Source organism: Enoplosus armatus, chromosome 2 (assembly GCF_043641665.1).
Source record: "Enoplosus armatus isolate fEnoArm2 chromosome 2, fEnoArm2.hap1, whole genome shotgun sequence".
NCBI classification, from domain to species: domain Eukaryota; kingdom Metazoa; phylum Chordata; class Actinopteri; order Centrarchiformes; family Enoplosidae; genus Enoplosus; species Enoplosus armatus.
The window spans coordinates 27,092,720-27,218,980 of NC_092181.1; the positions used below are offsets into that span (position 1 = coordinate 27,092,720).

The window sequence follows — 126,261 nt, forward strand, 5'->3', positions numbered from 1 at the left end:
TCAGCCTGTTTCTATTTTCTGTCTTATTCAAAGGATTTGCTAAAAAAAAAAAATCCTGAGAGAAATGATTCCTTTTTTCATGTCTTCCTTCCTTCTTTCCTTCCTTCCTTCCTTCCTTCCTTCCTTCCAGACGGTTATATACTTTCCTCAGCTCGGGGAGGCTGCGGGCGGTGGAGCAGCAGCAGCAGCAGCAGCAGCAGCAGTCGTCTGGTCGCTGGCTGCCAAAAATGGAATTAAGTCAGTTGCCAGGCTGGATAAGGAATTGGATTCTCTTCCTCTTCTGTTATCCCTCTGGACCAGATCCTGTTTCCCCCCCAAGGGGTGTGGAGGAGAGGGTGGGGGTTAGTGGTGATGGAGTGTGGGTTGGGGGGGGCAGGTGGAATGGCGGGGTTAGATCTCTGCCAGGTCGCTGTCACCAGAGTCCCTCAGTGGGTCCACATCAGGCCACACCTGTCCCCCCAAAACCAGGCTGTGCGTCTGGTCAGCAGCTGCAGCCGGCCGGGGGTCTGAGTCTCCGGACCAGCCGAGGTCTTCGCCACGCCACGCCACGCCACGCCACGCCACGCCGGCTTATTTATCTTCACAGGATGCAACACCTGGCCGGGCCTCCACCCAGCTGGACAATACCACTGCTGACTGATATCAATAGAGGCTTTGGAGTCTCATCACAAATCTCCTAGCAACCGCGGCTGGCGCCGTCATGGAGGAACTCACTGTGTGAAAATAATATTCTGTGTGCAAAGCATCCTGGGTCAAAGAAAATCACAGACAGTGCTACATTACTGTTGGGCTCTCTGTTTCCTTCCTTCACGACTGTAACAAAGAACGACTTGACTGACAGTCATAAATGCTACCTGCTAGCCGAGGCGACCGGCTAATGGTCATATCTGGGCTTCAGCATTGAGCCTGTTGGTGCTGTCCTGAGAGCGAAGATGACTTTTGACTCTCAAACAAGAAATGTTAATAGACGCATGACGTAGAGGCTCTGGCTCTGTTACCTTTGGGGGTTTTAGCCATGCTAGCAGCGTGACTCCGGGGGTGTCAACAACTGCTGGATAGATTGTCATGAAGGTTTGTACAGACATTCATGGTCCCCAGAGGATGAATCCTGCTTTTCTTCCAGCCCGGTTCATGTACGAAATATTTCGACAGCTGTTATGATTTCTATGAAATCTGGTTCAGACATTCAAGCTCGGGATAATCATCAGGTCAAAATTTGTCCAATACTTTTTTACTGATTTATGGCCCGTCTCCAAATCTAATGACATTCCCATCAGCTTTAGCTGTACTTTATATTTAGTGCTAATTAGCAAATGTTAGCCTGCTAACCCCAAAGTAAGGTGGTGAAGATAACGTTATATCTGCTAAGCATCAGCATGTTGGCGTTGTTATTGTGAGCATGTTAGCGTGCTGATGGGACTCAGGTTTAGTTGTTTGGTGATTTAGAGCCGAGGTCCTCCAGTATGGCCACCAGTAGCAGGTACGTTACGCACCCATACAGCCCATTTGGTTTACTGCTACCGTCCTAATGTCAGAGCTCAATGCTGTATATGTATATTTAATTGCTATAAACATTTAAAGATTTGCAGAAATCAGACGACTCTTGGGGGAGAATCAATGATTGTAATTTCTCATTGCCCCCCCCCTCCCCCCTCAGCTCTTTTGGTAAAAGTATTAAACACAGCTGTACGAGTCCCTTTGGGGAACAAGGGGTTGTTAGGAGAGGGGGGGTTGGCTTGTGAAACAGACTATCGGACCTCAAAATACATCTCCTCCTCTACTTTTTCATTAAAATTATTTTTTCCATTCTCCCAAGAATGATTTGGAATTTAAAGTCGTCTATAATTGGGCCTATATTTTCCCAGCCTGCCGCGGCTGTGCTTATCAGCGAGGGGTAAGAATTAAGACCACATAGGGAACCAAATAACATTTTTTAAAAGCTGGGGGACTTAAGTAGAAAATTGGCTTAGCATGCAGATAGCAAAGTCAACAATGGGAACATATATCCCAGCTCGGAGTGATTGAAGTCCCTGTCTTTCTGAATAACAAAGTGTTTGATTTCCACCACGGCTCTTACATAAACTGCTAACTTGATTTCACACCCCGGATCTGAGGGTGACAACAAACACTTTAATTAGAGGAAGATGATGCAGGGAAGGGGAGGGAGGAAAAGGTGATAGACAGTAACAAATCCCCAGCACACTCCAGACAGCCTAAATATACAGCCACCAAAGCGAAATATAATAATTTTCTTCTCCTACTTTTCATATCTTATTATTTTTCTCTTCATTCTCCAGCTTGGAATTGTGAATATTTTTGCATAGCTTAAAGCCCGGGTGCTATCTCGCCCAAACCTACGTGGTTCATTTGCATTGTGGAGGGTTTGCACGGGAGGTTACGGGGTCTGAAGGGGGTTTGTGCGTGCCATAATTAGGCCTTTGTGGTTGAGATTTGGACCGGACAGTGTACCTGCCGTCCTGGCTTGTAGCTGCTGTTGCGCCGCAGCCTGAGTGGCACCTTGTAGGCCTTTGAACCGAGCCTCTCCACACAGCGAGATTAGCTCCTTTCAGAGGGCCTCCGTCCTCTAAGTAGTTGTTTTTACGCTGATAGAAGAGAAGAAAGAGAAAGGGAATGGAAAAAAAGCTGAACAAAAAGCACAAACCCCTCGCACTTGATCCTGCGGACGTTATTAAGCGGCCGGACAGATCACCAGAATTGATATACGCCGTCCAATAAACGTGCCAATCAAGGCCTCCACCTTTCTCTGCGACCCCAGAACCAAACACCACCTCTGCGCTCAGTTCTGCCTTTATTGGTCAGCAAATAATCAAAGCACTTTTTTTTTCTCCTCTGGAGGGGATTAGAAAGGCGAAGCTTAGCCTGCTGGACCAGACACTAGCGGGGAGGCCAGGGGGTCTCCTTATCAGGGCCCGGCTGCTGGATGCAGCTCCGCTACAGGACAGATTGCTTTCACTGTCGCCCGTCTGCGGGGAAGAACAAAGACACGCCGCCGCCGCCGCCATAATGCCCCGGCTCTGGTGGGACAGCGAGGGCTCCGAAAGAGGCCTTTATGTATTCATTAGGATGAGCAGCGAGATCATACACGCCTCCCCCCTTTTATTCTTCTCGTCTTTTCATCCATCCATCTGGCCTCCATTAAACGGGGGTTAATTTCTTTCTCGTAACCTGTTCTCTCTCTGATTGAGCAGGCGGAGGACATGTGTACAGATACATGGGCTGTGTGCGAGTGTGTATATACGTGTGTGAGACTATCTGTGTGTTAGTATGCTGATGTAGAGGAGTTGCTGTCCGGACCCTCACCGACTCTATCTGCAGTTCATACAGTAAAACAGTGATAAAGGCTGCTGGCTTCACACGATCGGCCCAATATGTCACAAGATTGTTTGGGTTTGATTGTTGGAAGCCATCTTTGTTTACACAAATACACATTTCTGCAGTAAATGAAAAAGAACCAACTGTGATGACTGAAACACCTGCAGCAGGAAGATGACACAGAAACATGAATCCAGAAACACTGATGAGGACTTTTACTTGTAGTGGAGACATAAGTAATAATGGCTGAACAAATCAAATATTTCGGGGGAAAGAGCAGGATGTCAAATATTCTTCTATTCAGCAGCATTTTAGCATGTATTACTCATGTTCTGGGGACATTCACATAATGTGGAGACTCGCCTTCCTTTTGGGGGACAAAACAGTCCCCATATGCATGTGGTGGTTCAGGTTCAGGTTCAGCTTAGCCTCCAAGAAATGAATGTAAGTCAATATAATGTCCTCTGAAGTGATGGAAACATGAGTGTGTGTGTGTGTGTGTGTCTTTATGTAACACAGTTTGTACAAAAAGAGCTGACAAGAAATCTCTGTAAACAGAGGGACTATAAACGCTCTCGCTGGCGGCCATGTTGTCGCTCTCCTGACATCTAACCCCAATTTGCGTCACACTAATTCCAAGTTTTAAATTACACCTCTTCCTCTCTCTCTCTCTCTCTCTCTCTCTCTTATTATCTCTTATTTCTCCTCGTCACTACTCTTCACTCTCGCTCTCGGTTTTAGCCCCTCGGGGCTTTGGCTCATTTCTTGCGGAGAAGAAAGGCGAAATAAAAGCGACATAAAGGAGCGAGGAGCCCGAGGAGGCGACGTGGCGTTTGGCGGACAGAGCGGCGCCAGACCTCGCCGCCGACACACACCGACACACACTGCCACCATCCAGCAGACATGTGACATGTCAGGTGAGAGTAACCGCGGTTTGAGTGTCATGGCCGATATTTGTATCTGTATTATGACACCTTATCTATCTTTCCAGAGGGCCACTTCAAACCAGAGGTGACCCCAAAACAAGGCGGGGAAAGCCACTCACGTTTGCGGGTCTCTCAGCGACATTATTATCAGGTTTCAAAGAAGAAGCAAACAAACTGAAGTGACAACTAACACAACCAAACCAAACACACTGGCTACCAAACCAGGATTTGGAGGTGAAGCTGGTGGATGTGAAAGAACTAGTTTTTTGTCTTTATTAGATAGCAACAGTAGAGAGGACAGGAAGTGAGGGGAGATACAGATGGGGAATAACATGCTACAATAGCCGTGTTCCCAAAAACATTATTTTATTTGCATTTTGAAGTATCGCATCAGAAAAGCTGCAAAACAAAAGAGTTGATGCACTTTGCCGAACATTTAACTCACATGAATGATCAGCTGTTGTCTTCGTCTCCGCGTGAAACATGTCCAACACCAGCTGACATGAAAGAACAATAGAGACAAACTCATGAGGACCCCGCTCCATTTTACTACTTCTTCTTCTGTTTACTGACGGATTGCAGCGTCACCTATACCGCCAACTTCTGACAAAGCTACGCTTTGCAAGGAGTCGAGTTTATTCGCTCTAAACCGGTTGATGCTAACGTGTCTTATTCGCATTTCTTTTTTGCAACATTTCAAAAGTTCTCTTAAAATTTGCTCGACAGTTGAATGGAAACTCAGATCGGGGCACTTCATAGTCCCGAAAACACAGTCCCTGCATCTGAATCAGAGTTCTTCTGTTTTTTGGAACATGAAGCTCCAGGTAAACACAACTAGTTTTCCTAGATTCCCATTCCCAGATTCCCCATATTTCAATAGAGGCAACACCAGTGCAACCAGTAGATACTGGTGTTTTGGATAAAAGTGTCTACAGGGTGACAGATGTCATGTCGGTGCACGTGCCTGGAATGTGTATTTTTAAATCGACAGATGGTTGAACTCGTCTGAAATCTGCTTCTCCTCTGTGTGCAGACTCGTCGATGACACGTCTGTCGGTGGCCTCTCCTCTCGTCTAGGTAAATCCAACATGGCCGCGGGACTCGCAGCCGGGCGTGTCGGTACGTATGCGAGACGACAGACTTTGAAAGGTCACGCGCAGACAGAAAAGACGCGAAGCCCTTCAGGACCCGGCCTCCCGTCCCCGAGGACGAGGGCAGAGTTGAAGGGTTGAAAAGTTCATCCACAGGGGAGAAGAAAGGTGGGCGAGGCAGTCATGCAAAAACCTGACATGAAGACAGGACGGGGGGCGGGGCCGGATTAGCCCGGGCTAAGGTGACAGAAGACAAATAATAGTGAGTGTTTTACAGCGTAAACTGAGATGGTTTATGTTTCCTTTGGGCTGAGTCATCATTTCCAGCTGATGAACTTTTGACGTTCTTAAAGGACGACAGACTTTTGAGGAGTTTAGTGACTTTATACATGGTGTAAATACAATACTGTATTATAGTGTAGCGACAGAAATCATCCTGACGTTGTTTCTTGGCAGAAACTTTGGTGTTCTTCACCAAAACACTGTGAAGCGCGTGGACACTGATAAAAGCATCAGGGTGTAAAGTTTCAAGCATTAATGGACCTCTTGTCTGCTGCAAAATGTCAGCAAGTGATAAAAATAAAATATATATATATATATATAGAGGTGTCCACCTGTACCTGAGGCTGTTAGAGGACCAGCATGTCTCTTGATGATGATGTTTCTCAGTGATTACGTCAGAGACAAAACACGCCCGTGGTTCATTTAGTTTCTTTGTCATTTCGCAGAGCAAATCTTCTCTTTCAGTTATTGTGGCGTGTTGAAAGGCATGTTAAACTGACTTAAAGTCAGCAACATATGAGCAGTTTCGACTTCATCTCAAAAGGTCTGTCGTTCTCCGTGTGTTTTGGATGTGGACGAGCGTTACGGTCGGCTGGTTTACTACGTTTGAACTGATGTTCAGGACCGTCGAACGGTAACGTGCCGATTCCACCGCTGTTGAACTGCCATCGGGTCTACAGGGATCTTTATGCATGTTAGCCCATGTAGAGTTATAGAATATGGAACTCAAATTCTGTTTTTGTTATCCAAGAAAACAAAGAGTTTTTTAATATAATCAAGAGGAGATAGCAGTCAGGTTGGAGTGAAGCCTCTGAGCTGCAGCGCTGCGACACAGACCGACACGGCGACGTGATCTGAGGCGACGGACTGAGAATTCCTCACATTGCTGTGTTCATCTGAGGCCAAACAGCTTTCATGTCAGCCTGCGAGGAGAGGAAGCACCTCTCCGGCCTCCAGACTCAGGAGGACTCGACACTTTCGCTCCACCGTCTTCACCACTAACCATTAATCAGCGTATAGACAGCCGGCTCTGGCCCTGCACCAGCACTTCAGGGCGTTTTCTATCAGCGCCATTCCAGGCAGATGGTGGAGTAAGTGTGATTGGCAGGAGAAGTGGAAGAAGCAGCGACGGAGCGGATACTGTTGCCAGGGAGCGTGGGGAGGGGGGATAAGAGGGTACGGCGAACGGGGGGGGGGTTGTGGGGCGTGACCAGTCTTAATTATCCCAAAGGGTTGCCAAGTGTTGGATCTCTGACAAGGTTTCAGAGCCGAGTGACGGGTTTCTAGCTCCGCTGAGGAGCCCACAGACGAGCTCTGTTTTGGGGGGAGGTTTCTGATTCCAAGATGTAAGTGACTAATGTGTTTGTGCAAACCGCTAGCCTGTGTTTGTTGCCATCAGTCGTTCCCATGAAACACAACAACAGCAAAGGGAAGTAGCCAGCAGTTGCTATCACAGCATCTGAACAGGCTCTGAGTTTTAATCCTCGCTTTAGATGAGTTTCTCCGATCCACTCTGCAAATCCCCGCTGGAATGCGGCCGTACGCATGTCGCCTTCACTGAGATACGGATCGACTGATGCGGCCTGCGGAGCGGCCTCGCGGAGCGGACGAACAAAGCCGACCGCCTCCAGGTCGAGATACCGCAGGTGCAGCGTAACTGCCTGGAGAGGCACCAAAATGGCGGATGGGTGTTGGGTTCATAGGGGGGAAGAGGAAGACAGCGGTGGCACGGAGACACCAGGCCGCCCGTCCCTCCCTCTGCCTCTGCTATCTGAGTCACGCAAGGAGGAGGAGATAACCGGCCATCGCAGGTGAGATCACCGACACCGGGTTCATCCTGAGGTCAGGAGAAGCTCCCACAATGCCCCTTGTTTCCACAGAACACACCAGCATTGACCACGCCACCGAGAAAACCGTCGCTTCGATGCAATCGCGCTTCCTCTCTGCTGTCTGTGTTGTTGTTGTGGCGCTTCAAGGTAAAGAAAATATTCATAATCCCCACATTGTTGGTTCGCCAGCCATAACAAACAAGCTACAAGCTCCGGCGCCAGCCGAGCCCCCAAAATGGTGACAGTCGGCTCAGACGACCGAATGGACTTGTTTGTCCTCATGAGTTCTGCGGAGGAGCGATGAAAGCTGGAGCTCATATCCAGCTCAACGGTCAGAAAACTGCATTCCCCACATTCCTCCTCCGTCCCGCTGACAGACGGCTTCACTGAGGGCTGTAATTACTGGGAAATATTATCATCATCAACAAACTACTTTTCTCTGTCGAGCTTGTGTGTGACGCATATCTGAACGCTTTTATGAGTGTCATATTCATCTAAATGCAGGTACTAAACGGGCTGTTATGTAGTAAAACTTTCACAGCTTGCTGACTGCTACACATGCCTCTCGTCTTATTTTTAAAATATAATTTGGGGGTTGTTTTACTCTGAAAGTCTTGTGTTCTGGTCGAGCGGTGAAATGGAAATAGTTTTCTGGAAGTGAAAAATCTCACCTGCAAAATAATTCTGAATTCTTTTGCAGCATATCTAATAATTAATAAGCGTGATACGACGAGACATTACCGGCTGAAAAAACGATCAATAATTCAGCTACATCGATGAACAACAACTGATGGGATTTATTTTAGTATCAGATTGTGGACTGTGTGTCGTCTGACAGTTAGAAATACACATTTCTAAATACTGCAGCTGGCATTTGCTGCTTGTTCGGTTGCTTGACTTTTCAACACAGGTTGAGTTTGGTCCTCATCATATTTTCCCTGACAGCGTTTTCATTAGAAAGTGCCTGTCAGAGGAGGAAGTCATGTGTGTGTGTGTGTCGTACATGTATGTGTCATGTGTGTGGGAGTTATTTGGCAGCGTGGGCAGGTGAGCGCCGCAGTCATCCCCTTCCTCAGGCGTTTGTCAGTGAGTGACAGCTAAAGCGGAGGGCAGGGAGGACAGACAATACAGAGTAATGGGAGATGTGGTAAACAGGCTCGGCCATGCCTCCGTCGTCGCCGCCGCGCAGCTAACGTGACATGTCAGCTGCGCGTCGCAGCGCTTTGTTTACGCGTCACCTGTCAAACCTGGAGAGGGGGCTGAAGTGGAAAGAGGCTCTCATTAATACCTGCTGATGATTAATATTTCCAACATGCAGCCGAGTGATTCGTGTCGCGAGCCTTCATGTACAAAACACACGGCCTCGATTCGCTCTCGCTGGGATTCTTGGTTTCTACGAACATTTTCTTGTAAGCTAAGATATGTCCAGGTTAAGCTGAACCTCAGTGGGCGTCGCTAACTGCCACATTATCAAGACCTCCACACATTGGTAGGTACTGTCTGGTGTCTGGTGTCCCCCCCCCCCAAAAAAACAACATTTAGTATTTCTTTAAATCTGATCCACTTGCAGTACATGAATGTGCTAAATACCAACCTATAGCGAATATAGACTGAACAAAAAAGGCGTTAGCAGCTGGATGCTAAACTTTGTGACTAAAGCACGGTCATTGGATGTCCCGGTTTCAAGCTGGGTGTCCAGAGTCCCGACAAATATCTATAAAACGCTAAAATGTCCCGGTTTTCACTCCAGTTAAAATAATATAACATTATACTTGTTTCCAGCACAGAACAGACGTTCATCATGTTCTGTCCCACTCGCTCCTGTCAGTATGCTAACAGTTAGCCGTCATGTCGCGTTCAGAGACGAGCTGCTGGAGAAAGAGGAACATCGAGGAGGTGGTGGAGACCAAAAACAGAGCTAACAGAGAGAGAATGTGGGACGCAAACACCGCCAACCAGCTAGCATCATCACTCATTGTGTTTACATGCATGTTAGCATTAGCACTCCCATTAACTGTCCTGTAACACACACACTTTCCTCTACTGGTTTCTTCATGCAGATAGTTTGGGCTTTAGTTGTAGCTACCTCTGAGATTTACACCTCCACCTGATGGAGGTGAATGGAAACATAGAAGAAAAAGAAAAGTAGTGTCTCTCATAATCCTCAGACCTCACTGTGAACACTTTTAAATCAGTAGTTATTGTTGTACATGTACGTGATGTTACAACCTCAGCTCACGATGAAATAACGTATTTAGCGAGACTTGTTTTGAACACTGAACGCGGTTTATGGATGAACAGTGGAAGGTTTGAGACGTGTCTACGTTTGAACACTGTGAAAACTGACGGGACTCAAACGGACTCTCTCAAATCTACAGGTGGAGATGTTTGTGATACTGATGAGATGTATTTAGCTACTTGTCCTCACAGCTTGACAGTAACATGAAAAACTGGTTCTTTGGCTCCTTGAATTTTAACTCCACCAGTGATTTCTGCCTCCAACTGTATTGTAAACGACTGCAGTCTGCGAAATCAGTGTGTGTGTTTGAGTTTCACAGTCCGGGATGCGTACTCTAATTGACCGACTGACTGACTGGCTGTTATTTGGCGGGTTAGGACCTGCTGTGCAAATCACTCAAGGCTGCCTAATCATGCATTGTGTGTGCCAGTGATGGCTGCGTGAAGGAATGCCGAACTTCACCTCGCGGTCAGGGGAGTCACCGCCGGGCCTCGAGGATTCAAGCGGGGACAGGCCGCCCGATCAGGACTACGTGAGTCGCACTTCCCCTGTACCTCGTTTCTGTCATCACTGTCAATGTGTTTTTACTCACAGGTCTGTTTACATGATGCTTGACTAAATCATCAACGCACTGAGAAGTTAAAGTGGTGAAGCCGGGCACTGTCACGTGGCAGGGCTACCAGTTTGAGTCCAGCTGAGACCACCCATGTTGGAGAAGTCCTGCGGGCTCCATCTAACCGTGACGTCCTGCATCTGAATCCAGCCCACTGACTTCATTTAAAGTCGTGGTTGTTCCTGTATCTCCTTGCTTTGATCTGCAAAGGGTGGACAGAGTAACAGAAACACATTACCGAACAAGAGAAGAGCCTTCGGGCAAAAAAAGAGTTCAGCATCCCGGGCATTTTAGTGGTTAATACTATGCCTAGACTTATTATTGTATTAGTTTATGTTGTTATCTCGGTCCCCCAAATTAGCTGCAGATATTCATGTTCCCCAGAGGATGAATCCTAAAGATTTAGGAGACCTCCTGACCTCTCCTCTAGCACCACCGAACGTTTTCATGTGTCCTCAAAAAAATATCATAATCTAAAGTGCAAAATCACTATGAAATGTCCTGGTCTCATTCCTGCTCCCCAGAGGATGAACCGTTTCCATTTTAACGACCCCCGTGATCTCTCCTCTTGCGCCACCCTCTGGACAAGCTTTACAGTTGTATCTCCACTAATGGTAAGGCTCTAAGGATAGCTAAGTCATCTGAATGTTGTTTGTTCTGACACGTTCAGATTATGGCTGTAATGAAGACCGTGGCCTCAAGAGGGCGCCGTTTCATCTGAAAATGTCAAAAAAGAAATACAAAAGATGCATTTTTTTTTAAAAGTGCATGTGGAATATTCAGACTGGATGTGCAAACTCCTATAATTCTGTTGTTGAGGCGTCAGAAGACTGTCGGCTTCTGTAAATCAGAGTCATAATAAGTTACATATCAATTATCAGGTCTGTGTGTTCAGCTGTAATAGATTTCGGGCAATGAGTTGATTTTTTTTCTTCGTGTGCGTTGGTCTCCAAGTCCTTCACTGTTCATATTTGTTCTGTCTTATTATTGAGCTGTCAGTCACCTGTGAAGCACTTTGCACTAACCTGAAACTCTGGTTAAATATGGCTGAAGAAAGAAAGCGAGTCACCTCCTCGCGTCGTTAGCAGGCAGTTTTTCTTCTGGAGGTTTTTGTCTGTTTTAAATGTGATGACAAACATGATCATTTATATGGGAAACTACACATTTATAGAGCTAAAGGCTACTGACAAAAAAATACTGAGAGACGCTAATTGTGATATTTCATTATTATTTGTCGACCACCTCTATCTAATAATGGCATTCACTGCATGGTGCATGAACAGCGACCCCGAGAAGAATCACCGAGCGCTCATCACACACACATACAGTTACGATGATGGAGTAAATTAAATAACCAACAAATGTCCACGTGGAAGAAATGACTCGTTATCAGATAAGAAGATCTGTGAGAGGATGTCAAGAAGTCAACTGAATGAAAAGAATCAAGCTACATGTGTGTGTGTGTGTGTGTGTGTGTGTGTGTGTGTGTGTTGTGTAAGTCTAAAGCTAAAACCAGTTCTACATCAGTTCTAATCAGATCCTCGTGCACGTAGCGACCCCTGCTGGCAGCAGGCAGGAGAGACACCGAAGTGCTTTACTCATACAATTACACAAGACTCCATACAGATTTAGAAGGTTTTTACGAGGTTGTACACGTGTCATTGATTTCACTTTAGTCCAGAAATAATCTTCATCTTCATAAATCAGCCACAGGGGCAAACACACACACACACACACACACACACACACACGAATATCTGAATATCTGGGGGGGGGGGGCAGTGACTTGTGACTTGTAAATAAATCTTTCTGAAGAAAAAATATGCAAAAACAATGAAAATAATGATAATAAAAATGACTGATCACAAAAAAATGATCTTCTCCTCAGTAATGACTTAATGACTTAATGAGTTCATTACCTCAATTTTAATTCAAGTTATTTTTGGACTTATGTCTCATGTGAGTCTCCCGCCCTGATAACTGCCAGCACGCCTGAGTTTTTATTTTGAGTTCATACAGAATCTGGAAGAACAGGAAAAAAAAACGCCACAAGGCAAACTGCATGAATCTGGCAGAGGACAGGAAATGACTCGACTCCTTCACTCGTGGGCCTTTTCTGCTAAATGTTTAGCCGTTCCGGCGGCGTAGCTCTCGGGATGGCAGTGTCTGTCAGAAACAGCTCAACAACTATTAGATTGGATTGTCGTGAAATGTGGTTCAGACCTTCACGTTCCCCTCAGGATGAACTATAATAACTTTGGTGATCCTCTGACTTTTCAGCGCCATCGTCAAGTCAAAACTACAATTTGTCCAGCGCTTTGGTTTATGACCAAACACCTGCAAAGCTAATGACATTCACCAGCCTAGCAAACGTTAGCATGCTAACATGTTAAACTAAGATGTGAACATTAAACATCAGCATGCTAGCATTGTCACTGTGAGCATGTTAGCATAGTGGTGTTAGCATTTAGCTCACCGTTGTACCTGTACAGCCTCACAGTAGTCTAAGGCTAAAGTCTAAATCACTCCGCGCTGCGTTTGTCGTCGGCCATTTTATTTCAGTGTTTTATCCGCTGTATGTGCGGCCCTCACACTACTTTCTGCTGACAGTCCCAGCGTCACCTCTGACTGTATCAGACGTGTGGCGCCATGACTCATTCATCCATGTAGATTTCACAGAATGGTCCTGATAACAGCAGCCCCCCCTCCCCTCATCTAACATGCTGCCAGTATTTTCATGTCCTCCAGGACTCGGTTCATTATTATGCTGGCCAGTAATGACAAAATAAACACACGACCGTGGATCAGTCCTCAATGTAAACACAGTTAAAATACACAGCCGGGGGCGTAGGACTGGGGGGGACAAAGGGGACTGAGTGCAGGAGGAGATGTGAGGAAAGCAAAAGCTACTTTGATAGAAAGCACAGGAACCTTTACAGGTGACACTTTACTGCCACATTCCTCCGGTACTCTGCAGCTTCTCTGTGCTCTGTTGTGTGATTAAAGTTATCAGAGTGGAGGTCACTGGTCTGACTGACCTCACTGACTCAGAGACTTGGACACGACCTCAGAGACTTGGACATGACCTTAGAGACTTGGACATGACCTTAGAGACTTGGACACGACCTCAGAGACTTGGACACGACCTCAGAGACTTGGACATGACCCCAGAGACTTGGACATGACCTTAGAGACTTGGACATGACCTTAGAGACTTGGACACGACCTCAGAGACTTGGACACGACATCAGAGACTTGGACATGACCTTAGAGACTTGGACATGACCTTAGAGACTTGGACACGACCTCAGAGACTTGGACACGACATCAGAGACTTGGACATGACCCCAGAGACTTGGACATGACATCAGAGACTTGGACACGACCCCAGAGACTTGGACATGACCTTAGAGACTTGGACACGACCTCAGAGACTTGGACACGACATCAGAGACTTGGACATGACCCCAGAGACTTGGACATGACATCAGAGACTTGGACATGACCATAGAGACTTGGACATGACCTCAGAGACTTGGACATGACATCAGAGACTTGGACATGACCTTAGAGACTTGGACATGACCCCAGAGACTTGACATAACATCAGAGACTTGGACACGACCTCAGAGACTTGGAAACGACCTCAGAGACTTGGACATGACCTTTGAGGTCGTATCCAAGTCTCTGGGGTCATGACGAGCCACAGAGACTTGGACATGACCTTTGTGGCTCGTCATGACCTCGACCTTAGTCACTCGTATTTAACATCAGTGACTTGGTCATGACCTTAGAGACTTGGACACGACCTCAGAGACTTGGACATGACATCAGAGACTTGGACATGACCTTAGAGACTTGGACATGACCCCAGAGACTTGACATAACATCAGAGACTTGGACACGACCTCAGAGACTTGGAAACGACCTCAGAGACTTGGACATGACCTTTGAGGTCGTATCCAAGTCTCTGGGGTCATGACGAGCCACAGAGACTTGGACACGACCTCAGAGACTTGGACACGACCCCAGAGACTTGGACATGACCTTTGTGGCTCGTCATGACCTCGACATAAGTCACTCGTATTTAACATCAGTGACTTTGACTTCGACTTGGACGTTAGCTCAGTGACTCGAACATGAGTTAATCGGATTTCACCTCTGCGACTTGGACATTGCCTCTGTGACTAGTATTTAACCTCCCTGACTTGGACACAAGCCCAGTGACTTGTACATGACCTCTGTCATGTACTCATTGACTGGCATTTCCTCAGTGACTCGAACATGACCTCGACATGACTTCAGTATTTCACCCCAGTGACTCGGACATGGCCTCTGTGACGAGTATTTAACCTCAGCGACTTGGAGATATGATGTATTGATAAATGAACTGATTTAAAACAAATCATTATATATGATAAAATGTTCATCGCCTCGCCGCAGACTTCAGCAACTCAAACTCTTATTGACATAGAAATATTATTGGACGCAGAGAAGACGAGAGATTTAGATCTTAAACAATCAACAGAAACCTATCAGTCATTTTTCAGCTTCCATCCTCAGTCGCGGCTTTTCTTTGTCTTCAGTTAGTTAGTGAACTGAATATCTTTGAGTTTTGGGCCGTTGGTCGGACAAAACAAGCTTGAAGTCTACAGCTATATGGGATAAAAACACCTACACAAAGCTATTTTTCCTGGATTCTGAAAATGTCTATTTTCTATTTTCAGACATTTTATATACAAAACAGTGAATGAATCAATGAAACAATCTGCAGATTAACTGAAAATAATCACTAGAAGTGGACGTGTGTAGTTATGAGCTAAAAAACAAGCGTATTAAGGAGGAATTTGATCCTTTTGATTTCACTTTGAGTCTGTTTTGGTGCGTTTTCAGGAGTCCTGAGGCAAAAACTCTGCAGGTGAAAAACACATCTCTGCACCAGCACTTCCGGTCCTCCTCCTCCTCCTCCTCCTCCTCACTGACTCTGCAGCAGTCCTCATGTCCTCATGTGACCCTAAAACGTGAATTTTGGGTCGGAGCAGCCATAACATCCCGTTCCCCTGCAGTGACGTCACCTACCCTGCTCACAAAACTCCCTTGGTCTTTTCCAGGATTATAGCCCCCATCACTCCTGCTCACTTCCACCTGATCACACATGAACAGCTCCGCGGCTATTTACGTCCTCAAAATCGTATTAAGGGACTAGACTGACTGCAGCAGAGTGTGTGTGTGTGTGTGTGTGTGTGTAGGTAGAGGGTGGAGGTGTGACAGAGTCCCGGGCAACCGAGGCACAAGAAGCCGTGAAAGTCGAACTGCAGCGCGGTTTAAGGTCGCCTCTGGTCCCGCGGCGGTATCCTGTCGCACCTTGCCTGTCTGTCTCTCTTCCTCTGTGGGTGTCTACCTGTCTCCCCCTCTCTCTATCGATCTGTCTCTCTCCCGGTACCGTGTCGGGTCGAGCCGCCATTTCTGCTTTAGAGGACGTCAGTTATCGGTGCAAGACAACGACACACCGGCGGGACCATGCTGACTTTGCTGACTTCCATGTATCTGGTGGTGCGGGCGGTTTCCTCGCAGGTGAGTTGAAAGCAGCCGTTTGACAGCTGACCGTGCGTCCTTGAACGCAGCATTAAAGACAGATTTCTCAGTTTTAACTCAGTTAAAACGCGTCTGCGTCGGTGAGGTGTAACTCGTGGCCGGTTAGGCGTCTGCAGTGGCGGACAGACAGGTAACCGGACGAGGAAACGGCCCCTGTGTTTCTACCCGGGTCTTTTCCGTTAGACTTCAGGTGTGAAAATGGCCGCCGGAGACCCTGCACCACCTGCACGTAGGTGAAGCAACTCGGCGGGTTGCGTCTCTGTCTGACCTCCGTCATCTTTAATTCAGAGAGAGTCGTCTCCACCTGGCAGTTTTGGCAAGTTGTCAGCGCGCAGGTGAAGCTGGTCAGAGTAAACAACGCCACATCCGGCCGGCCTCTTCAAAATAAAAGACCCAAAACGCGAACACTAGCTATTCTTTTTATGTAGGATTTAAGTAAGAACAGTCCACAAGAAAGAGTCGTTTACTACAAACTCTTAATTGTGTTTTACTCAATTAAAAAAATATTCATGGTAGCCTGAATAACTTTTACAGTCACAATTATGAGATAAGTTTGAATATGTACTTCATATCTCAAAACTTTGTCAAAGACTTATTTAATAACTGTCTGCGTAACTTTTCCTGGTGGAAATAGGCATGAGGTGGTTCAAACACATCATTCTCTTTACAGCACTGATCAGATTCATGTTTAAATGAGCAGCCGAGTTGGCAATGAGAGCAGCAATTACATGTAGCAGGTAACATAACATAATATTATACATATATACACATGTGGGCTGTCTTGTAGAAAAATAACCTGCGTGGTGTAATTCAGCCTCATGTGCATTCAACAAAACCAGACTGTCTCGTACTCTGCTGAAGTTTTTGAAACTTTTAGTAAACTTGGATAACAGCAAAACATTGCAAAAACAAAAATGTAGAGGATGAGAAAATAATTGTAAGTTGATATACAAAAATAATACAGAGAATTGTTTTTGAGACAAATAAAGACAGTAGATGAGATAAAATAAGGTAATTATTTTAATTTATCCTGGATGACGTAGCTGTCAAAGATTGCTCAAGAAATACACCATCGAAAAAGATTTAAGCTTAAAAGTACAAAGTATTAATAAAACTACATAAGAATGTAAAAAAAGTAGTCTTTGTCACGTCTCATAATAAAGCGACGATGTTTGCGCTTTTATTTTGAAGGCCGAATGATCGTGCTTCCGGCTGTGTTGTCTGCTGTTTTTGCCGCAGCCTTGATGCAGCGGTCCCGGCTGCAGATTATCAGCACCGCGGTCAGTTCCTGCCAGCAGCCCAGAACTGCGGCCTGTTTTAGCTCCAGGCGGCTTCACAGAGAACTGAACCCAACAGATCCAACATGGCCGCCGGCGTCCTTTAGTCTCTCTGAAGGAACATCCATCTCCTTCACTGTTACTCTGAGCTCTTTCCTCCCAGGTAACAGTTGGTCTTTAAAAGTACGTGGACACCTGAACGCGACATGTGATCCTAAAACTGAGCCTAACTGAGAGCAGTGAAGGCCTCCTGCAGGATGCCGGATCCTGGCTGCAGGGGGGTCGGTGGGGTTGAGGTCAGAGCTCTGTGTGTTCCAAATCCAAACGTGGAAAACCACTTATTTCTTTATGGACCTGACTTTGTTTAGGGGGGGGGGGCGCTAAGGGGCCACATGTCAGTGTTGTATAGCCCTGACTTATACTGGCAACATGCTCACAGTCATTAACTCCACTTTGTACTTATACAACAAAATCAAATGTATAAAATAATAATTCTATTTTCATCAAACAACAATGAGACTGACTCCACGCCTGTTTAGGTAAAAGATGAAGGATAAAGTGAGGTTTTTATTTGAGGTACACTTATTTTAATTTAGTAAACGGTGCTGGTACAGTACATAGTTTTTTGCTGTTTACGTATATATATATATATTTAAAATAAAAACAATAAGGCTCAAGTTTCAAATGTATGTTTATCTATAAAAACTGTGGGAAAAAACGGACAAAACATGAAGCATCTTAAGTGTATAATGTCAAGCCTGACAGCAGCAACAGAACAATATGTAAAAGGATTTATGTGAGTCCCTCTTTACTGACTGTATGTCGGGTGACTCCGTTAAATTCAGTTTCACATTCATTTGTTTCAGAAGGAAAATGAAACAAATGATCAAATTTGAAGAAATGCGATCAGAACGTTAGCGTCGTTGTCTTTGGCCTCCTGGCTGTTGTGTGTAATCTTGGTGACGTTCTGCTCTATAAACGTCAGCAGATCAGACAGTCGGCGCTGGTCTCGGGTCTGCCTCCCGCCGGGCCGCAGATAACAGGCTGAACAACAACTTAACGAGCTGGCCGCTGAACCCCACTGAAGTCTGGGTAGTGAACTTGACCTCCGGTGACCTTTCACCTCTGACCCTGATTTGAAAAGTCACTCAGAATAATCCACAGACCTCGTTGTGAACTGTTCCCACTAGTCTCTCTAGCCTCCAGCGTGTTAACAGATATAATAAGACCTTAACAATCTGCTACGTAGACTTTCAGATTCACTGACTCTTCTCCAAACTGCCAGAAACGTGATCTCGCTGAGGGAACACCAAATCCTTTTATTTTGATTCAATATTCAATATAATACACGTGTGATTTGTGTGTAACGTTAGAAGGTAAACCCCCCAAAATTCCCAGAAAAAGTCAGGACTTGACCTCGGTGTCTGAGAAACAAGCGCATGGTGTCCACATGGACGAAGCACAATCCATTTCATGGGACCTTTAAGTCACTTAAAGGATCATTAAGTGAAGCTGCTCCTGCAGGTGGTGTTGATCACCGCGCTCCTTTCCCTGGATAAATCCGTGGGGGGTTCAGGTTATAATGGTTCATGAAACCCGGTGACGCACTTCAGAAACTGCAGGTTATAATAATCTACAGCTCGCTCATCTGCAATATGTGAAAATGTCTTCCTCAAGGTTTTGAAGGTGGGGTTGAGGAAATAATGGGTTCTATGCAGACATAGCAGGGTCCATCAGAGGGCTCCTGGAGCTGATAGGGTTCTAGAGGCTCAAAAAGGTCCTCCTTGAGGGATCTGGAGGATCTGAGGATGTTCTAGAGATCCTTTATGAGTTCAAGGGATTCTTCTGTGGGTTTCAGTGGGCAGGTATATGAAAAGATTCTGAGCCTCCTTAAGTATATTTCAGGTCCTTAAGTAGGTTGCAAGAGTTTTTGAGGAGGTTTCAAGGGTCACTGAAGGTTTAAGTTGAGTTCTTAGGCTCCCACCAGGTTCTTTGGGGAGTTCCAGGTTCCAGGTCCAAAGGGTATGTAAGGAGCATCCTTGAAATGTTTTGCAAAGATTGAAGGGATCCTTAAGGGGTCATAGTTCTTTGTGTTCTTCAAACATTTTCTGATGGTGTTCCAAAGGCCTTTGAGGGGTTTGCAGTGGTTGTGGAAGGGATTCTAAGGGTTCCTTCTTTATGTGTTTCTGGGGGTGTAGGTGGGTTCCATTGGTTCATAAGGGGCTTCATAGGGCTTTTCAGGGGAGTCTAAGTGTTTCTAAGTGGTTCTTCAGGTTTACCTGTGGGGCTCCAGTGTTTCTAGGGTTTTAAGGTCCATGAGGGGTTTTGGTTCCTTAGGATGTTCCTGGGGTTGTGTGTGTTGTAGGGGGTTTCAAGTGGGTTCCATGGGTTCTTGATGAGTTCCTCAAGGCATTCCAGGAGCTTTTAAGGGGAATCCTGGGGAATGTGTCAGTCTTGAGAAGGTTCCAATGGCGTATGTGGAAGTTCACGAGAGGGTTTTGAGGAGACTACAGTCATTCTTGAGGGTTTTCAGGGGTTCTTGAGGGGGCTCACACATATAAACGTTGATCTTTTTTGTTTTATAAATATTACTTCACAGTGTTTGAGACATTGAATAAAAACAGTGACAGAGATCACAGTCTGCGAGACAAGCGGTGCAGTACCGCTGTGGGCCACGAGGTGTCGCCAAACCAGAGCTGCCTGGATCTCAGTTAAAAAGGACCCTTTTCAGAAAATCCTCTACCGTATATGGCGTGGGTGGGCGCGGTGTGACCAGTGCTGTGCATCATGGGAGAATGAGTTCCTTTCCTGGAGTCGGCTGGGTTGTAAAGTGTGCATTGAATCCCAAAAGGACTACAAGTCCCGTAGTGAGTGTGGGACGAGTCGTTTAACCGCCTGACTTTACAATACGAGGATAGAGGTGACCCTTCCGTCTAGTCCGACTGTGAGCAGACAGGCAGCGCAGACCTGAAGCACCTCCATTCGTTAGCAGAAATGGTAAGCTGCCGCACCAGGCTCTTATTGTCTGATTGTGAAGGTGTAAATGCTGTTAAAGACGCCCTCTACCAAACTGCTGTTTTCCTTGAAGCCATTTTACGGTGTGCTAAATGATGCAGTGGCCGTTGACATTGACAGGAGGGCGGCAGCGTTATAATCTAATAATATAGCTAATGTCGCTTTATGCTCATATCATTTCAAGTGTTTTAATGCTGAATTCGTGATTAAAGAGCCGAGGGCGCCGCAGCCAGACGCGGTTAGCTGCGCAGTTACACGCAGATCAGAGATGATGTAGAAGATGTAACGTTAGCATCTGCAGACTTTTTAACACTTTCTCATCCGCTCTACATTCATTCATTTGCCTCCATTTTATTAAGGGCACGCTGTAGCGTGGCGTCGGCGTCAAGTTACATCATGGGTCTATTCTTTTATTCAGTCGGGGTGGCCAATCACTGCGGGAGCTTCATCAGTTGGGATCTCGGTTCACAAACCGGCCAATTTAACGATTTCTTGACTGTCAGACAAGTTGCAACCAGTTAAAATATGATGCAAGGCGATTTCTGAATGCACTGGCAACATCCTTCCTTTCGGCTTCTATATAAATCTATAAATACTTACATTCCTCTCTTATTTTACTGGTTTCCACTATTCATTCATTATTTCGCACAGTGAAGAGTACCAGTCAGGAGTTAAGAGATGCATGAACAGTCATAACAGCTGAAGGGTTTTTAAAGTTTATCTGCTGCTCGGTTGATTTTATGTATGCCGAATTAAAGAGTGACATCGGGTCATAAGAGAAACTGAATGTCGGACCTACCCTTGCCGAAGTGCAAGGTCATTCTACATTACACGATTTTCCTAATGGAGTTTGGTGAGAAGTCTTCATACAAAGGGCAGAGTTCCACAGGAGGAGGAGCCACTGATAAAGGCCTTGAGAACCAGCAGCCTCACTGTGATGATTCCACCTGTTAAATAAAGCCTTTATAACATGGAGTTTGTGTGATCCAGCCAGTTCAGGCCAACAATGCATGTTACTGCCGCTTCGTTTGCTCCGTCAGTTATTTATGTAGGTCAATGACTCATATGAACCAAACCTGTTTGTTTCCCTCCAGGCTGAACCAATCCGTGTTGTGGTGACCGGCGCTGCTGGCCAGATTGCCTACTCCCTGCTGTACAGCATCGCCAAGGGAGATGTGTTCGGGAAGGACCAGGTAAGACTGACCCGGAACTCTGGTTACATAACCAGCAGCAGCAGCAGCAGCAGCAGCAGAGCCCCCTTCCCCCTGAAGCTGATCACTGCACAGACAGCTGGGCGATGCCCTGTGTGGGGCTTGACTGTTACATAATGGACTCATCATGAATAATAAGGGTTGTAAGGCCTCAAACAGAAGGGAAAAATATGATCATGTTTAAAAAAAGGTTTAGATCTTTAGGTCACCGCAGCTGTATTATAATCCTGCATTTATCCAAGGAACCCATGCTGATTAGCTCAAAGGGGGGGGGGGCATTAAAATGATCAGGCTCAGCTAGAGATGTACTTTGGAGGAGCCACTAAGGATTTTTTATCTCTGCCAATGTTTCCATCATTCATGGTAATCTTGGAAATCCACTGGAAGCTTGTTGGCTGCTTTCTGGATGTAATGCATGCCGAAGGAAAGAGTGTCATCAAGTGCTTAAGAAAAAGTCTTAAATTAAATGTGGTGTTGTAGCCATCCGTGCCGATATGCCAGGTCAAACTACAATGCACAATTTTTTTAATGAGGTTTGGTGAGATGCCCTCTTCTAATCTTCTGAGCAGTGTTTCCACTATTCATGAGAATTCTGGAAATGTTGTTGGATTTATACTTATACTTATACTAGTTAGTATACTTTCTATCCTTTCAGTATGTGGTAAAGTTATGAACATTTAAAATAATGATGCTGTAACAGAAAGCAGACCGCTAATGACAGCATTTCACTTGTAAACGTTGCCTTTAAAATGCCTCCATAGAAATACATTCTTGAAAAACGTATTTAATTAGCTGCAGTATTACAGTTTAAAACATGACCTTCATGTGTCCCTGAAGGGGGCCAGATGAGACCTTGAAAGTTATTTTCAGCCGTGATCTGCTGGCTGTTCTGTGCGCTTCTCAACTCTGTAAATGAAATGTTTGACTGAACCGGTTTGATTTTCAGGTGATACCTTTTGTTGTCCCTCTCCTTTTTCAGCCAATCATCTTGGTCCTGCTGGACATCCCCCCCATGCTGCCGGTGCTGGACGGAGTCGTCATGGAGCTGCAGGACTGCGCCCTCCCACTGCTGAGGGGTGAGCCAGCAGCGTGTGTGTTACTGTGTGTTTGAAGCGTGTTGCCTGCAGTCGAGGTACCGATGGCTTCAGCTTTATAACATGTTAAACTAACATGAGCTCAGAGAGACGGACAAACCCACCAGAACTGTCTGAACTGCTCCTGTTCCACCTGGAGCACATTTAATGCAGGACACACTGTGTGTTTGTGTGTTATTTGTCCTTCATAAACTCCTCTGCTGCTGCTGCTGTGGGGAGGAGGAAGGAGTGTCTGAAATAAGGCCTCTGGTTGGCCGGTGGGGAAGGCACGACGGTAGCCAATCAGAGCAGTGGTGGGACAACAATGAACTGTGACTGAAGTCCAGTCTGATAGCAGCATCTTATCTGCAGGAATTTATCTGTGAGGCTCTGAAATGAACTAAGATGAACACTGTCACTGTAAATAAATAATAATAATAATAAATAACAGCAGAAAACAGATGAATGAAAGTTGTGATGTGAAACTCAGAGAAGGTGGAGGGGCACAGATGGAACTGTGTACCTTATCAGCAGCAATACATCACCTTATCGTTATCAATATGTTCCTATAGCAGCAGATAAGATGTCCCTCAGTTCAACAGGTTGTTCATAAAAGTCAGTAGATAATAAGTTTTACAGTAAAATGAGAAAAATACATTTTCCTTTTAAAGATTAAATATTAGTTTAGTTGAAGAGTTTTTTTTTTTTTCCCCAAATCTTCTGAAATAAAAATAAAATTCACAATTCAAGTATTGTTAGAACTGGTGATGAAGATGATGCAGAACTTCATCAGCAAGCTGCCTCACAGTCAGAAATGAACCGTTAATGAACGTTAAAGAGTTGAGAAGAGATTTCATCTACAGCTGGAAAACAGTCGGTCCTCTCCAACAGTTGTCTTTGTCTTCTCCCCACAGAGGTCATCCCCACTGACAAGGTGGAGGTGGGCTTCAAGGACATCGACGCCGCCATCTTGGTGGGCTCCATGCCCAGGAAGGAGGGGATGGAGAGGAAGGACCTGCTGAAGGCCAACGTGGCCATCTTCAAGACTCAGGGATCCGCCCTGGACAAGTACGCCAAGAAGACCGTGAAGGTGACGCTTCAGTGCTCAGTCTTATTATGTTTAATGTCGTTTGATTGATTGATTGATTGATTGATTCGGCCCACAGGCTCATGATCCACTCAGAATGGATCCTTCCTTTAGACGGTTACTGTGCTTGTCCAGCGTCTCCTCTTTCCTTTAACGGCTGCTGTCCCGTTAACTCGGCGTCTTACAGCAGCTTCGTGTTCCTGCAAAGCTCTAACGTGGAAAAGAGCAGCAGGTCTCTAAAGCTGAGCGATCAAAGCCCCTCTGTCATTTGTTGTTCGAACTGTAATGTGTAAGAGTCCACAGCATGTAGATCAGCAGGAGGGCCCCCTAATGACCCAAAGTCCTCTGTGAGGCCCGGCGTCAGTTTGACCAAAGAGGTCAAAGGTCAAAGCTTCACGTGTAGAGAATCTGTGGAGAAACGAAAACAGCCTGATGTTGAACCCTGTGAGGCCGTTCGACTTCGTTTACACTGGAAACATTTCGGTTTCCAACATAAATAACATAAAACGTAAATAAATACTGAAACATCCACAAAGAAGAAGAAGACGCAACAAATTCCGTGTTTGGGAATCTTCATTCAGTCTTTCCCGTGGTGTCGGTGAGGTTCCTGGGAAGATGGGAAAGAAAACCGGCAGCACCGAGGATGTTTAGACTGGAGGTGTGGAGTGTTTTGGTGGTTCAGGTCTGAGCTCAGAAACAGAGCAGCTGCTGACTTGGCGTCCTTCGCTAGAGCTGCGTGTGAAAGAAAGGGAAGTGATCAGTGTAGTAAAACCTCAGTTTGTATTTCTGAGCATTTCACAGCTTTTCCCTCAGATTCATGACGGCTTCATTGCTGTTGTGCACTGAGAGAAAAGTTAGAATCTGAAAGTCAACAAAATGAGAAAAGGTTTCACCTGACGGCTCCACTGTGAAGCTCCGCCTCTCAGATGTGTCCAGCAGCTTCAGATCTCCGAGTCCTGCAGTCAACAACCAGGTTTAACGTCCGTCTGATGGAGGTGTTTGACTTTCAGGTTCTGGTTGTTGGAAACCCGGCGAACACCAACTGTCTGATCGCCTCCAAGTCTGCTCCGTCCATCCCCAAAGAGAACTTCTCCTGCCTGACCCGACTGGACCACAACAGAGCCAGCTCCCAGGTACACACAAACAAACAAACAAACAAACAAATGGTCCTCACATGTACGAGAGCTGATATCACTTCTGGCATCAGATGAGAGGCTAAAATTGAGCGTCTTGTTCAGAGATAACAAGAAATATATTGTTTTTGTTTACTTAAGAAAACGGCGTTTGTTGGAATCAATATCGGTGAAACGGTGACGTTGGTCCATCCAGCAGTTTAAAGTTTATGACTTAAATCTGTGTGAAATGAATCAAAACTATAAAGTCAAAATATACGTAATATTTATTTGTATTAACAGCTGGACATCATTGAAATGAACAGAACTGCTGCTGAATAACTCTGCTGCTGTGTCGGCCTCTCACCTGCAGGTGGCGATGCGTTGCGGCGTGTCCTCCGACAAAGTGAAGAACGTCATCATCTGGGGGAACCACTCCTCCACCCAGTACCCCGACGTCCACCACGCCAAGGTCAACGTGCACGGCACCGAGACGGACGCCTACGACGCCGTCAAGGACGAAACTTGGCTCAGAGGAGACTTCATCTCTGTGAGCGCTCGCCGCTTCTCGTTCGACGGCTAAAACTCTCATTTAAAGGATTAATTAGACGGCAGAGATGTTTTCTTTCAGGTGTGGGGTCTCAAACCTTCTCCTCTTCCTCCTGCAGACGGTGCAGCAGCGCGGTGCAGCCGTCATCAAGGCCAGGAAGCTGTCCAGCGCCATGTCTGCTGCCAAGGCCATCTGCGACCACATGAGGGACATCTGGTTCGGCACCAAGGAGGTCAGTGTGGACGGAGGGATGAACCTGGAACAGTCGTAGCGGTGTATACGAACATGTTCAAGGACTGAGCGCTGCATTTCTGCAGATAACGTTTTTGAAACGCAACCTGTCGAGATACCAATACTTTTGTATTTCCATTCCAAACAATAACTTGTTTCCTTGAATTGTGTGGTTGTTGGGGAGACCTCAAAACTCTCCATTGAAACAAGGCTAATGTAGCAGCAGGCTGCACACTGTCTGATGTTTGTTGTTGTTGACATGTTGTTCATTCAGACCGACTGAAGCTGTTGTGTTTCCTGCCGACAGGGTGAGTTCATCTCCATGGGCGTGTACGCTGCCGGAAACTCCTACGGCATCCCAGAGGACCTCATCTACTCCTTCCCGATCCAGATCAAGGTGAGTCCGTCCAATCAGACCTTCACGCTTGACAAAGCTGTCAAACACACACACTCCACAGTCTGTGTGTGTGTGTGTGTGTGTGTGTGTGGAAGTGGGTGTGTGTGGAAGTGGGTGTGTTCGTAACGGATCCAGGATTTGGTGTTTGACAGGTTTGTCTGCTATAGACTGGCATCTCCACCTGCACTCCACCTATACATGACAAGCACCTGTATAATTCTCCACACAAATGGAAGAAATCCCACAAAATCAAAAGCTCGACCTCTGACCTTTCCCTCCGTCGTCCCCCACAGAACAAGACCTGGAAAATGGTTGACGGACTCTCCATTAACGACTTCTCCCGCGCCAAGATGGACGCCACAGCGGCCGAGCTGGTGGAGGAGCGAGACACCGCCCTGGACTTCCTGTCCCAGTGACTGTCGCCCCCTGCTGGCCAGCAGCAACAGCAGCACTTAGATCCCCTGAAGACTCGCTGCTCGCGGCTCTGAAGAAGAAACCCTCCGCTCTTATTAACCGTCCCAGCTGCCGTCTGTGTGTGTCGCCTCTCTCTCTCTGTGTGTGTGTGTGTGTGTCGTGTGTGTGTGTGTGTGTCACTAGGCCACTTCTTCAGATTTTCAGAAAACCTGTTTAATGACCACAACCTGGCCTCCTCCGTCCGCAAGACACCGAGAGAATGTCTCTGTTGGTAGATGATAACACACACTAGCTGTCCAGAAACTGTAACGGAACAAGTTATCACCAATAAAACGACAAGGAAACTGACAGAACCACATCAAGCCTCTTTCATGCTTCTCTGATGTTCTGAAGTCTCATTATGGTACGTTCACCACTGAGCTCCAGGCGGTTCACAACATGCAGCACACCACCCAATCCTCCGCCTAAATACAGTCTGAAATACTCTTACAGTGCAGTTTCAGCATTAGATGACTTTATTGTTAAGTACTGAGACAACAAAATGTAATTTAGATATAATGTACATGTGTATAGAGGTCATTTATTAATACTATGCGAGTAAAAGTAAAAGTGACTTCTTATTTGTAAACGATCTAAGAGATAATCAGCAGTTTAATCGGCTCTAAAATGTCCATAAGAAGCTCATTCTGCTATGTTTTTCAACAGTGTCCAAAACGTCTCATCACATGGGAAAAGTTCAATATAATATGTCTTTGGAAAGACAAGTTTGTTTGAATAAAACTGAATTAAAAACCGTGACAGAAGTGACAGTACAGTTAAGAGATATGAGTGAAAAGCCCCGAATTTAAATGAATACTTCTCCTTTTAGTAGTTTTGATCCTGGAGCAACTTGTTTTAAAGCTTTTAAAAACAAAAGGAGAGTTTCAGCAGTCGGTACTCTTCTAACAAGAGATGTGAAATCCATTATAAACTCCCTCTTAATCATCATCAGTCTCAGGTGATCATAGACTCCATGTATAAAACTCTACCAGTACAAACCTCAGTATATATGATGAGACTTTTCTTTTATTTGAGGGTTTTTAAAAGATCCAATAAATCCACCTGTACGTCAGGATCTCTATTAGCCCTCCAGCGTTTTGCAGTGAATCACTTTAACCACATGGGGGCAGCATTGATCTAAAGTAAACATAAATGGAAGAGAAAGTTTGTGTGTGATCTTTAGTCAATTAATCAATCATTTATTCCGTTATTTATTCCTAATCTCAGGAGCTCAGAGCTCCGTCCATTTTATAATCAATGTTTCTCTCATTTGGAACACTAGACAGTAACAGGTTACTGTATCCACTACAATATCAGTGTAAGTTTATGGACTCAGTCAGTACTATTGATTAGGGAGTTTTTTTATACAGTAAAAGTGTGGAACTGCCGGGGGCTCCAGACCTCCAGGGACCCAAAAATACAGGCCCCTGCAGCCTGCTGAAAGGAACAATTTTGGGTAAAATAAATGCAAATTATACTTTTTAACAAAAAAGATAAATAAAGATAAGTTGTAAAACTAAAAATGAAATGAAAAATATTGACGTGCTAAAAATATACCCTCCTGGGTGGGCGGGACATGTTGTCAGCACTCTCTGATTGACGGGCAGCGTCGACCAATTACCGTTCTTCTTTGACCCTGGTACAGCTACGTCACTGGCTGTCGGCGGTGGGCTCGCGCTGCAGCCATCAAGCTAGGCTATGTGTTAGCTACCGAAGCTAGCGGCGGGAGGACGAAGCCGCCGCTGCGACTTCAAACCGTTTAACTCGACTCTGTTGTTCTAAAAGCGAGTCCACCGGCTCGGAGCGGTAGTCTGTCCCGGTCTGAGGTTGCCCGTGCGGTCCGTGTTGTCCTCGGCTGTGTTTTTGAGGCTCTCCCGGTACTTTGACGGTGTTCAGGTGGGTGACAGCTTCGCCAGACAGACAGGCTGCTTCTGCCCTGTGTGTGTGTGTGTGTGAGTGTGTGTGTGTGTGTGTGTGTGTGTGAGTGTGTGTGTGTGTGTGTGTCTTGCAGAGACATGCCAATAAGTAAATCATCTCACAGAAAAACACAAATTAAAAATAAAACATATTAAGATGAATGAAACATTGCATGGGAATATCACACACTGATATCTAAAGTTGCACACATTCTAACAATAAATAAAATAACTTTATATAATATCACTTACCCTGTAAACAAGGTTACAGAGTGCTTTACAGGACAGAGGTCTGCAGGTAGAACCACAAGAGGAGAACGAAGAACAGGTTTGTCACAGAACAACGAGACATTTCATAGTGCTGAATGTGAGACATAAGAAGGCAATAAGACAAGATATCAATGAAAACCAAGGCGATGTTAAATATAATAAAAGATTTTTAAAAAATGAGCTAAAAATAGAATATGTAAAATAATTTAAAAAAACTAGTAAAATCAAATTAAAAAGTATTCCTATGAAACAAGCCAGGAAGACATGAGCTGGATCTGGAGAAGTGAACTATATAATCCTGATGCAGTCTGCAGCGGTGCGTTTCTCCCTGACCTCACTCTGATAACTGGAAATGCATTTTCAAAGATTCAGAATAAGTGTTGGCTTGTCCTTCACACATGGACCGTGAAGGTAACAGAGACTGACCTGAACACAAATCAGTTTCAGCAACATAAACTTCAAAATGATCCAACGTGAAGAGTAATAATATTCAGTTTACAACATATTGAAGTGAAATCACTGTTATTTATCTGGAAAAACACAAAGATATTTCAAGGCACATCTTTAAGGCTTTCCTGAGAATCATCAGAAGTAAATAAGAAATAGACGCCCCCTCCCCCCACTATGTGTAAATGTACTCATCTCAAACGTACACACACACACTAACAGCAGAGCACGAGAGGAAAATGTTTTCTTACAGTTTGTCTGGTAACCCAGAGACAACTATATACTTAAGTGCAGTAGTCATTTTATGGCATCATAAATGTTTACACACACATTATTACTTAATTTCCCTCGTAGAGAAGCTATTTTTTAATGAAAGATAGTTGGATTAGATGACCCCTGAGTAACTTCCCTAATCCGGCGATGTCATTATTATCGTGTTTCTTCAAGAGGCCAAAGTTTTCCAAAGTAAAGCGGCAAAATTTAGATAGAAATCATGAACTGTTCAGTGACTGTGAAGCAGACTGACTGTCTGTTGCTACCGCTAAACATCTTCAGGGTGTGATACTCGGCCCTTAATGCCACGCCAGGAAGTGAGGTTTTTTTTTTACTGGTTACCATGGCAACCACTGTGTCACACCCTAGACTTTATAAAGCAGTAACGGTCGACTTGCATGGACAAAAGCAGATAATGATTGGTACAATTTTGCATCAGAGCTACATGAAATAAAATGTTAGATTGTGGTGTTTTTAGAGCTGCTGCTACGCTTTATTCAGTATCGATTAATCAGTCAGTTATTTAGTCTAATAAATGTCAAACAGTTGCCCGTCGCAAGTTCTCAGAAACCAAAGTGACGTCTTCAGATATTTAGTTTTGTCCGACCGAAAGTCCAAAACTCAAAGATGTTCAGTTTATAATGATGTGAAATAGAGAAAAGTAAATCATCACAGTTGAAAAGCTGGAACAGAATATTTGGTGTTTTTCTTCAATAAAAACGTTCAAATAATAAATCAAATTGTCCGTCCGTCGACTAATTGATCAACCTACATATACAAAGAGTTTCGGCACTGATTGGTTTCTTAATTGTGTCTCTGGATGTAAAAACCCAAACTAACTATTTAAAGCACTCACGTGTGTGACGTGACACACACACACACACACACCAATCACACCCTGGCGGTGTGTGATTGGTGTGTGTGTGGCTGTGGGCAGGCCTTGTGTTGAGTTCAGGGTCGGAGCTGCAGATCTGTGAGCTTCCTCTGAGCTGAGGATGAGGAGGACGTCTGTTGTTCTCTGACAGCTGCTGACTTTGGTTTATTTCTTGGGACCATTTTTAACATTTTCAACGTTTTAACGAACACACGGACTCACTGTGAGCCGACACGTCTGCCACCGAAAGCCGCTTCCTCTCCACAGATCGTATCACGAGTGTTCCTTGTTTGTAAGCAGTAAAATGTCTCTAACTGTAGCTGGTAAGTTTATATCCAGACTTGTTCTTACTGTGTGATTCCCAGATGTTAATGAGTCATTTTCTGCTTTCCACTGATAGTCGGTCTGACTTGGTTTGGTTTTAGAAAAGTTTGTCATAAAATATTTGAAAAAACGTCCGTCCTCAAAAACTGAAGGAAGGTTGTGTTTTCTTGTTCTTTTATTTTCCACCGTACTTTATTATGACAGTAACTGTTTGTGTAATTTCAGTTTAAAATTTCTAAATTGCACAATGAAAAACAGCGCATGGCGGCAGATTGAGATTTTAGAGATACAAAGATTTCACTATGTGTTGTTATTGAAATCACACAGTTTAAAACTTCAACTGGACAGTTTGCTTCAACTGATTCAGGTTGTTCAAGGTCAACTCATATTTTTAGACTACATCTGTCAATATTTCTGACATTAAAATGTGGCCACTTTATTGTTCAAAAAATGTAAAAAAACAACCCTGTTTTCTCTTTTGAATTTGGTGTTTTTGAGGATTGAAAATGGCTTTAAAAACACATCAGATATCATCCAATCAGGATCCTCGTTAAACCCAGAGAAACTGATGCCCCAGTTTAGCTTCTTTTTACTTTGTATGTATTGATCGATGTTAAACTGTGCCGTTTTGTGTGAAACACGGTCAGTGTTCAGAGTTTAAGTTAAGTGCAGAGCTCTTTGTTTTGCAGCCGTCGGTGACTTCAAACATGCAGATGAACAAACTTTGGTAAATCCCTCTCAGGGTTTGGTCTCTAACGAGAAGTGAAATGAAAATGAAGACGTGTGTGTTTGCAGATCTGACCAGAGGAGCGATGACAGAGTTCCAGGAGAAGCTCCGTCAGCAGCACGAGGAGTCGATGCACCGCGAGCTGGAGGCGCTGCTCAACACGGCCAACAAGACCGAGGTAGAGGTGAGAAACCACCAAACGCCTCCAAAACCTCCTCAGAGAGTCTAGAAACATCTACATCTACATCTGCCACGCCCCCGCTGATGTGGTCTCAGCTATATTCAGCAGCATTAAAAAAACATTACATTCGGATTTGTGAACCACAGATTGTAGTTTTGGTGGTGCACAAGGTGACAAGTGTCATGGTTTAATGTTTCTGTTGCACATATAGTACAAATATTTGTAAAGTATTGCATGCAGAGAGTCCATTAGGTCGTCTTATCACACAGCACAAAGACTGCTGGTGGAACATGAGGTTAACAACCCTGAGGTCCTGCAACCAATCTTTTTAAAGATTGACGTCTTCAGCAGGAACCAATGGGCTGAGAGCTGAGAGCCACAGACAGGAAGTGAGACAGGACTGAGAGACGGACCGACAAGTTGTTGGTTTTGGTATTTTTATGGGATTTGTTGACGGTAAGAAAAAGTAACTTCAGACTTCAGTCTACAGCCCAAATGTTTTTGGTACTTCATCACCCTCCATTGTCATTAGTTCTTTGTCTCTTATTAAGTAATTTGTATGTCTGCTGATAAACATGGAGGATATTTATTTGTTGGTTCATTTAATCAGTACAGTGTACATTAATAAACAATACTCTGAAGTTTATCTGCTGTAAACAAAACGACAACAAAACACTCAGATATGCTGAAATACTGATTCTGCAGACGTTCGTCACAGCTGACTTTCGTTCTCGATCTCTGAAGTTTGGTGTGATCGTTTCTCTGACAGCAGAACGTGACGCTTGGTTTGTTCTGTTTCAGATCTCCAGAAAAGATTTCGATGGCTTCAAGAAGCTCTTCCACAGATTCCTGCAGGTCAAAGGTCCCTCAGTCGACTGGGCCAAGATCAACCGGCCGCCGGAGGACTCGGTGAGCACCAGATACCACCAGATACCACCGGTCACACTGTTTACCAGACGTCAGGGTTTCATGTTGCAATGCTCTGCGCTGTAATCTAAGGTCAGTGTTCACGCTGAGGCCCAGCTCAGACGGCAGAGCAGCAAAGTGTTAACTGACTGCACAGAAGATCGGAGTTAAACAGCCGACCAAACAAACAAACACGAACAGACTCGACTCAGAAGTCTCTTACAGCGGGGTTGCCAGGTTTGAGCTCTTCTGATGGAGCTGCTTCCAGTCTTTAGCTGCTGTGCATTAAGCTGGATTCATAGTCGACACAAGGGGTTAATGATATTACGATAATTACGGCGTAGGTTTTGATTTACAGTTGAACATTTCTCCTGTAACGTGTGTAACGTAATGTATTCAGGCTTCGTGCAAAGTCTTAATTTGAACCGTGATGCGTTCAAGGTTAGGGATATGCATGAATTCAAATATACTCAAATATAAAGCTAAAGAATTTTGTTCTGGTGTTTCATCTACTCTCACTCACGACCAAAAACCTTAATATTTGTCTTCATATTTGTCTTCATATTTGGTGTCCCCCCCCCCAGTTACTGTGTTTACATTCTGTCATTCAGTTTGTTATACAGAGCAATGGTGGGCTTCACACACACTCATAGAACTGGAGTTACATCCAGGTAACTTCTAATGTTGTTCGAATAGAGTCCTAAAACCCAGACACGAGTCAGCAGTTTTACACTTCCTGTTCCCTCGTCTGGAAGTCAGCGGGTTTTTGTTTAGATGCCTGAAAACAAAGTCTGTGGTGAACACAAGCTGAGGAGATTCACACGTTTTGTTCTACGACACGTCAGTAGATACCCCCCCCCCACTCGTGAATTTTGAAGCTTTTATGTGTCTTAAAAAAGGCGGTTGCTAACAAGCGGCTAAATGAGACATAAGAGGTTGTCACGGACATTAACGTCTTCACTCCGAACACAGAAAGTCATCTACTCACCAGTCCTCCTTTACAGCCTCTTTGTGTTTATACTCTACATCTATCTGTCTATATATCTACATCTATCTGTCTATATATCTATATCTATCTGTCTATATATCTACATCTATCTGTCTATATATCTACATCTACATCTATCTGTCTATATATCTACATCTATCTGTCTATATATCTATATCTATCTGTCTGTATATCTACATCTATCTGTCTATATATCTACATCTATCTGTCTATATATCTATATCTATCTGTCTATATATCTACATCTATCTGTCTATATATCTATATCTATCTGTCTATATATCTACATCTATCTGTCTATATATCTATATCTATCTGTCTATATATCTACATCTGTCTGTCTATATATCTATATCTATCTGTCTATATATCTACATCTGTCTGTCTATATATCTACATCTATCTGTCTATATATCTACATCTATCTGTCTATATATATCTATATCTATCTGTCTATATATCTACATCTATCTGTCTATATATCTATATCTGTCTGTCTATATATCTACATCTATCTGTCTATATATATCTATATCTATCTGTCTATATATCTACATCTATCTGTCTATATATCTACATCTATCTGTCTATATATATCTATATCTATCTGTCTATATATCTACATCTGTCTGTCTATATATCTACATCTATCTGTCTATATATCTACATCTATCTGTATATATATCTATATCTATCTGTCTATATATCTACATCTATCTGTCTATATATCTATATCTATCTGTCTATATATCTACATCTGTCTGTCTATATATCTACATCTATCTGTCTATATATCTACATCTATCTGTATATATATCTATATCTATCTGTCTATATATCTATATCTATCTGTCTATATATCTACATCTATCTGTCTATATATCTACATCTATCTGTCTATATATATCTATATCTATCTGTCTATATATCTACATCTATCTGTATATATATCTATATCTATCTGTCTATATATCTACATCTATCTGTCTATATATCTATATCTATCTGTCTATATTCTCTTCAAAGTGAAGCTCAGTGGTGGTGACGTAGAAGTCACGTTATAGCCTAACGTTAGCTCTTCTGGCAATTTCATTTATGCAAAAATCATAAAAGTGGTGTTCATCAGTGAAGATTATCTCGCTGAACAAAACGTGTCAGTATCATAAACTTTTGTTTTGCCACAGAGTTTATTTTCTACAGTCGATCCGATTGTCTTTTAGTGGAGGGAACCAGGGCGACGCTAACTTCAGGGTGCAGCAAACTGCAGCGCTCTACGGGAGAGGACTGCAGGACAATCGCTGTGTTTCTCACACCGAAGAGCAGCTTCAGTCCTCCGTCTGTCCGCACATGATGCGTTCAGGCACAGTATTGAGTGTAGGTCACCTGCAAGACACAACCAGTGTAGTTAAGCACCTGTGTAGACAGCTGGGTTGATTTGAAACATCATGTGACGAGCACACAACATGTTGTGTGCTCAGCTACCACAGAATGAGACGAGCTTCATGCTTCAGAGACAAGCTAACGAAACCAGATCTGAGGACGGGGAACATTCAGAGTAAAGCCAGCGATTTATCAGTGACATTTCACACACACACACACACACACACACACACACACTGTCCAACCCCCAGTGCTCCTAAAATACCCGGGCACAGTGAAGGTTAGGACTAAGAATAGTCTGACCGCCGCAGCATTCGAAAGTCTGGTTTTAGGGCGGTGAGGTCGGGCAGACGATGACATTCGTCTCCTGTGGGACTATGGACTCTGCTGGGCACCCGCCTGTCCTCACATCCACCCCTCCAACCCTCCTCAGCCCCTCAGCCCCTCACAGTTACCCGCCCAGTCCCAACTGCTAAATGACGAAATAACCGTCTCTTTAACAGACGGGTGACGCCTGAAAAGGCCTCACTCTTTCTCTCTCACTCTCAGAACTGGTTTGAATTTGATTTGTGAGCTTCGGGGCTGAGGTCTGAGTATTGACCCTGACCTGCTGCCGTCCTCCAGCTGCAGTGGACGCAGTGATTATTGATCAGTTTGAGTGGCGGCTGATAAACCTGCTGTTTGCTGACAGTTCATGCAGCTCAGTGAAGTCAAGGCCGACAGAGTTCAGCAGCTTGATGAAGTCAGGCAGGTTCTCAACACATATGTCTAAAATATCTATTATACACAGTGATGGAGTACTCAAGCACTGTACTTTAGTACAATTTTGAGGTACTTGTACTTTCCATTTTCTGCTATTTATACTTCTACTCCGCCACATGTCAGAGAGAAATACTGTACTTTTTACTTCACTACATTTATTTGATAACTTTAGTTACTTCACAAAATATAACCAACTAACAAACGATGATGTCATTTTAGAGCTTAAGATCAGATAAAACTTTATTGATCACATAAGTTACCCAGCAGTATATAAAGTATATAAAGTAATCAAAGAACACATTCGTGCATCAAGAATTAGAATCCAATAATATAATATATATTATTCCGATTTATATATATTCTCTGCATAGTGAGTACTTTTACTTTTGGTACTTTAAATATATTTTTATGCTAATACTTTGGTACTTTTACTTATTTCTACACTGTGGTATTACTACGTCCACTTAGTAAAAAGATCTGAGTACTTCTTCCACCACTGCTGACACAGAAATCATGATAAAGTATTATGATGTGCTACAAACACTGTTGTTGTGGTAGCTGGATGGCTACTATACAAGCTGATTCAAAGTACTGCAGTAGTACACACACACACACACACATGCAGTGTCCATAAATACTCGTGCCCTTTCTGCTGTCATGTGTTGCTGGTGAGGTTTTAAAGGTCGGAGGGCTGTCTGTCCCGCTGCAGGCTGCAGTTTGTGCTGCTGTTGAATTTGTATTGTGTTATACTGACAGGTGTTTCTATTATTTTGTCCACCCCGCCTAAAAAACATTTAAATGTTCTGAGACTTTTTCACATCTCCAGCTGTCCGTCTGTCGTTGGCTTCCTGTTTCTTTTCTTTTTATTTAGCGTCTGTTTGCACCTTTCAGTCCATCCTGAGCAGAAAGGACACGGAGTCATTGTTGGCTTCATGCTTCATATTTTAGTTGCAGATGACGTCACTTTTAAAGGAAGTCTTGGATCTGTCTTTTCCCAGATGTACAGTTACCGCATCTCACGGTCTGTGTCCTCTGTGCTGCGTTAAGTAAAAGCAGGTTGTTCTGTTGCAGAAGAGCCTCAGCTGTTTGTTTGCTCTCCGTCTGACAGTGTGTTTCCCTGCAGAGTCACGCTGTTAAACATTTACTCTTTCTTTATAAGGGCACATTTGTTTTGCAGGCAGGAGACGAGTGCATCGGAGTCTTTTTAAAAGCTCTTCTTCTCTCACACCGACGATGGCTTTACTAAAGTTAAAGTAAATCACTTCTTTTTAGTTCCCCGTGCTGTCTTTGTCTCTTCTGGTACAGACGCTTTGTAAATTAAGAGACCAGTTCTGAAGAGCTGCAGCACCGATCATTTTAAATCTACTCTATGCAGTCCATACAGTCCAGTCTCAACTGTCCCTCTAAATGTGTCTCTGCTGTCTGCTCAGATCCAGCCCTACGAAAAGATCAAGACGAAGGGTCTCCCTGACAACATCACTGCCAGCCTCAACAAGCTGGCTGTGGTCAAACTGAACGGCGGTCTGGGAACCAGCATGGGCTGTAAGGGCCCCAAGAGTCTGATCAGCGTCCGCAACGAGAACACCTTCCTGGACCTGACCGTCCAGCAGATCGAGGTGGAGACGCACGAAACGGCACAACGAGCCGCTCTGGACCTCCTGAGGGTCAGATTGAACTGAACTCTTGTGTTTCTCTGTCGTCGTTTTTCAGCATCTGAACAAAACCTTTAACGCCGACGTGCCGCTCGTCCTCATGAACTCCTTCAACACCGACGACGACACAAAGAAGATCCTGCAGAAATACAAACACCACCGCGTCAACATCCACACCTTCAACCAGAGCAGGTACAGCACACTCAGTGAGGACTGGTCAAAACCACAACCAGTCGTCTTTATTCAACAATATTTGTATTTCCAGCACAGAGAGGCCTCGAGAACTAAACATCTGACTTCGATCTGTTTATATTTAATGTACAGAGGACATGACAGAGATATCTGAACATACATATATTTATATATAAATGGGTTCATGGTGTTGTTGAAACAGGGTCCCTCGTGCAGCTGATGATTTGTGGCTGTTGATCAGTGACCAGTTCTCCCCCTCTCAGGTATCCGAGGATCAACAAGGAGTCTCTGCTGCCGATAGCCAAAAACATGGGGATGAGCGGTGAGAATTCGGAGGCCTGGTACCCGCCGGGTCACGGAGACGTCTACGCCAGCATCTCCAACTGCGGGCTGCTGGACAAACTCCTCGCTGAGGGGAAGGAGTACATCTTTGTGTCCAACATCGACAACCTGGGCGCCACCGTCGACCTCCACATCCTCCACCACCTGATGAGCCAGCCGGCTGACAAACGCTGCGAGTTCATCATGGAGGTCACCGACAAGACCCGAGCCGACGTCAAGGTCAGAGCAGATCGCCGTGACGTTCGGGCTTTCGTTCGTCTCGGACGTGACGAGGTCTCTGCAGCCTCTCTGTGCTTCCTGTTTCCTCTCTGCAGGGCGGCACGCTGATCCAGTACGAGGACCACCTGAGGCTGCTGGAGATCGCGCAGGTACCGAAGGCCCACGTCGACGAGTTCAAGTCCGTCACCAAGTTCAAGATCTTCAACACCAACAACCTGTGGATCTCTCTGCCCGCCATCAAGAGGCTGCACGACAAGAACAACATGGACCTGGAGATCATCGTCAACCCGAAGGTGACGGACACTGTCCTCCTGAAGTCACTCAGGTCTTTACAGCCGAGAGGCCTTTAGGTTGTTCACACGAGCGTCTCAGCAACAACTCCAGCCTGAACAGGTCTAATCTGTGAGGGTCTGCGCTGGTGTTTAATCCTATTTATATGGAAAGATTCTCCATCATCACATCCTTGAAAAGACCGTCTCATGCAGTTTGTTTTATTTGTCAGAAATCTTCCATTAGTGCTATATATCGATGTTGTACATAATGTATTTAAAGTTGTTTGGAGCCTCTGATGTTTAGTGATGAGAGATGGACAGGTTGTAAGATGGCATGTGAAGTCTAAAAAGTTGCACCAACAATAGGAAGAATCACCCGAAGCTGCGGTTTCCTACTCTAACCGAGCCCCCGAATGTCTCTGCAGACGTTGGACGGCGGTTTGAACGTCATCCAGCTGGAGACGGCCGTGGGCGCCGCCATCAAGAGCTTCAACAACGCCATGGGCGTGAACGTCCCCCGCAGCCGCTTCCTGCCGGTGAAGACGTCGTCCGACCTGCTGCTGGTGATGTCGAACCTCTACAGCCTGGACGCCGGCTCGCTCACCATGAGCAAGAAGAGGGAGTTTCCCACCACGCCGCACGTCAAGCTGGGCAGCTCCTTCACCAAGGTCAGCAGAAAATACGCCGAGAGCAGCTTTATCTTTACAGAACAAAGTCATCCTGTCGCCTTACCTGATAATTACCTTGTTGTCTGGACGATGATGAGTTCATTGTCTCGTTACTTTTTCACGATAATGGAATTCTTTTCTTGTCGTTTTATCACGAGGAAACTAATATGGTTACATGGAGACAAGATCTTTTTATCACGTCAGAGAACAGGAGTTTGTTTTCTCATGATAAGATCAATATTTCCATGATTTACCTCCATATCTGGAGATAAAAGGACTTCAATATTCCTACATTTATAATTTACTGCCACTGAAGAGATCAGAGCAGCTCAGGAAACAACAACAGTCTAATCAATAAGAGTGAGCTGTGTTTGTTGTGCAGGTTCAGGAGTTTCTGTGCAGGTTTGAGAGCATCCCGGACATGTTGGAGCTGGACCACCTCACTGTGTCGGGAGACGTCACCTTCGGAAAGAACGTCTGTGTGAAGGTAAACATCATTTCTGACCTCTGACCTCTGACCTCTTTCATTAAAGCGGTCAAAAAGGTCTTTCATTAAAGGTCAGTCTGGACATTAAAAGATCCCGTCCTGATGTGGTTTCAGTGGAAAATCTGTAAAAATACATCTTTTGATTCGGTTCTAAAGTTATTTCTTTCATCCATCCGCGACTGTAACTTTGGAAGATATCCGGACGGCTGGAGATCAACGTTTGAATACGGTTCTGAACAGAAAACATTCATTCCTGAGTAGTAATACACAGTATATCTCTAGATATACTTAGATACTTGTACTTAAGTAACATTTTAAATGCAGGACTTGCGACAGGGTGTTTTTAGAATCAGAATCAGAAATACTTGATTGATCCCCGGGGTGGTATTAGTACTTTGACTGAAGGGTCTGAATACTTCAGTGCCAACAGTTAACCCCTCTGAGGTTGTTGGTGTGAATGCTTGAGGAGACGTGACGACAGAATGTCTTCATGTTTAATCAACCTTTCTGTCTTCCTCCAGGGAACCGTCATCATCATAGCAAACCACGGTGACCGGATCGATATTCCCGCCGGAGCGATGCTGGAGAACAAGATCGTGTCAGGAAACCTGCGGATCCTCGACCACTGAGGCCTTCTGGGAAAAACAAACGAAGCCATTTGCACGCTGAAGAGACTCAGAGAGAGATTGTTTTTCTTCTCTTCACTGATGAACTATCACACACAGCTTGTTTTTGTCCGTCTTCATCCTGTAATTTCAATGTGAAGGCAGCCTGAAAGGGTCGAAGGTCAACCTCCTCCTCCTCCTCCTCCTGCTTCCTGATGCACTCTGCGGACGTTCGGCTCGTCATGAAGCTTTTCAGGAAGAAACTAGCTGTTACTGCAAACAATCGCTGCGGAGTCTGAGCCGACTGCGGTCGCAGTCTTCTTCTGCTGTCTATTAAAGAAGTGCAATATGGGTCAATGAGTGTCGTGTGGTTTTTAGGTAAAGTACAGGCAGATACTGTAGACTCTTGTCTCGCGTCCACTTCATTGGATGGATGTTTGCGAGCGCTCGTGTCAGACAACTCAAACCCCAAAGTCTCAGAGATGTCACTTTGGGAGCCTAGATTTAGGTTTCATTACCTTGAACAACATATTTGATGGCGTTTTCAGGCACTTCCAGGTATATCTGAGCTTCCAGGAAGTTTCCTGGTTGTAATTAGAACTTGACGTTGATGCGATTTACAGGTCAGAAACTAGTCATAACGCCAACTTCCATGTAATGTTTAAAGTATTGAAGGATGGCAGTAAATGTCAGACTTTTATAAATCCTCATTTTCCAAATATTTTCCTGTATTTTATATAGAGACGCAAGTAAAAGTACTAATACCAAACGATAAATACTAGTAAAAGTCCTTCATTGAAAGTGAAGCTGAAACCGTGAAATGTTTCAGGCATCTTTGCATGAAAGATGAATTCAACAATTAATCAATTATCAAAACATTAATTCTTTGATAATCAACTAATCGAATAACTAATTGTTTAAGCTCAAATTTTATTCACTCTATTTTTTACAATGATTCTCCGTATGTTATCTTCATCTTAATCTGTAAAGTAATTAAGGCTGTCAGACTTTGTAGTACAAAGTGCAGTATTCCTCTCTAAAATTACTGCAGTATCTACCAACAAAATGTTTTTTTTCTGATCCATTTGAACTATTAAAATATGATTCAGTCCATAACTTCTACATGATTTAAAGTGCATGATTTAAAGGTAGCTTTATCACCAAATCACATGAAGTTTACTAGTCAAAGAAGTCGATCCACCAAGCTAGTTACCTTCATGCTAAGCTAGCTACATTTAGCAGTTTGTTTTTCTTCTTCATCATAAAGAGATTCAGCTGCTGCTTTATTGAACTATGTGGAGCTGAATAACTATCATAAATAAATAAAATAATGTCAGTTCATTCAAATTGATATTTTCTTCATTAGATAGCAACTAAATCAACGACTAAACTCAGCTTTAGTTTTAGCTAAGGCTAGCCGCGGCTATCTCACAAGCTAGCTTTCATTTGATATATAGCCCTCTTATTTTAGCTGTCTAGTAGTAATACACAGCCAAAGTACAGATACTGCGTTTTGACTTGGTTTTTAGGTCCGTTTTGTAGTTACTGCAAATTCAAAAAGCAGTTTTAACAGAATTTCTGTGGCACAATATTTTTTGAACAGTAAATCTGTGTCGTTACTGTAAACTGATAAGATGGAGAGGAGCGTCAGAAATTTCATGGAGGAAAAGTTGTTGTACGTTTTGTGTTGAGACAAAATTCAAAACGTAAAAATGAACTGATGACAAACAGAAAAAGGTTTTGGTAGAAAACCAACTAATGAAGAAAAGTAGCATTTGTTTTTCATCCGCATCACATCAAAAACATTTACACAACACCGGCGGTGGAAAGCAACCAAGTACATTTACTCAAGTACTCACTTTTACACTGCACAATTTTGAGGTATGTGTACTTTACTTGAATATTTCCCTTTTCTGCTACTTTATACTTCTACTGCGCTACATCTCAGAGGGAAATACTGTACTTTTTACTTCACTACATTTATCTGACAGCTTTAGTTATGAAGTTAAATGTTAGAGGTTAAGACTTAATAAACTACCCAACTGTACATAAATGAATTAAAACTAGCTCCACCTGTTCATTAATGAATAATCATTATTATTCAATATGATGTTATTATGAAATGAGCCATTCTGCATAAATCACTGTGTTACTTTTGGTATATTTTAATGCTAATGCTATATTTTCACTTTTAAAGTAAAACTTTGAATGCAGGACTTCTTGTAACAGATATTTTAAGTAGTACTACCACAGTGTGGAAATACTCTGAGTACTTTAGCCTTAAAGCTAAAAGTCTGCAGCTGATGAACAGAAACAACACGTCGCTCCATCATCCTGTTTTATTCACACCAGGTTTGAAGGATTCAAGACATTTTGGATTCTCAGACATGCAGCCCGACTCGTCTGAACCCAACAGAGGTTCGACTCATTCACACACACACACACACACACACACACACACACACACACACACACACTCAGAGGTATGGTAGGCACACTGTAGTGGAGAGCTCAGATGTGTCGTCTCTGACAGTCGATCAAAAGGAGGCACTTCTGAAGCAGACAGTGATGACAGTTGATGCTTTCTGCTGAGTCGGCCGCGGTCACGTGACACCTCTGCTGTCCACTTTGACCTCAACAGAGTTCCTGGTGTCGACTGAGCTCGTTCATACAGAGCTGATCTCAGAGCCACTGAACCTCACTCAGGAACAGAAAACCTGATGTCTGAAGAAAACCGGTGAGTGCTGCGGACGCCTGCGCAGGTATTCAGACTCTGGGAGTTTACAGCTCGAACAGGTGAGCGAGGGGAGAGTTTATCCACGCCCACTCAGTCCTGAGAACAGGTCTGATCAGAGGGAGCGCTCAAAAGCCAGACCAGCACAGTGCCGGTTTCAGCCGGGTGGCCGTGGACTCATTACCTACAAATCAAATCAGGTGAGGTCTAATGGTGCGTTCAGGTGTTCCCCCGTCAGAACATTTTAGTTTATCTACAGAAAGTTGCACTAAATCCAGTCAGTTGAAAAGGTAAAACGTACTTATGTTATCGTCTGCTCATGTTTAAATTAGTTTAACTGTTTCACACTGCTTTATTTTGAAGGAATTAAGACAATGTTTTGAATGTGAACGGATGACGTTTGTTTTGCGACAGCACCTGAAAGCACCGCGAGAAAGTGACTTCTAACGTCGGTTTCTGGTAAAAACCTTCCTGCTGCAGTTCGATTGGTGAACGTCTTGTGACCAATAACTGCCTGAACACAAACACGACTCGGTCACATGATTGTTTTCTGACTTCAGGTGCTGACTTCCTGCTGGTGTTCATGTTGACAGACAGGAAGAATCTGCTGTTTGATTAATGAGCCGTAAAATGAATTTCCCTTCGATTCTGGATGTTTGTTTTTCCTCATAAAAACAGAAGATGATATTAAAAAACAAAAATAAATCAGACTTTCTGTTCCGTTTCTGTCGTTTCAGCCTCGGAGCAACAAAAAGCTCATGCAGATTAAATGAAACTACAGCAGGAGGGTGGAGGTTTTCATGCTTCATGTTCTGCCTGAATTTCACACAAACCTGATGCATGATGCGACCGTTTAAAGGAAAACAAAGTGCAATTGAAGAGTTTATTTCTAAAATTAGAAACAGTTTTACTTTGGTAAGGACAGGATGTAGCTGAGAGTTGTGATGCTTTCACAGTCTGGATTTGTTTTATTTCAAATGTTCAGGAAATTAACTCTTCAATGACACGTATTTAAATCAGCTCCTGGCTCATTAGGGTTCCTCCAGGTTTCCAGGCCTTGAACACAAGAAGTCTGGAATATATTCATGTTTTGAGTATAAAGAATCCACGTCTGTATGAGAGACGGAGAATAAAACCAAAACCAGCTGATGAGGTTTGCAGAAAGTCTGGAAACAGTGAAGGAGCCCTGTTGACGCTTTCGGAGCAGGAAGCTGACCCCTGATCAGCTATAAAGTTTTAGCAAAAGTCTGCGAAACCAGCGACAGAAAAAGTTCGGTTTCAGCGCGCTGATGATAAAAATCCCTTCGGCTCCGACATCCCGGCCCGCTGGAGACAAAGTCCGCCACAGTAGAGAATGTTTTCAAGACGACAGAAAAATAAATTACCCCGCCATTTCTGAAACATTATCTACACCCTTCGCTCCCTTTAAAAGTGTCTCTAATAATTTACTCGTATTCCTGTTGGATTGCACACAGTGAGATGAGGCGGCAGCAGTTCTTAAGGAGGCTCTGCGTGTTGCTAGACAAAGTCTTTTAAGGTGGAGCTGTTCAGGAAGCCCCGGCGTGTTGCTGCTCTTCTTCTCCAAGTTTTGTGTTTTTGGTCCCTCCGGGCCCCCTCCACCCTCAGCCGGCCGCCGTCGGCCCCCGAGGTCGGCGACCCGTCCCAGGGTCGGTCGGTCCAGGACGTCCCGTCTCCGGCCTCCATCACCTCTTCTGCTCCCAGATCTCGGCCATGTTCAGGTCGAGCCGCTCGAGGCTCTTCAGCACCTGGACGTTCTCCGTGTAGAACGCGACGTCCACCACCACCAGCCTGCAGACAACCACAGGCGCTGCTTTAAACTGACTATCAGCTTCCGTGTGTGTGTGGTGTGTGTGTGTGTGTGTGTGTGTGTGTGTGTGTGTGTGTGTGTGTGGTGTGTGTGTGTGTGTGTGTGTGTGTGTGTGTGTGTGTGTGTGTGTGTGTGTGTGTGTGTGTCGGTACCCGTGCTGTGGTCCTCCATCATTAACGACCCCGAGTCGAGCCAGCTGCCTCTTCAGGTGCATCTTAAAACTGGCATTAATCCTGAGAAACAACATCTGTAGAGGACAACACATCTGTCTGAGACTGCAGACACTGAAACAGTCCACATGTTTCAGAAGAGACGGGGAGTCTCACCTGTGTCTGCTCTTCAGGTAAAAGGTCAGAAATGGCTTCGTGCATCTTTGCCATCTGCTTACAGACGCTGCGGAAACAGACCGACGGCATCGGAGCCTTCACTTCATACTGAGGAGACAACATCGTCAAGCAGCTGAGATCACGTGATCAACACATCTGCAACACAGCTGGATCCAGTGTGTCCACAGAATAAGAATAATAATCCCGTGATTTTGATTTATTGCTTTTTTCTTCTGTTGATGTTTGAAATTGTAACAAAACAACATATTTTCCTCAAATGGTTCATTTCCACTGGACGTTAACTTACTTAAGTTCCTACAATCAGCATCAACTTTAAACAGCTTCAACGCGTGAAAGCTGAGCTCACCTTCGATAAAACCTTCTCGAACAGACTGTCCATGATGGCCACCAGCTTAGCGGAGATCTCTGCGATGTGATCGTTGTAGTCCTGCAAACAAACAAATCATCATCACGTCTAAATTGTAAAATGTCTTGTGCGCGGATCCTCTCCTGTGATTGTAGCGTTACCTTGGTGATGTGGTCGAAGTGTCTGAGGACGCTGAACTGTTTGGGCTGCAGTTTGGTCTCAAAATGAGCTCTGATGATGGGAATGTAGTGAACCACCAGCTGCAGGCAGCGGGAAGCTAAAGCTGCACACACACACACACACACACACACAGTAAATTAGCATCTTCATTTCAGACCAACTGAAGCATTTAAAGCTCCTTTACCAGTTGACAGAACTCTCCCAGTTCTTAACCAGATCTCGTACCGAGGTTTTTGGTGGTGATGGTCTTGAGGCCGACAACCTGCAGAGCTCCGGCTCCCAGAACCAGCTGGCAGCTCCGAGAGTTGAAGTGCTGCAGAAACACAACACAAGGCCTGCTGTTTAGACGTGCTGCTAACAGCGTGACCTGATGGTGGCGCTGCAGTCTGTGCTCCTGCAGCACAGAAGTCTTTTCTATTTTCTAGTGATGATCTGTAACCGACTTCACTGCTGCTTCAGTTTTTATCCAACATTAAAGTCAGCGACCAAAAAGGACAAACGGCCACATTTGAGTGTTTTTAAACTGGTCGAGATTAATATGGACGTGGTCTGGAGTGTTTGAGGTGGTCCTGACCTTGAGGAGGTCCGACAGACGCGTCAGCATGTCGGTAGCGATGGACGGGATGTCGTTGACACACTGACAGTATTCCAGAAAGATCCGGATCAGCAGCAGAACCGTCCTGAAGGAGCAGAAGGACGTCAGTGTCGTCGTCACACATGAACACGAGACTAGCTGAACTGTTACATCAGACATGTTTAACCCTTCACAGAGGAGGAGGAGGAGGAGGAGGAGGACACGTACCCAACAACGGCGTATTTCTGCCCGTTGACGAGCAGAAAGTCAGCGGGCTTCCTGTCCTCTGGACCTGCAGAGAGAAGCTGAACCTGTTACAGCTGAAGAGGTCATTGATCACAGCTCATGTTCCCTGTGAAGGACGGAGGCTAACGGATGTCTGAGCGTCTGATTTCATGAAGTGTTTCCTTTTGTCCACGTCCACAGACATGCCTGTCCTCCGTCTTTTAATGCTGAGTCTGCAGCCAATCAAATCACCCAAACTACTACTTTAAATGCTTGACTGTTGTAAACCCAGCGGCGTCTCTAAGAGCTCCACTGCAGCACTGAACGTGCCTTTTAGAGATGCAGCAGGACACTAAACTGAGACCACACCAGCTGCAAACACTTCATGTTCTTCTGCAGAAACAGGGAGGTGATGTCTGCAGAGACCTTTGGGTCTTTGGGTACCTGGGATTTTGCGCTCTGGTAGTGTTATTCTGCCGTCAGCGATGGAGTTCACCAGATCCTGAAACTCAGCAGGAACCTCGGCCTGCTTCCAGCGCTCATTATCCAGGAGGAGGCTGCAGGGACACGAAACAACCATCACCATCATCATCATCATCATCATCATCAGTGCACTATGAAACCAGGACCTGGACAGCTGCTGATCCTCTAAGCTGTTAAACCTGGTCATGATCTTTTCGGAATATTGTTCCACATAAATGTGCCGCTTCCATCATGTGACAAATCAGCAAGTATGTTCACAGACACACTCCTGCAGTACATGTCGGAGCAGCCGCTAACCTGAGTTTGGTCTTGCGTTCTTCGTGGAAGCGGTGGACGAAGCGGTTGGCCTGGCTCTGCAGCGCCCCCCTCAGGGAGACGCTGCGCCTGCCGCACAGCTCCTCCGTGTCCCTGACGAAACCCTCCACCGCCTGAGAGAGGCACACAAACTCGGCCGAGCTCAGACGCTCCAGAGAGCCGTCCTGTTGGAGACGATCCAAGAAGTCGCGTCAAACATTTGAAACACGTCTAGGTTTTGGTTCACTGTGCTGATTCAGCGAGCTCTCCTCATCATCAGTAAATGCTGATGCTGGAGGCTGCACATCTCGTATGAGAGAGGAAGCGGCCTCTTTTCTGGGACATAAAGCATAAAAACTGACTGAAAATCCTGCTTTCCTGAGATGACAGACATTTTCAAACATGTTGGGCCTCAAATGAAACAGATTAGATGGGAGTTCGACTCCGAGGCGGTTTGCCTGTTGATAATGATCAGTACCTTGGCTCTGGCGGTGAGGACTTTGACGCAGCGGTCGTGGCTGACGTCGGAGGCGGTGTACAGCAGCTCCTGGATGTTGTTGATCACACGGTTCAGCTCCAGCTCAGTGGGCATCATGTTCTCACCGGACCTGAAGACAAACACTCACTGTCTCACCCACATTACTGAACTCTGACTGTATTTCATCTGATGCATTGATTGTATTCTGCTTTTTATTGCTTATCATCATGCTAAAAAGAAATGGAACACATCACACACGTATCTGAAGTAGAAATCTGGATGAAATATCCTTTAACCACGTCGTTACATTCTAAAGATCTGAGTTACTGTTATATAAAGTTGCTCAGAGCGCCACCTTCTGACCGACGTGTGTCCGTCATCCAATCATTTCTAAAGCAGAAAACTCTCCAGTGACCTACATGAAGCTCTGCTCCCTGCTGACGGAGGTCTCTGCAGCCCCAGAGGCAGAGTCACTGCTGGCAGCCTCCACCCGGCTCTGCTGGATCCTGGAGCCCACCACAGAGCTCTGATCCTGGACCGCCGCCTGCTGCTGCTGCTGCTGCTGGGCCTCGTTCAGAGCGTCGCTGATGAACAGACCCTCGTGGGTGAGGTAGGCCAGCTCGGCCTCCCCCTGCAGGAGCGACGGACCGTGGGAGGCCTCCTGGCCCGAAGCCCCTGAACCGGCCTCCTCCAGGAGCCGGTTCTTCTGGTTTGAGGCCAGAACCTCCAGAACCACGTTTTTGATCACGATCAGAGTAGCCTGGTGGACAGACAGACAGACAGACGGACAGACAGACAGACAGACAGACAGACAGACAGACGACCCGTGAGCGTGGATTATTGGGTTAACACTAGCTGAAGGATGTTTTTCTGGAGCTGGGAGTTTCGACCCACCTTGATCCTCTGCAGGAAGAGAAGGAAACTCTCAAAGACGTTTTCCAGCAGCTCAAACCACTGAGGGAACGTCATCACACGCATCTGGTCAGCTAGCCTTCACACACATCGTACCAAGTGTTAAAAACATCCATACATTCATATTTTCAAGTGTTGTGTGGAGTGCTGTCACTGTTCAAAGGCCCCAAATTTGATATAATTTGATATGCAAATGACTGAGTAATGTCGTCACATATGCAAATCAGTACATGAACTCCGGTAGCGACTTGGGAACATCAGCTTCTTTCTGTTTTCCTTTCAGAGTTTAAATGATGAGTCACTAAAAGAGAAACAACTGGACTGCAGCTTGTTTACAGTCGTACTGGGTGACATACTGCAGGTACACGTAACTATACTTTCATAACCACAGGATCACATATACAGTATGTCGTGATCTAGTAGATGTTGATGAAATAACCAGACTATAATGTCTGTTTTTGTTTTTGTAACAAAGCCCACAATGATCTAATACAACCAGTATGAACCAGTATGAACCAGTATGAACCAGTATGAACCAGCGTGGAGGCACGGATCAATGAAATCCTCCAAATCAGCTTCATTTAATTACTTACTTCGTGACGACTTCAGTGTCAATTTCTTCTATGTGCAAAACGCTTTCTGCTACACACTGAAACACAAACGCGTCAGATTAAGTGTTTGAAGCGATTTTTGACAGATTTTTTAAGGTGTCACACAAATAAAAATGAATGTTTGACTCTTCTTTGAGTTTACAGTCGACGTCAGGAGTCGTACCTGAGTGACGATGGCCTTAGCGGCCACAATCATCTCGTCGCTGTAAATATCCAGAAAGTCCAGCTTCCTCTGACGCAGCAGGCCGAACACCAGAGACTCCAGACGCTCCTGAAGCGCACGCAAAACAAAATAAATCCAGACGTGTGAATACATTTCATGTGATTTAGTTTCTTCCACAAGCCTCCATCAAGTAAATCATCACAAGCAACAAATCCGTAGTTCAAATTATTCTTAATTAATTCAACAAAGAATCACATGTAGACAATAAAGCTGATCGAGCTGCAGGGTTACGGTCTCCGAGTTGTTTCAATGAACTTCCTGAATCATCCTGAAGCAGATAACACCACCCACCTGGCACTCCAGGCACACCAAAACAAACGCTCACTTTATTATTCCCAGGAATTATTTGATCGATCACTGATCTGAGCCTGATTTCAGCCGCAGGCGTGATTTCATGACACGTGTGTGTGTGTGTGTGTGTGTGTGTGGCCCACCTTCTGTGAGGCAGCGTTTGGTTTGTGGACCTGTGACGAGCACAGCATCCGTTAAATACACGACAGTTCGCAGAGATCTGCCTCACCTGCAGCTGCATGTTGTTTTTAATCACATTTCAACTTTCTCAGCCGACAGCAAAGAAACAGGTTTCTACTCTGATGAAGATGAACAACCGGCTGCAAACTGAACCTGATGAACTGGTAAACAGATGCCTCACTAACACACCCAAATCTCTTGTAGATACTAAATACTTTCTACAGCTGACCTCCACACATTTCCTCCTGTTGTTAAAACCCTTTTTTAAATTAAATCCTTATTTATGGACAAACCAATAAAAGAATTCCTCCTCAAATGTAGTTTCTCAGTCTTAAAGTGGCCGATTTACAATTCCCAACCTCTATGTTAGGAGTAACTTCTCTAACGCTCCTCTCCTCTCTGTGATAAAGAAACCTTCTTCTCTACATCACACAGTGTTTCTATGTCCTGCACTTCCTCGTCTGAGTCCGATTCTAAGCCGACATCTTAAATATTTCAGACCCTTTGTTCAATTGATTTCTTTCAACGTTTGTTCTGTTGTATAATTACATGAAGGACAAGGGGGGGGTGGGGGGGGGGGGTTTCGTGACACAAACACAGGATGAATCAATGCTTTGGAGGTGATGCAGGAGTTTGTTCAGACCTTCTCGAGGACCTGCGGCTCGTCCTTCAGGCTGCGGTTCAGGTCGCTGCGGGCGTACATGCTGAAATCCTCCACCATCATCTTATCGATCAGCTTCTCCAGCTCGCACAGCTGGGAGCCCAGATGTCTGAGGGACAGACAGGCAGAGGGACAGACAGGCAGAGAGAGAGAGGCAGTGAGAGAGAGAGAGAGACAGACAGGCAGAGAGAGAGAGAGAGAGAGAGAGAGAAAGACAGGCAGAGAGAGAGAGACAGACAGGCAGAGAGAGAGACAGACAGAGAGAGAGAAACAGACAGGCAGAGAGACAGGCAGAGAGCGAGTGAGAGACAGGCAGGCAGAGAGAGAGAGAAAGACAGGCAGGCAGAGAGAGAGAGGCAGAGAGAGAGAGAGAGAGAAAGACAGGCAGAGACAGAGAGAGAGAGACAGACAGGCAGAGACAGAGAGACAGAGGCAGAGAGACAGGCAGAGACAGAGAGGCAGAGAGACAGACAGGCAGGCAGAGAGACAGACAGACAGGCAGAGACAGAGAAAAAGGGAGAGAGAGAGACAGGCAGAGAGAGAGAAACAGACAGGCAGAGAGACAGGCAGAGAGAGTGAGAGACAGGCAGAGAGCGAGAGAGAGACAGGCAGAGAGAGAGAGACAGGCAGAGAGAGAGTGACAGGCAGAGAGAGAGAGACAGGCAGAGAGAGACAGGCAGAGAGAGACAGGCAGGCAGAGAGAGAGAGACAGGCAGAGAGAGAGAGAGAGAGAGAGAGACAGGCAGAGAGAGAGAGAGAGAGGCAGAGAGAGAGAGACAGGCAGAGAGAGAGAGAGACAGGCAGAGAGAGAGAGAGAGAGAGAGAGAGGCAGAGAGAGAGAGAGACAGGCAGAGAGAGAGAGACAGGCAGAGAGAGAGAGAGACAGGCAGAGAGAGTGAGAGAGAGACAGGCAGAGAGAGAGAGAGTGAGAGACAGGCAGAGAGAGAGAGACAGGCAGAGAGAGAGTGAGAGGCAGGCAGAGAGAGAGTGAGAGACAGGCAGAGAGAGACAGGCAGGCAGAGAGAGACAGTCAGAGAGCGAGAGAGAGACAGGCAGAGAGAGAGAGACAGGCAGAGAGAGAGAGACAGGCAGGGAGAGACAGGCAGAGAGAGACAGGCAGGCAGAGAGAGACAGTCAGAGAGCGAGAGAGAGACAGGCAGAGAGAGAGAGAGAGAGACAGGCAGAGAGAGAGAGACAGGCAGGGAGAGACAGGCAGAGACAGACAGGCAGAGAGAGAGTGAGACTTGAGCTACACAGACTGATGTACAGGCAGACGTCTGTTTGTGTGTCAGCTGATGAGAAAGTCAGCACAGGAACATTCAGATAAAAGCCCACCTGAAGCTGTGGATGCCCTGCAGCTCCTGCTGCAGCACCTCCTTGGTGGTGGAGATGAGCTCCAGCGCTCCGACGAACTCGGAGGTGGAGAGCAGCAGCTGCACGGTGGGCTGCGTCTGATGCACCGCCGCCATCAGCTTCAGCTTGTTGTGCAGCTTCACGCAGTTGTTGCGGGTCAGGGCGGTGCGGACGGCCCGTAGAGGCCCCTGGCACATGACCCGGTCAATGGCGGCGGTCCGGCCCCGCAGGACGGCCACCGCCCGCTGCGTCTCCTGCAGCCGGTCCTGCAGCTCGTGCTGCGACGACATGGCGTGAAAAAACGCCTCGGAGCGCAGAGAGATCTGCCGGGCGATGCTCACCTCCACCACATCCAGGTAGTGACTCAGCTGGAGGGAGGCGGAGACACGACTGATTAACGTCTGCACAAGAAAAACGTGTGTTTAACTGCTTCACACACACACACACACACACACACACACACACACACACACACACACACACACACACACACACACACACACACACACACACACACACACACACACACACACACACACACGCCTGGGAGGTCTTTCACCTTCTCCTGCAGCAGTTTGGAGGAGGCCACGTCTCTGCTGCTCTTCCCCCCAGCACTGTTGAAGTGCGACCAGGGCAGGACGGTGTTGAAGGTGGCCGGGTCCTCCAGAGCAAACTCAGGCTTCATGAAGATCTGCAAAGTCAAAACACAGACCAGCAGGACATTATGAGACACACAGAAACCCACAGCGACAGCTTAGACGGCCCAAATATAAAACTACGTGTGGTTAACAAGGGAATAATGCAAATGTAAGTGAATATATTAGACAAACTGATGGTAAATATGTTTAACGTGCCTCTGGTCAACCTTCTTAAATTGTTTTTCATCTCAGAGAGAAAACGGGACAAAGTCTGATTTTTCCAACATGGACAACTAAAAGACATTTTACACTTAACAATAAACGTGTCAGCGCTCTCTGGTGGACAATCTGTGTAAATGACCTCAAACATGTCGCTGGTATTTCTGTACTGACATACATTATATGCTGATATGGACGTAACTGTGAAAAGCTAAGACCAGCTAATAATCACACTGATTCACCGGTCACACTCTGAGTTTCACATTTTATTAAGTTTCAGGCTGCTGCACGTGACTCCTGACTGTCAGCTGAGCTGAAAACGTCGACATAACGAAGAACAAAACAGGTGAAAAAGGGAACTTTAAGGGGAAGTTAAGGAGAAGAAAGTAACCGAGCAGAAGCTTCAGTTTCTACGACTCCAATAAAAACAGAAGCGAGGAAGTCGAGTAGAGGGGTTACCTTCGGGACTTGTTCCAGCTCAGCTCTGGATTTGTCTAAAGGAGACAAGAAAAGCTCTGGATGAGTCGACGGACACCACAAAAGCAAAAACTGACTGGGTTCTGGATGTCGATGAAAAGCACAGAAGACATTTAGATGACGGCTGAAGTTGAAGCCTGGAGTCGGATACTTCCAGCTCAGCTGATTATCAATACCAATGTACAATAGTATATCAATAATAAGTGGATTTGTACAGCCCTTCTCAAAATCAATGTCAGTGCTTTGCACTAAACAAAACAATAAAATAAAAGATGCAGGAATAAAACGGACAAGAAGCGTGCAGCCTATAAAACACAATTAGATGTAAATGAATCACAGGCTAATCAATAAAGACGAGTTTTAAGAAAGAAGTTAATAATAAAGTTCTGTGAAAAAAAAGTGCCAAACTACTGTCACATGACTCAAAAAACAAAATCACAACAAAAATATATCTCAGCTTGTCGGGGTCAGGGGTTTCCATGGCAACCGCTCCAAGTCACACATTGTCACTGGTTGCCGTCGGCGAGAGCTGGTTAATAATTCATACCGTGGTTGGTGGTGATACTGGAGACGGCGTCCACGTCGTCTTTGTTGGGACAGATCGTCTTGCAGCGTTCGTGGATTCTTTCCCTCTAAAAAATAAAAAAAGATTAAAAAGGTCAAAACTCACACTAACTCCCGCTGAGGATGGAAAGTAAAATGCAGAGTTTGGCCTGAGGGTGGCGCTAAATGACAAAAAGAGAGAGAGATGAGAGCTTCCCGTCGGTCCGATGAGAACGACAGGAATAAGGAAGCGTGAGAGGAATGTTTGTCTGTCTTCGTAATTGTTTTTTATTGTCCGTAAGACGTCCGTCTGAAACCTGAAAGAGGAAATGAGCAACAAGTAGACGGTGACGTCCGAGACATTTCTAAACAACTAGACGGCTCTTACGGGAATAGAAAGAAGTCTAAAGACAGAAATAAAAATGTTTCACACCACATCAGCTTATCTGAGCGCTTTCATAGTCACTTTCAGAACTTTTAGTATGTCCTTTTACAGCTACATGGAACTGATCATAAAACCAAGTGATAAAAAAACTAAATAAGGAATAAAGAGCTGCTGTGTGAGCACATTCTGTAATAATCTGTATCTGCGTGTGTCTCACGTGGAGATGCAGCTCAAAGAAATGCATCCGTCTGTGGCCGCAACACAATCATAAATAATACAAATAAAAAGGTTGAGCTAAGTGGTACACAAGTCGACAGACAACACGGCCACGACAGATATAAGCAGAGAGAAAGGTGGAGCTTCAGAAACACTTCCACCCGTATTACATTACCACTGACAAAACCAGGTTAAATCCTGTAGAATGGGATTGAACCGCACATCTGTAGTTAAAGGACACGTTTAAAATCATCTTAAAACAACGGTCACGTGCTCGTACGTACATCGAAATGTGAAGCTTTAGTCGTCCAAGTGGATATCTGTTGTAGTGTTTTAGTTAGTGTTTCCTTGCTGAGCTGCAGCAGATCGATGCCACGTGCACAACAGGAGGTTAGTTATTGTAGTTTTGATCACAAAGTGGAGCTGTGACGCACCGTCCATAAATCCACTTAGAAATCACAGAAGAAGTCTACTAGTTACTGTGGACTTCTGTGTCTATTCTCGCAGGATCTGGCTCTCCTAAAGCGCCGCATGTTTCCTTCTCCTTTAATGCATGCAACATTTTATCTGATGAGTACAGAGAGACAGGAAACACAAGGAGACAGAGAGAGAGGGGAGGGTCCTGCTACGAAGGCTACATCTGTAACATCTGTTTTAAAGTGTTCAACCACCAGGATGAGCCACAATAAAACATCATTTGCAGTTACACGACACAGAATGAAAAGAAGGACGTTTTTCCTTCCATCCGTTTTTATGTGTTTCATAAATTTGAAGATCAAAACTAAGACAAAATCTCTCTGTTGCTGTATTGAGCCTGTCAGGAAACTACAGAAGCTGTAGGAGCTGAAACTGCTTCAACAGGATTCCTGACACACCCGCAACCAGTTCCCTTCAGGCAAGGCTGAACCACAGACTGTATAACAGAGGTGGACGTGGTCACTGTGACGTCGCCATCTTGTCCGAGGACACTATGCACCCCCACCTGTACCTGTAACCTGGCTGCACCTGGCTCCTGGCTACGCCGTGTGAAGTCGCGTCCATGAGTGTCTTTTAGTACAACCAAACAGTGATTTGTCAATCACAAGGTAGCCCCGCCCTAAAGCAGACCCTGCTTTGTCGTCTGTTTCACTCTAAATGGGACCCTAACTTACTGAATGAACATCCTGCTGTACTGAAGAAGACTTGAAACTAGAGACTGAGACCATAAACTCATCAGTAAAATGTTTACTGAGGTAATAAATCAAGAGAGAAGTCGGGTTGTTTTCTCATAGACTTCTATACAATCAGACTTCTTTTTGCAACCAGAGGAGTCGCCCCCCTGCTGGCCATTAGAAAGAATGCAGGTTTTAGGGACTTCAGCATTGGATTCACTTTTCAGACCCAGAGGTGGGTGCTCGGGCTGAACGTAAAGATGACAGATATCAAACAGGTCACATGTTCAGATATTTCAATCAGCATCATCACCGGAGAGTCTGCTGTGGTCAGAGCTGCAGCGATGCTGCGCGAGTCCGTCTGTCCGTCTGTCAGAAACGCTCTGAATAATTCAGTGTGGCTGTTACCTGAGCCATCTCCTGCAGGTAGGGCCCGAAGTGTTCCCTGGTGATGTTGGGGAGGTAGAAGGAGGGCATCACCTCCGTCTCTGCGAAGTCCAGCCCCCATGTTTTGGTGAAAAAGTCGGACTCCCGTTTGGCGAGCCGCGGGTCGTTCAGCGCGGCGGGGAGGTTGACCTTCGAGCTGTACACCGTCCACCTGTCGTGCTCCGGCACCACGGAGGGCCCGTCACATAGGCCCCGCCCCTCACCTGCAGGACCACAGCGTCAGGAATTGCACGACTTTTGCTTAATGTAGTAACAGCTTGTAATGCCTGTATCTCTCTAGCATAAAGTAAAGTGCTGCAGGCCACTGACAGCAAATTGATCTCAGATAATTATGATGACCACTTAAGTCCCTTCAAGCCATTTAACGTTTAAAATCTGGTTCCAGCTTCTCAAAGTTAAACATTTGCTCATATTCTTTGTTTTGTATTGTTGTAAACTGAATATCTTTGGGTTTTGGACTGTTTGGGACAAAACAACAAAAACAGGTGTCAACTTGGGCTCTGGGAAACTGAAGGACAGTTTTCATTACTTTCTGACAATCTACAGGCTGATTGACAGATACATCGGTTAGTTACAGCCCTAAAATGATGTCGATAAATGCTAAGAAATTAGAGACTGCAGCTGTTCCCACCGGTGGGCTCCTTGGGGCAGACGTCGGGCAGGGACCGGATGGACCGGCAGCGATGGGGGGAGGGATCTCGCTCCTTGTGATAGATCCCATCTCGGCCTCCACGAGGCACTGGGGAGGAGCTGTGGCTGGAGGCCATGGCATTGGGACTCGCCTCCCAGGAGGCTAGCTGGAGACAGACAGACGGGCAGATTAAATACAGGAAAACAAATGAAAGATATATTTCTGTCGCCATTTCTTCTTCTTCTGTGCCACAGAAAACTATTAAAAACCCATGAGTGAGCCTCACTGTGTCACTGGGTGACATGTTCCTTCATCACCATGAACACACACACACTGTAGTTTATCTGGACTCAGTCTCACACACACACACACACCGTCCTGTTGCCCCAAACACTCACTAGAGCTCCACATGTGGATTCATCCGCCGCTCAAAATAGTCCCCAACAGAAGCACTATTTCCTGCTGTTAGTTTGATCAAAACTACAGCGAGCAGCTGTTGGAGGGAATGACTGAGCCTTTTTAAACGTGAAACTATATGTTTTTAAAGATTACGTCTTCAGTAGGAACCAATGGGCTGTGAGCTGAGAGCCACAGACAGGAAGTGAGACAGGACTCAGAGACAGACTGACAGATCATTGGTTTTGGTATTTTTATGACATTTGATGACAATAAGAAAAATAAAGAACAATCTCAGTTAATGTCTTATCCTGTAAAGATGCACTGCAATATATTTTTGAATCCACTCATCTTAATCCGGATCACAATCTGTAACACAGTAAAACACCTCGAACATCTCGATCTCACCGTCCGGTTCTCGGTTTGTCCAAACTCAAACGTGCTGTCAGTTTTGTCTCTGAGGTTCAGGAAGTGACACCCGGTCAGAGCAACTCTGTCTTCAGGCAGCTGCAGCAGTTCAACCCAGAACTGAAAGTGCTGATGCTCGTTCTGTGCAGCAGGTTCAGGGAGGTGAAGTGAAAACCTCCGAGCCACATCGTCAACACCTGCACAGCTCAGCGCGTCAAGCACGCACTGCTGACAACTGCTGTTTTTACTGTTAGTCGATCAAATAGGCAATTTGAAGGCTTGATATATTTATATTTTTCACACTAAATGAAAATTTCCGTTAGATAGAAAAATAATCTGCAACTATTTTGATAATTAAATAATTAAAAATTCGTCCTCCTGAGGGAAACATCTGTCTCTTTAGCTGTTAAATGCTCCACTATGTTCAGCAGCTCGTCTCTAACTGTGTCTGTCTGCTGCTGAGCAGCTGGTGTACGGTGGCTTTTTAGGGCTGTAAAACTGCTGCTGCTGCTGGAAATTAAGCTGATGAGAACCAGACAGTAAATATGAAAACCAAAACTATGAATGACAGTAAAAGAGACTAAAAAGCGGAGGGGACGTCCAGAGTCAGGTGATAATTGATAATTGTCATTACGAGCAACAACTTTCATATTACAGAGTCATTTGAGTCTGTTAACATAAATGATTAGAGCAGCTTTTTTATAGCTTATATATTTTTAAAAACATGTTTATACTCATTAAAATAATATCAAAAAAGTAGCACGTTGGTATCAGTATGGAGACTCAGTAGAGCTGAAACGATAACTTGATCAACTGATCAGTCGATCGTCACAATATTAATCTGCAACTATTTTGATAAGTGATTCATCTTTTTAGTGAATTTTCAAGCCAAAAGTACCTAGAGTGACAGTAAACTGAAGTTCTTTGGGTTTTCTGCAGTTAATCCCTTTATACTGATGAGACTGAGAGGATTACAGGAAACGTCTGCAGCCTCACTGCTACTATCACCACTGTTTTTATCTCCTCCCGTCCACACATGAAAAACATCATCACATCTTCAGCGACAGAATAAACATTTCAAAGTGTAAAACTTCAGACGTGTCAGCATCCAGCTCTCACCGCCGGCTTGTTTCCACCACCTACCGAGACGCCTGTGAAGTAAAAATAGAAATAGCTGGCCGATTTACATTTTGGAGAGACGGGCTGCTTTGAGGATTAAGTGTTGCACATTAAAATGGGACCAGGGCTCATTAAAGTCATCATCATTTGCTTCGTTTTATACCTGCAGCAATATCAAGTAAAAACGCAATATGGACGTGCGTTCTATCCATCAGAAAGAAATAGAAAGACCAGTAGTTCGTAGGTGTAGCCTTTGAGATCAAGTGTTTCCTCCTCTGTTTCACTTTGTTTGACCAGAAGAGAATGATCAATCAGCCAATGACATATGGATTACAGAAAACACAGCAGCAACGACTGCACAGAGATAATCAATGAAGCTGAATAATATTTCTGTGTTGACGTGTCGCTGTAGCTGCCAGCAGTTTAGTGATGTTTAGTTCTGCAAAAGTGTAAAGTAATTACAGCTTTTTTCTCAGTGTATGTGAAGCGCAGACTCTGGTTAGTCATTATAAAGAAAAAAGGTACATTTTTGTATTTACCACATTTATATAATGGAGGAAATGTGTTTATGATTTGGCTGATCTGTGCTGCAGGGAAATAACAGTGTCTTCAGTGTTCCAAAAACACTGGATCATTTCCCATAATGCAACCCAATAGTGTATTTTCATTCCAACCTCTAAAACACTCACTGTCAAATACCAAATCTTCAGTTTGTCTTGGTCTCGTCTGCCTTTCTGTTATAAATGTGTATGTTTCCAAGCCCAGCATACGGTCACAATACACCTCTGCCCTGCGAATATTCAGTCCCTCTCCCATTCACTTCAATTGAAGCCTGGATGACGGATGAATTCAAACATGCGTTTCCTGTTTTGGTGCGATGTCCAGCTGGTTTGAGGCAGGTTTGAAAATGGAGAAGTCGTCATTCTAGCGTGTTTCATCACCTCATTTTATACAAAACTGCAGCCTCTCTCTCACACAGCGTTTACAGTTTCAGAGCCAGAAAGTCATTTCCTCTAACGGGGAAACTTATTTTGCTCCTAAGACTAATATGACTGTGAAAACCCTGATGGCACCACTATGATATAATGAGGGTCATTTCCTCAGACTTGACAAAGCTCATCCAGAGTTACTGTAGATATTATACAACTGTTTTCACGGGCTGAGTAGAACTCCTACTAGCTTTATGTGGACGACTGGTGGTTTCCCTTATATATAAAACAAAAAAATGGTCCTTTAAATAGCTGAATGTACGCCTCAATTAAATCAACCCTAGATTAATTAGTGAATTAAACTCACTAATTATTGTAAAGGCAGACTGAGATAAGTCTAGTCTGATTAGCATCAAGTTGTTTTACACCATGACACTTAATGTCACATTAATCCTTATGTGACAGTATCAGGGGTTAAACGTTACACCTCAAACAGGTTTTGTATTGTTTACTTGAATCTTTGGACTGCCTTCCAACAGGACAGGCAGCTGTGACAGAAGCTTTAGCTTTAGCTTAGCTTAGCTCCCATGTATTCACTGCTGTAGTTGTTAGTGTTACATCCACCGAGCTGACAGTGAAGGCAACACTAAAATGATAACACAAGACACACAAACCCAATTTTACTTTCGATGACAGGGCTGATAAGGCACTGAATATCCGCGGCCTGTGCCAAAAGCTAATGCTAAAGCTAATGTTGTCAGCGAGTCCAGCGGGTGTTACACGTAGACTGGCTAACGCTAGCAGGTTAGCCAGACAGCTAGCTAACACTCCGACAGGCGAATTGAAATATGACCGGGAAGTTCAGTGACTGCGGAGCTTCAGTCGCCTCCGTACCTGTCGTGAGAAGCACAGCAGCCGGTGTTTCTCCTCTTCACCATCACAGGAACACCGGAGGAACCGGGAGGAACACAACAGGACACACAGCAGCAGATACAGCCAGTACACCGACCATCATGCACTGCAGGAGGAGGGGCAGCGGCCGTTTCTTCTTCGCGTTTCATAAAGCTCGCTGCTGCCACCTGCTGACCAGCTGCCACCTCTCCCTGTTTACACACATACAGCCTGTCCACATCCTCTAGGCCAGTAGTGTTATATTTCTATATCTTGAAGTTAAACTCTTATAACTGTAATTTATATAGTAAAAAACAATCTATATTCCAAATGTAAACAAAAGCATAGCCCCATTACCAGTATTGGGGCTACCAGTATTATCTAAGTCTAAGTCTAAGTCTAAGTCAGGGGTGGAAGAAGCATTCAGATATTCTACTTAAGTAAAAGTAGTAATACATAATAAAAGTTACAAGTAAAAGCCTTGCAATTAAAATCTTACTCAAGTAAAAATATAGAAATATACACAATAAATACAATTACTCGTAATGCTAAATTACTGATTTGGCTAATGGCAAATATATATTATATCACTGGATTATAATTAGTGATGTATTCATGTGTAAGCATCATTAATGCTACAGCTGGTAAAGGTGGAGCTAACTTCATATACTTTATATACTGCTGGGTAGCTTAACGTATAACAATATATGATAATTTATTAGTTGATTTATATTTTGTATTATCAATGTGAATCTGAAAAGTGACTCGTAGCTACAGCTGTCAAATCAACGTAGTGGAGTGAAAAGTTCAATATTTCCCTGTGAAACGAAGTGGATTAGAAGTATAAAGTGGCATGAAATGGAAATACTCAAGTAAAGTACAATTCTTCACACAAATAACACAAAATAACTAATACATATTTTAATAGAGGGACTAGACTGAACCAGATAAAAAAATATATTTAAAGCAATAATGTGACATAATGATATTGTTAGAGGTTTGTAAACAGGTCTATTAACTGAATTATCTTTTCTTGTATATCTACAGGAATAAGTTATGCTGTGATGAACAGTAAACTTTTGTCCAACTTTCAAAGAAAAACGTAAAAAAGTCTAAAAATCCAAGATTAATGACATAAATACATATTAAACTGAATCGTACTGGTGAGCGTCCCTCTACTGCATGGACGTGCTTTGTTTTCTTTTGTCTTCTTCTTCGCGGGCGTGCTGTCCAGTGGCTGGGGCTTGCAGACTCCTAACCAGACTGGTGGAGGCTGGTGTGTGGGGAAGGTGCTGTCACCGTTGAATGAGAAGAGTCACTAAAGCTTTCCCAAGCTCTGCCAGGAAGAGTCGCCTCTTGATGCATTTCCCCCGATTCCAGGCTGGGTGGATCCCCATCCACACCACGTGTGCATTATATGCAGACACATCCAGGATGTTGTGGAAATGAAAGAAACAATGAATAAGAGATTGGACCCAATATTGAATCTGAATGCCATGTTTTACATGAATAAAAGTAAAATAAAATGCATGATAGATGAAAATATATATTACCTTATCAAGGCAGTCAACACCTCCTTTGTTGCTGTTGTAGTCCTGGATGATGTGGGGCTTCCTGTCCTCCGTGGTGCTGACAGCGTTGTGTTTGTGCAGCGTGCTCATCAGGATGACGTTTCTATTCTTCTTGGGATCATATGACACAAGACTGTGTGTGTCAGTGAAAGCAAATCCCAACCTGTCCCAAACGTTCCCGTCGTGTATCTCTGTTATCAAATCAGATAATTCTTGAGAGGACATGAAACTGTTTTAAGGACATAGTTGACCGGAATAGAGGCCTCCCGGACTCTGCATCCCATAGACTGTGTGTAGCCTCTTCGTTTGACCGATATACTCCTGCTAGAATCAACAGACCCATGTAGGCTTGGAGGTCTACCTGGTCCAATGCTCTCCACGCGTCCCCAAACACACGCCTCCCCTTCAGGTTTGTCATGTCCAGTATAATTTCCTCCATGGACTCTGGTAAAAAGAGTTGGAAGCTTGACTTGACGTCATCCACACGAGATATTGCATACCGTGTTGGCCCTGACCTCATTCTTACAATGTTTTCCACTCTTGCTCTTCCTCCTCTGTCCTGGGAGGAAAAATACCAGAGCAAGTTGCCCCCCTTGGACTGGAACGTCACCTCAGGTGCCTCTTCTTCTTGTGCCTCTTCCTCAGGGGCCTCTTCATCGGTTGGCACTGTGACATTTCCTCCTTGAATTTCAACATCAGCAATAAACTGCAGAGAAACTTTTGGGATTTTGGGTGCCATAACTTAACTTTAATGTACATCAAAAGAAAACCTACTTTTCACACAAGTATTGTATAGTGCCAACATGTGACAACATATGTAGGCTGCATCATTACAAAGCAACAATACTGGCTTTATATACAAAAAGAAACTTAAATGAGGCAGAAAGTGACATATTTCAAAAAATGCACCAGCATAAATCATGCAATAACATACAACAGCTTAAGTCACAATAAATAAACCAAATATAAGAAGCACTCTAAAAGAAACAACTGGTCCTGCTTATGGAAACATCAGTGGTTTGAAACCTACATGAGGTTGGAGAAAAAGAAAGTTGACCCTTTTAGGTCATTTTCACCTAGAACCTCAAGGTTCACGTTTCTTGGATCAAAGTCAGGCCCCCCAAGTGTGTTATATTTGCGGTTTCGCGTTCTTTGATTTTGTGGTTGAGTGGGAAAAACAGTGACGTCATAATATTAAAGCCCCACTCCAGCCAGTGTCACGTCCTGGTTTTCAGTAAAGTTCTCAAACAGAGAACGGGGGGGGTGTCATCCTCTTGGATGCAGGAATGTGATCGGGGAAATTTGAAGGAAACTGATAAATTTCGATATTTCTTCTATGGAAGTGGGAGGTTTGGCCTCATGGTGGCGCTAGAGGAAAGTCACCAATATCATCAGAAATCCTCTTCTTGGTTCGTTATGGTGATGTGGTCAGGAGCTGTTGAGATATCTTACTGTGAAGTATTCCTTTAAGAGCACTCGGGACAGTGTTAATTAAGTGTTTATTAATCGTTTATTCCTCATGTAACTACTGGGCATTGCTGGTTTATTGTCATTCATGGCTGTAGTAAATATTTTTATTTTGTTTAAAGAATTACATTCAGTCTGGATGTGTGTGTTTCACGTCACAAGACAGCAGCTTAAAAAAGTTTCCCCAAGAAATATATTTTTGTTATGTTGTGACACGAAGCTTGTGTTAAGATCATAAATAACAGTTATTCTGTGTTGAAAGAGGCGACAGAGTTACAGAGGAAGGTCACTTGAGATCAAACAGAAACGTTATGATCAATTGAAATTCCAGTTTCTGCCACAGAAAAGCCCTTAAAGACTAAATCTGGACCACAATGAGACGCTGAACACCTCGTCTTTGTCTGTGGCTCTTTGAGGCAGAGTGAGACAGTAACCTGGGAAACTCACAGCTGTTAAATTCTGCACTGATTTACAAAAAACATCGCTGAAGAGGTGAAGGAATAAATAAAAAGTGTAAGGCGAATCGAACATCTGTGCAGCTGTTCAGGTGTCACCACTGCAGAGGAATCACACCTGACACGTTCAAAATAAAGTTAAATTAAGTTATAAAAATTAAGTTATAAAAATTAAGTTATAAAAACTCTAAAACTGGAAGCGTGTCTTGTGTCCAGCCTGAGATAAGAAGTCTGAGTGGGTTCTAGTCCAGCGGGCTTTGGAAGATGAGCCTGATGCAGCCGGACTCACTCAGCGGCTGGATGCAGAACGGGCAGGCGGCGTGGAAGGTGTGCGTGCCGTGCGGCAGCGGGATCTGACTCCAGAACGCCGTCGTCTTCTCCGAGCAGACGTGACCGCAGGGGACGAAGGCGTGGGTGGGGGGCTCCGCGTCCACGTAGAAGCCCGCCTCGCAGCCCAGCCACAGCGGCACGTAGGGGCCCCGCGCCCGGCACATGGGGCACTCTCTCTCCTGACGCTCCGCCTCCACCTCGGGGTTGCGGCGCCCCCCCCAGCCGTGGTAGCCGTGCACGTGGCCGCAGCGCAGGTAGGCCCAGGGCTGCTTCTCGTCCAGGACGTCTTTGCGTCGAAGGCTGGGGAAGGCCAGCGTGTTGAAGCCCACGGGACACTGGGGCCGCCCGGCGTTCAGCTCCTGCCGCAGCGCCTCCAGGTGTTTGACGGTGGGCGTGTGCGCCAGGCCCCCGGCCGTCCGCCACAGCAGGGTGGCGCCGCACAGGTCGATGAGGGAGCCGTCCACCAGCTCGTTAGACTCAGAGACAGAGTCCACCTGAAGGAGACACGAGCAGAAGTTTGTTTGTATCACGCAGGAGGACAGACTCACACACGGGTCGGATACATATTCCGTCCTTCAGGCTGCTGATCAACAATTGGTGGCAGTGATGAACAGAGAAAAACAAAGGCAAGGAAGAAGTAAACACGAATGTAAACAATAAACCATTTAAAACATTCAAATCTTGTCTTTTCAAATCTTTTTCAACACGTTTGTTAGAGCTCAAAGATGAGACACGCTGTATGTAAACATCATTTCAGGTCACCCACCATCTTGCCCCTCTGCTGAGAGGACCTGGTTTCCCGCAGCGTGAAGACGTTTCCGCAGACGGAGATTTCCCTCCACAGGCCAGGTTTAGAGTCCTGGCTGAAGCCGTGGCGCGGGTGCATCACCAGAACGCCGTTGGTGGTCAGTCCGTCCATCTGACCGTCCTGCGTCCTCCACTTGGCGGCCTTCTCCTGTGAACGGGTCAAGAATTCAAGTTTAGCCCGTCCGTACTGAAAGAACAAGCAACGAATCACCGCATCAGCCACCTGTAACCAGGTAGTGCAGCCTACCCCGAGGAAGATGTTCTTGGAGGAGTCGAAGCCTGCGGCGTAGATCCGTGCAGAGTAAGGCGGGTTTCTCTGGCAGATGATGCGGCAGGCGAAGCGGGAGATGGTGCTCTGAACCGTCTGACCGTCAGCGTGGCCCTGACCACCGGGCGCCGTGTCTGTCACCACGAAGTCGATGGGATTCTCCGTAGAACGACCGATCTGCGTAGTTAGTTAACGAAACATGCATGAAAAGTCAAACTGAGGACGATGTCTGGAATCTCTATCACAGATATTTGTTTGTTTGGTGTTGACTCTCGTTTCTGTTTCTAATTCCTCAGTTGTGGTTTCTCATATTTTTTCTTTCTACAGACCTGCTGTCACACAGTCTTTCTTTTGTGGGTCGAGGAAATTCTACCAAGCACACAGAGCAACATGCAAAATGTACGGTGTTCAAAATCAAACAAACACAAGAACAAAGTCAAGATAGGGTTATTTTGGAGATGTTAGTGGACATTTCTGAGATACAAGAGTTCGAGAACAGTGACGAAAAGAAAGAAAAGAAGGATTATTTCTGGAGGTGAACTCAAGAAGATGAACCTGAAGACTGGAGGTGAAAGCACTCTGCTGCTGACAGTTTGACTTACAGGTGGTTGTCTGATCCTCGTGTGGCCATCCAGACACACAGAAGCAAAACCAACTGTGTGTCTGAAGTGACATCAGGTGGAGTTAGAGGACGCTACGCACCTGGAACATGTCTGTGTTGCTGTCGTGGGTGTACTCCACCACCACCGTCTGTGCCCGGGACAGAGTGTAAGAAATACTGTGCTGCTCCTTGTTGCTTACAGCCTTTAGAGACACAGAAGAGACAGACTGTTTCAAGTACGACGGACACAACTATATCACGTAATATCACAGAAACAGGTTCCACTGCTGTACTGACCCGACGCACACGGGTCACTTTCACCTGCGTGTTGAGCTCTCACCTTGGCAGCCTGAGGTGTGCAGGACGTGTGGACAGTGCTGGGTTTCACGCCGTTGGCCTTGTTTCTGCGACACAGAGCAAAGCGACTTTTCCGCCTCCCCTTGTCACCGTTGGGCAGAGAGCCGTTACACCTGAACACACCAGATGGAAGATCCAGACGCAGGTTATCGTCTACAAAACCGCAGCAGAAAGCATCTATACTGAACATAAACTGTATCATCACAATGTTGTTTCACGCTCCGCAGGACGTCGTATCACGCTAACGTCTCACAGGAGAATGAGGCGACGGTGTAAATGCACATATTTTGATCATATAATCCTGGTTTATACTTGAGTGATGAAACATTGTGGCAGTCTAAGGTCCCAGACAGCTTCATTTCAGTTCGGGATACAATAACACAAAAGCAAACAAAAGGTCTGAAACCACAGCAGCCGACCTCCCTGAACCACAGGCTCTCTCTTGTGTCCACAGTGAATGGCCTTCAGTCAGGAAGTCAGCTGCATTCTTTGCTCCACACATTAACTGGGTTGATCTACCAGAGGCGGGACGAAGTCATTGTTTTGCAAATCATAAGTAAGTCTTGGCTGAAGTCAAGTCCAAGTCCTAAACAAGTCATTATGTGCCCTCAACGAAGGGCAAAGTACAGTTAGTATACTGTACAGTGCATTTATCATTATATATGTATTACTTTCAAATAAACGTAACAGCACTTAAAGGAGGAGAATCGTGTGCGTCTTGATGCTGCATCAGACCGGCGCAGCTGCATGTTGCTGTTCATCCTCTGTTGAGTCTTTAAATCTGAATGTGATGGTCTGAGGTGTCCTCTGGTCATCTGACAGACACACCTCCCCCTGCGGCCTGTGCAACGTGATTGGCTGCTGTTCGACGCGTCTTCTGATTCACTGCACGGCCCTTTTATGAAGGTGACGTCCAAATAAAGTAAACAAAATGGTTTTCTGTTTCTACACCTGTTCAATAAACAAGAGGCGACATATAACCAGACAGTTCAGGAGCTGTCGGAAGGTGTTTCAGTTTTGATGAAGCTATGCTAGCAGTTTCCCCACTTCTAGTCTTTATACTATGCTAGGCTAAACACGTCCTGGACCTGTCCACCTCGTGCAGGTACGAAGACAAACAAGCATGTTCCCTAAACGTTAACAGCTTTCACATGTCGCTGGACGTGTAATTAAAAGTCCGTTCAGCTGGAGGTTATCTTCAGAGCCAGACTGCTGCCAGCCGCAGGTCAAATAAACATGCGAGCTCAGTTAAAAGTCGAGCCATTCTTTCACTGGATAATGCAAACTTCCTGCGTTTCAGATAAAGAGACGGCCACCTCCTTTCCTAGACACACTCAGACCACCTGACTCCACCGTGTGACACATGACCCGACCCCTGTTTTCACAAACTATACGGCTCTTTAAAATGAAACCTTATGACCGGTGTAATTGTCAGTTACTGGGTCTGCCAGACTGTTTAATTCCACATGTGGACACTATGATACAAAAGCAAACAAAAGGTCTGAAACCACAGCAGCCAACCTCCCTGAACCACAGTGAATGGCCTTCAGTCAGGAAGTCAGCTGCATTCTTTGCTGTGGTGGAGTTTCTCCACACATGAACTGCATTCAGGCAGCAGTTCTGCTGCTTCTGAACAAAAACCAAGAGACGAGGGGATTTGTTTAATCTTGTTTATCCAGTTACAAACACTCAGAGAACAACAGCAGCAGCAGCACTGTGTTGGCTTTCTGCTACAGGTGACATATGAAATACTAAGTTCAGTTTAAAGACTTTTTAAATGCTAAAACTACACAGAAGGGCTGAGTATCAAACCTCAATACGTTCTTGGTAGCGACCACAATGTGTCCATATACTACCAATATACCAATAGCATGTCAGATATGTAACTTTGATCATATAACTCCTGATTTAAATAGAACTTTATTTAGGAAAGGTTCTTTAACATTTAAGAAATGCGTTGAATGAAAAAACTATATTTCTCAGTTTTCAAAAATCAGTTTTTAGTAATTTTTAGTTTTAGTATTTAAAAATCTCAAACAATACCCGGCCGTACCACACAGTACTTTATACTCAACTGAGGGAGGGGTGTAAAACTCTGGGCAGAGGGTCATGACAGCAATAAAACTGTCCTCCATCTAGATGTTAGCATGTATGCTACAGCCTATGAGGTGTGTTGCTGCTTGTATCTGATGGCGTTGCATTAAGCCGTGGAAAAAACTACAGAAGTCAGAAGCCTTTTTTTTTGTTTTTTGACTGACATCTTTTGATGAACTTACTCTATTTTTTCTACAAATTTGTAGCTCTCCATTTTCACTTTGGATGAACTTCCTCCACGTTATCGGTCACCTACAGGTATGTAATCCAGCTTCTGGCGAGATGACGTCACCACGAAGCAAAAACAAAGCTGATGGATGTACATACCATCGTCTCCTGTGTTTAACTTCAACAACGCAACCAACAGCAGAAAAAATAAACGGATTCTCGACTGGCTCTGTTCTAGTCTAGTGTCCACGCTGAGGTATCATTATGGAGTGATGCATGCAAAAACAGTCTCTACTGGTGCATTCACGGACTCAACGACAAAACCTTTTCACATGTAAGAAATGCCGTACGTCTTAATTCATGAAAGCAATATTTTTGCGTGCTTGTCGCCAGCTGATTCTCCATTATTAGATGTCGTAGTGTCCCTGAAAGCACCACCAAGATGAGTGTGAACACAGCCCCTTCTCACGCCTAAATGACCACACCGTGAAAACAAAGTTTCCTGAAGAACAAATAAAGCAGTCTACGTCGTCACTGTGGCGGATGACTGTCTAAAGCAGGTAGGAACCTGATCTGAAACCTGATCTAAAAACAGATGGCATTCTTCAGCAGGCATGTAAAGTACACATATATGTGAGCAGTTAAAGGGCTAAAACCAGTTTTGACCACAGCTGTAAAAAGCTCCTTCGTGAACGTCTTACCCCAGCACAATGAGCTCTCCATACTTGACTGGTCCTTTGGTGGAGGCAGGGGAGGTGGAGATGTTTTCCTGACCAAGTGAAAACATCTGTGCAGCCTTCAGGGGGGGAGGAAGGGTGAGGACGTCTGACTCCCACTGTCCCTCAGAGCGTCTCCATCGGAGCAGGTACACACATCACCTGCAGACGCAACCACAAGAAGCCGTTTGTGTGTTTTTGAGATAAAGAATAACATTTTATTTGGAGAAAATGTCACTTATGTATTTGATTTAAAATTTAAAAACCCTCTTCAGACATTCACGCAAACACACACAAAGACTTCAACACGACAGCATTCATTACTACAATCCACCCCCACTGTCTTTGTACAGGCAGCAACAGTGGCAGACAATGTATGTATTCACTCCAGCACACTGAGTCGGGCTGTTAGGTGTAAAACGGGGTGACTCACTTAGCAGCACGCTGGAACTGATGTTACAATCCTTTGTACCATGAAAAAAAACAAAAACACAAGCCGAGCATTCATTCAGAGGCCGAACTCTGATGTCAGAGGGACAAAGAGGACAAGACGTCATCATAAACCTGCAAGTTTCACAAAAGGTTGTTGTCACCATTTCTGCGGTGATGTGGTTGATTTTCTAACCAGAAAGAGTTGAATTCAAGGTTCAGTTTGTTCAAAAGACTCTTTTCACATCATCTTCCAGCAGCTGGAGACAGTGTGGATCAACAGAGACAGACAGATTCTGGTCCCGTCTACTTAAAGGTTCGTAATCATCTACAAGAACAACTCAGGAGGCCCTCAACAAAAATGTTCATTCCAGAGTCGAATACCTATTTTGGATTTGAAGTGCAACAGGTAGGAAGGCCATTAGCGGGACGTGGCTAAAGCCTGAAACACCCTCAACTGACAATAATATCTTTACAATGGTTACACCTGTTTTGATCGATAGTTCAGGATCAGACTGAATCCTGCTTTGATCATATTCTCCACAGTGGCTGTTTCCACTCTGCCATTTACTGTGTGATGCGCTGACTTACATCCAGGAACAAAAAGACACAAGATCACCCGGCTGAGAAAGCAAACCAGAAACTGGATCACAGCCGAGTGACAGAAACCTGGTCGTAGTCCAGAACTGTCCATGACTGGAAAGCCACTGCATCGTAACAATTCCAGGTTTTCCAGGAGAAACCAGCGCAGGGTTTCCCGTAGTGAAGTATTCCCCTGGTACAGAGAGAGAGCACCTCGGCTGACATCAGGAGAAAATATGATGATCAGCTTCAGGGAAAAAGAGCAGAAGCGCTAATTCACACAGTAAAAGCCAGAGTTCAGTAACCTGTGATGTTTTTGGCACTATTCCACTGATCCACAGGCAGCAGTGACACATCACGATATGCAGCAACGCACCAACAAAAGCTGCGAGGAAGCAAACATGGACGTAAACAATGCAGGTTCCAAACGTTTCACACTGAACGTAGAGGAAACAAACACGGGATGGAGATGGAGTTAGTTTAGTCTGAATATCGTTTTAACCTCAGTGGGTCCCGCTGATCGCGTCAATGATTGATCAGTTATTTCTGAGGCGAGCACAACAAGGTAAAACAACCTGTGAAATCTGTTTACCACCTCCCCTACACACTTTCCTGGGGGAAACCCTGCAGCCCTGCTGGAAATCTGCTCATCGGGTGAAAGACATATATTATAGAAAAGAGACCCCCACCCCCTCACGCCTCCATCATGACCACAGCTTATTTCAGCAGCCATGAATACAGCCAGTGAACTGCAGGGGGACAGAGAGCCATTCACTGCCTGTAACGGGACACCAGAGAAGGAGGACGACTTCTAAAGTGACTTCACTCCACAACCGGCGCTCTGTTCTGTCTCCTTCCTCTCGTGAATCACGCGTCGCTCTGAAAGCCGGTTTTATCTTTCACTCGACGCTCAGATCTCGTGGTTTCTAATCAGCCCGAAGCCGCGTGGAGTCGAGGCTCTTTACGCAACCTAGTTTGTGACAGCTAGCATCACCATGGCAACGTGCAAATCCTGACATCATTCAATGGAAGAACTGAAGTTTGTCCACGTTGCTGTTTTTATATTTTCTTTTCGTACACTCTTAACATATTGATGTGCTTTTATTGTGTCCTCCACTCTTCTTCTACCGTTATTACTGGTTCACTTTCCATTGTCATCGTTCTATACTTTTCTAAAGAGAGTGCAGGAGTGAGCAGGACATCTTTTTTATCGGTCAGTAGATTCATTTTGCTGTTTCAGATTTTCCACGTGTCCACTCTGGTTTTAAAAGAATGACACGGGGAGACTTTGTTTTCTTTCTTTACTGTCTGACATTACTTTAACCTTTTTATGTGCATCACATATTCATAATAGTTTGTTTATCAGTGGACAAAAAAGAGCTATCCTAAAGACATGTACAATAATTCCTGCTCTTATTGATAGCCTTACTTTTGATACACTGGAAATGATTTAGTCTAGTTATGTGATTATGTACGGGTATCTCATTTAACAAGTTAACAAGTCCCCAGAGTTAACTGAGCCAGATGATGAAGAGTCTTTTGTTTTGAAATACATCCTGCATCACATTTACACTGCGTCCTTTAGCGTGTAGCCTTACTGCACCTGTGCAGATCAACCATGGGTTGAAATGGCTTCAGTCGAAGTTAAAATATTTCAGCATACCAAAATTTGTGATAAACTGAGACTAGTTTGGTGCTGATTAGAAAAACTGGTAAACTTCCTTTACCAGCCGGACCCTCACCAGACTCCCACTAAACCGACTGTGATTGTGGGAATGTATGACATCTAAGAGTCGGCAGCAGCCTGGTTGACCCTAACCCTGGTTCCAGACTTCTGAATCGTCACCCACATCTCTGACCTGGTGTTGGGCACATTAACGTTCATTTCCCTGGTTGGAAAACAACTGAGCCAACCAGAGGTTTATTGGTTTACAGCGATCATTAATGTATTAACATAAACATGCTAATGATTTATTGGAGTATAAGTCACACACTCTGTTCGGCAGCTCGCTGAAGGACTTTGTTAACTCCAGCACTGACTGATTGTCCTCCAACCTGCCAAACGCAGACCAGCTCACTGAAAGAGGGCTACGCCAGCCGGGTGAGTTTTCACATCAGCCCTGAAGAGGAACTACCCCCTCGGCCCACACACACACACACACAACTAACCCAGTTCACCATGGCAACAGACAGAGATAAAAGCTGTGGCTGCGAGGTGTCAGTGAGCAGCCTGTCAAACATGTCAAACTGTCTCCAGGTCATTAGAGACGAGACATGCACGTTAATAATTAGGAGCAGATTAAGGCTAGTCTAGTCCCATTAGTGCACCACGTAAACAATTTAAACTGATTATTTCGGATGATAAAGTCACATTTAAGCAGGTTACTCATCAATCTTTGAATGAAAGCACAAAAGTCGTAAAGCAGCGCTGGAGGATTTGACCAAAGACCAGTATTATGTTGAAATCGTCATAATAAAAGTTTTAGTTTCACATTTTTGCCACAAATATCAGGTCATATGACATCGTACAAGAGCCAAACAAAGGCTAAAGTCAGACATTGTCATCCATAAATAACTTCAAGTAAAAGGAAAGTAAAGGTCTTAATAGAGTCATTGATAGTTCAATATTCCCACTTATGACTTCCAGTGAAATCATAATATGACTTGATTATTTTATGTGATTTTTCATACATTTTCTATTTCATGGTGATGGTTAGCTCCGGTATGAAAAACTGCAGGAAACCATGCATTAATATTGAGATACTGAATTCAGCCATATCGCCCAGCCGCAGGTCCACGATGACTGACAGCTTAAAACTGTGACCATCACTTGTGTTCACCCTCTGCTGCAGCTCTGCTTTAATCCTCCCAGACCAAACTTTCTCCAGGTTTTAGGGTCAACATTTGCGTGTGGAGAGGGGTTGACGTTGCCATTAAGCTTTTAATAAGAGCGGACAGTTGGACAAAAAGGGCCAACTTTCAAGTTTTAAACGGGGAACAAAAGCAGCGTCTGCAGGGACAGATGCTCCGGTCGGAGGGTGCATGCTAATCAGTTTGTGTGGCCGGAACAAAAGAGGCCAGCTGGGCTGCACAGAGCCGGACAGACCGGCCTGCCAACCACAACCACTGCTGGAGTCCTGCTGAGGATAACATACAATATAAACACACTATGGTAAAAAAAAAAGTATATGTACATGGAGAAATATTTATAATTACCCTGTACAAAAAAAGCTAACATAAATTCAGAATACTCCACATACTTATAATAACAACTATAGAAACATTATGAATTATAGGAGTATTTTAGGATAATATACTGCATATATACACTATGATCAAAGTATAAGTACCTGGAATAGTATTTATAATTACTCTATAGTAGGTAAATAGCTAACTCCAGAATATCAGAAGTCAGTACCACACGCTCTTGATTGAATTATAGAAATATTGTAGTGTCACTTAAAGAGACAAAGAAAACATTAAACAATATACTTTACATTATAAGTCTCATTAGTGATGCTTATGGGTTTACCATAATATATTACCAAATAAAATAATAACAAATAAAATAAAAAAAGGCTAAAAACTGTTTTAAACTTTCACACATAATGTTCAGCATTAAACTCCACAACATGGACGTTAGAGGAAAAAACAAACGTTACTTGCCATTTATAACTTTTTATTAAAGATATTGAAACAGCAACAGACAATAGTTAGCTAAGGTTAGTCAACGTATATGAATTTTGGTCGGTTAAAGTAAGAAACTAAAAAACTAGCTAGTTATTAAGCGTTCATGCGGATAGAGACACATTTAAACGTTGACAAGGTTAATAAGAACAAGGAGAAACTACTTTTCAAACAACAAACTTACCAAAGTTACCGGTCGCCCTAAAGCTCTCTCATCTCCCGGATGTGTCCGTTCCGGTTACCGACGGTGTTAACGGTTTCTGGGCGGAACAACGTGTCAGCTAGTCGAATGTCTACCGGCGATTTAAGTTTTCATCAGTCGCGGACTCGTTAAAATGACCCAAAACTCAGTGAGGTCTGGTCTCTGCGCTGATATCCAGCGAACTGCGTCCGGAAACAGTCCGCAGCGTAAACGTCCGGTAAGCATTTCAAAATAAAATGCTTGCATTTCAAAATAAAATGCTTGCATTTCAAAGGCGGTTTATGCATAAAGTTTGGTGATGTCAGCAAAAATGACTAATATTAAACTGCTAAAGAAGCAGTTAATACCGTATTTAGTTATAATATATTTTTAATCTTTTATAAACATGTTGTATGTTCCTGGTATGTCTTTGGCTGTACTTGGCTGCTGCTCCTTGCCATTGGTGTGTTCCTGTGTGTTTAATGTCTGAGGTCAGACTGGAATAAGATTCATTTTTCAACCTTAGAGCTACACAGCAGAAATGTTCTGTTTCACGCCTCCTTTAACGGACTCATTAAGTCCAAGAGGTTTGGTTTAGTTTGGATTTAAGTTTAGTTTAAAAACTATATAGCATATAACACAATCTGTGTTTATAGCATTGTAGCTTACATTTGAAAGTATTTAATTGCATAACGCTTTGGCAAGCTAAACTGTTTGCTCTGTGTCCTGTTATTTGCAGCATAAGTTTACTGCAATATAACCTTGTGTACCCTTAACATCCTCATGTTGTTTTATTTACTGTCTCTCTCTCTGTCTCTCTGTCTCTCTCTCTGTCTCTCTGTCTTTGTTTGTGACTACAAACTAAGTGACAGTCTGGACTATTGAAATGGATTTAATATGATGACTTTCATGACTTTCTTTCTTCCAATCTGAGGGCAGAGTGAAAAATACACGTTTGAGATAGATATTATAAAATTAATAATAATGAACAAATGTTGTAATTTGAGATTTATCTTAAAACGTTTTGAGGTGTGTGACTTAATCCTTAATTATCACGTGACGTCACACATCCTCTGTGCACTCCTAACAAGTTGCGGAAGTGACCGCCTTCTCCTCCAACGGCCCCCTCAGTTCCCGCCTCCTCAGTTCCCGCTGTCATTCATTCAATCCGGATCGCTTTGAAACCTGCTCCGGACCTCAGGTGAGCTCCGTTTACTTTGTGTTGATCATTTTCACCCAAATGTCGTGATTTTTCTTATGGAGTTCTGAATGGTCTGTCACATTAAGTCTCACGACACGTGCTGGCGCCATTAACGTTTTCAACTTTGTCACAAACTGAAATGAGATTTGGTTTGGTGTCATCAGTTATTGTCAGATATATATGTCATTATAAAATATAGCCGAACTTTTCATTGAACTGCCAAATGGCACAAAAAGCAGCACAAATGATCACAACCCCTCAAAACTATTTTACCCGCCCGATTCAATAAAAAGTAGCCGCCAAATCTGGCGTGGAGATGTGAGACTACCGCATGAGTCACTACCGGCCCATATTACTGTGATGATGACATAAACACAGTGTGAACAGTAACGAATGAAACTTGTATCACTGTTTTAGAGACATTTACAAAGGAGGACTTTAGTTTTAATTATATAACAAACCAAGTTTCCTCTTTGAAACAGAAAAGAACTGAAGTCATGAGTCCATATTATCCTGTGTGCACTCCCTGTACCAAAGTATTATTAGCAAGATGTCATTAAATGAATGTAAACGAAATGTAAATTTTACACATCAGATCAGTTTATACAACATGACGCATTGTTACAGATTAAACCGAATATTTTAGAATAATTATACATTAGTTAGTACATCAGTATTATTAATAATAATCCAGTAAAGTAAACAATTGAATGCAGGTAAAATATTGAGCATTTCTGCACTGTGGTATTTGAGTACTGTTAACAGTTCAGCTTGTATATGTGTGGAACACAAGTTTTTATTCAGGTCAAATGATTCATTTAGGTTTTTCGTCCTGCGTGGAATAAAACCCTAACTCATTGATTGTCTGATTATTAATTCATTCATGAATATTTCCTACACAGAACGTGAGCTGGAAACACATCATTTGAGCTGTTTATTTAGACTTTGCTGCAGAAACGAAACAGGATGTGGAACGAAAAGAGCCCGAGTCCGCCTGCCGACCAGTGAGTTTGACGTCTTGTATTGAACATTTCTTGTCTGATATGTTCCTTTGACTCAGCTGAGGTCAGGAACCTGTTTTGTGTCCCCAGCGGTCAGGCTGTAGCCCTCATCATCTTCGTGCTCGGTCTGGGAACTCTGCTGCCCTGGAACTTCTTCATGACGGCCTCTCAGGTAATAATTTGTGATAACGGAGCATCATGTGTCCTAAGAAACCTTGTTTTTAAAGCACAAACTGCTCAGACTGAGGTGAAAGGGTTATTGTGGGAGTTTTTCCTGATCTGAGTCGAGCTCCTGGAGGAGGTGGGATTTGTGATATTGGATTATTCTAAAAAAAATATAAAGTTAAGTTAAAGTTATATAAAGTTTCCTCCTAACTGGTCGACACCACCAACGGTTGTTATGTTATTGAAGACAAAGATGTTGAATGATTCTTCTTCTTCTTTTCCTCTTTGTTTAAGTATTTCAACGAGCGCCTCACAGTTCACAATGTCACCTCTAACGCCACATCAGACGCTACAGCTAAAGACTACAACTATGACAGCTGGATGGCCTTGCTTTCCCAGCTGCCCCTGCTGCTGTTCACCCTGCTCAACTCTTTCCTGTATCAGTGGTACGTTAATGACTCGCTGCTGTAAACGCTGCAGCTTTACGATGATGATGATGATGATGACGACGACGATCTTCTCTCCGCAGGGTGAAGGAGCGTCTCCGCGTGGCCTTCAGCCTCATCGCCATCCTCCTCCTCTTCTCCCTCACGGCTGCTCTGGTCCAGGTCCCCGTGCAGCCGGACACCTTCTTCTCCGTCACCATGGCGACCATCTGGTTCATCAACAGTGAGTTTAAACACATGAAACCGTCTGACGTCCATCTTCATCATGTGAACCTCGCAGGAGCTGAGACCAGTTTTTTCCTCCAGTCTCAGGGGATGAAATGCAGTTGGACAAATTAACACAAATTTAAATAAAGTCTTGATTATTGGTTAATATCTGCTATTAATACCAGGGTTGCTCTTCCTCGACACGGTGTGTTTGTTGGACGTTTGAAGTTCACCCAGACAACTTAGCATATACATATACATATAAGAATACATGTGTAAGAGCCAGAATTGATCAGATCTAGATGAAACCATACAGGTAAAGTCTGAGTACTGCTGCGACCGCTGTTCTATTACTCTGCTGTACAAATAATAATGATAACCATAATTATAATGTTAAAACGTGTGTGTGTGTGTGTGTGTGTGTGTGTGTGTGTGTGCGCAGCGTTCAGTGCGGTGCTGCAGGGCAGTCTGTTCGGTGTGGTCGGTCTGTTTCCTCCTCGTTACAGCACTCTGTTCATGAGCGGTCAGGGTCTGGCCGGGATCTTCGCTGCACTCGCGATGCTGTTCTCCATCTTAAGTGAGTAACAACAGTCAGAAAATAGTGACAAATGTCCCAAAGCAAATACTCACATCTCTTTAAAAGAAGAAAAGACTTAGACGATAAATTATCAAAACATTTGCAGACTAATCGATTAATTGACTAATCGTTTCAGCTCTGAACTGATAGAGATGATGTGTCGGCCAACATTTGTTTTATTGTAATTAATTTGATCCCTTATTTTTGGTTATTAAAGACTTGGTACCAGGATATAAACCGAAAGGGACATTTTACAAACTGCAGTATGTAACGAAACACATCAAACACATCGTCACTTATTGGCCGACGTACAAGCTGACACCAGCTGACAATAGCTGCAATAAAATCAAATCAGTTCGTAGTAATAAAATCAAATACTTTATGAATTTCACAGACGTCTGAATCTGCAGATGTGAATGAGGCTGAAGTGTCTCTTCTCCTCGGCAGGTAACGCAGATAAAAGCTCGGCTGCGTTGGGATACTTCATCACTCCGTGTGTGGCCACTCTGGGGACTCTGCTGTGTTACCTGCTGCTGCCACACCTGGTGAGGAGACGACACCCACCAACACCAAATAACAGAAAGATATAATGTTTCTAGATTTCAGGGGCTCTGCAGAACCAACATTACGACCCTCTGACTGTGTTGACTCTCTTCTGCAGGAATTTGCTCGTTTTTACCTGAACAGAAGACAGTCTGATAAAAGGGAGACGACACGGGAACTCCTCAGCAGCGCAGGTCGGTTCCTACAAAGTCTCATTTAGCGACATGCTAATGTTATGTTATGTTAGCGCTGGGTTCCACCAGCTCTTCATAAATCCATCATCACTGAACAGTTTCAAACCAGTGATTCACTAAACCAGGCTGCACCATTAAAACTTCAGAAACAGCTAGAAAAGACTTCTATAATGTGTTAATTGATTACTAGGAAACATCTGTAGCACCGTCCAATCAAGAGCAATCAATTATGTAAACAGGAAGTCACTGTAGCATCACAAGCTAGCATAAATGTAGTTATTTGGGTTTTTTTTCTGTCTGCAAACATGGAGAAATATGTGTGTTTCAGAGTTCGTAACATTCATACAGTTTATGAGAGGGAAATGTCTGATTATGCTAAGCTAACTGACGTTATTTACTAATTTAGTCAAATGTTATTAGGATAACATTTCGTGATTTGAGGCATGTTGTGTTGTTTTTGTGAAATGTTGACATCATTTCTAAACAGCGTTTATCAAGTTTCAGGTGGCTCAGTTTTTAGCAAGCTAACGTTAGCTTTGTCAGTTAGCTACACAACAGTTACACCTGGCAGTGAGCGGCTGGAAATATTAGGTGACAATTAATCTCTACGTCAGAACTCGTTCATTAATTAATTAGTAATTAATGACTGAATTTGAACTCATGAGCAGCTGGTGCAGCTTCCTCCACGTCACATTATGAACTAAGTCCCTGATACATTTTAATTTCTTTCCTTTTAAAGACAAAAAAGTGTCGAACACCAACAGAAAAGAACTCGAGGCCAACGGGATGTTCATCAGTGAGCCGGAGGAGAGTCCGGAGCGCTCCTCCGTCCTGAATGTCTTCAAAAAGGTGAACGATGTCGGTTTTTTCTATTTTAAAATATTTGTCTATGTGGTTAAAAGACATGGAAAGTTTATACCAGTATACCATGAGTCTGTGCCATTCTGGTTCAGTTGATGTCCACAGTCTGTGTTCAAGGATACTAACTGTTTTTCTTTGGATCCATTTTGGTCCCATTATGATTATTTTTTATATTTTTAATTGGATTCAGGCGCGTCAACGTCACAGGAAATCAGACTGAGCGAAGAGTTTGATGATTTCAACCACTGATTCATTACTGTTAAATATTCAGTTTACAATAATAATAATAAAAAACAGCAAAGGCTCACATTTAAGACATTTTGTGGCTTTATTGTGCATATTTAAGCATAAATTAGCACAGGAAACTGTTTTATTTTGTCTGGTATTTGTTGTCTTCAACCATCTTCACATCTGTTGTCAGTTTCTACTTCCTGTTAGCATCAATAACCAACATTTTCACTTTTCACTTTAACATTTTGATACTTGTATTACATATATTTAAATGTTTTTACCATTGAAATGTTGCCTTTTACATATTTTTTCTAATCCTTACGTTTTACTCACTGCACATATTGAAAGTGTGAGTATGACAGTAATGCTGAGTCTTCCTGTGTGTCCTGCAGATCTGGCTGATGGCTGCATGTGTGACGTGTGTGTTTGCCGTCACCCTGTCGGTGTTTCCTGTGATCACAGTTCGAGTTCAGACCGTCTACACGGACAGCGCTGCCTGGAGTGAGACATCACGTTATATCAGACTTATCGTAGCTGCGAGTTTCCAAATTGTAAAAAGCGTTCACATCGGGAAACTCTTATAAATCTGACTTAAAGATTTGTAAGTGTTTGAAAACCACAAATAAATATGGACGCCTCACGTCAGCCAAAGTCCGGTGTAATTAAGCATGATGGATATAGTGTTATATTGTCAATTCACTGTGTTTTAACCTTCACTCCACCAAGTCAGACCATAGGCTGTATATAAAGATGGCCGACGCGTGATGATTGGGGGGTGGAGCCCAATCACGAGCACCACCACAGTCAGTCTCAGCTGTCTATCATGACGTCTCACCCTGTTTTTAAAGCATCACATAACTAATTAGAACCAAACTGATCAGAAAAACAAACACTTGAACAAACATCAGCGTGATAAGAACTCCCTCAAATATATTTGACGTGTACTTGCTGACATGGAGGGGGGGCGGGGCTCCTGAGCTATACTGCAGCCAGCCACCGGGGGGGGGGGGCGATCGAGACGTTTTGGACTCACTTTCAGGGACTGTCATGTCGGCCATCTTTACACACAGTCTGTGATTCAGACCTGCTCTCCGTCTCTTACAGAGAAAGTGTTCACCTGCGTTTGCTGCTTTGTCGTTTTCAACGTCATGGACTTGGTCGGCCGCGGCGCCCCGTCTCTCGTCCAATGGGTGAGTCTGCTGCCGGCTCTAAGGAGGTACTTTGCTTTTCCAATTTTTGAGTCATCTTACTAATCATTCCCAATCGACTGTGTTGATGTTTGTGCAGCCGTCGAAGGAGAGCGTTCTGTTTCCTGCCGCTGTGTTGTCTCGTCTGGTCTTCATCCCTCTGCTGATGATGTGTAACGTCCAGAACTCCAGACTCACCGTCCTCTTCAGTCACGACTTCGCCTTCGTCACCATCATGGCTCTGTTCTCCTTCTCTAACGGATACTTGGCGAGCCTCTGCATGGCCTACGCTCCACAGTGAGGAAGAGTCTCATGCGTTGTTTTACTTTGTGTGTACCGAAAGATAAAATGACAAAATGCCTCCAAAACGAATGGAAGCTTTTTTTAGATTAATGCTAACATGCGAAACATTAGCATTATTAAGTTATTAAGTACATCTAAGAGCCACGTCTGACGGTTGTTGTAGAAACATTCAACCAGTCAGAGTTTTGTATGTGGGATTAAAAATGAGGATGTCATCGCTTGTTGTTCAGACCTGGTATGACAGCTCTAATACCAGGTGTGAATGCACCTTCAGAGGTGGTCTGGTTTGGATCGCCAGGAGGAGGTTTAATAAAGTTTTATTTAAGCTTGAGACCATAAACTCATCAGTAAAATGTTTACTGAGGTCATAAATCAAGTGAGAAGTCAAGTTATTTTCTCATAGACTTCTACACAATCTCCTCTTTTTGCAGTCGCCCCCTGCTGGCCATTAGAAAGATTGCAGGTTTAAGGCACTTCAGCTCTCAGACGCGGAGGTCGGTGTGGTCATGTTGTAACTGTGTGTTTCTGCCCGTCAGGTTGGTGCGCTGTAAGGACTGCGAGACGGCCGGCTCCCTGATGACCTTCTTCCTCGTTCTGGGTCTGGCACTGGGAGCGTCATTCTCCTTCCTGCTGGGACAACTGGTTTAGACGACTGGGACGAGCAGACCACAGGAGACCACGTGATGAAATGTCAGTTTCGTCCTGTCAAGAACAAAGTCACAGCACTTTGTATTAAGACTATTATTCAGAATAGTGATATTTGTATATTAGTATAAACACAAATGAATATCTTTTGCTTGTCACAGCTTCACCTGTGATTTTATTTTCTACCATGTGACCTTTGAGTTGTTGGTCTGTAAAAAATGTCACTTTGTGAAGTAAGTATTATGATCCACTGTGTCGGACCTGATCGATGCGGCCAAAATCAACGTTTTCTTCTTCTGTGCTTTTCTTAAAGATACAGTGGTTACATCACAGCGATGTAGCACTCCCATTGGTCCATTGGGTCACACGTTGATGTATGTTATATTTTTTCATATTTTATATTACTACATACATACATCACAGTGCATGTTGATGCATTATACTGTTTTTATTAAGTTGTAATTTATCTTTTGATGCACTGAATTTGAAGTTTTTTTTGAATGGGGATGTTTTTTATATTAATTTATTTCATGTCATACTTCTTGGCGTGTTTGTTCTGCAAAGCTTCTTAATCATTTGTAAAAAAAAAAATTACATTTTTACGTTTTTATAACTAAAGACCTTCTATATTGTAAGCTTATTTATGTGTTTTTGTGTTTTTTTTTAATAAGAATTTTTTTATAAACTGAAAAGTACATTTCTCCTTGCTTTCATATTAAAATACACAAAATTGTCACTGCTGTGTGTTTTTAATAAGTCAGCTCTGTACTCTGTACTACGACATCCATTTGTAAATAGGCTTGAGGGAGATGAGTGAAAGCATCGGACAACAAGCTGAATTAGCTATTTATTGTTTCTTATATTGAAGGGAACATATTTCTCTCTTTTCTACATTCAGAGAAACTTGTTGATGTAACAGTGTGACAGTCAGCAGCTAACAGCGAGGCTTTAACCAGCTGTTATTACTGGTGCTACCACACTGTGGTCTCTTTAAATCTTTTCAGTCAGTGAAAGCAGAACGAACTCCTGTCAGAGGATTGTAATGAAAGCTTCTCTGCAAACCGACAGATGGTATAATGACACTAATGATCTGACGGCGCTGCACAGCATGCAGAAGCACATTAACACCCTGAGTCCACACGATGGAGCCTCTGCTGTCGAGCTGCTGCCTCTGCTTCCTCTTCCTCCGGCTCGGCCCTTTCCTTTGACCTCGTGTCCTCCTGCTTCCTCCCATTCTTTTACTCTTCATGGAAAATGAAAAGGAAAGTGGCGACAAAGACAATGAGGTTATTCAGAGTTTTATGAATCACCAAAGACACCAAAGATAGAGCAGTTGTAGGTGAAGCTCCGTACCTCAGCTGCAGACTCGCGAGGTGAGTGTTTTTATGTTTTTGGTTTCTTGTTTTTTTTGTTATTTGTTATATTACCGCTGAAACCAACCATGGAACTGACTTCAGATGTTCCTTAAAGGATAAATCTGGTGTTATATTCTATATTTTTCTCATTGTCAAAAAATCCCATGAAGAGACTCAAACCAGCAGTGAATGAATCTACTAACAAGTGTTGTGTGTGTATCACGGCCTGATATATCTTCTTCTTATTATTAATATTATTATTAAAACTCATCAGTGAGCCTCACTGTTGTTTCCTTCATCACCATGAACACACACACTGTAGTTTATCTTGACTCCACACACACACCGTCCTGCTGCCACAAACACTCACTAGAGCTCCACATGTGGATTCATCCGCCGCTGAAAATAGTCCCCAACAAATGCACTACTTCCTGCTGTTAGTTTGATAAAAACTACAGCGAGCAGCTGTTGGAGGGAATGACTGAGCCTTTCAAACATGAAACTATATATTTGTGAGGTGTTTTTAAAGATTGACGTCTTCAGCAGGAACCAATGGGCTGAGAGCTGAGAGCCACAGACAGGAAGTGAGACAGGACTGAGAGACAGACTGACATGTTGTTGGTTTGGGTCTTCATGTGATTTGTTGACAATAAGAAAAGTACAGAATAACAGCAGTCATATCCTTTAACAGAGAGTCAACAGCTATGCTTTGAGCTAAATGCTAACATCAGCATGCTAACATTTTCCCAATGACAATGCTAACATGCTGATGTTTACCATGTTCACAGTCTTAGTTTGGTGTTTTAGCATGCTAACATGCTTATTAGCACAAAGTCATTAGTTTTGCAGCTATTTGGTCATAAACCAAAGTATTGGTTATGTTTTAATTTTGACCTGATGATGGCGCTAGATAGACCAGTCAGTTATTACAATTCATCTTGAGGGGATTATGAATGTGTCTACAAAACCTCATGGCAATCCATCCCATAGTGTTTGAGACATTTCACTTAAAACTTGGGATCACTAATGTCTTTAGCGCTCCTTCTCTGGGGACCGTAAGTATACGTACCAAGTTTTACAGCAATCCATCCAATAGCTGTTAAGATATTGGAGTCGGGAGCAAAGTGGGGGGTCAACTGACTTCAGAGAACCTTTTAAAAACTTTTACACAATTCACTGTTGCTTTCATACAGTATTTAATGAGAAGACTATGAAAGGGCCAGGAGGTCTGTTAAAATACAGTTTGTTTTAATGTGAGTCACCCAGTTGTGAGCAGCTGTGTGACCTCTGACGTACAGGTAAATATATAGATTCTCTGTTTGCCTTTACACTCCCCATGAATCTGAATATTTGCCTTTATTAAAATTATGAGTGTGAGAAACGTGTTGTTTTTGGGGAATAAATAAAAGGTGCTGCTGAGGATTTAATATTTGGGGTTTTGCCTGCAGTTACGGCCTCACAATAAGCTCACTTGTTATTGACCTGAGAGAGAGAAAGGCATGCAGGGGCAGCTGATTATCAGAGCGGTGTGTGTGTGTGTGTGTGTGTGTGTGTGTGTGTGTGTGTGTGTGTGTGAGTGTGTGTTGGAGTGTAATGAGCCAGGTTGCAGCTCTACGTCAGCGATGACTCAGTCGACAGGAGACCTCGGAGGCAGACAAACTGGACCTGCAGCTCATTCCTCTGCTGTTTGTTTCCTTCAGATCAACATGGCAGAAACCGGCAGAGTGACAGCGCAGGGCAGGAAGGTAAGTCCACACACCTGAGCAGCAGAGATCAGAAACCACCACAGCAGACAGGAACCCCATCAGTCTGACCCACATCCCAGACTGACCTGTCAGACTTCACTTTTGTCTCTCAGCTGACCGCTTGGACTAAAAATTTGTTTTCTCTTAGTTTTGAAAGAATGTGAATCTGCTGCGTCCCAACCGGCCAAAGCTGGCCAGAATGGGACAGGGCAGCTTCCTGTCATAATTAACAAAATAAAAGCCATACGTCAATAAATGTGGCAGCGTCTTCAGAATCAGCTTTATTGGCCAAGTATGTGAACATTTAAAGGAGTTTGACTCTCAAGAACAATTAACTGGAAGATAGAAACAGGCATACAGTTCAAAACACAAAGAGAGATGAACATAAACGTAGAACTAGTATGTAGATAAGATGAAGAGGTTCTTTTTTTTTGTTTTCTGATATTTCCTGTCACTTACTTTCCACACTCACTGCGTCACAATAAGGTTCTTCCTTTTTCACCTCAAAGCTCAACAGGAGCCGTGAACCAGCTGCTTTTATTTTGAAGGTAAACCTGAACTCATTAATTAATGCCGACTTGCCGCAGCACGTGCTGGTCACAGGGCACGTGACGTCACGCGGTGAATGGTGCGCTTTGACTTCATTCAGTCTGTTGTTGTCAGTCTGTAACAGCCAATCAAACACAGAGCTTTTATTCTTTAATTCTCTGAAAGGTTCAAATTGTCTTCTTATCATTTTGTGTTGATTTGTATTATTATTATTATTATTATTATTATGTCACTAAGTGCCGCTGCAAAGTTTCGATACTTTAACTTTTATGTTTTTTATAGACAAAGAAGAAGCTCAGATAGGATCAATAGAGGGACATACTGTACTTTTTACGTCACTACATTTATTTGACACTCATAGTTACTTTTTACATTTAAAAAAAGTATGATAAGATGCAGACAGTGGTATTTCTACTTTTACTGAAGTAAAGGATCGGAGTACTTCCTGCACCCCTGATTGATGGTGAGTGGTGTCACTCACTGCAGTCAGATGTTCCTGAATCCTCATGACTCTGATGACCTCTGACCTTTCCTCTTCCACCACCACCGGGAATAAACGTCCTCTCCAGTCAAGTGATTTCAAACAATCGAAATATCCGCAGTGATTTCTGATCCTGTGAAGTTCAAATGGTTTCCTTTTGTTTCCCTTCAGAAATGGGTTTTTCCACAGAGACGCTCGACTGAGGAAAACAAACCTGACGGAGGCGCTGAGAGAAATCTGGTAACACAAACACAGACTTCACTGTGACGGGGGGAAGGCAGAAGAACTAAAGTGTTTGTCTTTGTGAAAACGAAACAACATTTGATCAACAAAGTCATATTCATCAAGTGAACGGCACATGTGGAAGTAAAGGCTTTAAGTTCATGACGTGAACATGAAGATGAATTAAAAATGTACATAACAGCACAAACATTTCAATACACAGTGTTTTTCATTTCATGGTACATGACGTTAATTCCATCCCCATCACTCAGTTTCCATTCTTTTATTTCTTTTATTTCTTTTATTTCTTTCAGTTTCGTTCATTTAGATCCAGGATCATTAATCACAGCCAGTGTCCGTCTCTCTGTGCCCCTGCAGGCGGTTCCTTTCAGAGGTCACGTCCCAGGTGGGATGCGGCCGGGGAAGAAGGTCGTGGTGGTGGCTGTGGTGGACTCCCGTCCTGACAGGTAAAAACACCTTCATGTAACGTCCCCTTCATCCATCCATCCATCCTCCTCTCCTCAGCATTAACACACGGCTTTTGCTTTATTGAACCCGCCCTTCTTCCATTTTCAGCCTTTCAAGTATTGTAGGACAGATTCGAGGTACTTTCACTTTACTTGAGTAGTTTCTTTTCATGCTACTTTCTACTTAGACTCTAGTACATCTCAGAGGGAAATATTGTACTTTTTATTTCATTACATTTTACTACTACAGCTTGAGTTACTTTACAAATTAACATATGAATATATATATATGAAATGTGATTCTCTGTTATGAATGAATTGAATTAATTATTACATTATTATAGTAAATATTACTGGAATGGGGAGAGACAGTATAGAAATAAACCCAGTCTGAACATGGCTGCTGATCACGCAATGCATGATGGTAGTCGACAGTAGCATATTTACACAAGTACTGTACTAGTTTTGAGGTACTTGTACATTACTTGAGTATTTTTTATTTATTTATGCTACTTTATATTTCTACTCTTCTACAATTCAGAGGGAAATCATTGTATAAATATTCTATTATATTATGATATATCTGATAAATGATGATGTTTTATTACAGATTAAACTACCAGGCACTTTGTGACGTAGTTGAAATGAGCTCCACCTTCACCAGCTGCAACATTAGTAATGCTTACACATTAAATGGGCCATTCTGTATGATGAGTATCTTGATACTTTAAGTATATTTTGATGCTGATATTTGTACTTTTACACTGTGGTATTACTACTTTTACTACTTACTCCTACACCTTGCTGAGAAGCCATTGTGTTACATTATGATCTCATCTGAATCCTTCATTTAAAGACTCACGGCTGGTGCTCGTCCCTCTGTTAGGTTCTACGTAGCCCTGACTTGTGGTTGTGGAACATCCAGGGAGCCTCCGCCTGATGTGGCTCTGGAGCTCTGTGTTCGATTCAGGGACCGACAAGTCCTGCGGAGAGCCTGCGTGTCTGGGTCCTGGGGGGACGCTGACAGAGCCGTCCCTTTCTTCCCCTTCATCAGAGACCAGCCGTTCAAGGTACCAGCTTCTGAATCTGCGCAGGACTCTTCAGGGTCACTGACACACAGCAGGAGTGTTTGTAGCAGGAAAATAACACATTTATGGAGCAAAACCAAGTGTCAGGTTGTGTTTTGATATCTGCTGTGTGCAGGCAGCCACAGGCAGGCTACCAGGCCCACCTGGAGCATGAAGCAGCACTAAAACCAGGAGCCAGGTCAAAAGAAGGTCACACATAAAAAGACGTGTGTTAGTATCTCAATCACACATTCTGAGGCTGTGATGTGAGCTTTTGGTTTACATCAATGGTATTTGTATTTGAAGTATGGTGAAGTATGTTGGCCTCATGTCATCCCAACAAACATAACTAACTCCCCTCCTCAGGATGCTGCTTTTGCTAGAGTTCATAGTTAACATTTAGCAACAACAACCCTCATCCCGTTAGCAGTTAGTCCTGAGCAGGTGAAACGTTCGACCTGTAAACTCACCAAACATCCACTTGTGTCTCGTCTCTCCTCCCAGATGGAGATTCACTGTGAACAAAGTCGGTTTCGTGTGTTTGTGGACGGCCAGCAGCTGTTTGACTTTCACCACAGAGTGACGTCACTCAGCGACATCGACACGTTATGGATCAAAGGCAGCGTCACCATCACGAAACTGGCTTGAAGGACTTCGCTGTTGAACACGAGCCCCTTTCGAAGACTCCGATCTCAACTGTCAGAACTCACCTTGTCTGAAGCCAGTCTGTAATCTCTCTGGACATTTTGGAACCAGATGTTTTACATGGAGAGAAATTAGTCTCAGTATTAGTGACAAATGAAATCCAGATTCACAAATATGTTTGACACTGTCCGATCCACAAACAAATACCAACCAATTTCAGCAAACTTAAAAATATTTGCATTTGTCACCAGTATTGAGACTTATTTCTCTCCATGAGACTGGATATTGATCTTAGAAGTAGCTTTTTTTATTTCCTTTTATGTTGCATGTAGCTGAGCAAAACTCAGAGTCACTCAGGAACTACTTATGAACACAACTGCCAGATTGATTAATGATTAAATGATTAAAATGCAGCACTGATTAATAATTAAATCACTGTGATTAACAGCGTTATATGACTTTCAAATGTTAACGTCACTGTATGTTGGTGCTTTTGGTCGGTTGGTGATGACTTTTTAACTTTATTTTATTATAGAACATTTTATATTCTTACATTTGGTAACTTGTAATGACATTTCCATTGTGCAAAGTGATCAGTAGGCGGAAACGCGCTGACACTTTTGGTTCATCTGTTTGGATAATTATTCCCAGAATGTCATAATAGACACAACAGTCTGTCTTTGTTATGTTAATACGGTCAGCGAATGTTCATTGACGGTTCCTGCATTATTATTTATTCAAAAAAACAAAACCCTACTTGACAAGATGTCTGGAGAACATTCCTGTAACTGCGCAGTGTTTTGACGACATTAAAGAATCACACAGGAAACAGAAACAGAGACAGATTTAGTATCAGAATGTAAACCTTAATGACAGGAAATAAACTTTACAGAAAATATTATTGAGCCACAAATGAAAACTGACAAATTAACATTACTAGAAAAAAAAAAGAGAGACTTTCTTTTTGGTATCAGGTCCAAATATTCTGAGGGGGCGGGTGATGCAGTAGGGGGACTTGGACTCCCATTCCCAGACCTTCTTCAGTCCTGGCTGTAAATACTGTGTGGGAACTGTCATTTGTGACGAGACAGAAACATTTGCCTTTATCATTTTGTTGTTGACTGGTTTCTCTTACTGTCCTTAGAGGCACTGATTGTTTTTATTGATCATGTGGATTTTAATGTTGACCGATATACACTACAGAAGCCATGTGTGGGATGGTTGTATGTTTTTTTTAATGGTATTTTGTGGTCATGAGTAAACAAAGCATGAAGGACACACAGGCCTCTGTGATCTCCTGCAGTGACGGATATTTTCAACAAAACTGAAAATGGATGTGATAAAATATGTGATGACTACCTCAAAGCACAGAGGATGACGTCCTGCTGCCATCCATAATTAAAAGTCTATGCACAATAACATCTTTATGAGAAATACATCATTCTGTTTGAGCTTCTTTTCATATTCATTGTGTGCCTATTTGTCTTTAACAGCAATGAATCCATCCAATGAAAACTACTGTATTTTTTGTCTTTTCAACTACTACTACTCCTTACTTTTATCTTTATATATTACTAATATTTTTTCAAATATATTCAAATATTTTACTCATATACTGTATTTTCGGATATTTTAGTAATTTCTGATGGATATTTTACTAATCTTGTTTTTGCCATATTTTACAAAATATTTTACAAAATTGTCATGTAGTTTACTTATGTTTTTTACTTTTATATTTTTTAATATTTTTGGGGTATTTTACTGACATTTTTTAATGATATTTCAGTAATATTTTAGGGATATTTTGTTGATTTATTTCCAGATATGTTACTTAAACTCACATATTCATGACTATCTGGGTAAGCACTGAAAAAGAAATACTATAAGATGCTTTGATGTTATTGACCAGTGAACCAGTGGGACCAGTGGACAAAGCGTTTCCCAGCAGCCGCTCTAACACTGCTCTGCACTGCTGTACCTGGTAAACATGGAAAGTTTTGGAAGAATCAAACAGCCCAGCAGAGAGCCGACCTGCCACAGCGGTGCATGCTGGGTGATTTCGAGGCAGGGTAGCGGCAGCAGCAGCCGGCTGACTCAACCTTCAGTTTCTGCTTCAGTTTCAGCCGTCCTGCACTGTTCAGCTGGCTTCACCTGACCGCGTATGGACAGCGCTGTCTTTAACTGAGTCATGGGAATCAGCGGACAACATCGCACGGTTAGCTCAACTGTTTCTTTTTGGTTACTAAGACACCTGCTGTCAAAGCAAGCCGGATGATGAGGAGACGCTAAAGCTAAAGCTAGCTGGACGTTCAGGGGAGATGCTTGTTGTTTTCGTTGGTGTTAGCTAGCTGCGTAGTTAGCTAAGGTAGTTGACTTCTCACTTACTTGTATCTGATGGTGTTGATTTGCTAGCCTTTATATATCTGAGCGTGTATAACAATATAACCGACTCGGCAAAGTGGCGACAAACTAATGACACGTTAGCTGGTAACATCGCCCATAGCAACATGGTTGATTTAGCTTGGCTTCAGGTTTTCTACACAGGCTAACCAAGCTAAGCTAAGTTAGCTACCGTTACACCCCACCTCAGCGAAGTGTCTCGGCCTTGTAGTTTAATTAGATGCCTTCTAGTTAATGCTAACCTAGCTGTTAGCTTTGAGTCAGATTAATCTGAGTCTAGTCGTGTTCTGTTCTACAAAACGCTACTCAGCTGTCAGGTTTCTACTGAGCTAACGATAGCACTAGCCAGCCTGTTAGCCTGCTAAGCTAGTTGCTTACCGATTTACGATTCTACGTTAGCCTCCTAGCTCCTCTTAAACACCAACATCAGACAAGTGTAGAAAATGTGTGAAACTTGGCTAACTTGGCCGGTTGAGGAAATTACCTAAACCGGCAGTTTGAGCTTGTAGTTTATGAAATAAACAACTGCCAACTACCTTGTTATGAATGTGACAGCTCGTCTTAATAGATGACATATTCTGTTTGCTAATAAATGAACTCACTAGGACTTTACGTTAGGTTCAAGTGCTGCTCCAAAACAGCTGCTTTCACTTAAGTCACTTTAAATATGTCTGATTTTGACTCCAACTATCGGGATGACTCAACCCTGTCTGCTGAGAGGTTCAGTGAGTTCAGCAGACAGACAAATTAAATGCTTTAATGGGGATGGAGGCACAGATCCTAGTGCAGTTTCCTTGGGAACAAATGTTTTTCCTGTTCCTTTGTCATTAACTCGTCTTTCTGGACCTGCATGTCTGTAGTCCATGTCAGGTTTGCCTGGGTGTGAACTACCTGCTCCCAGGTATTCTGTGAGATAAGGCCAACAAAGCAAATACACGCTTTAGACGCCACCCACTGCTCCAGTTGAGTTTCCTCTTTCAGGTAGAAGTGACGGTGGTGCCTCTGATCTAATCGTACTTTTTATATCAGAAACTCTCAGGTAACACTTTGTTTTATAGGATTGTAAATTCCTAATAACTTCTTATGAAGTTTCCTGAAAGAACTGCGTGATTTGGCTCCAATTATAGGTAAAATAGACGGTGTTCATTTGGTACATTTATTAGTCATTCAACAACACGAGGCTGCACAATGAAATGAAAGTTGTAGCGCTCTTCACAGTACAGAAACGCATACAAATATCCAAAATCATAATAGAATATGAACAAAAACAATAAATACAAAGACTATACAAAGGTAGTGGTATGGTAATGTGCAAAACTAGAATAACAGAAAGTTCCATGTCATTTATTTCTGATGGAGCGTGGAGGATGAGGTGGAGGAGTCTCACAGGCGGCTCTGCAGTCTGGTGGTACGGCTGCAGGGTGAACAGGCTGAGGCTGCGGTGGGTGTTGTCTTTTAGTGTCCTTTGGGCTCTGCGCAGTGCAATGCATAAGTTCCAGTTAGGCATTATTTTCATTAGTAATTCATCTCTTGATTATTTCGGTTAATCGATGAAACATTTCAACTATAAAAGGTAGCCGACCACTATCTCCCTGAGCCCAAGGCGACATCTTCAAATTGCATGTTATGTTGGACTAACTGTAAAAAACCCCAAAGATTTTCAATTTACAGTGATTATAAAACACAGAAAAGCAGCAAATAGTCACATTTAAGCAGAGAGCATGTTTTGCATTTGTGCTTGATATATGACTTAAAGCGTTATTAAAATAGTTAGTGATTACTTTTCTGGTGATTGCCTAATTGATTAAAAACTTGCTGGTAAAACAAATACTCCCTGCAGGAGGTTGTTTCGTTTTGTTAGGTTAGAGAAGTCCTTGAGGATTATGGGCATCTCTTCAAAAACACAAAGTTCAGCTTCTGTTTATTTTTGATGAAAACAGTTGATTGGTTACACAAATATAATCGTCAGATGTAAAACGGTGGTCAAATTAAGAGGCACAACTTCTCATCTTGATGCAAACAAACACAAAGATTAGGCTTTGGAGCACATCCAGGAACTTTACTGAAGGAAAAAGTTCACAAGGACACACTCACAAGTTTTATAGAAGGAAGTGATGATAACATCTATGTTTCAGTTTTGGGTAAGGCATTTTTGGCAGTCAAAAATATGCAAGTGGGCCAGTATGAGTTCAGTAGAGATGGAAAATAGATGCGGAAACCAGAATAAAGCCACGTGAGACAGACGGTGTTTCTCTGCCACATGCAGCCCTGAGGTTATTCATCGGGTCAGTGTAAACATCACATGAGTTGAAGAGTTGATAAGTAGAACTTGTTGGGTCAGAAGACGCAGACTGATGTGAGTCGTCATAGTTTATGTTTTCACTAACACTGTTTGTTACAGCTCTGTTTCAGTTTTACTCATCGCAGCACTGGTTTCTCAGTACCACTCTATTACTGTCAGTTTGACGCCGATCTGTCCTCTTTTAGTGCTTCACTAATTACATTTCTGCTTCGGCTCAAACCACACATCAAGATAATTGGTCCTGGAGCACCACTCGAGCTGCCCTTATTTACTTCTTGTGTTTATTAAGGAATGTGGCTTAAACACTTGTTTTTATTAATGTATCTGCTGTGGCAGATTATTTGTCTCTGACGACGTCTTTTCTTGCTGTCTCAGGTGTAGCCAGGAGGATTCGTTGATTGCCAGTGAATCATGGAGCCAGATGTGATCCGCATATACTCCTCCTCTCCGCCGCCGATGGAGGACGGCGCAGAAGAAGAGGACAACGAGTTTGGAGACTTCGGCACCTTCTCTGGCGTCCCAAACAGCATCAGCTTCTCAGAATTCGACACCCCGACCACTTTCAACCAGACCCAAGCTTTGACCGCCACCTCCCCGCCGGAGCTCCTCAACAACAGAGGGGTGAGGGGGTTCAGCCACAGCTCCTCTAATGGTACCCACAGCCCCAACAATGAGCTGTCCAAGGCTAATGGTGTCGTGCCAGCGAGCCACCTGGGCAGCAGTCCCTCAGAAAGAACTGAGATGAAAAAGGTCCTCTCCAGCTCTCTGGATTTCTTGGTGAGAGACACAGCTGGCAGCGAGCCCGCTGATTGCAACGGCGGAGGCACAGAGGTGCTAACAAACGGGTTTGCAACCTTTGACCTTCAGGGAAGCCCGTCCTCGCAGAATTCTGTCCATTCTCATATAAAAGGAACGTCCACTGAGGACACGGGCAGCGTCCCTGTCGACAGCCCAGAGGACGATTTTGCAGACTTTGCTGCTTTTTCCAATGCTGAAGGACACCTCAGCCAGACGGCAAGCGAGGACTTGGACAACCCCACAGGGGGTAGCTGGCCGGCGGAGCCTGCCTGCCGCGACGAGAGCTGTAATATAGAGCAGGGAACGACTTCAGAGGACAATGTCAGGGACACAAACAGAACTGGACCCAACACATCCGGCTCTCAATCCACATCTGTTCCCGCTGAGGCCCCGGACGGCTCGTGCAACACGGACCGGGGCTCTCACTCAGATGCTGACTCTCAACAAAGGGACGTAGCCTTTGCACAGGAGCACTTGGCCTCAGAGGCAGTTTGCACTAACAAACCCCTCACTCTGAACGGGGTGGACGGAGCCCACAGGGACGATTCCAAAGACGCCGCTGGCTGCAGTGAAAACGACCTCTCACCTGATGCAGCTGCAGACGGCGTGGCGGGACAGTCAGACGGGAAGTGTTCCGGTAACGAGACTGAGACGGAGACGGAGACTGAGACGGAGACGGAGACATCGTTGGGCCGGCCGCTGTCGACAGACGCTCTAGAGGAATACGGAGACATGAGCACCACAGGGTCGATGCCCTCTCCGCCCCTCCAAGGGGAGACCGCCACGCCCGCCGACCACAGCCAGCTGGCAGAGGACGATGAGGACGAGGACTTCGGGGACTTTGGAGACGCCGGCTCGTTCAGCGGTCAGGGCTTTGCCGATTTTGAGCAGCTGGACGTAGAGGAGGGCAGGTCGCACAGCTCTGCTCCTGCACAGGAAGCTACAAACGCCAAGGACGATGACTTCGGAGACTTCAACTCCCCCAAATTTCACAGCAGTGGAAATGAGGGGGAGGATGGAGCCAAGTTTGCAGATTTCCCCATCAGCGATAGTTTTGGGAATTTCAGCTCAGCTGCTGAAGGCGCAGACAGCGAGGCGGACGCAGGGTGGAGCGCCTTCGGGGAGCTGCAGCAGCAGCAGGTGGGGGGGGAGTCCTGGGCGGCTTTCAGCATTGAACACAGTGTTGCTCCTCCTGCAGGGAGCAGAGAGGAGGAGGAGGAGGAGGAGGAGGAGGAGGAGTGGCATGAAAGTGAAGCTCCTCCAGTCAGCGAGGAAGCCAGCAGGACAGACAACCAGTCGGTAAGCACTGGGGGAAGTAAACTGGTCAGACTGGGAGACCTCATATCGTGAACTAACTCAAGTTGATTTAATTTACAGCACAGAACCTTGAAAACTACTGCAGATCAGTGTGAAATCTAACAGGAGTAAACAATTAGAGCAGGGAGATATTATCGATATTGGCAAATGTACCGGCCAATAAGAAACGACACTACAGAGATGCCACAGACATGTTTGAGTGGTGTCTCCACCAGAAAGTTTATTTACTGTCAAATGTCCCCGTCACAACATGTCATGTCTTTAATAATCCAATTTAAGGGAACCTTATAAAAATATGTTTATGTTAAAAAAACAAACATCTGTGGATAAATGATCTGACTCAAATATAAATATTGACCTAAACTACAGGAAGTGAAAGAGGACACTGTTTGTAAATGACCTCAAACGGCTCTGTGACTTTTCTGTGCTTTCAAAATGCTGTTTTCAAAAGATCCCATTTAGACCAGATTCCTGTTGTGTTTGTTGGTATTCAGCTGAGTCACTTACACCAACGTCCACTGTTTGTATTTAACATTAACCGATCCATTCGCTGTTGAAGCGGAGCAGAGGGTAAACGTCTGCTGTCTGTGCTGATGGATCGGTGTGGAGACACAGACTCGTAGTGAGCCTCCAAGTCCAACTCTGCAGCTCTGTGCAGGATTCATTCTCAGCTGTGACAGTAACGCTGGGACCTCCTGTGTTGGTCAACGGCCAGTAAAACCAGTGTGACAGCCAGCAGGGAACTGGGTTAAAGGTGTGAAAGTGTCTGAGGTGATGCTCACACTTCAAACTTTGTCTCTCTGTGCACACTGAACTCAGCATCTCAATAGTGGATCCATTTAAAGAGTGACTCCACATTAGATGTTGAAGGAGGGAAACATGGCCGCCTCATCTTCTCTTGTAGCCTTGACGTCACATCTGGTTGTGGTCTGACAAACGGTCAGGCCCCATTATTAGACCGGGTGCAGGTAAAATGTCGGCTTCTGTTGTAGTGGTGACGGCAAAAACAGATTTTTGTAAACACAAGATGTATTGTTGTTGACTTTTCAAAGTCAGTCGAGTACTTTAAGAAGGCGACTGTCCCGAGTCTGCTACAACTATTTTAAACGGATACACAGTTCTGTCCCGACCTGAGGGGGGCGCTATTTTGTGAAGAGATTTAATTGTTCTTTATTATTTTAATGTTTCAGTTTGGCAAAACGTTCTGAAAATGCTGAATACGGACAAAAACCCTGTTTGAGAGCAGATAGCAGGTGCTCAGCAGCCTGCCATGCAGCGTTTTCACACCTTCTGTCACATGAACCTCAGCTTAACTTAAAACTCAGCTTATAGTCGGAGACTCTCAGACGGTCCAGACAGGTGAGGCACGGCCAGATGTTGCGTTTAAGGTTTGCTAAAGATGCAACTTCTCTGCTCTTAGGTTCCCTCTCTGAGTCTGTCCATGTTGATCTCAGCACAACAGATCAGACCCTTTGCACGCTCCACCCAGGAATCTGTACGACAACATTACAAATCAGGATTTCTGGGAGTTTGAGCAGGGCCTGATGGGAGAAACAGTGCTGGATTAGCTCGCAGCCTCAGTTTATTCATGAGCCTGTTACAGAAGATTCCTGCGTAAAGCTGTGAGTGTAAAAGGCTCTTTGATGATAACTGGCTGAATAAATCAACACAGATTCAAACAGCGGGGTTTTCTGAACAAGTCACAAGTCAAGATGACATTAAGCAGCTTTGATGTCAAACCTCCCTGTGGAAACGTTCAAACGTGTTTGTAGGACGTGAGTAAACTGGCTGTTGTGTTCTCTGCAGGCGTCGCTGTCGAGCCGTCTGGAGAAGCTGTTTCAGAGCAGCTTCCCTCAGACTGCCGTCCCCCCGGTGGAGGACCCGGTGGCGTCCTTGAAGGTCCTGCTGGAACCTCCAGAGGACAAACCACAGCCAGGAGCCGAGGAGCAGAAGAGGTCGCCATGCAGCAGGTGAGTCTGCGCCTCCTCGCTGGGCCACGAACAGAAGTGTTGAGCATCTTTTCTATTTCAAACCCCAAATTAATTAAAACAACTGAGAACCGTTTGACATCTGAAAGATTTGGACTTTGCATGTTTCTTTCTACAGATTCGTCTGCTGTCTCCTGTGAAGTCTGAGTCATGGCTTTCTTTAATGTAAACTGAGATTCAATGAGTGACTGAACACAGACTGATCTTCAAATTCACACGTCTTGTATATCTAAGTGGTTGGCGTCACATGTTTGTCTGTTTAAACTGAAGTTACCAAACCTTTGTCATTCTCTATCGATTATTTCAATTAATTGCAAACAACGTGTAGCTACTGACAGAAGACCTTCACCGCGCTGCAGACTCTGTTTGGTAAAACCCGTCGAGTTATTAATTAACTTTGGCCTGATGAGTCTGACTGACTGAACCGGCTACGTCTGCTTTGTCCGGCCTCCGTAAACGGAGACGTTTTTCCCCCCAACTTGCCAACATGCTTCTCTTATTAATTACAGATCACGTCGGGTTCAGACTGCACGACTTTTTGTCCGTTAAGAGTCACTGTGTCAGATTGTATTATAGAGTCAGAAATTCTTGCCGTGACTCGGCTGAGAGACATGACAGACCAATCATAGCTGCCGTCTTTCGGAGACGTCGGCCATCTTTACGTACAGTCTGTGGTGGAGACGTCGGCCATCTTTATATACAGTCTGTGGTGGAGACGTCGGCCATCTTTATATACAGTCTGTGATGGAGACGTCGGCCATCTTTATATACAGTCTGTGGTGGAGACGTCGGCCATCTTTATATACAGTCTGTTGATGAAAGCATCCGTCGGGTGGGGCCATTATCGGGCTGATAACCCGTCATTAGACAGATCCTGATGCCCCGTAGTTCCTGGATGGTGGTTTAAGTCGCCTCACTCGTTTGATTCAGTCTGTGTGGTTTGCAGTGTTTACCTTAATGTTTTTGTTACCTACTCTGTCTTTGACTGCATCTCATTGGTTGGTGCAGGTCTGTGCGTGGCGGCGTGTGGACGCAGCTTCAGGACATCCACGAGGCGCTGGGCCTCAGGTACCAGTGGGGGGGCTCCTACTGCAACAAAGCACTACTCTGCTGCCTGGGCATCGACACCCGAAACATTGTAAGTCCCCGCCGGACCCTCGGTCTCCTGACAGCTCACTGTTTCATCTGGATAACAAGAGGAACATAAGCAAAGGAAAGAAATGTAAAAAGATGGCAGCATGCTCTTAAAAATGGTCCGAAGTCATTGATATTAAATCAGACGAGTGATTCGGAGATACACAGACAGCCTTCTGATCTGGCTTGTTAGGGACTTCAACGTCACGCTAACTTTTCTGTCCCCACACAAGCTTGTGTTTGACATGCAGGAGTTTTCTAACCTGCTGCTTTAATGTGTGCAGCTGTTCACAGGACAGAAGAAGCAGCCGGTCATCGTGCCCATGTACGCCGCCAGCCTGGTGAGTCTCTCTGAGCCTCCGACCTGTTCCCCGTTACTCCTCATCATGTGACATTAGAGCCACCATCCAGCAGCAGAGGGGCCTCTCAGCAGCACACATCAGAGTTTCACCTGCTCCTGACTCTCTTCTCAGTTTACAATCTCTTGTTTTTACTTGTAACATCTACACTCAGCAGCTCTCTGAATCAGAGGCCTGATGATGATGATGATGATGATGATGATGAACAGCTGTGAGATTTCTGTTACGGACCTGCAGCTGTTTGGACCAGACAAAGATTCTTAAAGCAGCTTCCTGACAACAGGATGCAGTAAATAAAAAAACTTAGCTGCACTTTGGCTGTCATCCAGCAGACCTAACAGAAACATCTGTATCGGGATTTTTCAGACATTTACGTGTTTGTGCACTTACACACATGTAAACAAGCATTGTGGTCTCATGAACAAGTCATTTATAGTATATTTCCCGTCAGAACGACACCATCACATGTACAGTATTCAGTTTCCACTTCAGTTCTTCATTGAAGCTGCGTGATGTTTAATTATACTCATCCTGTCGTGAGGAAGCTTCTGATGTCCTGCAGGTCATCAACAGTGTCTGTTGCTGTGTGTGTCTGCTGTTTTTTAGGGGATGCTGGAACCAACCAAAGAGCCTGTGAAGCCCGTCTCTGCAGCAGAGATGATCGCTTCGATAGCCCAGGCGCCTCCAGTGGCTCCAGAGAAGAGCTCCTGTCCCTCAGACACAGTCCAGGTGGGACCTCAGGGCGTCTACAGCAAAGCACAGCACATAGAAGAGATGTCAGGCTGTGATGCACACACGGTCCATTCACTGATCATACCCATTGATCAGTTTGAAATCCAAACACTTCCTGTGTGTGTGTGTGTGTGTGTGAACTGGCCCTGATAGACGCCTCACTGACTGTTTGACCTCCTCTCTCGCTCCTCCAGCAGGAGGCGCTCCCACCCGTCCAGTTCGACTGGAGCAGCAGTGGCCTTACCAACCCTCTGGACGGTAGGTGACCCCCCGCCGCCGCCGCTGCCCCCGCCCCTCTGAACCCCCCCCCCCCCGCTTGCCTTTGTCTTGTTTTTCTTGCACTTCTCTAACCCTCGTAGTTTTTCTGAAAGTCACTGATTCCCACCGATTCACAGCCAATCAGAAGTTAGGAGGAGAAACGTGTGACTGGTGGTATTTTCACACCCTGACTCAGCATGTAGGTGCATCAAAACACACTGTTGATGAGGAGCTTTGATAATCACGAGTCAGAGCAGCGGTCCCACGGGACTCGGATGGTATTACACTAACTGGACAGGAGACGGGCAGAAACAAGACGGAACTATTTTCAGATCTGATGGATCGTTTAAGTGACGCATCGAGCGAAAGTTACTTTCTCTCTGCTTCCAGATGTTTTTGATATTTAATATTTTGGCGTTTGAGAAATAATTTTTTACATTTTATACCAAACAACCGAATAAGTGAATAAACGACGAATGAATCAATAATGAAAATAATCTGAAGTGGCAGCCTGCCAGGCATCCATGTTGTCTGACTTTGGTGTCTTAAAAGCGTGGATGTAGGTGAGGAAGTGTTCAATCAGGAGCTATCTAATCCATCCAGATGTTTCTGATGTGGACGTAGTGCTGCAGACACGCTGCAGTCGGCGCAGTGAGACGATGTGACGGTGGATCTTTCCTTTAAAGCTGTTAAACTCTCAACAACATGGCTGCTCTGCATGAAGACGTCTGTCATCAAACTGTAGAAACCAAACCAGTCTAACATTCCTCATTTAGCCGACTGCTCTCTGATCGCTGCTGCATGTGTCTGGTCTCTTCTCTCTCTCTTTGTGTGTCTGTGTTTGTTAACCTCGGCCGCCCCCTGGCTGTGCAGCGAGCGGAGGCTCGTCTCTGTTAAACCTGGATTTCTTTGGTCCTGTGGAGGATTCAGGCTCCACCAGCTCGCCCTCCATCCCAGGTCAGCAGCTGCTCACGGCCTCCTCCTCATCCTCACCTCCTCTACTGTTCCTCGTCTTTAAATTAACCCCCCCGTCTCCGCTTCTCGCTCATAACACTCGTCTGACGACAGGACCAATCAGAGTTCATGTGGCCGGGAGTCACATCAGAAACAAACAGAGCAGAATGTGGTCTAACTGAACTCGCTTCACTGCACGGGTACTGCGTATACCATCCAGTACACGGGTACTGCGTATACCATCCAGTACACGGGTACTGCGTATAATATCCAGTACACGGGTACTGCGTATACCATCCAGTACACGGGTACTGCGTATAATATCCAGTACACGGGTACTGCGTATAACGTTCAGTACACGTATAAAACTTCCATGGAGCGACCTTAAAGATGCGATTAATCGATTAGTTGATTGTTAGAAAATTAATTGCCTCCCATTTTGATGATCGATTAATCGTTTTGTCGTTTTTCAAACATTTTAAACGTGAGGATTTGCTGCTTTTCTTTGTCATTCATGACAGTAAAGAGTCTTTGTGTTTTTTTATAGACCAATGAATCGTGAATCCAATCGGCAGATTAATCGATAGTGAAAATAATGGTTAGTTGCAGCTTTGAGCAGCCTGCAGCAGAGATGAAGTTCACATACATCTTAAAAAGAGCTGTAAAGAAACAGAAGAATAAAAACTGTCTGTGACAAAGTTGGAACTTTTTCTTCCAGTCTGGGTCTGGGTCTGGCGGAGACCCTGACCGGTTTCTGAACCTGTACAAGTGGTTTGTTTGTTTTGGTTTTCTTTGCTTTTGCCTCCGTGACTTTTCTTTTTGCCCCCTTTAGGTGTCGACCCCGAGCTGTACGAGCTGACGACGGCCAAGCTGGACTCCGGCAGCTCCGGCAGTCGGGTGGCAGATGCCTTCGCCCGCCTGATGTCCACCATGGAGAAGACCAGCACCTCCACCAGGTCAGGGTCAAAGAGCAGGCCGACAGGCAGCAGATGGGTGTCGGGGGGTCGCGTGAGGTTTTGTTTTCTCTGAAACAAGAAAAGTGCAGAAGAAGAAAATCCAAACTCAGGGATGACATCACCCACCAGCTGCTTTGAGAGACGACGTCAGAGACATCCTGAATGTTCCGTCCTGAAGTTTCCACCTTCGTGATGTTTTACACATAAATATTTGAGTTGAACAATACCACAGCGTATTAGGGCCAAGAAAATATTTCTATTACTTGTAGATACTTATTGATGACAGATGAATAATAAATACAGACTTCTTGTATAATTTTTAAAATGTTAAGAACATGTTTTACTTTGACGCCTGGTGTTGTTTTTGTCACTTCCTGTTTGACAGGAAGCCGAGGAAAGAGGAGAACCTGAGCGAGGAGGCGGCCAAAGTGATCGCAGGTCTGCCGGATCTCTCCTTCATGCAGGCCAAAGTGCTGATGTTTCCCGCCACGCTGACGCCGCTCGGCTCCCAGGCCTCGGCGGACTGAAGCCCCTCCCCCTTTCCGCTGACATCATCCCCTCCCTCGCCTGGCCCCGCCCACGCGGTCCATTTGGTCCCGCCCACTGACTCGGTCCATTTTATAAAGTTGTCGTCTTTTTTTTTTTTTTTTTTCCTGTTCTCTTGCCGCGGCTTACTTCCTCCCTTTCATACATACTTTCTGTTTTTTTTAATTTTGCGCTTTTGTTTTTCAACTTTTAATTTAAAAAAAATAAATAAAGCGAAGCATTTATCATCACGGGAAACAGCTCGGACGTGGAGGGGGGGGGGGGGGCGCGGCCGACAACCTGCACATTCAACAGAATAGGAGAGTCATTAATTTATAGAGCTGATAATTTATAGAGGAAGGTTTAGACGTGTGTTGTTCATATCTAGAAGAATCATCGTGTATATAATCAGGGATTAAATCTTTCTTTTCCTTTTTGTTTTCTTAACCGAATGATTTGTGGAGGATGATTTGACGTCTCTGTGGGAGCGTGTTCGTGTCTGTCTGTGAAGGAAACACTGGCTGAAGCTCTGAGTCAAACTGAAGTGGAATATATGTATGACGAGTTTAAATTAATACATTTATATACATATATAAAATCTCTATATATATATATTTATCGACTTGAAACCACACTGCCTGCAAAATCCAGCTGAATGTTTTGTCCCCTTGTTGTGTTTAAAGGCCTTAGTTTTTACCGGCAGTCGGTGTAGATTTTAACCTGATTTAACCTGCAGAGTCCAGTCTGTCTCTTTCTTTTTGTAATTTAATGAAGCTTTTTAACATACCCCCCCCCCCCCCCCCCCCCCACCACACACACACACACACACACGCTGTCGCTGCAGTCCGTCCAGTCTCTAGAAGGCAGGACGACTGTTGTTGTTTTATTCTTTAGTTTGGGAAACCTCCACCGACCAAACGCTGGTGAATCTGGTGAGTTCTCAGTTTTTATTTTTATTCCGCGTTGAAACGTTTGACAGATGTTCCAGCTGTCGAGGCCGGTGGATAAAAAACAGTTTCCCTCCTCGTTTGTGTCCACTCTCCCCCCTCACTGTTTTGGGGGGGGGGTGTAAAATGGGACTTTTTGGTTAAAACCACTCGATAAAAGTTTCTCGGCAGTGAAGGTCGACTCGCATCAGAAGGGAATTAAGGGACCAATTTCTGCTTCCATGTGTTGGGTTTGTACACTGTTCCTAATATGAAGTGCTTTTTGTTGTTGCGGCTCGTATTCGCTCATGTTTTGCGATATTTTCTTTTTGTTTTTTGCTCATACTACTGTCAGCCCCATCTCCCAGGAGGATTTTGCACATTGTAAAGATGAAATGGATGTAATCATAGTTCACTGTGGCTTTAGACTGTGTACAGTTAAACTATGGACTGTAAAATGTACGGGAAAATTCCTATGGAAAAAAACTGAATCACTTGAAGAGCCTGTCAAAAGGTTATTGTGCATGCCCAGGTTCTTTTGAGACTATAAGTGTGTAAATTTTACTTTTAGTGTACACAAGAAATTAAAATAGTTATCTTCTCTGCTTGTTTCTGTTTCTTTCGGACCAACAAAAGGTTTCTGTTGAAGTTAATGAGACAACTTTGTTATCAGCTGTCGTGTGTTAATCACTTAAAACCAGTTCTTGTTCTAAGTTGACATTTGTGGAGGCTGAAGTGTGCCACGGGGGGAAAAAAAAGACTAACGATGTTTAATTATAATCAGTTTAATTTACCAGTTTAAAAAGCTATTATAGAATATTTAATTAAAATGATGCGTAAGATTTATTTCCTGTTTTAAACGAAATTAAATTTTAAGAAGGATTCTACTTCCTGATGTGCTCATCATATTCATGTCACTACACGTTTTTATCAATTGTACTATTAATTTAGATTTTTGTATTACTTTTATAATTTATCATTTAAATGCAAATTTACTTAATAAAATATTTTAAAAATCGGCACACTCCGGGCTCCGTACATGTTGAGTGATTTTTATTCATTTTTAGTTATTTTTGGGTGAACTGTCCCTTTAACTGCTTCGTCAGGAGCTGAAACTGAGACCGAGATCAAGAGAGCTCTGAGAAAAATATCATTTCTATCACTCGGCATCTGAAAGAAATGAAGATAAAGACGACAAAGATCAGATCATTTCGGTTTAATGTAGAAAATAAAATTACTCAAGTGGGACCCCCCCCCCACCCCCGTCAGCTGAATCCTCATCTCACACATTCAAATATAATTCTCAGAAGAAGAATGTCGTATTGCATAGGACAAGGCACAGATCCATCTAACGACCGAAACATCATTTCATCCTTCTGTTAATGTCCGATGAAAACATCTGGTAGCCACAGCGGCGCAACAAAACCACAGAAGAAGAAGCAACATTTGGTTTGATGAGTAAAAAAAAAAAAAAAGTCTGTTAACCAAACTGTGGTTCATTCTCTGGATGGAAAAAAGAAAAAAGAAACAAAGACTCATCTCAGTGTGGATAAACAGCCTGGAGCCAGTTTCTTCTTTATGAATAACTGGGCCGGATTTAATCTAAAAATATGGACTTTCGTGTGATTGGGCCAATCTTAGTGTTACTTTTGTTGATTTGACAGTAAATATGTTCAAATTTAAACGGACAAAGAATGCAGATATTCTGATGGAGCGCTCCAAATAGAAATCTCTAGATCTCATTACACATGAACAACAGACAGCATGTCATGTTTGTATTTTATCACTGTGTCCCAGTTCTGTACTACATACTAATACACAGCCTGCAGTAAACTCTCAGTGTCTCACGGCTGTAAAAAAAATTAAATAAACTGTACATGGCAGCGAGACAGCACCAGGAAGATCTCAGAAAACAAACAAACAAAACTTTTCTGTCACTTTGTGAATGTCTGACTGCATGTTTTGTGATTTTCTGTATAAAACAGTAACGTATGAAGACTGCAAAACTGTACTACAAAGATACATATATATAAAGATATATAAAAAATATAATATATAAAGACGCATAGTACATACTGTGTACTATTAGTATGTAACTGGGACACAGTTCTTACTGGTGCGACATCCTGCTGTTACATCATCCGTCCAGCAGGTGGAGACAAAGATGACACTTAAATAATGTAGATCTGGATATAATATTTATGTATCAGGACATGATTGATTGATTGATCCCATCTGATCAAACTGATCCATTACAGATCGCATGCTAATACCAGGTGGAAAATAAGTTTGGTCCTGAACAAACAAAAACAAAGAGTTTGGAGTTCAGATTCAGATTTAAAGACAAACTGGCTCAGTGTTTATCCATACACTTTCTCTCACACACACACACACACACACACACACACACACACACACACACACACACATTAGATCTGTGGCATAGCTTGAATTGAGGGCGTTTGCATTGATGAAATCCTAAAATATATTACATAGTATTAAAAAAACTCCAATCATTTATTAAATGACCATAAATTTCATACAACAGATTTCCACCAAAAATGACCTCTGAGTTGATCTTTTCTGCGGTGATGTGAGTCAAAGTCGACGTAGAAGTCCGTTTTGGTGGATTTACCCTTAAAAAGAATACACGTTATGTTCTGTACAAACAAATTATTAGTGTCCAGAGTTACAATAAATATACACCAGAGCTGAGAGACAATAAATAAGTCATCGAGTCGTGTGTTATTTCTGCTGAAGGGAACGCTGCATTTCAAAGTTTGTATCGTCATCAAAACCACGTACCTCCATTACTGCAATTTAACTTTTGTTTCTTTAAACTCAGCCGTCACATCTTCAACTACATCGTCTTTTTAGTCTTTCCCATTTTCTTTTTCCAGATGTGCGGTTTTTACTTTTGAAACTTTTATTCTAGTAAGATATGATTTCATTGGTTGAGTTAAAACACAGTTAAAAGTGATAAGTAAGTAAAATTAGACTGAAGCTCTTTAAAAGCACCACATGAAGACGAAGACTCAATGAAACTCACACTGAAACCACAAACACTGTGTTTACATCTCGTAACTCCTCCTCAAACAAGAGGTGTTCGTAGGTGCATCTTTGAACTTTGGACAGAGCCAGGCTAGCTGTTTCCCCCTCCTTCCAGTCTTTATGCTAAGCTAGGCTAACCACCTCCTGATCCCAGCTCGTCACACACGGACATTAAATGTTTAGCTATTTCTTCAGCACAGTAATAATAACAGGAAAAAAGGAATCGGCTCGTATTAAATTATCTAGGTCTGCGTGTGCTAGCTAGCTTTGCTAATGTTCACAAGCTAGTAATGCTAACACAACTACTTTATCACAAAGTTGGTTTCCGATTCATTATTCCTCTAAAAAATGTCTGGCAGTTTGAAAACACAGGAATGTCCTGCGAGCTGTTAGTGGCTACTAACGTTAGCTAAAAACACGTCAGTTTAGTGCAACAAGACTTCATTATTTCTGAGTTTTTTATGAAGCTAGTTATCTTTGCTAACCTTTGGAACAGCCATGCTAGGCTATAGCCAACTATAGTTAAGCTAGTTGTCTAAAATGCTAATCTTCCAACTGACGAAAATCCAAAAAGTGAAGTTATTACCTTTTACATTTTTATTAATGTTTATACTTTGCTTCCTTCTCTCCCATTTGATTTCCAGTTAGCAGACTTGCTAACTTACTTCTGTCCTTCGAGGTTTAACTCAACCAATGAGATTTTCGGCCCCAGTGCAACCGAAGCTACACGCTTGTTTTCTCGCAGTAATCGTGACGAATCGTACCAACAAAGTCGATGTGGTCAGAGATTGTGACTGAAACAAACAAGCTAAAGACGTTTGCTGTGATTCTTGTTACTTTCTCAACAGAGAAAAATGACAAATTTAGTTTGAAACAAGAAATCTGAAGTCTGCTGATACTAAAGATTTTTCTTCTTCTCAAATCCAACGAAGGGAACAAAACAAACAATGAACTGATCCTGACGGACTAACACATTGTTGGCTTTGGTCTCTTCATGGGATACAGAGCCACAGCGGACTCGTCATTTTACATTTTCATTTCAAAATCTACAACAAACTGAAAAACAGCTCAACATTTATACGCTGTGTTACTTTCACATTCTTTGTTGACAAAATAAAATCCATTTTGCAGGCTGGATGTTAAAAGATATTACATGATAATCAAATATTGCTACGTGACGAGCAACAGCAAGACGTGACAGAGTGATGGAGGTTTAAAAAGGCACTGAATTGTTTTGTTTTTTGTAAATGCTATTGAGATTTTTTTCTTCTCATTTATAAAAACATGCACAGACGGTAGAAAAGTCTCTGGAGATTTCGTTTCTTACAATTCTCGGACAGCGGTAGAAAACTGGACAGTCCTTCACACCGGCGCTACTGAACCTGGAGTTCACCTGAGTTCGCTGGAAGACCAGTACTTCCAGCACTTTGACTCAGTGATTAAAGCTGCTGTGTGTATTTCTATTTAACCCTGTCCCTCACACATTGAAGGCCTGTTCGCTCCAGCATTTCAGTGGACTGTCTGAGAGGACAAAGTCAATCCACACAAAGACTTCACGGAAAGATCGCACCACTGACCAACATCAGTCCGTATATCGTAGCTTATTAGCTGTGTTGCTTCATCCAGTTTCACTGAAGCACAAACTGCTGCACAACAGAAACTTGGTTAGCAGACACGAGTCGATGGTACAAAGACTTACTGTGCCGTTAGCGACCGAGCTAACGTGTTTGTTACATGAAGGTTAGCGAGCTTGCTAACTTGCTAGCTCTGTTTCTAATGATGAACAATCCTGAGAACAAAATGTCAGTGGGAGTTAACGGCCGAAACAGAAAGAGGCTTGGAAAGCTTTTGTAACTGACTCATGCTAGCATGTTGGCTAAACTGTTAGCAACCACCTGCCATCTCTGAAACCTTTAGCTCCGTCTCTTCTGGAACAGCAGCGCCCTCTGCCTGTTTGTTCTATTTACCGATGTTACGACCACACGCAGCAGCTTGAATCCTCCAGAATGAGGCCCGTGTGAAGTCCGTCGGAACTTTAAAACTGTACAAAATGAACTAAAAGTTATAAAAAGTGTCCTCGTCCTCTCAGCTGCCCACCAGCACCTCCATGATGTGGTCCAGCTCAGCAAGGTCCATTTTAAAAGGCTGGTTCTGAGCGCCGGCCCCTGCCGCTCCGTACCCAGACATCGACCGGACGAGGTCGTCGGCCATCACGACGGGGGCCATCTTGGATGGCGGCGCTCCCGACGGGGGCGGGCAGGGGCCCAGCTCGTACATGGAAGTGTCAATGTCTGTGAAGAGGACGTCGTCCAGGGCAAAGTCAGTCAGAAAGGAGCCCGGGGAGGACGGGGAGGGAGGAAGAAGAGGAGGAAGAGGAGGAAGAGGAGGAAGAGGAGGCGGTTTCTCCAACCTGCTGTCCACCTCCTGTAAGCCCCGCCCCTCCTCCTTCATGACAACATCAAACAGAACCCGAGCAGGAGGGGGTGACGGTGGGCTGGAGGAGGAGGAAGACGAAGAGGAAGGACAGAGCTCCTCGATCTCCTCCAGGGCTGAGGAGAAGCTGTCTTTGGGTGACGGCGAGGGCGGCGGCGGTGGCGGCGGCCTCAGGGAGTGGTGCGGGTGGTGGTGCTGGGTGGAGGAGGAGGGCGGCAGGGTGAAGAACATGGGCAGGTCCTCCTCCAGCAGCGAGGCGGGAGTCAGGCAGGAGTCCAGCGCCGTCAGGCCGGACAGTGAGGATGAGAGGATGCTGAAGGAGGAGGGAGGAGGCGGAGGCTGTCGGTAGCTTTCATCCTCACGGGCGGCGGCGGCAGCAGCGTCGGGCGGCGCAGCAGAGAAGAAGAGAGCGCCGACGCCTCCCTCCTGCCTGAAGTCGTCGTGGATGCGGCGGATGATGTTGTTGATGAGGACTCGGCGCTGCAGGCCGAGGTCGGCGCCCATCCGCGGGCCGTACAGCTTCATGAGGGACATGTTGAGGACCGTCTGACGCTGCAGGGTGTAGGACGCCTGCGACATGCCGCCGACCGCCAGAGGACGTCTGTCTTCCTCCAAACCGTCCTCATCCTCGTCCAGTTTCCGCTTCACCCCGTTACCCAACATAAATCTGAGGAGTGGAGACAGAAACAGTTCAGAGAGCGACGACGTGAAAAGGACAGATAAACTTTGTGACAGCAGCAGAAGAACAACGTGGAGACTAAGTGGCTTTAAAAAACTGAAATATTGTGTATTATGTGTATAGTAACGAGCATCTACTGTACACAAAATGAAAAGTAAATGGAAAAGGTACTAAGAATAACAATAGTATATAAACACCATAAAGTGTAACTATAGTTTTGAGAGAAAATTGTCACAAAAAAGTGAAAATGTAGAAATGTAAATTTTTTATTGAACATTATAAACTGTGCGGTTCATTCTTGACCTTGAAGTTAATTTTAAAAGCTGACATGTGGTTGAAAGCTCTGTAAAAAGCTAGTAAGTGAAACCTTGAGCTATGATCATTGTGTTAGAAACTTCAATAAGATATAAATCCTACATAATTCTGTGTAAAAAAAAATTGTAAAATTTGCCTGATTACTGTGAACTCGGTGAACGTTTGACCACAGCAGGAAAAACAACAACTTACAGATGTTCATGTTACCAACAAGATCACCACAGAGGCTGATCTGAAGGCGATCAGAGCCGAAGCCTGAATAGTCTTGTGACAAGAGAGTCACAGGTCTGAAACCCCCTGAACTACAGGATCTACGGGGGACGCCTGAGACAGCTGCTGTCGACGAGCCTGTGAGCAAACACGTAACACTCGAAGTGAGAGACACTGAAAAGTGTCCACGATCTGGTGACACGCTGATGAGATCGCAGAGTCACAGGTTTCCTGGAAGCTGAGCGACTTCCTCACAGAGAAGTGTGTGTGTGTGTGTGTGTGTGTGTGTGTGTGTGTGTGTGTGTGTCAACAGTCAGCTGACCTGCCCCCATGTGAGCCGCAGTCAGCTGACTGGGTGGGAGTCTGACACCTTCTGACTCCCTGAACAACAAAACACAGGAAACAGGCGACTTCCGACCTGACGGCTAAACACTGAACACACACAGACACACACACACACACACACACACACACACACACACACACACACCTGGTGACCAGCCGGTGCTCCTAAAACCTAAAACCTCCCTTTGCTTTGTGTTTCTACAGAGTCCCACAGTTCACCTGGTGTGAGCTGACTCAGCTGATGGAGGTGAAGGTGGAGACTCATCATGGCTGCATGTTCACACGGTTTCAACCACCACTGTCATTAAATGTCTGGCCAATAGAAAGACAGAACAGAGTGAAACACGGCGATCACAATAACTCATAGAGCTCATAGTGACGGTCCAAAACTCACAGTAACAGTATACAGTAGTGAAATACTCAGTAAAAGTACCTCTAAACTGTACTTAAGTACTTGAGTAAATGTACTTAGTTACTGTCCGTGTAGGAGTGCTGATCAAAGCAGCTGCTGGGTTGGAGGTTTGTGATGGGGGGGGGGGGGGGTTTGAACCTGTGACCTCTCAATAACTCGGCCAACAGACGGCTGGAAGTGCTGACAGAGACTGAATTAAGCAGCACACACACACACACACACACACACACACACACTCCCTCCTCCTCACCACTTGGGGGCCACATGTGGGGCCCCTCAGAGGGGCCATCTGCTGCGACACCCAGAGAGGACGAGGTGGAGAGGTGACGGGGCGAGAGACATAGGAACAGACAGAGAGAGAGAGAGAGAGAGAGGACAGACATGGGGGAGGATACTTAACTTCTGACCGATTATAAAAACTGACTGTGAATCTTTACAAATGAAAACTTTAGACTGACTCTGGATCAGCTGGCCGATTCATTTATTGATTAATCGACTAATCGCTGCATCGTTCTGCTTTTTATTTGAACTCCAGGAGATTGTTCTTCTCGCTTCAGTCGTGAAACCGAGATGTTGTTTTAGTGTCTGATGGTTTTCTTTAATGTACCTCACGATTACATTATGAGAAATATCCCATCGCTCCTCCGCCCAGTTTCAGGACGGTTCACCTGCAGACTGAACCCCTGAATCAGCCGACAGGAGCCCCCCCGTGTTACTGTACGAGTCACAAATCAATTTACACAAAGTCGCAGAAATAAAACGTCACCAGCTGCGACAGCATGTGGCTGCTGTAGTCTTCACCGTGTGTCATCAATGTGGTCCTGGACCTGAGTACTCAGGTACTAATGTACTCATGTAGTAATGACTGAGTACTCAGGTACTAATGTACTCAGGTACTAATGTAGTAATGACTGAGTACTCAGGTACTAATGTACTCATGTAGTAATGACTGAGTACTCAGGTACTAATGTACTCATGTACTAATGTAGTAATGACTAAGTACTCAGGTACTAATGTACTCATGTACTAATGTAGTAATGACTGAGTACTCAGGTACTAATGTACTCATGTACTCATGTAGTAATGACTGAGTACTCAGGTACTAATGTACTCATGTACTCATGTAGTAATGACTGAGTACTCATGTAATAATGTACGTACATGTACTCATGTACGACGATTGGCTGATGGATTGTTTAGTTGTTTATTATTTCGTTCTGCTGTGTTTCTGTCCAGATGAGATCGAAACCATCGAAACCACTGAAACCATTGAAACCAGCGACACACCTGCAAGTCTTCTAACAGCTCACCTGTGGGGATTTACAGCGACTGGTATTAAGGTGATTCACAGCAAAGAGCACAGACCAGTCCAGCCTCATGTACTGTACACAAACACAACAACTGTCCAATAAACCGGCACCTTCAGAGTCACGTGACTTCTGCTAACGAGCCAGGACCTATTCGTAAGTCAGCTGTTTGAGCTCCAATGAAACAAACGCTGAAATACAGAAACTTTTCTAATCTGCAGGTGTGATTTCACAGGTAAGGAGACATTTTGGAGACAGAGGAATCAAACGCGTGCCTTTTCAGTGACAGGACAGGGCCTCGCTGCTGCTCCTGGATCAGTGTTAACACAGCGAGGCCAGCGTGTTGCGATCGCACTGTGGGGAGCCGTTTCACTGAGCAGCTGCCTCCTTCACAGGAATGTTCTTGCTCGGCAGGCTTCAGTGTTTAGTCATCCTGACGACAGCCAGCAGCAAACCGCCGGCCGCCATCTTTCTTTCTGTCTGTCTGTCTGTCTGTCTTTTTTACAAACTGACTCCTGCAGTGCAGATTTTGCAGGAGCTGCATGCTGTGGACACCGAGGCTGCTGCAGAGTGTTTATATTCTCTGGTATCACGGTTGTGATTACATGTAAAGACCAAATCCAGATTACAGACAAAAGCTCTTATCCTGGTGTTCTCCTAAATAAACGGTGACACGGCAGCATGTAAACACTGTGTCCAGGTTTCTGATCTCCGTCTGGAACGTGTGCAGATTTACACTTTTGGAGAAACGATCAAAAATGAATTCCTGCATCGAGCCGCTCGGTCAAACTGTACATCCGCGTCCAGCCAGCGTCTCTCACATCTGGAAACAGCTGTCTAACAAGGAAGAGAGCGACCGGCCCATTAATCGATTGGCAGAAAAAATAATGACACGTTCCAAATATATATTGGGTTTGGGGACTATTTTACTGAGGCATTTAACAACATTTAACATTTGAGACTGTTTTCTTTTGTCAAATGAAGAAAAGGAAGGTTTTGCTATCAAAAAGTCTTGTTTCAGTATCAGAGCCGCAACTCAGGTATCACCTACACAAACAACACCAAGTCCTAGAGACCAACCTCTTCACAATGTGGACGGAGTTATCACAAAACATTTTACACACCTTTACTGTCAACAGAGCAGAGAATGAACGGCTTTATTTTGAAGATGAGCTACTTCCTGTGAGAAGTGAGCTTTTTCTGCGTCTCCTGTCTCAGGTTTGAGGTGTCTGGAGGGACACCTGGGTTCAGTCGTCGGCCTCCGGACAGTTAAAACTGTCTGTTTGCCGAGCTGACTAACAGCCTGTCTGCCCACGCTGCTCAGCCTGACATGCAGGAACATGCTGCTGCTGACTGACCTGTTTAAAGTGAAGCTTTTATTTACGACACTCAGTCAGAGAAACCTCATTAATCTATAGGTCTGGCTTTTCTTTCCTTCAGCACACACTTGAACACCTTTTCGCTGATTCTTCTCATGTCAACAAAGTACTAAAATAAACTCGTGTTTTCTTTGAATGAGCTGAAATAAGATGAGATAATCAGCTTCTGCTCTCCAGACTTTACATTGTGAAGGTTTTGTTTGTGTGTGTTATTGGTTACAACTCAGTTCCTTATTGCTGCTGGTAACTGTGGTCTCTGTGTTTAAAGGGAAACTCAGACTCCAGGAAGTGAAGGTGGACTTTACTCACAGAGAAGGAGTCCTGTGTGTTTGCTGCAGCGGCTGCCGCCTCCTCAGCACACTGCAGGATATTCCCCGCTGTGTGTGTGTGTGTGTGTGTGAGTCATCATGTACAGTGCGTCCAGCAGCAGTCACTTTAGCTTAAAGATGAAGCGCAAACAAAACATTTGCATGTTGTTGCTCCCGTTTGAAACAGAAACTGTGACACGAGCGTCTTTATCTTTCAGTTTCTTGGCAGAGTCGATGATGAGTCAGTCGGGTGTTTTTGTCACCAACCTTTTCGGTCGGATGTTACAGAAAATATTATGTACCTGAACTTATGGGAAGTTCTCATGTGTTCACAACAGAGGTGTTTTTTATTTTTTATTTTGGTGAAATCAAAATCATTTCAGCTAAACTTCACACCTAAATTTTATTTACCAAAACTGGGAAAAAGGATAAAAGTAAGGATTTAAAAATGTAATTGATTTGTTCAGTGAGCGCTACCAGTGCGTTTGGTTTAACACCAAATCTTGCATCTGATGAGTCTGCTCAAATATATATATATCCATATTTCATATATTGGGGGGACGTGACCTCCTGATCATCAGGTCAAATCTTTAATTTGTCCAATGCTTTGGTTTAAGACCAAGTACCTGCAAAACATTCCCATCAGTCTCAGCTGTACTTTGTGTTTAGTGCTAATTAATAAATGCTAGCATGCTAACACACTAAGCTAAGATGGTGAACATTATAGCTGCTCAACATCACCACGTTAGCATTGTCTTAGTGAGCATTCTGATGTTAGCATTTAGCTCATAGCACCAAGTGCGGCCTCACAGTGCAGCTAGCGTGGCTGTAGACTCAAAACAACTCATCAAGAAATCGATTAATCTGTTGATCAGCTGATCTTCTTTGCAGCACACAGACGAGTAACACAGCTGCACTTCACTGTGTCTTCAGCGTCTTATTCTTGACTCCTCAGTCAGTCCGCTCTGGTGTGAGCGTCACTGGCATCATGCAGAGTGTGTGAGTCCAATGTCGAAGTCTTACATAATACACACAAAGTGCTGATTGTACTGCGAGCAGAGTGAACGTCTGTCAGTCTGCTGTAACTCTCTGCGACTCCGCCTGCTCCACTTTTTAAACTGCTGCTCGACCACATTCTTCCCTTCAAACATCTCGACTCCACACCAGGAAACATACAGCACGCTGACCTTTGACCCCCAGCCCCCGTCCGTGTCACCACAGTGTAAACACGACTGTGGGATACTTGGTGTTACACGCTGTCCTCATGTCACTACTGCAAATCATGTCTGCATGCACCTTCTACACCTTTCACACTTCTCCTCTTCTTTTAAAGTGTTTATAATACTGATCAGTTCAAACAAACTGATACCTGTGAACTAAGCTGATCTTCAGTTCACCAGTGGATTTACATATGAAATAAAACATACAGCTTCTCAAATGGGGGTTTTCTGCTTTTCTGTTCTTTTTAAAATTTCACAAGATTATTCAATTCCTGACATCACTTTGAACGTTTGGCATTTCTCATTACTTTCGGGCCATTTAGAGGCTACACAGATTGCTAATTAATTGAAAAAGTGAGCAATGGATTAATCAATATTAGAGCCCGATACTTCATGTGATATTACCGGCTAGTTATAGATAGATATTGCATATCGACATATATCTTATTGCTGTCTATCTTGGCCGATAAGTAATAACACATTGCAGTACAGGAATGCCAAGTGTCACCGGTATATTATGAATAAATGAATTAGTCAACGGCAAAGGTGACTTAAAAAAAGGTCTTAAAGGCTGTTTATGGTTGCTATTGATACCAATTTAATTTTCCACTAAAGTGTAATTAATTAATTAATTAAAAAAAACTGTAGAGTATAAATATAAAATATAGATGTATGTATCTGCCTCAAAAATCAAATATGAGTCTCTAATTACTAACTAAATATTAATTACCTGCAGCCCTACTTTATTCTGCATGACAGGTATGTTTTGATGAGACTATAGAACATATAAATATCATTAAGTACAATAAGATAACTATGAACTTAATATTGAGTGCCAAAAGGGAATTAAAAGTTAGCAGATAAACAGCCCCCCAAGTGTGAAAAAGTCACCATGCACTCACTATAACCGAGTAAGACAACATAGGTGTCATTTACAATCTATTTCTCATCGTTTCCATCATGAGGTTTTTGCTGTAATATGAATAAATCACTGCGGGTGACCCAGTGAAGCTGTCAAAGCAGCAGCTGCTTTCCAGACCCTCCGGGACCTCCAGGCCACCGGCTGCTCCCCGCCACCTGCCCGGCCACCAGGCACCCGCCCCCGGCCACAGCCTCCGCACGGGACCGCAGAGAAAAGCGGTCGTTCGGGTTACATTTGTATATAAAAACCCAACTCTTTGTCATTATAAACCGGTTCCTGTGTGGCTGAAGGTGTACGGGAGGAAGTGAACAACCGCGATATAATTATTAGTAACACTGTAGTAACGTTTTCGTCTCTCCGTAAGTTACAATACAAACCGCCCAGACTGTCGCGGCTCCCCGGTGCCCGGTGAGGCGACACGAAGACAAGTTTCTGTATGTTAGAGGTGTCGGTGCTGGTCTGTCACTCACCACATGTAGCTAGTCCCATCCAGGGTCTCCTCTGCTGCATGGGTGTCGTCGGTGAGGCCAAGAGCGGAGCGGCAGGACGGTCAGGAGGAAGGAGGAGGAGGAGGAGGAGAAGAAGAACATGGAGGAGGGACGAGCCGTTAGTCCGTTCGTTTGTTCGCTTGTTTCTACTCCGCCATCGTCCCCGCGGCTGCCTCGACCTCAACACTCACCGAGCCCCGCACACAATGGCGAAGCGGAGCGGCGGCGGAGGAGGAGGAGGAGGAGGAGGAGGAGGAGATGTGTCACCGAGGCACGCGAGTCAAGACAGCGAGAACTGCCATGAACACCACTTCCGGTGCTACATTTCAAAATAAAACAGACATGGCGTCAGCAGCTGCTTGTTTCACTGGGAGACAAACAGGTGCAGGAGCTCACCTTATGGCACAAAACAACATAGTCCATATAACACATTTTGAAAATATACAGCCAGAAAAACACATTACTATATAATGATAATAATAATATATATATATAATATTAATGCTATATATAATGGTCAAGAGAGGCAAATATAAAACAAAAAGAGGAATCTAAAGCTTTTATTTTGAAGGGCACCTGGTAATGTCCATTATCCTCATGTCACTGTGAGGAGCTTGACGCTGCTCCTGCTGTGGTGTTCACAGCACACTGACAGAACAATGGTGCACTGTGGGGCCTTGATGGAGAAATCACTGAGTGGTTTTCATGAGGATGAACATGATGTGAGTTACCTGATGAACACCTGGGTGTCAGCGCTCTCCTCCACCATCGTCATCATCGTCAATATCTTTTGGAAGAATGTCTTTCATCCCTCCAGGAGAGCTCAAGGAGTATTGAAGCTGTTCTGGAGGCTCGTGGTGGAACAACATACATCAATGAGAATCTCTTTTATTTGTGGGAGACTCAAGAGGAGGCACAGACATGCAAAAGTAGATCAAAGCAAAGACTAAAGTTTCACACTAAAACTGTCAGAATCACATAATTCTTCCTATTGCGTCTGCCACAAGCTCTTTAAGTTCCTCAGAAAGATTCCTGATTGTTCTTTGGGGTATTAATGATCTGTTAACTGTTCATAACTGCAGTGCCTTTAAAACTCTGGACAGTGTTTTCCATCTGTCTCACGTTACGAAACAGTGTTTTCTCTTCAAGTGGCCAAGAAGCAGAAGAAGTTAGTCCAGTCAGCTGTAGTGGTTTTATTTATTCAGACAGTTGGGAGGCAGAGCAGCGAGAGTTGTGGCTGAGTTGGATGCTACCAGCTGACACTCGGCTCCAAGAAACTTCACTATCTCTGGAAAACTGTCCGGAAGATTTCACGCAAACCTTTGAAATGTTACAAAAAATAAAATGCAAATCAGGAGGGTTTCCTTCCTTCTGCAGCCGGGTCGAGACGAATAGATTAATGGAAACAGTTCTTCATGAAGAACTGCTGCTGCTGTTTGTTCTCTGGAGCTCAGACGAAAACAAAAATATGATCCAAAGAAGGTGTTCACTGTGCAGGCCTTCAGGCTGAGGACTGAACTGCTGCTGATATCTTTTTGTTTTGATGATAGTTCCTATTTGTTCTGGGATGTAAGAACTGACAGCAGAGTCAAAAAGATGCAAGTTAATATGCTGCATCTGATTTTGTCTTTCCTGTCCTGCGACTTTGTCCTCATCGTGAAAGGTACCACAACATTCATTTAGCTGTTTCTTGTTGTGTCTCGTTGCCAAACTTCCACAATTATGAACAACTGGCTGAAGTCAGAGGTCAGATTTACATGCAGTGGTGGAAGTAGGAAGTACTCAGATCTTTTACACAAGAAAAGAATATATACTTAAAGTTATCTTATCTATAATAATACATACAGACTCTATTTTGTATTATGAATCTGAATCTGCAAAGTAACTAGTAACTAAAGTGATTAAAATATCAGATTTTATCACTTATTTCAAGAAACTGAGGTTTTCAGGACTCAATCATACATATTTGATATATAAAATAATGAGTACTTTTACTTTTGATACTTTCAAGTACATTTTGCTGATAGGACTAGGATTTTGAATGCAGTACTTTTAAGTATTAAGATTAGGGTTTGGTCAATGTTAGAAAAACAGAGCCACTTGGTTTTCAGGTTAAGTTTCAAGGTAAAGCCGCTCTAAGTCGACTCAGTCTGCATCACGTGCAGCAACACTGGGAACATTTGCTCCTTTAAAGGTTCATCAGTGCGTCTGTTTTTCTGACAGTGTTGGCTGCTGCCTCTCTCATAGTAAATATCCCTCAACCTCAGCCAGGATCTAATGTACCATCACTGTCCGCCTGCTGCTCACTGTGGACAGAAGACAGAGTTGTGAAACAGAGCTGAAGTGTTTTCTGCCTGAACCTCAGTCTGTTTATCCGTCCGACTGTTTTCTTGCTTCTCCTGCTGAGTGAACAACCACAACTATGTGAAGCATTCCAGTTATTCAGCGTTGGACATCTCGGTAATATCCAAACGGAGACAGCAAGTCCTTTACTGTCAGCTGTGCACATTAAACTCTGAACAACCCACTGAAAATAAAGAGTCTGATTTCCTCACAAGTCCAAACTACATTTACTCTGACAAGCGTTTGGTGTCTTAAAGCTTATTTTCTTACCCACAGCTCTACATTTGACTTCATAGCACTGGCTGAAGCTGGTTTATGTTACAATTCCTCTAGATGAGGTATTATTTTATTATAGTTAGCTCGGCTAGCTAATCTATTAGCACACTTTATCCCTCATTAGTTTGTCGGTGAGCAACAGTGAGCAACACCCAAATATATGGAACATGTAATGAAAATTTGTGTGTTTTGTGTTCAGTTCGTGTCTATATTTTGAGTTTATGTAAGTTTAGCCTAGCTACAGTGAGCTAGTTCTGCTGGCTAGCTTGGTAGCTAGTAGCAAAAGAAACATCCAGCCATGACACTGATGAGTGTTGTAGTTTATTTCATTACTGTGTGAATAATAACATTTAAGAATCGTACTTGTGGACCTCAGAGTCTACTGTATGTGTCATATATTGTGCTATTTTCTGCACAGTATTGACAATTAAAAACAACTTTTACATTTCAAAGCAGAGCAGGGAAGTGAACTTTAAATACAATATGGGGAAACGTTAGGAATCGTGTATCTATGATGCTACATCTGTCAGCACTTTTGTGTCTGTCTTGTGTGTAGAAGTCAAAGTCCTGCGACTCGAGTCCACACCTCCTTCTGCTTCACAATTTAAATGTTTTACACTGTTTTATGACACTTGAGACAGCTCTGTTCAGTTCTGCTCGTGGTGATCCATCTGCGCAGCGTGCCGACTTTTCGTCTGACTTCTGACTTCAAACGTATGGATATCAGCCAGCAGCTCCTCCCGAAGTCACAGCTGAGGAAAGTTAAACTGGTCAGACAAGTTTTGACCAAAGAAGAAAAACTGCCTGAGCTGTTTCTTCTCCTTCTGCCAGAAACCAACACTGAGCTTCATCTTCCAGCAAAACGTCACTCAGTCCAAAGGTTTGCAGTGGATGCGGCTCTGGTCGTTGTTGCAAGGAGTGATGCGATGTGCGCTGCTGCGCTCTCAGGCAGCTGTTCGCTGATGTGCTGGTGAGGCCCGAGTTCGGCAGAGCGTAACATAATTGCAGCCAGATGGCCAGAACAAAAAGCAGCACCAGCAGCTGATCCCCTTTAAATGAAGACGTGAGTAAAGATATGGAAATCCCATCTGTGACCGCTGGGCTCTGAGCTCCACACCATCGAACAAACACGGGTTACTGACGGCAGCCTCGCGATGTTTGGCTGTGCCGTGCTCACAGTGAGCAGGTGAGGGTTTGTTCACGCTGCAGCTGAAGGGTTTTCCAAATCATATCTCTTCCAATCGGATGTGACTCAGCTCTGGTGTTTTCTAATTAGTGTGAAGACAGATGGACGGATGGAGGCAACTTACGGCAACCTGGATGTGAGTGTTGCAAAGAAGTTCTTCATGGTTGAAGTTTTTATTGAAGTTTCAGCTTGGCTTTGGGGCGTTAGCATGGCAGACCACAAGATACAGCAAGAGAGAGGGAGTGATGAGTGATGACGTCAGGTGGATGTATAGTTCTGCATCTGTTCAGTGTGTGTGGACAAGGGTGTCCACACACAGTGTACCATGATCTGAACCAAAAAGATGGATGGAAAACACTGCTGTCTGCAGGCTGGACACAGTTTTAAGTAAATGTGATGAAGTTTTGAATGTTAAGACCTGTTCCTCTATTTACTCACGAAACAGTTTGTGTCTCTGAGTCTCCACATAACAAACCGGTGGCTTCTTCACCACAACATAAATCACGTCAGGCATCATGCACCACTTCTTGTTTACGCTGTTGCCGTGGATATCAAAACCTCGTCTCTCCAGGAACTAAACCGCCAAGAAAAAGTAATTAACTGGTGGATACCCCCGGTCCCAAACAGCCGTCTCGAACCAGGAAGTAACAGTCTGTGGTTTTAGAGAGTGGGCGTCCATCCATCAGCTTATTTTCCCCTCTTACTCCGAGTCGCTCGGCGAGCTGCTTCAAACACACTGCTGCTGTGAGAGCAGCCAGGAGGAGAGGAGGTCAGCACGGTGTTCCTGACAGAGAGCAGAGGCTCTTTCAAAGGGGATGACTTCTGAATGCAAGAGGAAGTTTAACTGCTGTTATGGGCTGGACTGGACTATGTAGTCACATGTCCGCCTCCAAGCTGGAAAAGAGATATCAGGCAGGTATTAAAACGACAATTCACATTTAACTACGACTAAATGTTTATTTTGTTGCTACAGGTGTGATATCAGTGATCTTACAGGTTCGTTGCACGTCACAATGTGCAAGATAGATCTAATAAGATCTGTCAGACTGGACGATATCAGTATTGAGGGTCATCAGACTGTAAACTGTAAAAAAATATGCAAGCAGAAAACGTCATTAATTTGTCCCCCATCTGTGCTGATCTCGTGTTTCTGAAACGCAGCTAAATGAAAAACAAACATGGCCGTCTCCTGCGTGGCAGCAGCAGTCACAACGTGAGAATTTGGTCCTAAATTTTGGAAAATGTCAGAATTTTGCTCTATAAGGTAAACATCTGTGCTCTGAAACGTAGTGCAGTATAGTTATGAAGTATCGTAAAACAATATAAACTACTTAATTACAGTACTTGAGTACTTTTCTCCACAGGTGACGTCTTACTCGATATGCTCACAGCATGTGACCAGCTGCTATTCCAGCCTGTGGAAGGAAGGTGTGTGTGTGTGTGTGTGTGTGTGTGTGTGTGTGTGTGTGTGTGTGTGTGTGTGTGTGTGTGTGTGTGTGTCATCAGTTTTAATGTGTTAAGGTCAAATTACATTTCCACCCAATGAATCTTCGTTCCCTCTTCCATTCACTTCCAGGAAATACAGACACGAGAGCAAAGATAATACCAGCGCTGAAAGAAGTACGCACAGAAGAAGTAGTAAAAGTAGCAATACCACAGTGTGAAAATACGAAAGACCAAAAGTATTAGCATTAAAATATACTTAAAGTACCAAAAGTACTCATTATGCAGAATGGCTCATTTTAGAATAATGTATTGAATTATATATTATTGATGCATTCATGTGTTCATCACTGTCATGTTTCAGCTGATGAAGGTGGGGCTAGTTTTAATTACTACTTATACTGCTGGGTAACTTGTGAATTTCACCAAAGGATCAGTGAAACCTTTTCTTTATTTTGATTATATTTTGTATTATTCATCTGATTTTGTAAAGTAACTAGTAACTACAGCTGTCGAATAAATGTAGTGGAGTATAAAGTACAATATTTCCCTCTGAACTGTAGTAGAGTAGGAGTAAAGGACAGTCTCTCAAAACTGTAGTCAAGTACACTGCTTGAGTACATGTACTGTATTTAGTTAGTGGATAATACTGTGTACGTAGAGCCTCAAAATATCTGTTACTGCATTGATCATGAATGAGCTGCAAACATGTTTTCAATCTGCTGTAAAACAACTGGAAACTCCATTAGAAATGTTTGTGTTTGTCAGAGTGCATCAACACCAACGCGGCCGGACACAAACAAAGAGCGCTCCTTTAACTTGTTGACCTGGTTTGAAGGTATTGATCACCTCCTGCAAATCAGGTCAGACTTGTATCGCTTTATACACCAGAAACAGCTGCACAGTGTGAACACAGCAGGGAAGAAACCTTCCATAAGTCATGACGGGGTTAAACTGCACAAACATATATATATACATATATATATATATGTATATATATATGTGTGAAGCAGAGGAAGAGCCTGTCACTGTTTATGGGCCGACTGCCTCAGAGGATGTATGTGGGTCACGTAAAGCAACAACAGAGTTCACGTCAGGTCTTGTTGTGCTTGTGCTGCCAGTCAGGCTCAGGAGTCATGTGAGGAGACATCCAGGAGTCTTTCAGAGGGCTGCTGGGGGGAGTTTCATCAGGCCACGAAATGGATCTGTCATCTGTCAGACTGTGAACACCAGAGTGACGACAAGCGTACAGGTTTTACATCTCTGCCTCTGTTGAGGCAAAAGAAATTACTCCAAGCTCCAAGAAACTTATACAGTGAGCAATCTGACTCGAGTGGTCAAGGACTTAAATAAAAATAAATATTATATATTTATAATTTTTAGCCCATCTAATGTTCGATCTGCATACTTAAACAAGATGAAGTCTACCGTCATGCTGGCAGCTTGTGCTAGCAGCTTGTGCTAAGCTCCTGCAATCTTAGTTTACCATCTTAGCATGCTAACATTTGCTAATTTAGAACTACACACATTACAGCTGAGACTGTTTTGCAGGTATTTTACAGTTTTAAATTTAGACCTGATGGTGGCGTGAGATGAAAAGTCAGAGGATCACCGAAGTTCTTGCATCCAGAGGGGAACATGAACGTGTGAACCAAAGTTTACGGCAAGCCAACAGACAGACAGACAGACAGACAGACATGGCCGTCCCTAGAGTCTAAAAATGACACCAGGCTACGAGAAGACGGTGCAATAACAAGCAATTTTATGTAAGTGGTGAAGGACTTGTTGTTGTTGTTTTAACACTGCCCTGAAGACAGTTATTTCTGGATCTCTACACCATCTAGGGAAATGTTTTTTTTTAATCAAAGTTATTAGTCTGAGGAGACTGGGGGAGCAGCACAGGTCTCCTCTGCCGTCTTTCTATGTGCAACAACAAACTAAACAGGGCTGCGCTCGTGAAAGCATTTCCCCATAGTGCTGCTAGTGGTCAACATGTCCACAGGGGGGGGGGGGGGGGGCCTCACCAGGCCGAGACGACGACGCACAGCTTTTTGTGGTGACGCTCCTTTAATCTGTTGATTTAGTCTCTGTGTGTTTGTCTGGTCATTTCTTTAATTTGCTACTTTGAATAATTCAATTTGAATTAATTTATTGTTAAAGAGTCCAGAACTGTCTATACTTGTGTTTGTACTGCAGAGGAATGCAGTAATGGAACGTAACAAAGTACATTTACTACTACCACCATACTCCATATATACACACTATACATTTGTCTGACCGCTTTAATTACTAATTACTTTTCTCCAAATGTGGTGATAATTAATGTTTGATGAAGAGTTCCTTCATATGTTGAGAACATCCTCCTCCTCCTCCTCCTCCTCCTCCTCCTCCTCCTGCAGCTAAATGAACTATTTAAATCCTCCTCGGATCAGCTGGAAAATGCATCGTCACGAAGCTGAAAACAGGAGAAGTCGACTTTGTAGAGATACGTGGTTCTCACAGGACGGCGGCGCCACAAACACATGCAGATCTCACAGAACATGATGCATCGCTGCAGATGAAAGTACCCAACAGTACATGAAGTACTTCAACCTGAAACACATGCAGATCTCACAGAACATGATGCATCGCTGCAGATGGAAGTACCCAACAGTACATGAAGTACTTCAACCTGAACACCTGCAGCAGGAAGATGACACAGAAACATGAAGGCAGGAACATTTTACTGTCATAGTGATGAATACTCACATACTTTTACTGTGATACTGATGAATACTCACATACTTTTACTATGAAGCTGATGAATACTCACATACTTTTACTGTGATACTGATGAATACTCACATACTTTTACTGTGATACTGATGAATACTCACATACTTTTACTGTGATACTGATGAATACTCACATACTTTTACTGTCATACTGAATACTCACATACTTTTACTGTGATACTGATGAATACTCACATACTTTTACTGTGATACTGATGAATACTCACATACTTTTACTGTCATACTGAATACTCACATACTTTTACTGTGATACTGATGAATACTCACATACTTTTACTGTGATACTGATGAATACTCACATACTTTTACTGTCATACTGAATACTCACATACTTTTACTGTGATACTGATGAATACTCACATACTTTTACTGTGATACTGATGAATACTCACATACTTTTACTGTGATACTGATGAATACTCACATACTTTTACTATGAAGCTGATGAATACTCACATACTTTTACTGTGATACTGATGAATACTTACATACTTTTACTGATACTATTGAATACTCACATACTTTTACTGTGATACTGAATACTCACATACTTTTACTGTGATACTGATGAATACTCACATACTTTTACTGTGATACTGATGAATACTCACATACTTTTACTGTCATACTGAATACTCACATACTTTTACTGTGATACTGATGAATACTCACATACTTTTACTGTGATACTGATGAATACTCACATACTTTTACTGTCATACTGAATACTCACATACTTTTACTGTGATACTGATGAATACTCACATACTTTTACTGTGATACTGATGAATACTCACATACTTTTACTGTCATACTGAATACTCACATACTTTTACTGTGATACTGATGAATACTCACATACTTTTACTGTGATACTGATGAATACTCACATACTTTTACTGTGATACTGATGAATACTCACATACTTTTACTATGAAGCTGATGAATACTCACATACTTTTACTGTGATACTGATGAATACTTACATACTTTTACTGATACTATTGAATACTCACATACTTTTACTGTGATACTGAATACTCACATACTTTTACTGTGATACTGATGAATACTTACATACTTTTACTGATACTATTGAATACTCACATACTTTTACTGTGATACTGAATACTTACATACTTTTACTGTGATACTGATGAATACTCACATACTTTTACTGTCATACTGAATACTCACATACTTTTACTGTCATACTGATGAATACTCACATACTTTTACTTCAGGAGGGTTTTGAATGCAGGCCTTTTACTTGCAGTGGAGTATTTTCACAGTGTGGTATTAGTACTTTTACTTCAGTCAAGGATCTGAATACTTGAAGGTGGCCTTTTAAACAGCAGTCGGACAAATTAGAGTTTGTTTGGAGGTGCTGCTGGTTTTAATAAGGCCGGCAGTGTGTGTGTGTGTGTGTGTGTGTGTGTGTGTGTGTGTGTGTGTGTGTGTGTGTGTGTGTGTGTGACACTGTCTCTTTACAGCGGGCCATCAGATGGATCAGCTGGTGAGCAGCAGAGTGACTGTGAGACTGAACTTCACACATAGACTCATAATAACCCCCCCCCCCCCCCCTCCTGCAGCAGCAGTGGGGTGAAAGGCTTTGGCCTCTGCAGCTGTCACAACTGTCCCCCCCCTCCCCATCACCCAGCAACCGGCTACAAACGAAGCCGGCAAACAGACCCAGCTACTCAGATACACCCCCCCCCCATTCCACCACTGCTCCCCCCATTCCTTCAGAGGCTCACACCAGAACACATCTCTCTCTCCTCTGTCAGCTGGAGGCTCGCTCGCTCACTGTGTGTTTTGTTTTGCAACTGAAAGCAAACTGGGGGTTCAGTCTGGGGGGGGGGGGCAACACAGGGCTGACCTCTGTGTTTCTTTTTGATTTCTTTTTCAACGCTTGCTTAATATAATCAGTGTGTGTTGGTTAATGGGGGAGGGGGGGCGTTCACACAGAAAACCCTGTTTATGAACACACTTTCAGACAGAAGCAGATCAGTGGGGGAAGAAGTATTCAGATCATTTACTTCAGTAAAAGTACTAATACCACACTGTGAAAATACTCCACTACATGTAGAAGTCCTGCAGTATGTAAATATTATCAGAAAAATGTGCTTCGGGTATCAAAAGTACTCGTTATGCAGACAGAGTTTAATATCTTCTCATTGATGAGCTGTACAGGTTTGTACACGTTTGTACACGTTTGTACACGTGTTTGGAATCTGTGGAGAGGATGTAAGAAGCGAACACCTCCTGAACCTGAACCATCAGCTGATACTGCAGTACTGCTGAGTGTGCAGGACGCCAGCGCTGCCCTCTGCTGGCCGGGAGCTTTGAGTTCATGTGTGAGGAACAACGAGAGTCGACATTTATACAGTACTCACATGCTGTATGTACACATATTATAGTACATTTTATATCCCGTACTATATTATACTGTACTATGGTAATATGTTACTCTTTTATCACACGATATAATATATTTATGTATTAATACAAACACTGAGTATCATTCTTAAGCATGTATAATATATTATTCTGTCATAGTAGATGGTATTACTCTTACATGTACCACAGTACACTCTACAGTATACTTTGCTGCTTCTCACCACTGTGTCACTTCACTTGAAAAGTACTTCACTACCAGTTTAAGTACAACACTGGTCATGGGTACTGTGTGTGTGTACTGCTTT

The 126,261-nt window shown here is 43.9% G+C and overlaps 8 protein-coding genes across 12 annotated transcripts; 5 read left to right on the forward strand and 3 right to left on the reverse strand.

Annotated features, from left to right (window-relative positions):
* The first annotated feature begins 15,565 nt into the window (after window positions 1–15,565).
* LOC139295342 (malate dehydrogenase, cytoplasmic-like) lies at window positions 15,566–26,631 on the forward strand. Of its 2 annotated transcripts, none has more exons than XM_070917523.1 (9): window positions 15,566–15,887; window positions 21,295–21,393; window positions 22,391–22,487; window positions 23,399–23,574; window positions 24,582–24,704; window positions 25,057–25,233; window positions 25,352–25,465; window positions 25,772–25,861; window positions 26,155–26,631. In XM_070917523.1, exons 1-9 carry the CDS (start codon window positions 15,834–15,836, stop codon window positions 26,275–26,277), a joined length of 1,053 nt encoding a protein of 350 aa, XP_070773624.1. In that variant the 5' UTR covers window positions 15,566–15,833; the 3' UTR covers window positions 26,278–26,631. The 2 variants fall into 2 exon arrangements, with proteins under 2 accessions (XP_070773624.1, XP_070773632.1); XM_070917531.1 differs by lacking the exon at window positions 15,566–15,887 and adding an exon at window positions 20,095–20,182.
* Window positions 26,632–28,051: 1,420 nt separating this feature from the next.
* Window positions 28,052–40,172, forward strand: LOC139296038 (UTP--glucose-1-phosphate uridylyltransferase-like). 2 transcript variants are annotated; one of them, XM_070918308.1, is made up of 10 exons: window positions 28,052–28,210; window positions 31,214–31,329; window positions 32,128–32,235; window positions 36,814–36,999; window positions 37,094–37,227; window positions 37,491–37,788; window positions 37,884–38,081; window positions 38,486–38,728; window positions 39,111–39,215; window positions 39,737–40,172. In XM_070918308.1, the coding sequence occupies exons 2-10, from the start codon at window positions 31,231–31,233 to the stop codon at window positions 39,842–39,844; spliced, it is 1,479 nt and encodes a 492-aa protein (XP_070774409.1). In that variant the 5' UTR covers window positions 28,052–28,210; window positions 31,214–31,230; the 3' UTR covers window positions 39,845–40,172. The 2 variants fall into 2 exon arrangements, with proteins under 2 accessions (XP_070774409.1, XP_070774400.1); XM_070918299.1 differs by lacking the exon at window positions 28,052–28,210 and adding an exon at window positions 30,311–30,417.
* A 1,972-nt stretch (window positions 40,173–42,144) lies between these two features.
* On the reverse strand, window positions 42,145–60,044 carry vps54 (VPS54 subunit of GARP complex). Its single transcript, XM_070915946.1, has 24 exons — window positions 59,994–60,044; window positions 56,248–56,413; window positions 55,578–55,819; window positions 53,422–53,506; window positions 52,857–52,891; window positions 52,100–52,231; window positions 51,523–51,908; window positions 50,170–50,296; window positions 49,490–49,519; window positions 48,996–49,103; window positions 48,815–48,870; window positions 48,204–48,300; window positions 47,729–48,069; window positions 47,310–47,439; window positions 46,835–47,016; window positions 46,499–46,611; window positions 46,058–46,121; window positions 45,830–45,935; window positions 45,481–45,568; window positions 45,237–45,358; window positions 45,076–45,156; window positions 44,709–44,816; window positions 44,535–44,629; window positions 42,145–44,363 (listed from the first exon to the last, which is right to left on the reverse strand). Exons 2-24 carry the CDS (start codon window positions 56,381–56,383, stop codon window positions 44,258–44,260), a joined length of 2,970 nt encoding a protein of 989 aa, XP_070772047.1. The 5' UTR covers window positions 56,384–56,413; window positions 59,994–60,044; the 3' UTR covers window positions 42,145–44,257.
* Window positions 60,045–63,725: 3,681 nt separating this feature from the next.
* Window positions 63,726–68,895, reverse strand: LOC139292071 (E3 ubiquitin-protein ligase pellino homolog 1-like). 2 transcript variants are annotated; one of them, XM_070914226.1, is made up of 6 exons: window positions 68,810–68,895; window positions 65,830–65,959; window positions 65,591–65,692; window positions 64,868–65,065; window positions 64,580–64,768; window positions 63,726–64,307 (listed from the first exon to the last, which is right to left on the reverse strand). In XM_070914226.1, the coding sequence occupies exons 1-6, from the start codon at window positions 68,893–68,895 to the stop codon at window positions 63,726–63,728; spliced, it is 1,287 nt and encodes a 428-aa protein (XP_070770327.1). The 2 variants fall into 2 exon arrangements, with proteins under 2 accessions (XP_070770327.1, XP_070770335.1); XM_070914234.1 differs by lacking the exon at window positions 65,830–65,959 and having other exon boundaries at window positions 65,591–65,716; window positions 68,818–68,895.
* Window positions 68,896–75,870: 6,975 nt separating this feature from the next.
* Window positions 75,871–81,267, forward strand: LOC139292086 (equilibrative nucleoside transporter 2-like). The gene is made up of 12 exons (XM_070914245.1): window positions 75,871–75,908; window positions 75,996–76,077; window positions 76,365–76,516; window positions 76,600–76,739; window positions 77,166–77,300; window positions 77,748–77,845; window positions 77,962–78,037; window positions 78,777–78,886; window positions 79,522–79,630; window positions 80,234–80,319; window positions 80,417–80,613; window positions 81,156–81,267. The coding sequence occupies exons 1-12, from the start codon at window positions 75,871–75,873 to the stop codon at window positions 81,265–81,267; spliced, it is 1,335 nt and encodes a 444-aa protein (XP_070770346.1).
* Window positions 81,268–84,325: 3,058 nt separating this feature from the next.
* lgalsla (lectin, galactoside-binding-like a) lies at window positions 84,326–87,798 on the forward strand. The gene is made up of 5 exons (XM_070924589.1): window positions 84,326–84,364; window positions 85,566–85,634; window positions 85,995–86,083; window positions 86,970–87,153; window positions 87,655–87,798. The coding sequence occupies exons 1-5, from the start codon at window positions 84,326–84,328 to the stop codon at window positions 87,796–87,798; spliced, it is 525 nt and encodes a 174-aa protein (XP_070780690.1).
* Window positions 87,799–89,874: 2,076 nt separating this feature from the next.
* Window positions 89,875–101,652, forward strand: aftpha (aftiphilin a). Of its 2 annotated transcripts, none has more exons than XM_070923021.1 (10): window positions 89,875–90,010; window positions 92,873–94,594; window positions 96,419–96,582; window positions 97,609–97,738; window positions 98,019–98,075; window positions 98,700–98,822; window positions 99,020–99,083; window positions 99,957–100,040; window positions 100,870–100,993; window positions 101,379–101,652. In XM_070923021.1, the coding sequence occupies exons 2-10, from the start codon at window positions 92,909–92,911 to the stop codon at window positions 101,518–101,520; spliced, it is 2,574 nt and encodes an 857-aa protein (XP_070779122.1). In that variant the 5' UTR covers window positions 89,875–90,010; window positions 92,873–92,908; the 3' UTR covers window positions 101,521–101,652. The 2 variants fall into 2 exon arrangements, with proteins under 2 accessions (XP_070779122.1, XP_070779130.1); XM_070923029.1 differs by having other exon boundaries at window positions 99,023–99,083.
* Window positions 101,653–107,443: 5,791 nt separating this feature from the next.
* LOC139302133 (SERTA domain-containing protein 2-like) lies at window positions 107,444–115,677 on the reverse strand. Its single transcript, XM_070925733.1, has 2 exons — window positions 115,496–115,677; window positions 107,444–108,595 (listed from the first exon to the last, which is right to left on the reverse strand). Exon 2 carries the CDS (start codon window positions 108,589–108,591, stop codon window positions 107,581–107,583), a length of 1,011 nt encoding a protein of 336 aa, XP_070781834.1. The 5' UTR covers window positions 108,592–108,595; window positions 115,496–115,677; the 3' UTR covers window positions 107,444–107,580.
* Window positions 115,678–126,261: the final 10,584 nt, after the last annotated feature.

Coding starts and splice junctions, on each gene's coding strand:
- LOC139295342 (XM_070917523.1), top strand. CDS start 15,834: ATGCTGACTTTGCTGACTTCCATGTATCTGGTGGTGCGGGCGGTTTCC. Junction 23,575..24,581: donor ACGCCAAGAAGACCGTGAAG/GTGACGCTTCAG, acceptor TTTGACTTTCAG/GTTCTGGTTGTTGGAAACCC. Junction 25,466..25,771: donor TCTGGTTCGGCACCAAGGAG/GTCAGTGTGGAC, acceptor TCCTGCCGACAG/GGTGAGTTCATCTCCATGGG.
- aftpha (XM_070923021.1), top strand. CDS start 92,909: ATGGAGCCAGATGTGATCCGCATATACTCCTCCTCTCCGCCGCCGATG. Junction 96,583..97,608: donor AAGAGGTCGCCATGCAGCAG/GTGAGTCTGCGC, acceptor TGGTTGGTGCAG/GTCTGTGCGTGGCGGCGTGT. Junction 97,739..98,018: donor GCATCGACACCCGAAACATT/GTAAGTCCCCGC, acceptor TAATGTGTGCAG/CTGTTCACAGGACAGAAGAA.
- LOC139292071 (XM_070914226.1), bottom strand. CDS start 68,895: ATGTTTTCACTTGGTCAGGAAAACATCTCCACCTCCCCTGCCTCCACC. Junction 65,960..68,809: donor GGAGAGCTCATTGTGCTGGG/GTAAGACGTTCA, acceptor TGGTGTGTTCAG/GTGTAACGGCTCTCTGCCCA. Junction 64,308..64,579: donor CTCAGCAGAGGGGCAAGATG/GTGGGTGACCTG, acceptor TGTCTCCTTCAG/GTGGACTCTGTCTCTGAGTC.
- lgalsla (XM_070924589.1), top strand. CDS start 84,326: ATGGCAGAAACCGGCAGAGTGACAGCGCAGGGCAGGAAG. Junction 85,635..85,994: donor GAGGCGCTGAGAGAAATCTG/GTAACACAAACA, acceptor GTGCCCCTGCAG/GCGGTTCCTTTCAGAGGTCA. Junction 86,084..86,969: donor GTGGACTCCCGTCCTGACAG/GTAAAAACACCT, acceptor TCCCTCTGTTAG/GTTCTACGTAGCCCTGACTT.
- LOC139302133 (XM_070925733.1), bottom strand. CDS start 108,591: ATGTTGGGTAACGGGGTGAAGCGGAAACTGGACGAGGATGAGGACGGT.
- vps54 (XM_070915946.1), bottom strand. CDS start 56,383: ATGGCCTCCAGCCACAGCTCCTCCCCAGTGCCTCGTGGAGGCCGAGAT. Junction 51,909..52,099: donor CCAAACTGCTGCAGGAGAAG/GTGAAAGACCTC, acceptor GCCTCCCTCCAG/CTGAGTCACTACCTGGATGT. Junction 47,440..47,728: donor AGCAGGGAGCAGAGCTTCAT/GTAGGTCACTGG, acceptor GTTTGTCTTCAG/GTCCGGTGAGAACATGATGC.
- LOC139292086 (XM_070914245.1), top strand. CDS start 75,871: ATGTGGAACGAAAAGAGCCCGAGTCCGCCTGCCGACCA. Junction 76,078..76,364: donor TCTTCATGACGGCCTCTCAG/GTAATAATTTGT, acceptor TCTTTGTTTAAG/TATTTCAACGAGCGCCTCAC. Junction 80,614..81,155: donor TGCATGGCCTACGCTCCACA/GTGAGGAAGAGT, acceptor TCTGCCCGTCAG/GTTGGTGCGCTGTAAGGACT.
- LOC139296038 (XM_070918299.1), top strand. Junction 38,082..38,485: donor AGATCATCGTCAACCCGAAG/GTGACGGACACT, acceptor ATGTCTCTGCAG/ACGTTGGACGGCGGTTTGAA. Junction 38,729..39,110: donor TGGGCAGCTCCTTCACCAAG/GTCAGCAGAAAA, acceptor TTTGTTGTGCAG/GTTCAGGAGTTTCTGTGCAG.